Below are 115,581 nucleotides of genomic sequence, written 5' to 3'. Positions count from 1 at the left end.
TGCAAGGCCGGCTGCGGGGCGCGCGGCGCTCCTGGTATCCCCAGGAAGCTCCCCGGGTGCATTTCCTAGGTGCATTTAATGCATCCCCCCCCCCCCGCGCCAGTTGCATCCCCCCCCCTTGCCGGTTGCATCCCCCCCCCTTGCCGGTTGCATTCCTCCCCCCCCCCGTTGCATCCCCCCCCCTTGCCGGTTGCAGCGGGCCCTGAGGTCACAAGGCCCCGGCTGCGGCGGCGGCGCGGTGCCGGGGGGGCGGCGTTGTGGTGCCGGGGGGGGGGGCGGCATGGCGGCCTGCTGGCAGAGGTGGACGGGCCGCTACGTGCTGAGCGTGGCCACGGGGGCCGGCGCCGTCTACCTGCTCTACAAGACCATCCGAGCGGGGCTCGACAGCCCGCCCGGCGGCGCCGAGCCCCTCAGCATCGCCCGTGAGTCCCGCGCGCGTCCCCCCGCCCCGTGCGTGTGTTCCCCCCCCCCGCCCCGGTCCCCCGTGCCTCAGTTTCCCCCCGCCGCCGGCGCGCAGGGCTCGCCGTGGAGCACCAGGGCTCGGCCGGCGGGGAGTCGCGGGAGCTGCGGAAGCTGCTGGCGGCGCTGGGCCAGCGGCAGGACGACTACTGCAAGAGCCTGGTGCTCAACAGCATCACCCGCTGCGTCTACCTGCTGGAGACGGAGGTGAGGACCCCCCTCCCCGCTGTCCTGTCCCCCCTCCGCGTCCTCCCCCCCCCCCCGGCTTGGCCGTCAGCCCCACGGCCACCCCCCCTGCCTGCAGGCAGCTGCCTGCACCTACGAGGACATCCGCCTGGTGGCCTCCTGCCTGGACGAGAAGGACCAGGAGGTCAAGCTGCAGGCGCTCAACGCCCTCAAGGCTTTCTCCGGCATCCGCAAGTTCAGGATTAAAATCCAGGCAGGTTTGGAGGGGTTGGATGGCGGGGAGCCATGCTGCGTGCCGGGGGGGGGGCCAGGCTGGCTGAGCGGGTTTGCCGCGCAGGAGTACATCCCCAAGGTCCTGGAGCTGGTCACCTCTACGTGGGACTCGGAGACGCACGCGGCGGGGCTGCGGCTGCTCAACGGGCTGCCCCTGCCCGACCACCTGCACCCGCTGCTGCGCCGCGCCGTCCCGGCCCTCCTCGACTTCCTGCAGACCGACGGCACCTTGGCCCAGGTAGCGTCCCGGTCCCAGTCCCGGTCCCGTTCGGCCCTGGATGCCCCGGTGGAATTTCGCGTCCCAACCCACCACCCCTGGTGCCTCCCGCAGGTGCAGGTGCTCAAGCTGCTGGTGAAGATGGCCCAGAAGGAAGATCTCCTCTACGACATCCTCAACTGCCAGGTACCGGCCAGATGACTCTCCCCGCGCGTCGCATCCGAGCGGCTCCGAGGGGCAGAGTTAAGGGGAATCGCTCACCCCCCCCCCCCCGCCCCCAGGTGCAGCCCGACTTCCTGAGCCTGCTGCAGCCCTCGCAGCCCGGCGAGCTGCTCCGCGAGATGCTGCTCTTGGTGGAGGCGCTCAACGCGGGCTGCCGGAGCGCCGCGTACCGCGCCGCCCGCCGCCAGCACGGCGAGCGCTCGCTGCACGCCGCCCTCTTCGGCGACGGCTCCCGCCTGGCCGACCGCCTCCTCGCCGCCTTCGCGCACCCCGAGGAGGAGGTGCAGCTGCGGGCTTGCAAGGTCATCCTGGGCCTGCGGCTGCGCAAGGAGGACGCCGACGCCGACGCCGACGCCACCGCCGACGCCGGTGACACCGCCCTGAGCAGCCACAGCTTCGACACCACCTTCGGCGCCTCCTTCGAGAGCCCCTTCTTCAGCGGCGGCGAGGACGTTTGCTAGGGGCCACCGCCGCCGCCCGAGGCCAATAAAGCGAGGGGGGGCGCGGGTGGGTGCCCCCGCGGCGCCCAGCGAAAACGCCACGCGGCAGCTCGACGCGGATGCTTTTTACTGGCCCCGGCGGCGCCGGGGTGGGGGGGAGGGTGGCGGGGAAGGGGCTGGTTTTCGGGGGCCGGGATGGGCGGCGGGGGGGGGGGGGGGGGGTCAGCGTCGCTGCTCCGGGTCCCGGGCGTCCTTGCAGAGGCCGAAGTTGGTGTTGGTGATGGTGCCCACGAGGGTCTTGTCGACTTCGCAGGTGAGGCCGCTCTCGCAGGGGCACTTGTAGTAAACGCCGTAGATGGTCTGGGGGTGGGAGGACGAAGGAGGGGGACGCCCGGGTCGGTGCGGGGCCCCCCCCCCATCCCGGGGCCGTGCTGCCGGCCGGGCGCCGCGGGGGGGGACACCTACCTTGGGGGAGCACTCCTGCGCCTCGGCCGCCTTGGGCATGCAGCGGGCCAGGCTCAGGCCGCCGCTGCGGTGGCAGCAGCCGCTCTTGCACTGGGCGCTCTGCAGGCAGAGCTCCCCCGTGTCCTGCAAGGCGGAGGGGCAGCGGCGTGAGCGGCGCCCCCCCAGAAATCCCCCCCTCCCCCGACCGCTGCGGGGAGCCGAGGTTATCCCGCGGGAAAGCACGCGGAGCGGTGCATGCCCAGGGGGTCTAACCCCGCGAGAAAATCCCGGCTCCCCTCCCTGTTTAACCCCTGCAGCCACCGGGGACCACGTCAGCCAGCGCCTCGGCCCTTCGGGGGACCTTGGGGTGGGTTTTGGAGTCTCGCACCCCCTCTGGCTTTCGGCTTGAGCTCAAATAAATGCGCCGGCTCAGGGCTCTGGCAGCAGCGCCGGCGCCTCCGAGCAGCCTCCGGCCCCACCGCTGCGGCGCTGGCGTTTTCCCGCTTGCAACGGGCCCCAGCAACGTCCCGTCCTTGCCTGGCTCGTGCGGACACGGCCGCGGGAAAGCGTCCCCCTCCGCGCGCCCGCAGCCTCGGTTTCCCCGCCCGCAATGCCCGGAGCGTCGCCGGCGCCTTCCCAAATTATCCTGGGGCCGCTCAGGCAAGGAAGCAGCTGCTCCTACCAGGTTGAAGATGAGGCCTCGCTGGTGCGGCGAGGCCACGGCCCAGGCCACGAGCAGCAGGGAGAGGAGCAGCGCTCTCGCCATGGTGGACGCGCCGCCGCCGCTGCCGCCTCCCCGCCGCCTTTATACCGGCTCCTTCCACCAGCTGACCCGGCCGCTCCTATCACACCCGACCCCGTGGCACCGGCGCCGCGACGCCCTGCGACCCTGCGCGCCAAAAAAGCGTGGGAAAAAACGCCAGGAACGCCCAAACTCAGCACAGGGCGGACAGGGAGTCGTTCTCAGCCTTTCGCTCCCCTCCTGCAGCCCTGAGTTTTCACAAGGCTGGTGCCAAACCGGTTTGCTCCGCGGCAAAAATTACCCCGGGTCCTCTACGGATGCGACGCCGGGCGCGCGAGCCAGCTTGCTGTGAGCGGCTGCCGAGCCGGGCGACGCAGGGTTCGCGGCTCGGCTGCAGCTCGGAGGCCGGGAGAGCCTAAAGCGGCAGGTCCGCGGGCCCCACGGTGCCGGCCGATGCCGTCCGCCCCGCGCCGCATTTGCTCTCGCCGCCGCAGCGGGTTCGGCGGGGTCGGCCGATAAAGCAGCCCTGGGAACGGCGCAGCTTTTGCACTGCTCTCGGCAATGATTAACGCCTCGGCGTCTCGGCCCGTTTGCGGCTCCCACCGGTGCAGCGAGCAGCTACTGCCCGGGACCGGCTGCACCTCCCGCGTGCCGCAGGGCTGCGCCGGGCCGGCTCCCTTCCCGGCCTGCAGCTGCTCCAGCCCCGGAGGTGGCGGCATCGGCTCCGGGGATCCTATGCCAGAGGGACCCCAGTTAGGCCAGCTGATCTGCAGCACAGCAGAGCTGGGAGGGCAGAGGGAGCGGCCTGGGGTGCACGGCGGTCCCTGGGGCACATCCCGCGGTGCATCCCGCAGTGCATCCCAGCGTGCATCCCATGGTGCATCCCGGGGTGCATCCCACAGTGCATCCCAGAGGACATGACACATCCCGCGGCACACAGTGCATGCCGGGGTGCACAGCACATCCCGGGGCACAGCCCAGGGTGCACACAGAGGGTACATGGCCCCCCCCGGGGTGCACAGCGGGGGGCACATGGCACATCCCATGGCACGTGACGCATCCTGGGGCTCACAGCACATCCCAGGGTGCGCAGTGGGGGCACACGATGCATCCTGGGGTGCGTGGCACATCCTGGGGCGCACAGCAGGGACACACGGCACAGCCTACGGCACACAGTGTATCCTGGGGTGCACAGCCCACCCTGGGGTGCACAGCGCATCCTGGGGCACATCCCGCTGGGCGCGTGCCGCAGCCCAGGGCACATCCCAAGGGGCACAGCCCATCCTGGGGGCACATGGCACATCCCAGTGCACATGCCGGGGTGCACGATGCATCCTGGGGCACATCCTGCACAGCGGGGGTGCACAGCCCTTCCTGGGGTGCACAGCCCATCCAGGGGGGTGCCCGGCACACCCCGGGGTGCCCAGCGGGGGCGCACAGCCCACCCGGGGCGCGTGGCTCCTGGGGTAGGGGGCAACGGCACATCCCAGCACCCATCCCGGGGCGCACAGCACATCCCAGTGCACGTCGTGGGGTGAACGGGGCATCCCGGGGTGCACGGGGGGGGGGGGGTCGCACGGCGTATCCCGGGATCCCTCCCGGGGCGGGAGCTCCCGGTGCATCCCGGGGCGCATCCCGGGGCGGGGGCACTTCCCCGGGCGGGAGCTCCCGGTGCATCCCGGAGCGCATCCCGGGGCGGGGGCACTTCCCCGGGCGGGAGCTCCCGGTGCATCCCGGGGCGCATCCCGGGGCGGGGGCACTTCCCCGGGCGGGAGCTCCCGGTGCATCCCGGGGCACATCCCGGCGCGGGGGCGTTTCCCGGGGCGGGAGCTCCCGGTGCATCCCGGGCCCGGCGCTCGGCGCAGCCGGGGGCGGCGCAGCCCAGCGCTCGGCGCATCCCGCAGCGCTCCGGGCGCGCAGCTCGCCGGGGCCGGGGCCGGGGCCGGCGGGGGCGCGGGGGGAGCCGCGGCGGGGGCCCCGGGGAGGAGGGGGGGGACAAGGTGGGGGAACGACCATGCCCAAGCTGCTGCCGGCGCAGGAGGCCGCGCGGATTTATCACACCAACTACGTGAGGAACGCGCGGGCCATGGGGGTGCTCTGGGCCCTCTTCACCCTCTGCTTCTCCATCCTCATGGTGGTGACCTTCATCCAGCCCTACTGGATCGGCGACAGCATCGACACGCCGCAGGCCGGCTACTTCGGCCTCTTCTCCTACTGCATCGGCAACGCGCTCACCGGCGAGCTCATCTGCAAGGGCAGCCCGCTCGACTTCGGCACCATCCCCTCCAGTGCCTTCAAAACCGCCATGTTCTTCGTGGGCATCTCCACCTTCCTCATCGTCGGCTCCATCCTCTGCTTCAGCCTCTTCTTCTTCTGCAACGCTGCCACCGTCTACAAAGTCTGCGCCTGGATGCAGCTGGCGGCAGGTGAGCCGGGCCGGGGGGGCGAGGGAGCGAGCACCCAGGGGCCAGAAAGGTCCAACACCCACTGGCCTTGGTGGAGTGGAGAGAAAGCCCCTGGGATGGGGGAGGACACTGAAACGCTCCCTCTTTGCCCAGTGCGTTTCCAAGGTTGGGGCAGAGCTGGAACCCGCTCTCCCCTCCATCCCGCACTGCCTTTCCCTGTGCCCCGACTCTGCCATGGTGGAGTTGCCCAAAAAGGGACGGTGGTTGGACCTCCTTGTCCCCTTGCTCTCCCTGCAGTGGGCTGAGACCCCAGGACAGGGCGGCCTTGGGACCAGCGCCTCCATTTCCATACTTTTCTGCCCATCCCCAAGCCTAAACCTAGCGCTGGGGTCCCGCAGGAGGAGCGGAAGCGACTCCCACCCCCAGCCCCGGCACGTGCCCCCCGCCGCGGCGCTCGCTTGCCCCCCAGCGCGGCGGGGACGCGCGGATCATGTTCGTCGGCCGTCTGCCCCGGAGCGGACACCCGAGACGCCCGGGTAACTCGGCTCCCGGCAGCCGCCGAAACCCAATCCAGCCCCCGGCCGCTGCCTGCATCGTCCGTGCCGCGCTGGGGTTCCCGGGCGGCCCGAGGGGTGTTGGACGGCCAAGGAGCCGCATCCTGCGCGGGGAGAGATGAGGAAAACCGTTGCGAGGGTCTCGACCCTGCCAACGTCCCCGGTTAGTTTTCCTTTTTCCCCCGGCGGGAGCCGCCATCCCAGCCCAGTCCGGGTCCCACGCGGGAGCGCTGCTGGCTGCGGGCGGACTCCGGCTAAAAAGAGGATCCGAGCAATCAGCAGACTTGCCCGTAGCCAGGCAAAGCAGGCGCGCGGCTCCTTCGCAGGGTGAATCGCACCGCGGCATCGCCGCCCTTCAACGCGGCGCCTCGCTCTAATGAGCAACGTAAGGAACGGCTCCGGGTCGGGGGCGCGGAGGCAGGCCGGGCGCTCCGGCATCTCCCGTTCCGAGCAGAGGGCTCACGTGCCGCTCTCGCTTTTGCTTTCCCGCGGGGCAGAGGTTGCAGAAAGAAAGGTGTTTAAATAACTAATAACGGCTAATAAAGTGCCGCCGGGCTGCGCAGACGCCGGCAGCGCCCTGGGAGCCGTTTTAAACGGGGGCAGACGGCGAGAGGATCCGTGGTCTGGCGTTTGCTGCGTGCCAGGATGCGGCTTTGGCGGAGGAGCAAATCCTTCCGCGCTTCCCCTGGCTGCCCGTGCCCGGCCTCTCCGTTAGCTACCGGGAAAAATGATTAAATACGCTGGAAACCAGCCGCCTCTAGATGCCGTGTGCCGAGCTCGGAAGCCGCACGCCGGCCCCGCTGCTCTCCTCTCCCCCGGCCTAGGAAAAAAACCCTCCGCAACCGCGGTCAGACCCACGCTAACCGCCCCGAAAGCGCTTTGGCAAGGCGGCGGGGCCGGGCGGGATCCGCGGACGCCGCGGCACCGAGCTCGCGGGGGGCGGCAGGGCCCGTCGCGGGCGCCACCGACGTCCCCGTCCCCCCCCCCCGCGCTCGCAGCCACCGGCCTCATGATCGGCTGCCTCATCTACCCCGACGGCTGGGACTCGGCCGAGGTGAAGCGCATGTGCGGGGACAAGACGGACAAGTACACGCTGGGCGCCTGCACCGTGCGCTGGGCCTACATCCTCTGCATCATCGGCATCCTCGACGCCCTCATCCTCTCCTTCCTGGCGTTCGTGCTGGGCAACCGGCAGGACAACCTCCTCCCGTCCGATTTTAAAGTGGAAAATAAAGGTAAAAGTAAAAGGGGGCGAGCGCAGATCCCTTAGGGAAGCGGCGCGTCGGCTCCGAGATCGCTAACCGGCGGGCGGCCCGCGCGCCCCGGGGGGAGAGCGTATGGCCGCGGCTGGGGACACAGCAATCGCCCGGGCGGACATCACGTTTCCCCGTGTTCAGTATTTGATGCATTAAAATACTTTGTCTTTTATTCCCGAATTTGTTCCCCTACCGCCGGAGCAGAGAGGTCGCTACGCTAAGTAGCGAACATCTCCATGTGCATGCCGGTGCTTTTCCTGCTCCGGTTTCAAAATGCCTTCCCCCCCCCCCCAAGAAGCCTGGAAAACATTCCTGCCCCTTCGCTATCCCGCAGCCCATTAATACAGCGATTATCTCTTGTTTTACAGAAGAAGGCGACGAATGATGGCGCCGAGCACCACGGTAAGCGACGTCCGCAGGGCTGATTTTAACCTTTCTCCCGAGCAGCCGTAACACCAGTGTTGTGTTTCGGGGGTGACCAAGGGATCGACGACGGTCCGGTGATTTGGGTGCCATATTCGCATGGGGTTTATCGGTAGTTAGAGGGGAAATCTTTGCTTTTGCCTCCTGACAGCGGGAAAGCAGGAGTTCCTGCCGAGTGACCAAAAAAAAAAGCTTTAAACCCGAAGTCCTGTCCCGTCGGACACTGGGTCACCTCTTCCTTCGCTCCCCTGGGACACCCCGAGCTCTTCTCCAGTCGGCTCCGAGGAACTTAACCTCTTTCTTTAAAATGACTTTTGCAGGAGCTCCCAACTTATCGACTGCGGTGGATTTTCCGCAGCTGCTCTGTTCCCGGTTTATCTGATGGGAAAAGCCCAACTGAACTGGACGCAGGTTGCGGAGTCCGTCAGCAATGCCGGGGAAAGGGGGAGGGAAGGGGATGCCGTTTGCTTCTTCTCGGGGTTTGTACACCTTCTTTCCAGGAAATTACTTCTGAATTAAAATAAAAAATTAGTGTTTTCCATTTCGTGCTAGTCTTCTTGGGGCTAGAAGGCGAGTCCTATTGCAATTCAATTTACCTCCCGCTCTGGGTAACAGTAAATGAAACGTCCCCCCCTAAGGAGGGCACTTTTCTGGCGAAAATCCGCTGGGCTCCAGCCCACCACGTAGCAGCACTTCCGAACCGCAGCGGACGGTGCCCGTCGGCATCAACCCGCTGCACACGGGAACCTGCTGCCACTCCGGCTCAGCCATCGCCGCATGTCCCATCCGACACCCACCGGCTGCAGGCTTCGGCACAGCCCGTTTCCATGCTGAATGTCTCCCCTGTCCTGGGATTTTGCACTCTTACCCGGTCAGAATCCAAAATTAACCTGTTACGATTTGCATTTCTACCCCTATATAGTTGCAATTCAAGTCAGTTCTAACAACTATCTTCCAGTTTTATGCTTCCCTCTAACGAAGCGCTTGGGAATGTTTTGTTAAGACTTTGTGCTATCAAAGACAGGGGAAAGGAGTTGGGGTGGGGGAAACATTTTAGAATGGTAAATTCCAGCAGAGTTATCCTGACATTTACTGCTTTTCCCGATTAAAAATGGGTCACAGTACCAGTAGCAAAACCCTTACCTAGGCCATCTCACTGTATTTAATCCTAGAGAAACAAAATGAAGTGCTACTGGACACGGAAAATTCAACCAACTGACTGGACACCCGCTCTGGAAGAACAGGTTTGCAGAGGGAACACATGAGGAATAGGGCTCAAGTATTAAATAATCTATTTATTGTACTGCTTTTACAAAGGGGGGGGAAAAAAAGACAAAGCACCCAAGTAGAAAGAATAAAAATGTATTTTCCTTCAGGTTTTAGACTGACACAGCAAGTACAAATCCTTTAGTGTGAGCACTTTACGGCAATTTGGAAATTTAACAAACCCCAAGAGAAGGAGCACAAGGTACAAGACTGAATCCTGACAGCTGATCCTGTGGCTCTTGGGCCCCCAAGCCGGCTCCAGCCTTGGCTCTCGGTAAAAAAACCTCCTCCTCCAGTCAGGGTGGCAGAGGGCAGGGAAGGAGGGGCAGAAGCTCTCAGCATCGAAGTGTGCAGACCCCTGCTAGAAACAACTCTCTAATGGGCCAGTTTGAAGGACACAGGACTGGCTGAGCTTCTAAGACGACAACAGAAGTTGTTTGCCCTGCCAACATATCTTCACAGTATTTAGACAGTAGGTATGCTAGAATCCAGTCCTGGCTGCAGTCCCTCTGTAACAGACACGGAAGCGACACTGAACCAGGAAAACTCCAGATGAAAGGGGGGAAAAAAGGCAAATCAGCAGTTTGAAACTGTTTTGGTATGTTCCCTTCCTTTAATTTTTGATTATATGCATAGAGAACCTGACCTATCCCTAAAGGAGCATGCAGCATGAATTGCAGTAATAAGCCAAATCAGGCACTGGACTGGAGAAATGCTTTTCAAGTGGATTAAATGACATCAAGTTTTATGAACGAGCAATCCTCCTGAACCAGGATTTCAAACACAAATAGAGCAGTGACACGTAACAGTCATTTCGGCTGCTTTGGCAACATATCGCCTCAGAGAGCATCTGCTTGGCCTCCAGTACGTTCCTGCAGTACTTCTATCCTTTGGGAACTACCACGAATCCAAAGGCCCATTTGGTCCAGGGTGAGGAAGCGCCTCTGAAGTCTCAACACTGCCAACTCTTGCTTTAGAGTAGGATGCACTGAATCTGTAACAAGGATGGACAAGTCTAGAAGAAACCATCATAGAACTAGCAAAATGCCAAAATGATTCAACTTTATAATTAAAATTAACCCATTTACTTATTACATCCAACCCCCTCTGAGAAGTTTATACAGTAAGTCAACAGAACGTTTTATTTAGGGTATCTCTAGAAACAGCTTCTAATCCGGTATCTACATGGAAAAGTCAATCAGGTCTCTCCCACCTCTGTTAGCTCTCCTTGTGTTAATGCCCCAGAAAATGAAAGGCAATCCCATTCTGGGAAGTTATTTCTGAAGGCCAGCACCTGAAGCAAGTTAACGCCAAAGAAACCTTTAAGTCGGGCTTTCAAGTGTTGAGTTTCAAAGTCAAGGGCTATAGCATGGCTGTGATGCAGATGCTGCCACCCTTCATCGGGGAAAAAGTGAATGGTCAAAAAGTAAGAGCCAGAGCACACCGCACCAGTGAAAGCCAGTCTCTCACGGACGCAGCAACCGCCTCAAGCAAGGCAAAAAAGTGCCAGTAAGGGATAAAAAACAAAAAAACTTACAGCTCACTAAAACATTGGAAGAGTTGCCTGCAACAAGGCTACCTCTCTGCAGCCAAAGGGGGCACCCATCTGCACGCTGAGGGTTGTGCGTTTAGTCAGTTCCAGCTTTTGCTTATTTTCCTTGTCACCTTTTAGTCACAGGCTCAGGCATTTGAAAACACACAGTAAACGTTGCTGAATTTAGAAACTATTCTGACTATCTGGGCACAGCGAGGGGAAGAAAAAGTAAAGGGGCAGGGACACACTGGGGGAAGAAATAAATGATACTAAAACCTAGATTTAAATAGCTCATTTCAAAAGATTTAGGCAGCTAAAACTAAAGAAAAATTACGTGACTGGAAAGCAAAGAATACAGTAGACACCTAGAAAACGATGGAGGATTTCAAGGTCTTTGCTCTACATGGAATTAACACCACCTTGGTGCCCTCTGTTACTTCTCACCCCATTGCCAGCTACTGGATAAACAGCTGAAAATTGACTCCTGAGTCAGTGAGATAAGGATGAGTTCAGATCTTCATGTCCCCCTCTCGAACAGAGGACAGCTGAAATTTAGTTAAGGGAGCTATCTCAGCACAGATGAGCTCAGATCTACTGCACATGCTGCGTAACAGTGAGGAGACTCAGGAAAAACTTCATATTCCAGTCAATTAGTCTTTGGCAAAGCCCTATCAAGGCAAAACACAGATGATGCCCACTGGCTGAGGAGAGTCCCCATTGAGTCACACAAGCAAACTCAGCAGAACACGTTAGATTTATCTAAAATCTTGGAAGCCTTGAAGGAAGACCTTCACACTGAAAATGAACAAGGGAAAAAAAAAAAAAGGATCTGGGAAGGGGCAGCTGGGTGTGTGTACGCTATGCTGTAAACCAGAGTGTAGTGCTGTGGCATTAGGTTGAAGCCTCTAGGAGCTAAGCCAGGGGTGCCTGAGACACTCCGCTGCTGTAGCTCGTTTCTCCGGGATCAGCTCCAACATAGGTAATAAGAAGTCTGTGAATGCAGCTGCCTCGTCTTGGGACCACTCGTATTTTTCCACCAGAACTTCGAAAAGGCCCCAAGGCTTCAGTTTGGTGATGTGCTTCAGATCACCTGAAAACCAAGACAGATACGTTAAGTGCAAATCATAGCGGCGGAGCGGCTGACCAAAACAGGCCAAGCAGCTAGCGTGACAGGCTGAGTTCAGAAACTGAGCGTTTTAGCACAGGGAAGGTAAAGGCAAAGGTTTGGGGAATACTGAAGGAAGAAGTGATACTAAAACCTAGGTTTAAATAGCTCATTTCAAACATTTGAACAGCTATAACTGAAGAAGGGTTTTGTGACTGGAAAGCAAAGAACATAGCAGACACCTAGAAAATGATGAAGGATTTCAAGGTCTTTACTCTACATGGAACTAATGCTGCCAGCTTGGGACAGCACAGTTTAGAAACAACTCAGATTATCTTTCCTATCTGCTTTTGAAGGCCGTTTTAGAAATGCAGTCCTTGAAGGCTCCCTTTTTCCCTCCTGCTATTTCTGATCCAATACCAACGTATATTGTTTAATTTTATTAATCACCAATTATACAGGCTGACATGACAGGCATACACTGTGCCGTAGACTTTGGAATACATGCAGCATTGTTCGAGGAAGTGATACACTATTATGAAAAAAGGGTATTTTTAGTATTAAACTAGGTGAAAAATTCGTTCTTGAGTCTTAATACATTTCTGGTGTACTTAGGGCTTTAAGATCAGCAACACGATAAAATGCGTTGGATTTCCTGTTTAGGGCAGAAGGTCTCTGTGCTGAAAACTAGACTCTGGGTTTACCAGCCTGAATGGAGAAGACAGCTGTCTGCTGTGTACAGGGCCTCTTCCCTCAGACTAGGTCGAAGGGCCTGCAACAGCGGTTATCTTTATAATCTGCAGCAATGCGGCGCAGGATGCAAGCTACTGTTTAAGTGACTGTCTCACTAGAAAAAGAACAAAGTTGTCTAGAGAAGACTTCAAAGACGAGTAAACACCTCCAGTTGACAGAGCTCAGCTATCTGAAGCCATCTCAACTCTGAGCTACCTACAGAACTATTCTTCAACCTGTCACATTTGATCTACACCGAGATGTCAAGTACGGGGATGTAGTATATTTTTAGCAGACAAGAATGCCTTACATTTAGCTGCAGCTTTGCTGAAAAAGCCTTTCATAAAACAGGGTGAAGATTTAAAGATTTGTCTTTGTTGAGATCTATTTTTAATTGGCATTTTTAGCAAGGCACTCTTGTGTACGGGGGTGGGGGGAAGGTGACATTTGCTTTGTTTCCTTTTACCTTTTTTGGTGAAAAACTCCTTGGAATATTTTCCTGCCAAAATGAGCTTGCGAGGTATTTTCCCAAGAAGTTCTATGATCAATGCAATGTGATCTGTATATTTTCAAAAGAAAAAGACAGTATGACACATCCATACAAGACATCCCCCCTCCGCATCCCAGTTTCCTTTTCTGTGACGTGAGGACAAAGGCACTTAATCTCCTTTGCAAATTACTTTGAGATCCACAAGTAAGACGAGTTATGCACAACATAGTTCAGTGTCCCTTGCACCCCAGTGTGTTATTATACCTAACCATAGTCTCAGAGGTATCACTGTGAGCATTACAAACATGGCTCAGACGCACTGGGAAAACAGAACCTGAAATCAGATTACAGCAGACAAGGAAAAAGACGACACATGGTGGTGGCGGGGGGGAGAGGCAAGGGCCATTTGCAGGAACTCAATAGTCTGAGAAGCAAGATAGAGAGGATAGTGGTAAAAGGAATGGCAAATACCAAAACAAAAACATGGACTTTCATTGCATGGTGTCTCACTGCAGAGCCTTAACCACAGTTGTTCTCTAACATCACTAATTTGGGTGAACATCTTTTTGCAAGGAACCTTTGCACTGCAGACTTGTAAGAGAAGGTTCTCATTCTGAAGAAGCCTCCACTGCATCTCATGTCCCAAATTAAGAAGGAAAGACTTAAACAAACGCACCTTCATCCCTTGAGTAATCTTCTCCAGAATGAGGCTCAAACAGATAGTCTCCTGTTGCTAATTCAAAGGCCTAAATAAACAGAAAGTGTATGTTATACCACTTTAATGGACTTGCACATTGCTAGAAGCACTGCAGGTCGATCCTGCATGCCGGAATCAAAGTGGTGGGAAGAGTAACCTGTAAAAACGCTAATACACCACTACCATCTTAACGTGTTCAATTACTTTGTTGCATTTAAAAGCTTCATAGACTCAGAACTGTGATGAATTCTGGATCATATTATGAACTCTCCATTTTGCTGTATTAAGTTTGCAATTGTACAAAATGAAGGCTTTTCACAAGCTTAGCCCCTCTTCCCCCTCAATACCATTTTGCAAAACTTGTTATCATGTCCCAGCTCTACAGATATTTTTTGACTAAAGTTCTTTCCCTGCAAAGTTTCAGATGTTAAAAAGACATTTTTCAACACAGTTCATCTCAGACCATTCATTCCCAGATGTGAAAACATGTTTTAAATGAGAAAATTTTTGCTTTCATTTCTCAATTTACCACTGCTAAAGGGTAAATACGTCATGGAATTTAAGAACTTATGTATTCACTTTTACTCAAAACAGTACCTATGACCTTCTGTATTCTTAATTTTCTTTGAGAGCTGCTGTAGCCAAACTATGGAATTAGGCACTCAAGAGTCACCACTGCATAATTTTGACCATAAGTTCTGCAGAGACAACATGACCCTACTGCATTCCGTTTTTACCACATTCATCAAAATCACAGCTTATTTTCCAAGACAGCAAAAACGAGTTCATTCAATAGTTTCCAAGCTTAAAATAGAAAAACGAGCTTTAATTTGTAGAAAATACAGAAAGGGGACACCAAAGACACACATGTAGTAACTGACTAGACTGAGGTGTTGTTTTTTTTTTTTTAAATCATCGTTCCCATAATTGCTAGCAAATGTAGAATACAGTTTCAGCTTCATCTCAGCATTACTCAGAGATTATAAAGTGATTCAAACAAGGCAGAGGATGCATGAGACAAATATAAAGTTATACTGAAGACATCTGTGAAACAGTGGTGGATGCAGAGGAAAGACTCTTTACAAAAAACACTTTCTCGTCTTCAGAATTGCCTATTTCTCTTGCTTTGCCATGAAGCACGACCTCAAAGTACAGGTACATTTGAAATACGCCAGTGTTGTACAACAAAGCCCCAACTTTCAAAGGGGAGGCTCTGTGTGGCAAAAGATGAAAGAAACGCTGAATACCCTGTTTCTATACTGAAGTCAGTAAGTCTAGAATTTGGCTGAATGTTAGTGGTTTTGGATTCCCCCCCCCTCCTGCTTTTGGCCAGACTCAGCTAGTAATTCTGTAGTCTGGAACACATCTGAGTTTCCCAGAACGCCCTGTGGCAACACCTAAAAATCCTCCCTGGACAACACCACTCACCATACACGCTGTGCTCCAAATGTCAGCAGGGGTGTTGTACCCCGATCCTATCAATACCTCCAAGGATCGGTATTGTCTCGTCTGGATGTCTTCAGTGAAGTGCTTGTGCTAAACAGAGGAAAAGGTTTATTAAATGGTTAGAGAGCTTTTAAAGGACAAGAATCAATAACCTGGGAAGCCAGAGCAAGTCAAAGCTCATTCCCATTATGATTCATCTGAATTTTACATCTCAAACAATACTTGTAGGAATATAAGGAAATACTTAAAGGCTCTGCACAAGACACTCTTCCTTAAGCAAGACAGTCCAGCAATTCAGAGGAAAGCAAGCAATAACAGCAGAACAGGGAAGACCGTTTTAGAAGCTGTACTCTCTACTATCAGGTCACACTAGGCCAGGTAGATTTGTCTACCTTAAAACAGATGAGCAACATCATTGCAAGAGACAGCGCCTCGCCAACTGCTGCAAGCCTAATATGGAATTCTGAGTTTGCAACAGTCTTTTAAGATCTCAAGCATTTTGCCATTAAGAAAAAAAAGAAAAAAAAAAAAGAAAGGAAAATTCTATTCTGCCTATTTGAAGTGTCAAACATTTAAAAGTAGTGCAGCACAACCATCAGAGGATAAAACTATTTATGAGTCTCTTTCATGTGCTTATGAATCCACCGAAACAGCTTGACAAGCTAATAAGCTACAGAACTAGCACGTCAGAGCAACTGTTTTCAACTTTCTCCTTCTCCAGGGGAGCTACAGACTGTGCAGAAGTTGCATGTATGCAGATTGGGGCATATCATATAGGACACCGGCCAAAGGCCTCTTAGAGATAATCTAGCGACCAAAGAGGCACCCAGAACACAGGCTGCAATGCTACGTTAGAAGACCATTACTTACTTTGTTCTCCTCCTCCTTTTTTTCCCCACATAGTTTCAAATTATCCCTCCTTTTACAAGCAGGTATAAAATAGATTCTATTTTACAGATTCTTTTCAGTCTTGGCCTACTGGGAATGAATTAGCGGGTTTAAGCACGCAATGTGCAAAGATTTTAAACTTACCACCCAGCAGGCATTTCCCAGGTCAGCTATCTTCACTTTGAGCTTATCTGCATTCTTGGGCTCAAGGGGATTAAGAAGGAAATTCCCAGCAGTCGATTTTCCTAAAGGCAATATGCACAACAGCTGATTAAAGCTAAATGGGCAGTGTCACCATCTGTCATCCAAATCCTATAGCTCTCTCCCTGCTCAGGAAGGGTATTGCTTACTGATCAGAACTTTCCCTTCCCTGAAGCTAGCTGTAATAAATAAATAAATAAAAACCCCAACATCCGTCTGTGCACTTTGAGCAAAAGAGCTACCAACATTAGGCTGGTAAACACAGGAAAGAATTAGAATATTCTAGATAATATAGCTAGCACAGAGACTTTGTGTTGCACAGTGGGAGAACAGGCAAATGTATACAAGAGTGGTACATAGCTTTAAAGAAAATGAGTTTGTCTATATTAAAGACAAGTTTTTCAAATAAGGGGAAGGCCAGAAGTAAAACAAGCCTCTCAATCCATAAGAAGTCTTCCTAAATCCTTGAAGGAGGAGAGTCCAAGCACAATAGCATCTTCTCACCATAGCCACCACCCATGGCAGCACCACAGACAACCACAAGTTCTAAAGTATATTTGGGGAAAAACCTCAATGGACATGGTGGAGAGCAAAAATATGAAGTCACTAAATTATACCCAGTTGTAGCTCTCAAGCAAGCTGGGAGACAGTTTTGAGAAGCAAAATACGCGTAGTAACCTAGCAGGGGCATCTGACTGAATAAGGTCCAAGTTTCGATATTGTTAAACTTCACTTGCTCCTCTTTCACACGTGAAACTCCCCGGCAGATCTGCCACCAGGAAAACGCTACAGAAAACTTAAAAAAAGCACAAGTGTTAGTTTCTCTCTTCCTCTCCAAGCAGATCTACTTGACTAGACCTCAACTCAAAAATGCAGCAACGGACAGTTTTAAATGTTATCAATTGATACAAGTTCTTAAGAGTATTTTTATATATATTTTATATATACATATCTTTTAAACTGCAGTACACTATTGTGCGCCATGTTCTCCTAAACCTACAAGCCTTGCAGTGTTTTTTCCTGAAGCCAATTCTATATAAACAGAACTATTAAACAGTCTTCCTTACGCAGTATAAGCTTTGTTTCGGTTGGTTTGTATTTCTGGGAAAACATTTATTCAGAACAGACTTAATTGTACTTATCCCACATTCTAACAACTAGTGACAATTGGCAGATTTAAGTTTCTAAATATAATGCAAATCACATAAGCAATACCTGATCTAAAGAAGGGAATGTACCTATAATGAAAAAGAAATGTATAAGTATTTTTAAAGGGGGAGCGCTTATGCGATCTACAGTTAAAACTAAGGCACAAATCCCTCTCAGTTGGAAACTACAAACAGCAGAATGACTTAGAGTAGGACTGTTGGGTTAATCACCCCTGGCAGGGAGGTAAAGGCTCAAAGAGGTGGTCCTAATCACTTCAGCCTGTAAAATTAAGGTTTCTATTAATACTCCAATCAAGCGCTACAACATGACTCCCCCAGAGCAAGGGGGAGGGCGGCCTTTCTCAACGGGCTCCTCTTGTACCTTTGTTCTCCGAGGGACTATTATTCTCATTCTCATCCTCCGAAGGTATCTCCGTCCGGATGCTTTCTTGCAAATGGCTAATCTCCTGCTCATTGAATGATTGCTCTTCGCTCGACGTGGGCTGACACACCATGGAATCTTCCGAAACTAAGGGCACGAATGAGTCCGACATTGCTTCTTGAGGCCTGGTCTCTGAGTCACCATTACGCTGATTGTAACTGCAACTACGGAAGCTCTCCTCCTTCTGCGTGAGAGGGCGATCACCACAGTTATTGGCATTGTGAAGGTCATCCTCAAGTCGCACAGACCCTTGATTGCCAGAGTCTGAGAAGTCCGTCAGTTGTATCACTCCATTGCAATTTATTTCTGGTACGCATTTTTCCACGCTGCTTTCCATTAGGATAGACTGCTCTTGAACAATGACTTCAGCTGCAAGAGGGGGGAAATGAGAAGATTCTTAAGATAGCAGAATGTCTTAATAAAATAATGGCTGCAGTTGTTCAGGGAGCCTTCAGAAACAGACTGTTCTCAAACTGTAACAGAATGCAATCATTCACTAATTCAATTTGTAATAAAAAAATCTCCTAGCCTCTTTAGATTGGTGCAATGTAATACACATAAGGTTAAACGATAGCAGCAACCTGTACTAAAGAGGCTCACTCTACTCATGCCAGCGCGAGTGAAAGAACAGTGTGCTGCTCTTGCAGTGCTTTAGGTCCATACCTGTCTTTTTGCTGACACCTTCATCCGGTGGACTAACTTTTAAGAGCATTTCCAGAGGGCTCTGAGCTTCTTCCTCCTCTTCAGGCTGCGTCTGCCCAGGGCTTGCCTCCTTCTCCATTTCCTCTATCTCTTGCATACGTTTCTCTAACAACTCGGCTTGCCGTTTCTGCTTCTTTTTCAACTTCTTTTTCTTATTCTTTGACATTTTGTCAGCCTACACAGAAGCAAGCAGAGGAATACCTCAAACATTTGACTTTGTTTCATATTTCAATAAATCTGGAGCAGTTCAGGTTTTCATTTATTTTAGAGCTGAGGAAGCAGCCTGGGATGAGAACTCTGAAAACAGAGTTCTTCTCCAAAAGGCTTTGTATCAGCTGTGTATTTGGGAGTTGTTGTCTGTTGCCATACCAGGGCACCTCTGTCCTAACCTGAGGAATCTATAGTGCTCTCCAAACGAGGGATCTCAGACTCCACAGACAACACAACATACTCTGAGACCACCAAAAGCACTGCCAGTACTGGTATATATATTTGAGACAGAACTACTTACATCCAAGACAGCATTGAACCTGATAAGCACGTCCAAGGACAAACACGAACAAATCACACTTTTCCTTCTGATATGATTACAATGCTGCTTTCTCTTAATGCAGACTGTGTTATGAAACAACGGGGGAGATGATATAAATAGATGTATACTTACAGATGAAAGCTATTACACTTACTGGTTTTGGCTGTGGTGCAGTGCTCACTGAAAGGGAAAGGAAAAGGAAGATAGCAAGTTAGTACATTTATATAAAAAACTGCAACTATGCTCCAAAGTAAAGGTAAGCTTCTTCCAAAGTGGTCTGGTAACAACATTTTAAAGATATCAACAAATGTTTATTTTGAAGGCTTCATTTCCCTACAAAGGTATAGCAAGAATAAGAAAAACTGAGAAAAACATTAGATGAGTAAATGTGCAATTAAAATCCCAGGTTGTTTTTGCTTGACTGATACCAAAGACTTAAACTTCCTGTCATGCAGCTTCATTTACTGCATGCATTATGCATCTTACTGAGAAAATGCAAACTGCAACATTAAAATACCAAAGTTAAGGGAGCTCCCTGATCTAACCCAACTAAGCTATGTTACGATGGGCTCAGCTAAACATTGGTGCTGTAAGATTATGACAGACAGGGCCTTCCAGCATGCACTGTAATAGTTCCTGAAACCTGCAGACTGGTACAAATGGAAATTCTGAGGAGGAACATGAAGAACAAGAACTAGGAGCAAAAGAGAATTTGCTCTCTGCTCCTTAGGGATGTTAGCATGTCAAGGAAACACTTACAGCTCTTTAAACTTTCCAGATGTATGCAAATTGACAACTCTAACAGGTAAATCATCTTGTTGAGACTTCCCCAAAATGCATTTCCAGCATCACGCAGTGAAAGGAGATAAACTTTTGTAGAAAATGTGAGAAGCGCCTCACCACATGTTTACTTAAGTACTACTTTGAGTGCAACCACATTTATGCGGTGTGTTCCATAAAAGGCTAACACGCTTTTTAAAAGACTGTCCCACCACTTTATCTGTGTCAGATCAACTGCATTAAAAGCAGGTGTCAGCATGACTTTATCCTTCCTCCATTTTTCTTATACTGTACAAATAACTAGCTTCCTGAGCGTCATCAAGTTAGAACTTACGAGTAGCTTCACAATTTACAGCTGGCTTTTCCAAAGTTACGTGCAGTACTGTTTCACTGTACTTAATGCAAAGCAAGTGGGACATTTTCCCTTATGAGATCAGTTATGACTTTTTTGGAGAAGAGGACCAGTTTTCAGGAAGAAAAAACAAAAAAACCCACACACCTGCAGAGCCAGATGGTGGGGGAGCCCCAGATCTCTGCCACTCTGTTGCTTCCGCAGCCAACCTGCGAATATACTGGTCGTTAACGCACAGAAGAATGTTCTCAGGTTTAATATCTGTATGAATGATCCGACACTTTGTGTGCAAGTAATCAAGACCCTGAAGAACCTGCAAATGGAAAGAACGAAACCAACCATTAAAAAAACCAAAGAATAAGCAAACTGAAAATGAAGGGAAAGGAAAAATCCAAAAACTGAATTCAGTAGCTGCCCAGGATGACTAATGAACTGGAAGGATTTTTATGTCCAAGAATATTCCAGATTAATTCTTATGATATCAGTGGTTATTACTGAATTCCAGAAAATCTAGATTTGTATACAGATTTCAACTATGAAGTTAAAACACTGTCTCTAAACCTTCATGACTGAGTTTACCACAGTGAAAAACTAATCTTAATGCCCTACAATAAAATCATGCTTTCCTTCTCTTTCCACTCTCCGATGTAGAAAGATCTTTCTCCTTAAGCAATACAGTAGGGAGAACAGGTTTCTCTTGCTTTTCCCATCATTAAGCACCATGCTTACTGCGACAGAAGTTATAAAAAGAACTACTTGCACTTGTGAGGACTAAACAGGGTAAGAAGAGGTTAAAAGCAAAACCGGCCTCCCACTGCACCATCATGGTTTAAGTGACAGAAAAGAAATATCTGCAGCAGAAAGTTTTTGCAGTAGAGAAAGGAAACATTAACCTGAAAAGGATTTTTGTTGCATGAGAGGCTACACCACTGATTTTTAACTCATTTTCTTGGATTTCTCCCCAGTGAAAGAGATCTCACCAGGCTGAGGCAAACAGTGCAGTCAGAACTGGAACATACCTGTTTGATGATCTTTTTGACACAAGGGAGCGGAAGCCCCTGATAATTTGACTTGATGATCCATTTCAGGAGATGATGCCCTAGAACTTCAAACACCATACAGATATCTGGAACTCGGTCAAGGAAAAAGAGCAACATCCTCATCCAACGAGCCCAGAATTCACAGGGTTGGGGAATCTATACCAATGACGTGTTTCTACATTAACGAACCCTCTCCCTTCTGACTAAGCTTAGAGCAGTTGCCTCTCTGAACAGTACCATCTTTTTACACATACATCGGTATTGTTATGTAAAACCTTTAAATATGGAGGGATAGGGACAGTTCGGAAGGATGGTGCTAAAGCAGCAGTAGCAGTATCACACCCTGGGTGGAAGCCAGCTGCACAAGCAACCATGCATTAGTATTTCCTGCTAGCATTGAAACAGCTTCAAGCTGAGAACATAAGTTTGGAATAGTTTAGGCTCCTGCCCCAGGCAAAATTTAAACCCAGATCTCTCTGTATCAGTGTTACCTCAAAAAATAACTAAATTTCCAGTCGATAAGTCACCCTCAGAACAATTAAGTTTTCTCCCTTCCTTCTTTACCAGCAAAACAAAGTCTTTACAAGCCTGGACTTCAACAGTGTTTACATTAACTTCTTTTTGTCTGCAAAGTCTGAACAGCTACTCCAGGGACACATTTAGTATTCTGCTTTTGCTTTAAAAGTCAAACTCGTAGAATTTTATTAGGTTATTTTTCTTCTACATTGGCAGAAAGCATGAGTGCACATTTCACAAGAGTGCAAGAAATACAATATCAAGTAACAATTTACTCTATGCTAGGTTCTAGGGAAAAGAGCTAACATAAGAGGAAATACATTACGCGACTGCAGTTTTCTAAAAGCTTTAGAAAGTTTATAACCTACAGCCTGATTCTCTCAAGCAGTCTCGTAATTCTCACCAAAATGAAGCTCAAGATTCTGCAAAGCAGAAATGCACACAACTTTCAAATTTTAAGGGCACATTAAAACTTCCCATAAATGACCCCCATTAGAAGTTTGCTCTCTGAACTACACAGGATTTTCAAAGCAATACACTTCAAACCCATTAACAACGTTGGTCAAGGCCAAAGTAAAATGCTTCCCTAACTAGAAAATTTCCTTATTAATCAAGTTACAGACTGCACGTCTTTGCTATTTTTAATTATTGATCTTAACATTTTGTAATGCTTTACTTAAATAAGGAGTTTTATTACCAGGCTGCTTGCAAAACTGAAGTGTGGGGATAGATGGACACTCCTTCCACGCAGGCACCTCAGACATTAAGCCATTCAGGGCTGATTCACAAATCGGATGCAGCCGCCCCTCTCATCTCTCACGTTAAAAGCACGACTAAGCAGCACTGTCTCCACAACTTACGCATAGGATATCAGACTTGCAGACTGAACGATCACTTCAGATCTGAGCTTTGCAGGCAGCTTCAATGCCCACAGAGGGCAACGATTTTGCAACAGATTTCCTCGGGCAGTGTAAGGGTTTGCTTAGGTATCGCTCGCCAGCCCCTGGCACGACAGCCACCCAGGGGACTCCCACCTTCACGCAATTCTTTGCCTTTCTTCCACAAAAGGATACGAGAACCATTAACTCCTGAAATCTTGAAGTCATCTAATAACTGAACAACCCTCTCTTTATTGGGATCATTTGGATCGCTGTTGCGGACCTGCAGAGAGAAAGAGGATTAACTTTGTGCTCCTTAGAGCAATTACTAGGTGAGAATATATTTTTGGAGTGCAGATCTGCTGCACTAGTAAGTGCTAAGGTCCCTACCCAAATTCTTTGCAACTAGATGATCAAAAAGACCAAGCACATTAACTGACTAGTGTGAACTCCAAAAACGAATTAAAATGAAGCCCACTCTCTGGCACTCACCGATTTTAGCAACTTGATTTCATCCAGTGCCGTTTCTGTGTAGTGCTCCGCACTCTTCACCACTTTCATTGCCACAAATCTCTTCCCTCTAAGCACACACGGTAAACAAATTGGAGACTGTTAACGCTCATACAAAGAAGTTATTCTCCAGGATTAACCTAATTCTCTTGCATATAAAAGCTACTTATTTAAGACCCAAGCATCACGGAAAAATAAGATTTAAACACTCTTTTGAAAATTGTCTTTGGGTCTCCTCCATACATCATTGTTATTAATTTTTCATAAAACAAAATAATAGGTCGGGAACTGCTGAACACAAGGAAACTACCCTTACCACATAAATGGTTTGTCCTGTTAAGACTAACTCCCTTCCATATACTTGCAGGCATGATATCAAAAGAAAATTCTGTATTAGGAGAGTTATCCTATCCTAACCTATGGATTAGGTATATTTTGTGCTTTTATCTAAACGTAAGCAGATTCTTTCTGATCACGTTTGTGCAACTCTCATGCATTCCCATCAGGAACACAAACTAAATACAGAGACTTACTGGATGTCCCAAGCTAGCCATACAGTGGAGAAGTGGCCCCATCCAAGCTTTCGAATCACATGGTAGCGCCCATTAAAGAGATCTCCTATTTTCACAAGGTGATAGCCACCTAGGGAAAAAAAAAAAACAGCGGGAAGTTGATATATCAAGAGATCACACAAGTGCTAAGAACAGGTATGTGGGACAAGCACCACAACTTGAGGCACACGCATTTGATGTGTTTAAATACTTAATCATAGGGAGAAATGCAAATGTTTCTCTAATTGGATCTTGCTAGAACAAACATACAATATATGTTAGGAGAACAGCAATGAAGAGCCCTGGAGTTGACTGAAAAATATTCTTTTAATATAACCGAACTGGAATGACTGACTTTTCCCTCCTTTCAGTGCAGGAGATTATCACTGCAGTATCTAAAGCTCGCCAGGCTAATGACCTTTGAAAACTGCAGTCTGATGTTCAACAACAGATTTTAAGACTCTTACAGCTAAATCTCAACACTGCTTTTGCATGCTCTATCCCCATGAAGAATACTCGATCCTAGACTCAGCAGAGTTTCCCTTGCTACTGCTTTCTTGACCGAAAAACACTTTGATCACAGTTGAAAATTGGAGAGTCCCCTCCCTGTATCTCTAGTATCTCTTAGTTGGTAACCAGGCAGTCCCAGAAAAATGCCATGATTGAAATATGAAGATATGAAAAGCCAGAGAAGAATGCAAGGGAAAGAAGGGAACTAGAAGACAACAGAATAGAGCAAAAAGGTCTGTAATTGTTAAGGCACAATTTTTTGACAGATTCGGGAATTATAGCCTAGATTCCGGATGTTTAATATTCAACTGTGGCCAGCAAATACCATGAAACACATGCTTTGCCAGGGAGATTTATTTCTCTCAGTTGACTGGTTCACAAACAAAACATACACGTAATTGTTATCAATTATTTCATTAGCTCAAGTAGCAGAAGTCCCTTCTCTTCACTTAAAGGTTTCAGCAGCAATAGTGACAGCTGCACAGATCACTAATCCACACAACGGTGTTTCTTCTTCCCATTTGCTTCACAACAAACAAAAATCCCACAAATAGTTGGGTAGCATGCTAAAATTTAAACCCTTTGAAGGCAAGCACTGAAGTGTAAGAAACATTACAATTGAAGCACTCCATGCTATTTTTACTTTGCATTTTTATACGCATGAATAACCTGTTTGTTACACGGTTCTCCTTCTACCTTACCCAATACATACATAAATAGTAAGCACAGAAGTAGACTTATAAAGTGATTGGAAGATTGGAATTGGGGGCACGCATTCAAGCTTCAGCTATTTTTTCAGTTAAAACTGTATGATCAGCGTTCTTTTTTTAAATGCAGCAAATACTTTGAAAAAAGCCTGACCCTTTTGGTATTGAATTAGATACTCTGATACTTCCATCTGTTCTGTATCTCAGTTTCTATCCGGGAAACAGAGGTAAAATGATATTTACAGACACACATAAATAAATAATTTAAAGCATGGATACTAAGATGACGATCTTAAAGAAAAAAAAAGAAGAATTAGAAAGTGGTTTGAATACCTACTTGCTTTTATTGTTTTCAAAACACCTATAAATCCTCTAGCACAGAGGAAAACATTAAACATATGTGATAAAAACAGAGCTCTCCAACTCAGGTCTTGACTGATAACATTTTTCAAACTAATCAGAAATAGAAAGAAACAGAGGCAATCATGGAACATAGTTTTATCATCTGCAATTTCAAAAAACATTTAAAATAAGCAAAGAAATTGCATGTTTTCACTCCCTATAGCAGACAGGGAATCAAGATTACATTGAGCAAGCTGCACCTTAAACAGGCAAGTCCTCACCTTTACAGTAATCGTTTGGATCCTCCTGTTCATCATCATCTGATCCCAGAATTTCTTCCTCTTGTTCTGGAAGATCATTCTCAGAATGAGCAGCAGGGCCCCGATGCTGAGTGTCAGGCCTGAAAGACAACACATTGCAAGTCTCACTGGCGTCAGACTTCAACAGCTTCTGTTTTATATGAGAGATTGCTGGTACTGGAGGAGATGCAATATTCAGCCTTCAGAAAAAAGGACTTCCATATTTACATGCCTTTATTCCTAAGCTAGTGTAGATAAAAACAATTTTTCAGCTACTAGTGAGAAATACAACTTAATGCCCTAGATGCATTTTTACAGCAGAACAAAGAAAAGCCCAGACGGGACAGTGAATGAAAAGCCTACCGATCCCATCAAAATATCAGTCCCTTTGAAACCCTTCCCAGCCCTTTACTCATCACTGAGGATTTTCTAAAGAGAATTTTAAGATGACACCTCATATAAAACCTGAAGATTTAAATGCTGATGCACGTCATTTTAAAGACTAATATCAATTAATGCTTACACCTTCAAAAACATTAAATTGATATTTTAGAACTTGTGCCCTTTGTCCCTTTCACATTGCGGAGATGAAAGGCAGAGTTAACAATCCTCCGGCTTCCAACACCTTAGAAGTCTCTCCACCACCTGATATTGCCCTTGATCTCTCCTGCTCTTAAGCAGTAATCTACCTTTCTAGTTTGTCTTTTCACTGAAGGTCTAAAGTTTGCTAGAGCGCTATGTGCGTTGCATGAACTATGGCGAGTGGGAGTGCACAGAGCAGATGTGCTGGAAAGCCTTCGCGAGCTTGTGATTGCCAGGGATAGAAATCGGGCACCCAGGTGGTGTATTTCGCACTCCTACATTCATAAACAAAAACCTTGATTTTGTGCGTTTGAACTTTTCACGCAATGTGCTACTCTAAGCTCCTGCATGTGAAGATCATGTTGGCAAAGGTCAGCCTACTGCTCTCATGCATTAAAATTATGCTCCATTAACCCCCCCCCCCCAAAATACTGATACCCCCCCAATCCTTCATGGCAGCACACTGCCTGCAGCCAGTGGCAACAGTTCATGGCATGATAATATGAAACAGATAAAGTAAATAAGAGTTAATTCCCTACGGAGTTATGAAGCCTTAGAGAGAAAGGTTTTCACAATGGTTTTGTAGAAAATGAGCATTTAAAATGAACACAGTGCCCGTAGTTCAGTTACATTAGCAAGATTTAATAGCAAAGTGCTGCTGGATATCAACAATAAGCTTTCTTTTCTTAGAAGTATGACATATAAAAAAAGACGGGAGTTGTCCAGAGAGGTAGGCAACTAACAATTTATTTCTTTATACCATGACGAACAAGCATGAGATAACATTCTTTACAGTGAGCTTCCCTGACAGTGTGAATTAGTGGAAGTTTCTTGTATGGAAACTATTGTTCCCATAAAGCAGTAGATATAACTGATGCCTTCCAACACTACTACAAATTCAACTTTCCTTTTCCGCCAAGAAAGAGTAACTGCTGAGACAACCACTGGTTGTGGTAGTGGATAAGCTAATACATACGGGCTTTTGGATGCAGCTTCTACAGCTCACAACCCAGATGGAGTCATGTGCATCACATCATGGCCATGCCAGCTAATCTGGAACCGGATGACAAAAGTTTAATATTTCAATTTTTAGTAGCTATAAGTAGAAGGCATGTTCTGCTTCTACCTATACATGCACTTTGCCGAGATTTTAACCTTTTAATACATTAAAGCTATGTAATCTTAAATATCCGCGGAGCACGAAAGAACAATCACTTATTCCCATCTGTAAATGGCTCCAAATTAAGTCATGATCAATCTGGAACTGAAGGTCATTAAAGTGAAGAGCAGCTACAAAGGTCATGCCAAGCACAACCATACCATCCGACACTTACTTTTGGTCTGTTGTCAGGTCTAGTAAGGCCTATTGATTTTAGGATTCAGAACCAGATAAGCAACATAGATCAGTGGTCTCAAACTACAGGCCAAAAAACTGCCAGACAGTCCATCACATTGCTGTCGGGCTAATGGGACATTTATCAACAATCCTCTTGAGGGTTGAGGTGGGCAGTGAAGATACTGGGAAAAAAAAAAGTCTTGGAGGTTGGGTCAAAAAGCTACTTCAAAACTGCTGCACTTCTTTGGGAATGACTGAGCTATGGACAAACTCGCAAACCGTCCCCAAATGAGAGCAGGCAGCAAATGCAGGAGAAGGACATGGACAGGCCAGCTGAAGGAGAGACTGGATGCTAAGAGATATCAAATTGTGCAGACAGGGTAAGCAGGACCAGAACAAAGAATTACACAGAGGGCAGAATTCAAGTCCAGCAGCCACACCCATAGCACAAGAACCGGAGTGTAATTCTCTCCAAAGCCGTTTCAAGGTTTTCACTTTTGTAACCGTGCAAAGTGCAGGGGATAAGAACCGATTCAGGAGGACATCCATCCCAAGAATCACTGATGTAGACAGAAATGTCAGGCTATTCTGCGGTCACAGTGCTTTTCAGTAATAGTAATTGCGTGCGTCGAGAAAGAAGTTACTGGAAGCACTAAAAAATCTTTCGGAAGCTGCGCATACCCTCCTAAGAGGGAACCCACAAATCATGCTGTTGACAAGGCTGTCTACGACACATCCTCTAGCCTGCATCCGAGCCTGTCCTGGGGATCTGAAAAGCGTTCTTACAAAGCCTTTCGCTTGTATATTATATTCTGTTATACCAACTAATCTAATACATAGCCATGTTCAGCTGCATACATTTTGGTGATACTATTTCCTTTTCAAACCACCTCCAAAACACATCTCATTCCTTTGCCTTTTCATGAAAATTCATTAGATGCCATTTGATCCCACCACCTTCTTCCCCCAAACTGACCATGTCAACTGCAGATAGGGATTAAAGAAGGGTATTAATCAGCGCAGAATACGTATTAACACAGAAGAAAAACCTGACACACAAAACCACAACCCTCATGCCTGCATCCTCCACTCAGACAGTAGTCTGCTAACAGGCACAAAGGACAGCTAAAGAGAGCAAAAAGATCCAAATCCTGTATTTAAAGACAGCTGAAACAGCTGTCAATAATATTGCAAAGTGTAGATAAATGATATAAAAAGCTTATGAAAATGGTTTTAATAATCTACACTTCAAAAAAAATCAAGTTTTAGGGCTTTATATATATATCTACCTCTATTCTACTTAAAAATGCCTTGGTCACCTTTTACTTATGCTGCCTCAATGCCCTAATTAATTGATAGAATGAACTGGATTTGCAGCGTCTCTCTACAGCTACACAGTAATATTTTACTCAAGGAAGAAAAGACAACATGGAACAGCAATGCTTTAAGGCAAAACACAAGCTCTTTTATGGATTTCATGCGAATCCATATTTAGAGACCCCCAAAAAGTCCTCATTCTCTCAGGAATGCCTGAACTGCAATACACACAAGACAAAAAAACACAGAGAGGCTAACCTACCTGCACGAAGCACGGCCTCCCATTGATAAAGGTATTCCTGAAGACAGTCCAATAGTTTTCGAAAGAGCCATTAAAAATGAGATGGCAGACTGTTCGGGAAGCCGAGGCACATCAACGGCAGGCTGAGGGCTGGTTCTTTTCGAACGCAGCAAAGCTTTGTGCAAGAGCGAGGGAGAAGAGGGATTTGCCTCCACCACCTAGCTGCGGATGCACAGCACTGCATTGCAGGTACAGGGCCTTGCAGCAAGGCCGGCGGTTGCTCCCAGCTGATCTTCCTGCAAATTCAGTCGTGTTAGGGGTTGAACGTAAATACATTCAGCTCATGCTCTTGATGTTTACCTGTTTCAATCTTCCCTCTAATGAAATTAGAAATTCAGTCGGATACTTTGTATCAGCTTCCTCAACAAGCCGGTTTTATTTGCCTATTCAACAGTCCACTAGATCCAAAGCACCGACGAATGCAAGGTTCACAGCAATTGCCGACAGTCCAACCCTTTTGATACAGGAACACCAGCGCAATCACACAGGAGAGATAGGGGGTTCAAAGTGAAAATGAGCTTTCTGAAGTAATTCCAAACCTCTCCACCCAGAGTTACGAGAAAAACTTATCCTTTATGCCCAAAAGTGACAAAACAGTGGGAGAAGGGGTCAAATCTTCACCAGATCCTAAAAAAACTCAACTGAATATTCTTTGCAGCAGCAGGCAATTAATATCTTCCTCCAATGATGTACAAGAATTACTAGCCATTTCCTGTGCATGTTTACCCTGCCAGTTTGTGCAAGTGATAAGGAAACAGGTCAGCAACAATGTGACGTTACCAAGTAATAATTTAAGAGATTTTCTCTGCTACTGGGAAAGGTTTGTCAGCGAAAGACACTCCCAAGCTGGCTCTGCAGTTCTAAATGAACAGGCTTAAAGAAGAATTGGATTCTCAATATACTCAGCTCACTGTTTATCTGAAATATTTTCACCTGAAAAGCTCACAGAATTAAGTTTGAACATCCTTCTAATATAGTTTACTAAGAGTTGCCAAACCTCTTCATATTAGAAGAGGTGTTAACAACATGCAAAATTTTCCACAACAGCCAATATTTTGCTTCGCATTGACTAAATACATCACACAACACCTCTGTTCACCTCCTCTTTGCAGCAGGGACAGCAATAATTATTTGCAGCAACTAAGATTTCAGTCAATCACTGCTTCTTTACAAGGCATCCGACTGTTTTTCGTTGCACTGTCCACACTAAAGTTCTTTATGCTGCTTGCGCTGCAGTGACACCAGTGCTAGGCCCTTTGCTGTTCTCTGTAAATTAGTAGTCAAGACGTTAAAACAGCCAAGTCTCAGCATGAAGCTTCACTGTCAAAACTCAGAACTTGTTTTCTCCACCCCAATAACTTACATAAAATGCTTGACAATAGGTTTTTGGTTCTCCTATTTAAGGGCATTACATTTAAGGGGCTTCTGGTAATTCCTGTACAAAACAGTTTTGAAGCGATGTTTTTCCTTATCCCCCAAACATTAGAAATACTACAGATGCTACACATCTGCTTGCTTAGGAGAGAGATAAACGTGGACCCCTTCTGCCCTCAAGCAGGGAGGGCAGCATATGTTTAATGCAAATTGCTTTTGTCATACCTATCATCCTTATAGATGCGCCAACTTTTCTGCATATACAGTCTCTCCTTATTCCTCTTCTTTACCTCAGTTTTCCATTCCCTTGATATTTGCGGATATAAATCCCACCTGCAGATAACTGGGGACAATTGCTTTCCTAGATGATTTTTAAGAAGCCTGCAGTCTTTATAAACACTGTCACTCCTTACTTGGAAGATCAAGTTACCTGCATAAGACTTACAACCCCAAACAGATTTCAGTTCAGTGAATTTAAGACTAATCCAGGTCATACTGTGGGTGACACAGATAGGAGTACTAACACATACTCTGCGAGTCTTGCTAAAGGTCGTGTTGCTTTCCACCTTAACCACCCAGCCAGTGATCTTCATGATTGTATACCCACTGCAGCAAGATCTTGTTTCAAATGTTGTTAGGGTTTTCTTGCTTTTATTTGGAGGGGGAAAAAAAAAAAAAAAAGATTGAAGCTCCATCTGGTATGGTGAAAAGCCAGCATTTAGAATTTCTCTCCTATTTTTGCATCTGTGCATCGAGACCATGTCTCTTTAAGGGAAGTATGCTTGCCAGACTGCATCTCATTATTATTCCTTAGTGTGCCTGCAATTTCGAGATCATGTTAAGGCACATCTAGTTTGAAGAATGACTGCTTGTGTTGCCAGCCCCTAATGTGCCCACATGCAGGGGATCCGCAGGCAAACCTAGTATTCAGTAAATAACTGTTTAGATTCAAACTTGTAGTATGAATTCCGGTCTGAAACCGAAGTACTTTCTTGCTTGTATGCACTTTACCCTTCCTGCTCAAGGCATATTTAAGTATTTGGGGGAGATCTGGGGGAACTGTAAAGCGTATTTTGTGGGGGAGTTATGAATTTGTAATCCACATTATTTTGTAATTACATGCAAACCATTCACTCTCCCATCCATATTTTTCTGAATAAAGAACTGGCATTTTCTGCCAGTCAGGCAGATCTGCAATACTTGCTGTTGAAGGCCAATTATTCGAGTGCTATAAACTTACAGCAATACCATTGTTGAGAACCTAGAGGACTGGAGATAGTCTAACATTTCATTTTGAAAGAACTGATCTCAGAGGCACCAATACATACTTTTGTTTAGCAGATCAGTGGGAGTTCAAATTGAAGATAAGTCATAATGAATTTCACATGAGAATGGTACTAATGTACAAATAATAGAGGCAATTAAGTTTCTTGTTCCCAATATCTACTCCCCCACACAAGTATGTAACAAGTTGTTTGTAGAAGCGTCTGCTATTTCAGCTCTACAAACTAAGGGACCTCCATGGAAACCAGCAGAGCTTTAAGTTATGCCCTGTCATTCTGAAGTCTGATAATCACGCCTGTATTTGAATGAAAAATCCTGTGGGCGAGGATCAAGTTCTGACTCTACTTTAAACGTACGTTTAAAATACTCATGAAATTTGTAGCCCTGCTATTAACTATGGAAGACAAACGAGGAAAACATAATCCAAGATCTCGATCCAGGGCAAAGTTTTCAAGAAGGAAGCTGAGGAGGAACCCGAGAGTGCCGCTGTAAGTCCAAGACTTTCCAAAGAAAGCAGAAAAGTCACGTAAGCAAGATATACAATAACAAACTGAAAAAGTATCAAAACTACTAGGAATTTTCTGCTTCCCAGAGTGCATAAATGGAAAAACTACCAACTTCTTTGTCTCTCTTCATCAAGCAATTCTTTTGTTTTCCATTGGGGAGAAGAAAGAAAGAAGTGAGGCTTCACCGCATGTTGAGAGGCTGGTCAGAGAATTACAGATAACTGTAATACAGTTGCTTCTTGAAAATACTGAATATTGCAAGCATTTGGGGAAAGGGAGGGGAACCGAGACAGTGGCATTGTACCAACTCAGCTCTGCTCTTGCTCTCCCTCCAGCGGTAGAGAGAACTTGAGGAACTATTCAAGTCCAATGAAAAAGTATCCCCCATTCACCAGAGCCCATAAAGGGCCACATAAATTAACCAGTGCACCCAGAATACTACAGCCAACCTACATTTTTCAGAACAAGTCACATACCGTAACTGTATGGCTACCGTTACCTTTGCAGTTATTCATGCTTACTGTAATAATTCATGCTTCGAGGCATGAACAATTCAATAGCCCTTATTCCCTAAGGGCACAGACCTGTTGGTTTTGTGCACAAGCGGGCCACTTCTTACTGAAACATAAGATAAAAGTCACCGCTGAAGCAAGACACTGGACTAGATGAAATAGCATTTTTATCGGGGCTTGTCAACGAAATACCCATTATCTGGACATCATACAGGCTTGTAGGCTGGTTCCAGTAATATGTTTATGTTCTTCATGCCAGAGAAAATGAACTAGAATACAGAAGCAGACAAGAAACTGAACACGCAGTTCAGTTGCTATAACTGCTTTGAATTCAGATAGTTTTTTTATCCCAGTTTTTAAGTCCTGTATCTTAAGCTCAGCAGTATACTAAGGAGTTACTCTTCCTAGCACAGAGAGAACAGTATGATATTGAGAGCTTGCAATATACAATGCAGATAAGAAAAAAAAAATTCACAGATCATAACTGTCAGCAAAATACTAACAGTCACAAGTACCTAATTCCATTATAAATTACTGGAGCCACAGCTAAAGCACAGCTACATTTGTATTTTAGTTCAGACAGGAACACACTTCTGAAGCAAATCCCTGACCTTCCTCACTTATTGGGCTTTGGTTCACATGGTGCAGCAGTCTTGCAGCATAGGAAATGGATCTCTTTTGGACAAAACTGCGTAGATTATGTGCCCCAGAATCACTTCAGCCACTAATGAATGCTCTGGCCAGACTAGAGCTAATTCAAAGCAACAATCCCCTCAAAACAATATGTGGGGTCTTCAAAAAAATAAAAAATAAAAAAAAAAATAAAAAAAACACATACAACCTCTTCCCCAACCTTTTAAACTCCTGTTAGTCTGCATTGCTTCTTAATACAGACACTACTTTAATGCACCAAGGGATTATGACAAACACATATGCAATCTGCTCTGTGCTACAGGACCTGTAAAGCAAGCAGCAGCCACCTTGTGGTCAGACGAAAGCCTAACTTGCTGAGGTACCCTCCCACCTTTCTCTTCATGGATTCATGGAGTTTCCCATCCAACACAGTGCATAAAATCCCAGAATACAGAGATTTTGTTTTCAGTTCCCTTGAAGTTTTAAGATGAAGTCCAGGACAAGAACTGTTCCCAGAAAAACACTGTGCGGCTCCCCGATCTTCCCAAGGACCAGTACAAATACTACAAATAATGCTTGCTTACCAATACTGAGCTCCAGTGAGATTAGTAACTGCTTTAAACAAAGAACTGCAAAATCTGTTGTATTTCTGACCGTCAGGCACAACTACGAATCTGAATACATCTCACAAGATCCATCCACCTGAAAAGTTTATGGTCAAACTAAAATTGTTTTAGTAAGAAAAAAGTTTGTAAGCATATAAGCTCCTTTTTTTAAAAAAAAGATGGGCTTTTTGGTGCCTTTGGGAATCAACTGACTCACAGTGCCCAAGATCTTCACACCTCTCACCCGTGAAGTGATAAAATTAATATATCACACACTTTACAGATAACTTTCAGCCACAGCTATCTTTTGGCAACAACACACATTGCAGTAGCCTACATACCAAACTCTCAACCCCCTACTAACACCTTAAGCTTTCACATGCACACTTCCTTACATATTCTTACCATTAAGATGACCACCAAGGGGAAACTCACCTCTCTCATCTTCTAAAAATAATTTAGATTGAAGCAGTTCCAACTCCATTTCCCTGCCTTTTTGATAGAAAAGACTGAGATAAGAAGAAACTGAAACAAGTGCTTCAGTCAAGGCCACAAAGCAGCCCAGTGACGGTCAACGTTAGCACTCAGGAGCTCCCTATATTTAGCCTTGCTTTTTGTCCCTCCAAGCCATTCAGCTGTCACTCTCCCTGTCCTTCCTCCTCCTCAATTCTCACCGAAACGGGAGCTGGGACAAAAGGTGCACAGCCACATTACTCTTCCAACTCCACAAGAGTAGGCAGATGACAGAAGAGCAGGCTAGACAAGCAGAACTTTGCTCAACAAAGACTTGAGACAGCCAATCTGATGATTCTTGCAGGTTCCCAGAAGATTTGGGGTAGTTTCACTGGAGAAGGAAGACACACTTTCTCACCTTGATATTACCAAAAATCTTTGCCTGCTCTCTTTCAGCAAAAGAGTACACTTGGATCAATGCTTTTACTCCTCCACCGATGTCAAATAAACTTTAAGAGGGGTAGAAGGAAAGAAAGAGGAACAATTTGAAATTGCAGAAAATAAAGAACTTTGTTGACCATCCCACAAAAAAGAAAAAAGTCTCACTCATGGAACTGTAATTAGCACTGAAGAGGGTTTTATTTAAATAACCTGTTTAGGCTGGTCTTATCTGAACCTAAACAGCAGCAATTTTAACTACTGGAAGATGAAAAACTGAGATAACTTTCTAGTTTTGCACTTTGCAGACTCAATTTTCATTTGTTCTAACCTTTTCTTTACAAGTGGTTTTTCTCCCTGTTTTTTAACCAGACTGGATTGATAGTAAACTTGAAGCAGGTGTAGTTCATTTCTAAAGTGAAAGATAATTTGAACATTCAGAACATTCTTTGCATTGTTATACTTACCTATACTGAGATAACTTTAAATAATTACCAATCTCTACTTTTAAAAATTCAGTTTTTTATCCTTTTTTACTGTCTTTCATATAGAAAAAATTACAAGCATATAATCCAACCAACTACCATTGAACATTAGATGCTAAAAGGACATTGCATGTGTTTCAGGATGCAAGTTTAAGACTTATGAAAAAGTCTTACAAGAATCCAGTTAAGCTTATTTTAGAAGATTTACCTAGAACAGCTTTGCATTTAAATAGCATAAACCTTGTGGTACTGCGCCTCTAAATGAGAGGCTAACATTGGGTTCTTTTCACTATCTGACACAAAAGCGTGACACACAAGCAAGTCTCTCTAATTTCTGAGGTAGGATCTAGTAAACCCATGATACTAGAAAAGAGAGTTGAGAAAGTGTGTAATTCAAGAAGATAAGCACAGCATTTTACAAATAGTATGGTTGCCCACTCAAAACAAGGTTAGCAGCAAAATCAACAGCTAACCAGCAGTGCTGGAAAGTACCAGTTCTAGCTATTTGGTTAAAAAGGAATTTTAAAATACATGCCAGAACTGAAAGCTATCATTCAGCAGTTTCAGGATTCATACAAATAACAGTCTTACCGACTGCAACTGTGAACTCTATTGGTAGAGTCAGTATTGTTTGTCTGCAGCTAGACAAAGAAAGAAAGCAGGCAGGTATATAATTAAACAAATGATTATTCATTCAGAAATTAAGACACACAATACTATAGAAGGAGAAGAGGCTCTTTAAAATTGTCCTAACGCTATCTTCAAGATATCTGGTGGTATCTACCAAGTAACACAGAAATTATATATATATACACATCTCCCAAAGAGTTTCATTTAGTTTTCCTCACCTCTCAGAACCCCTGTCTCAAACCAACTGAATCCTTGCTGGAGGCAATAATCAAACAGAAAATTGAAAAAAAACCCTGTGATCTGTCAGAGGAAATGACTAAGAAAGTGTTACTCTCTAAGTCTAAAAAAAACCATCCAGCTCCCAACCCCCCAAGCCTTAGCAAATACCTTTGATTCCCAGGCACCAGCAAGTATAAAACCTCGTAAGGTACCAGAGTTCTTGCACAAAAAACCCCAGTATTTTACTGAGCATACAGGACCAGCTCTAGGATTCACACCCCCTTTCACTAGAAAGGAATGTGTAAGCAGCAGTGAATGCAGCATTTAAAGCATTCTGTTAGAAGCCATTGTTTAGTATTTACGCCAGGTCTTTTAATTTTTTCTATCTGCATCCAGACGCTCACCACATATAAAGATCTGAGAAATTCCTGCGGTGGGAAAGAAGCCGCAGAAGGGCATCAAAGTTACAGAAAGAAGCAAGCGGGACGTTGTAACGTTTTCAGGACAAGATTAAGGGGGGAGGGAGGGAAGAATAATAATAAAGCAGGGGAAGAGAGTCAAGAGAAGCCGGTTCCTGCTCTCAGCAGTTCCGGGCGGGTCTGGGGACTCGTCCCGCGGGGCACAGCGGGAGCAGGCGGCGGCCGGCGCCGTTACGGCCCCGGGGAGCCCCGGCGGCGGCGGCGGCGAAACCCGCAGTCCGACCCCCCCCGGGGCCGCGAAACGGGCCTGCGGCGACACCCACGTTCCCCCCCGAGCTCACGGCCCCCGCCGCGGCCTGACCGAGCCGCCGCGGCCTAGCGCGCCCCCGCGGCCGGGCCGGGGCCGCCTCAGCGCCGCCGAGCCCCTTCCCCGCCGCGCCTAACAAAGCGGCGGGGGAGCCGCGGGCCCCGAGCGCCGCGGGCGGGAGGCCGGGGCCGCACTTACTTCCTCTGGGCCTTGTCCTTCTTGGCTTTGGTCCGCTTCTTTCGGGCCTGCAGCGCCAGCACTGCGGGGAGAGAGAAAGGGGGGGGGTGAGGGGCGGCGGTGGGGGGGGGGCCGCGTGGTGGGGGGGGGGGCGGGGGCGCGGCGCTCACCTTTCCGCTCCATGGCCGCTAGCGCCGGTAGCCCCGGGTGCCCCGCGCGCCTGCGCGCTGGGCCCGTCCCCTGCGCCGCGCCAGGCCGCGCCGGGCGGAGCATGCGCGGTTTGGGCACCTTCGCGCGCCGCGGCGCGCGCCACCACGCGGCCTCGCCCTCGCCGTTGTTATGGCGGCGGCCGCCGCCCCCGCTGCTACTGCTGCTGCTGGCGGTGCCGCTCGTGCTGCTGCTGGGGGAGTGGCTGGACCCGGGGCTGCCCGGCGGGGCCCCTCCCCCCCGCTCCTGGCCCCGCCCCCGCCCCCCCGCCGCGGGCAGCCGCGCCGCGGGCCCTGGCGCCGCCTCTAGGAGCGACATGGTGCGGAGCGCGCACGCGCGGCAGCCGAGAGCGCGGCCGGGCCGGGCGAGGCCGCGCGCCCACTTGTGACGTCGGCGCCGCGTGTGTGGCGTCAGCGCTGCGCGCGTGACGTCGGCCGGGGCGGGCCGCGCCGCGCAGACGCCCGCTCTGCGGCTTCCCGGGGGCGCCGGTGTCCGCGCGGGGCCTCGAGCGGGGCTTCCCTGGGCTGCCGCTACCGTTGCGGCCCCTCACCGTGCCTGAAGGTAGGGCGCCTGCGAGCCCCAACTGCCGCCGCGCACGATGACATCACGGCGAACGCTCCCGTGGCGCTTCGGGAGGTCTAGAGTACCCGTTACAACGGCCAGAGACCTCGGTCATCTGCTGCCCGGTGAGGTTCCTGCAGACACGGGCGTCTCCGCATGCAGGCGGCCTGCTGGCTTCCCCAAACGTCGTAATCCTTTCCTCGGTTTTGCAAATAAAGTTTGGCGTTTGCAAAGATCTGTCAATATTGTGCCTCTAATGGATTGAAATACCCGTCAGGGTCCGGGCTTAGACACCGACGTTTATTTAATATATATATCACGCAAAACATCCAGGCTGCTAGGTTGTTTAAGCGTTTTGCTATAAGTACTAAAGAAACCCCCGTGTTTATGAAGGTGGTTCTGTATCGCCTGAGCTTGTACCGCTGGCCGCCCCCCTCGGCAGCTTTGCTGAACACCGTGTGAGCCCCGGACGGTTCCCGCGGTTTGCTGCGAGCGCGCGGGACTTGCGCCCCGTTTACGCGGCGGGGCGTCCGCACGCCGCGCTCCCGCGCCCTCCCGTTCCGGCCCCGCAGCCAGCAGAGGGAGGCACCCGCGTCGAGCTGGAAAAAGCTACGGAAGCAACGTGCGTCCTGGTTTTGGGCGCCAGGAGCTGGCATTTTGAAGCGTGCCCAAGAGCAGTGGCCTTTTGGCATCAGGTTATAAATATTTTCATGGAAAGGCAAATAGAGTCTCAGATATGCAAGTGTGCAATTTTGGAAGACACAAAAATGCTCTTCATAGTTTCTAGTTGTTGCCTTATTACTCACGACAAGCTCTGAGAATAAAATATTTAGTACATCTACCTGTTCCCCTGCAAAGAGTTTTAAGTGAGAAACTACAACACTAGATTTCATGATATTAGTGCAACACAAGGGGAGAGGGGCAGGCCCACTCCCAAACGTGGACCTTCTTTACACAATTACTGTATTCAAGTGCAGGTTGAGCTGAAAGGCTTTAAGCACGATGGAGTCTCTCCTTTGCTAGTACCTACCAAACAGCAACCCTGTAAGAAAATTTCTACCTCAGAGAAGTCACAATATAAACAGTCCACAGGGAGAGAAACTATTACAGTCTCAATTTACAGGTGGCACGTTCCTGTGCCTTAAGTGGGATCTGTTGTCCCGTGTTTGTAATAAATGGCTCGCAGAGTTGGCTCCGACAAGGTAGGTTCACGCCTACCATGACTACTGCTCTGTTTCATACTTCCCATGGCCTAGGCCAGGCTTCAGCAACCTGTGGTGAGGACATCAAAGGTGGCACGTGGCCAGATTTGGAAAGCAACGCAGCGAAGCAAGCACAGAGCCAGGTATCACAGTCCCTCGGGCACCTGCCTGCACTGCGGTCTGAACGGGGAGCCTCGTGCAGAGGTCTCGCACAGAAGCTCGATATTACTGATCAGTGGTAGGAGCATCTCCACTGCTGCTGAGTTTCTTCCAGGGCTCTTCCAATCTGGGATAGAAAAATAGAATCGGAAGCGGCACCCTCGAAGGGTTGCTGACCCCAGGCCAAGACAGCCTTGTCTTTCTACAACAGCCTGGCACTAATTGTTAAAGCAGAATAAATGTCCTCTAACTATGCCCACACACAACCGGTTTATCTTGTCCTTCTTCATAACTCCCCGTGCAGTGTGAAACACCACAGTGCATTGCCCCAAGAACTGCTCCTGCCACTCTGTGCATGAGGTTCCTCTACTGCTTTATGTCTTTTGGAGCCATTATAAACCAATGTAAAGTGTTAATAAAATGACAGTTGGGTTTCAGGGGGTTACATATACTTTGCACTCTGCAATGGTAATAGGCATGGTGATGTTTCAGGAGCTGGATCCTCCAATTCCGTGCTATGGGAGAGCTGCCTGGGCTTCTGCAGCATGCCCTGCTACAAAAACACGGCATCACGCTAGCTGGGAAGGGCATTAAAAGAGCTGCTATGTGCACCAAACAACTGTAGTTGTTGCAACTAGGTCAGGTGAGAACGTCAAGCTGCCTACAAACACATGATTACAGACAGGCCTTTGAACTCCGACTTCTGTGGCTTTTTAGAGGTATAGGTGGAGTCCTTGGCCATAAAGTACTTGCTTTGTCCCTTCACAGCCCGCGTCCAGGGACTTGTGCTTGGCTAAACACAGAAGCCTTGTGTATGTATGCAGGAGCAGAGTTAAGTCACTGCACAGCTATAAGGGAAAAAGATCAGAATTGTCTGGACTTCCTCTCAGCAAGATATTTGTTTTGCAACATGAATACCCATAATTTGAAAGCTAACATACTGACGTCTGAGTTGTCCCCTGGTGCTCAGCTGTGCACAGTCATGGGGGTGGGAAGGAAAGATTCAGATCTTTGCTGAGCCAGCCAACAAAAAAATCTCTGAAGTTTGCAATGGAGACTTGCCATGGTGCCAAGAGTTAGGAAAGCCATTTCATCTTAAATCAAGGCTGCCATAGGAGAGCCAACAGAATCTGGAAATTAGGGTTATGCTTTTCATGGTTTTCATATTACTCTGTTTTGAACAGAGCTCAGAGGAGCTTGGCTTGCAGCCACTGTCCAAAACAATGCAGGGAAGCATATGTGGTTTGAGAATTACTCAATACTATTTAGGCTTTCAGTTTTTCCTGTCTTTCAATCCAAAAGGTATGAGGGCTCCAGGACTCAGTTTCCTCCACGGTAAGCAACCCTACCCAGAATGTTCACTAAAATCATTGACCAGTGCAGTTTACATATGCAGTACTATGTCTTTCCTCCAGAAACTGCTTGGAAACAGTAAGGACTTAAAGCAAAAAAGAAAAAAGATGAGAAGGACTCACTGGAATACATTACAGATAGTTTAATACTAATATTCCTATTAGCCATTGTATCATTGCTAAAACTTAGCAGCCAGAAGCAACAGGAGCCAGAGGAGCCACCTTGCTATTCCACATCGAGAAACCACACAGTGCCCAGCAGCAAAAGTTAGAGCTGTTCACAGGTTAAGGAATTTAGCCCAGAGCATAGGATCTGTTCATAAAGCATCATCACTTAAATCCAATCTTTGCCCTAAAATAGGGTCTGAACGGTATACAGACACCGTGCTGGCTACCCATCTAAAATTAGTTTCACCTACAGCTCTTCACACTAGGCAATTTGAGCCACGGGATAATCCTCCAGAGGAGGGCATGGCAAAGTCTTGTGAGGCATATTGCTCGTATAGTTAAAAGCTTCCACTTTCAGTGCAATCCTAGTTCACACATCTGTACTGATATTACTGCTTCAAACTCTATGGCTGATCTAAAGAAAAAATAATTAAGAAGCTGATTTTTTTTCCCCCAAGTGCTAAGCGTATCTTATTCTAATTTTCCTGGCTCTTCAGAATGAAGTGAATACATTACTCCATTCTTCACTATTTCAGTAAGGACTACCAAAACCTGAAAAAAATATATTGTTTACTAGGATTTAGTTATAGTTGATCAGAGAGAGACCAAGGAAAAAATAATCAGAGGACTGATGTCATGTTATGACAGTGCAGACAATATCAACTTCAAAGTGTGGAATATTAATATTAAAATGCTTTTCTGTAAAGCTTCACATAATTCTACATACATCTGAAGATAATGAAACTGCCTGCATGTAACCTGTTGAAATGCGGCAGATTAGACATATTTACTAGCAAGCAATAAATATATAAAAAGTGCTAAGTTAGAGCATTTAAACTAAGATCTACAGACTTTTGGAAAACAAGCACAAGTCATTTGATAATTCCAAGCTTTATATCTAATTCTATCTTGTACATTGACATTTTTCTGCTTTCTCCATTGCTGGGTGGCATATTTATTTGGAAGCACTTCAAAGTAATAATATAAAAGTTGCTTTTTGTTCAGAACAACAGAATTAATGGAGGCATTAGTCAAGCTGTCTATTTTAAGAACTCTGAAAAAGACAAAATTAAAAAAAAAAGAAAAAAAGGATCAAATGCTGGTAAGAACCACCTGAACTGTTGCTTAACTGTACCTTTCTCCTCTCTACTGAAATCCCAGTTCCTGAGCGCTTCTAATTCAGGGATTGCTGGTATACTTCCATCTCTCCTCCCAGCCTGCATGCTGTAAATCCAGTTGAAGGCCTGGAGTATCATACTGCTGGGGAGAACTTGGCTCTACTTCATTTTGAGTTGAGCCTGAGATAACGGATACTGGCTCGTCATGCAGAAATCCGTTTTCAGAGCTCTTCGCAGAGGAAAAATCTTTGTTCTTCTCCAAGAACACACTTCTTTCCTGAAATGAACACAAACATTACTGTAGGCCAAGGGTGGCCAATCTGTTGAGCCGATCAAGCGCAGTTCCCATGCCAAGGCAACGTCATGTGAGCAGCAAGAGGGCTATGCTGGCGTGGGAGCGCAGGGTAGTTCAAATCCCCAGCTGCCGAGGCAATGAGCTCACAGAGGCTGCCGAAGCTCACGTGGCTGGAGCTGCTGTGGGTCCCATCTGCACACCCAGCCCAGCCTCATCTCCAAGTGAACTCCTGGGAAACCATCGGCACCTCCTGCCTGGAAACTGCTCCCAACACTCCCCACACCTCCGTTAAAAGGAGACTGGTGAATATATACCACCACCTTCATCCTTATGAGGATTTTTCTATGGGGGAGACCGTCAGGAAGGTCAATAAGCTTGTTTTAGACCGTTCTGCACAATGGCAAGATAAGAGAGTTAAACAAGCTGATCCATGAGCAGCAGAACTCAGGAAGCCCACCTTCCTGCAGATCTGGATTTTTTTTCCTTCATTCTCCCTTCCATCAGCTATAGGAGCTCAGCTGGGCTGTTTGCATAAGAGGATTAGCCAAGGCTGGTTCTTTCCCTAGGGGGGGCAATTACTGGAATCTGGTGCTCACAAGAAGGGCTTTTCCTGGAACTTGCAACAGTCTACCCTCTTCGAACTTGGCTGAGAGCGCCAGTGAGCTTAAAAATTATTGCAGAGAACTGACACACAGAAAGAGCATGTGCATAAGCTTCGTTTCTTTAGGAAACCTGGCTAACACTGTCCTTCATTTCTTCCGTCAGCCCCATGGGAGCTGGTGCAGTAACCTCTCGAAATGAAAACTTGGAGCTTTCACTCTGTCCTGGTAGGGTCCTTGTTCTGTCAGACAAATGCAACAAAGTCAACCCCACCACAAAACTCAGACTGATCACTCCTCTCCAGCCTGCACGCAAAGGTGCCTCCCCCAAACAGGAGCACAGGACTCAAAAAAACAAATTGGATTATCAATTTTTTTTTTTATCTCTATCCTTTGCAAACAGCCAAGTATGTGTGAAAACCAGGAGAACTCAAAAGAGCATCCACTCTGCCCTACCTCCTCTGCCACATCCCAACGTTGTTCAGTTACTGATAGGGTAGCTTAATAACAAGGCAGCTTAAATGTAAGCTAAAATTCTACCTTCTGCTGCTCAGCAGATGCTTCTTCAGCAAACTCTCTCTCAGTAGGTCGATTGGCAAATTCTAGCTCATCTTGCCTTTGATGCTTCTCCAAAGCGGCCAGCACAGCATCGTGCAGAGTTAGAAAGAACCTTTCTTTGGTGATACAGCTGTCAAAGAAATCATTCTTCTCAAAGATTGCTATCACAGAGACTGTAAGAAAGGGGGGGGGAAATAAGCAAACCAACAAAAGTCACACCAAGCAGCATGGCTAAAACATTTCACTGAAGTTTAAAACCTACCCCTGATGATAAGTCAGTATTAGTAAACAAATACTATACTCACAGTGACAGTTGGCTATCAGGACTGTAATACCAATATTGTGAAACATATAGAAGATCTGTGGAAAGAATTCCAGACTGGCATTAGCAACTCTGCTTTATACAGGCGCACTAGAAGGTAAGACATAAACAGGGAAAGAAAAACTCCCTTGTAATTTTACATCTTTGGAGAATACCCTTATTCCAACGTCTCAAATCCTGTTTCTTAGTTCAGCACGAAACAGCCAAGGTGTCCAAGATCTTGATGAATGCTGACTCCAAAAACCAGGGCAGGTCACAGCCAGATCCCATTCTGGCCCTCCTACAGTACGCTGTGCAGCACACAGTGTTAGTTCTTTGCTTAAACAAGAAGTTCTCATAGGAACAAGCTAACGTGAAGCGATTCTACATACACAGATGCCATGCCCATGTGCAAACAAGGGGGTTGGGAACCTACTATTTTCAAACATGACCTGTAATTCTGGTTGCCTCAATTTTCACATCCAACATTTTTAGATAGATCACCTTAGTGTTAAAGGAATCAGATTTTAGAGTGGATAGATTCTCACCATTTTCTCAATACCCAACCCTTTGTAACTAGAAGATCTCAAGGTAGTTAGTATTAAAAAAAAAGGCAATGAAAGTCATTATTTGCTATTGAAAGTTTAGGCCAAAATGTACAGAGAATCACAGAATTTCGGAAAATGCATCTGGGAGGAGTCTGGAAAGATTTTTGACTTCATCCCCATTTCCCAAGGGGAAAGTTATTCAATGGTTGGCAAATAATTCTTCGAGGATTTTAGGGAGATCAGCTCAGTGCACAATCACTCCCAAGAAGTGTTAGTCTAACCCGTTATCAAACAGAAACCTTTTGAAGTTGAGCTACAGAGTTTGAGGGAGCTGAGTAAGAATCCATCTGGAACTGATCTTTCTGAGAAGCAGAGCTACGTGAAATTTATTTTTGCTAAATATATCTCCATTGGCTAGGATCCCCACTTGAAGACTAAGAAATTCAAGGCATACTTCAAAGACAAGGCGAATTAGGCAATCAGCAATAATAACAAAATCACTCCCAGAGAAGACAGCTGGTAGTTTTATATCTGATATTTCTAAGGCAGAGGGATTTTTTTTAAGTGTCCAGCTAGAAGAAAAAATAAACTGCCAAAATGGGAAAAACAAATTAGACATTTTTATAAATGTGCTTTTAGTTTATGTGATTCTAGAACCAGTGACAATGGACAACAGGTTTTTGCATGTCCTTTGTATTGACAATGGGGCTTCTGCTTAAAAACAACAACAAAAAGTGTGTGTTTCTTCGGGAAGTTATTAATTTCTGAAATGCAATAGCTAAATCTTGCATCCTTTAATGTCAGTGGAAGATGTGCAGACTTACATAGCAGGGCACTTTAGGCTTACAAGCAACATGACATTGGGTGAACTTCAGGTTTTGCATTTACGTGCATTTAGGTTGCTCACCTGTCGCAGTAAGTCTGAGGCTTGCAAATCCACAAATTGCACCATGCTGAAGTCTAAAATAATGGTGTGGACTGGACACAGCAAACGCGTTTTCTGTTCTCCTTCCTGATGCAACAGTACTGAGGAATTATCTATTGCAGAGGCTGATGAAAGGCAAGTTCCTCTCCCTTCGTCCTGGCTCTTTTCAGTCTCAAGTCCTGTTTTAAGCCCTGGGGATGCAGACTGTGCTTGGGCTGCTCCCATCAAGAGTGTCCAGGAGCTGGGTCTGTCTCCATACTTTGACCAATGTACCAAATTAACTGAAGATGATGAGGAATCACTGCCCGTGTGATGTCGCTTCACCAGTTTCTCTGTATATGGTATCTAAGATGGAAAATGGAGAGTACACCAGTGGTTGGAAGAACGGGGCCTAGGGGGTGGAAATTTTTTTTGCTGTAAATAAGACTGTAAATCATGAGATATTTCTTCTCTCATGGTAAAAACACCTCTGAAATAACACTAAGTATAGCACAAGAGGTGCAAAGTAGTAGGTGACTCAGGCAAGCCTCAGATGTGGTTAGCAGAGTGCCTTCAGTGCCTACCTCACTCTTCCACACCTTGAAATGGCCTGTGACACTGGAATATTACTCATTACTTTTAACTTTCATGAAGGAAAAGAAGAAAAAAGAGAATGCCTATGGCTTCACGCAACATCTCTTCCTACTATAAGAAGACTTTTTATTTTCCTTCTTCAAATTTTGAAGATATGTTGCCTTTCTGAGCAACAGTAAGCTGACCCTTACTGGCTGAGTTCTGCAGAGCTTTGTTCAGCTACTTTTTTTCTATGGCAGCTGGTCACAGAATGGACAAATTTAATTGATTTTTTTTTTCTTAATAGTTCCAAATGTGTTTTTTAATTTTTGTGATACAAGAAAGGAAAAGTCACTCTCTGCGTTTTTGCACTTTGGAAGATGATGTTAAATCAGCACTATCACTTTCAACTCCTAAGCACCTCAGCGCCGCATCTTTCCCAAACTACTTTCTTTCAAGTCATTTCTTATACAAGGACTTTTACAAATCACGTGTGACTCTGAAAAATATCTTCTGAGGACAGTTCATTCCCTAAGTTCCTTCCATATATTTGTCTAAGAACTGGAAAATTCAGAAAAAGAGGGATATGACTGACTCTCTAGAAGACATACATCAGCCAATTGTAGTAAAGACATGAGAAATCCTCTGATTGGGATGACTGTAGCTGCCTTTGAGGTATTTAGTACTTCTGCTTGGCAATATTGAGAGTAGAACAAATCCCTCAGATAACCAAGGGAGTTCTCTTGTTTCTGTGGGGAAAAAGAAGAAGAATCCTACTGGAGCACCTGACAAAATTCGTTCTTTCAGCTGAGGAGAGGAGAGGATATGCTGAATATTTCAATTGCTAGTCCATGCACCCAGGAAGCTGAGCTTCTGTTATTCAATCACAGAAAGTGTAAGTGTGAAGAAATACAGTGGTAATGTTTGCTTATTTTCAAACAGCAAATATATATATTTATGCTTTATACAAACATTTGCAGCCTTTTACGTTCTGGCAAGTTAAGAACATTGTTCTTAGCAACATAAAACCAGGCACCTCAAACAGACAGACTAGATAAATATTTTTCTAAAGCTGACCCTAGGTGCTGGTCCAGGTGGATCGCAGACACAAGCGCATCTAAAATCTTTTCCTTGCACTGTAGTGTCAGACAGACTAACTGAAATTAAAGCCCTCATTTCATTTTCATCAAGAGGCACCGCTTTCATGTCCATCTGAAAAAGAAGAACAGTTTTGTTGGAAAGAGTTTTATCTGCCTAATGCAGGATCTCAGAAACTAGTGTCGACTGAAAAAGTGTCATTTACCTTGCTTAACAAGTAGTTTTTGAAGTGCTTCATATTTGCAAAAGAGATGGAAGAACAGCACTGGAAGATTTTAACACCTTCAATCTCCATTGCCTGTAAAACAGAAGTTGGCTCTGTGAGGGTCATACCTACCATCAGCTACTATCCCCCTCTGGCTAACACTGCCCAGGCCGTGGGCTGCAAGGTCCCACCCTAAGGACAGAATTTGTCCGTTCACACTGCATACTGGTAGTGGCATTGGTAGCATGGACCTAATTAGCATAAACTAATCTACGCCTCTTGCAGTTAAAAACATACCTCCAGCAGGTTTCCTACCACTGATGGCAGTCGGCTGCTATAACATAAACCAAGCCAAATTGTTATATCATAAGCTTATATTATTCCACCTTTTCAGCTCCATCGACATAGCATTGGGAATGTACCCATGTGGCAAAGGCAAAGTCCTTTACTACAGCACTGCCTAACTCCATCTGGTGCAGGTCTTGCCAATAATGTGTTAAAAAGGCCTGTGCCCTATTATCCCATCGCCAGGAGAATCTGTGAGTCAGTCTAGCACGTGCACAGTTGTTATTGTGAAAACATATGTAGTGTGGACAAAACCAGACTGAGAAAAGCAGGTGAGCAAAAAATTCCCAGCAGCTCTGGAAATGACAGCAGTGCGGCTTCCACCACGGCGACCGCACACATTGACACTAGGAGCTCAACCTGGCCCAAGCAGGCTGAGCTAGGTATCGGGGTCACTTCTCACTACAGATGCTTAAACGTTCTTAGAACTTAAAAGTTTGAATCAAATGGGCTGAGTCTAAATGGTCACCCCTAGGCATTTAAAGAAAGAAGCTGAATTATAGAGAGATAGAACATTTGTTTTTTTGTTTCCTCTTACAGCTCTGTAGATGGATAAACTTCTATAAATATTCATGTTTGGAATCTGTCCCAGCACCACCACCTTCATCCTGAAACAAGATCTTTATTAGCTTTTCATAGAGAACAGAGAAAAACCATCTGTTCCTAAAAGCCTGATCTTCATTTCTCTCTTCTTCACTGGATACACCAAATGCAACTTCAGGGGGTGTGAATACAGAAAGTTATTCACTCATAATTAGGGTTCTTTCAGTAGGGGAGCAGTACACAAGCACACCCTTCAGGTACACCGGTGCCCTCAGAAATATATAATGTCCCATTTCTAGCTCTGGAACACTCAGGATATTGTTATTACACCAGGAAATGTGTTCCCTCTCTGTCTCCCCACAGCCCTCCTCAAAGATGCATAGACAGGTGGAGGCAGTTATAACTTGGGCTTAGAGCTGGCTACACATAGGCTAGGTCTGATCCAGAGGTCATGTAGCAGTATTAGCACAGTATTTTGCTTCAATTCATATAGTCTGCCTCTAGGGAGAATGTCTTACTTTGGGGACTTGCTAATGGTGCTGCTGCACGTTTTTTGGGCGGGTTCTGGTCAATTCATGGCATGGGTGGAATAAACATGTGACTGGCTGTCCAGTCACTGGAAAATGCAAGCGGGCCCTGAGTATGGAAAACATTAAGTTGTCAAGAAAGTCTATTCAAAGACATCTGTTTGCAGGTAACTTTCCATGCTTTTCTGTGTGTTGTCAGCATAAAGCCCTCAACTCCTTGGAAACTGATAAGCAGTTATAGACCCTGCAGGTAATATGATCAGTGAAGATGCTTAATGGAACAATGGCTGCAGAGCTGCCCTTTCACATGTACAGCTACACCTAAATGTCAACTCTAAGGAAAATCAGTATTTTGCTGTAAAAATTACGAGTACCTGTGTGACCTAACGGTGATTACGAAGAAGGTAAATCCCATGGAGATTGCTAAACCAACATCAAGACCAAGACAAAGGACTGCTGCAAAAGTTACAAGCCAAATAACCTTTGAACAAGAGACAGAGAGAACATTAGTAGTAAAAAGATGTGAAATGACCTCCAAACTCAGCCCTAGCCAACAATCCCAGAGGTATAAATTCAGTCAAATCCACTTCATTCTGTACGGAATAGATATGTCCAAGGTGGCATCTGTTAAGCAGGGCTGCTGTAAGACTTAGAAGGCCTGGCTGACTTCTCAGTTGTGCTATTCTGGGTGGTATTTTCAAAATGCAGCAAAAAAAGAGGCTAGAAATGGTAATGGGTGAAAAACTTTGTTGTCACCTCTGGGACAAGCCAATCTTCGAAGCAGTCACAAACCATGATCACAACAAAAAGGTGCAGGACCTCAAACCACATAACTCAACTACAGTTATCGATAACACAAACTCCCCCCTTACTTTGCCCTGCACCTGGGGACGTACAGCGTGGAGCCAGAGCTGCAAAGTTGGCTATGTAGATGCCTCCACAGCACTGGCCTGCCTTGGAAGAACGAGGCAAATAACCAGGTGTGGCTGAAACAAGGTGCTGAGAACTTGCCTCCTGGCAAGCACTTTGTTTCTGAGGAAATGAAATTGCATGGAGGGCCAGATAAAGATTGCTCTTTATCGAAAGAACTTCTGATGCTGCAACCCAGAGCACAGATGGAGAAGAACGATTCCTGCTATGGTCAGCTGTATTAAATCACTTTCAGGAAATGATAGAAGCAGACCTGGCAGATTTTTTATCCTTCCTGCCATCAAGTAGAGTATTGGCTAAGCCTTCACAATCCTCAGACCCCAGGAACTATAAATCTGACACACAGCTCAAATCTGCAGCCTTTTTAAGAGGGTTTCAATAGTCAAGAGAAACCATATTATACTGGGGGCCTTTCTCTTTATGAGAAATCCTGCACGAGTGCTCACAAGAGAATGTGGCCCCAATTGATAGCTAGACAATGTCCTTCTCAGAGGATCTGGGAACCAGCAGCAATGATCAGTTCTGCCTGTACAGAAGAAATTGCAAGTAAATTTGTAGGGGTTTCAGTACAATTCTTCTGGTGGATATTTCAAACGATCCCATTTCTAAGAGAATGACCACTGTTTGCCTTGCCCTCCCAAAATGTGCATTTCTCCCTTTAAAGCACCTTTCAGTTCCTAGGTGGGTTTTTTTTGTCACTTACTAAATGATACTTATCCTGTCTCCAAAGGGTTGGGATGTCCAGAAATTTTTCAAGAAATGGGAGCATGTTAACTACCACAATAGCAGCCAGTACACCCTGTGAAAATCAGAAAAGTAGCATCTATTATCTTCTTAATTTTTCTTTGCACCTACAAACATGCTAGACAAGATACCCAAGCAGTGGCTAAACTGCTCAAGATTAAAATCTTATAATAGCTTTAGCTCCATAATTATTGTGAACGTATATAACAGTTTTCCTCTGATCTGCAAACCAAAATGAAACTAGTGTATAACCTCATTTGATTTCACAATAATTTCTGCAAATACAACTGGACTTCCTCTTGAAATGCTATGTGCAGTTTCCATTACAGTGTTCCTCAGTGAATCCCTATGCCTCCTGCAACACTAGGAAAAAGGCCAACACTATCTACAGAAGTAAGAGTTGCTGTTTCAAAGAATGGTTTCAATTAGCATGGGCAGCTCATAGCCAGATTTAGGAAGCTGCTTGACACGATTTGTTGAAACAGCCCTTCTTGGCAGGGAAAAGCAGACTGAAGGGAAGTAGATGGTTAAATTCTGTTTTGTCAGCTAGTTTGGGGAAAGGGATTTATTCTCCCATCTTACAAGGAGGCCAGGAAAAATCAGGAAGTAATACTCTGTGACAGTGGTTTCTCAAAAAAAAAAAAAAAAAAGACAGAAAAAAAGAAAATCCAGATAACATTTTAAGAGATGAGTAGAAAACTGAGTATCCTGAATAATCTACAGTAACAAAATGTTTGTAGCCACTCGTGATTGTGTTATACAGGTGTGTAAAAGCTTGCAAGATGAGAGACCAAAAGTGAAATACAACACTCAGATTGTAGATCCTGGCAATGAAGTTTTCATCCTGTTTTAGCCAAGGAATTTTAGCTTGTTCTGGTCAGTCAGAGATGGGACAGAGATGCAATATTTATTATCTAATACTATAGCCTGCTGAAATTTAGGGGAGTTTAAAGCCGTTGCTTTGGTTTTGCCAGTTCCCCAAAACAATCAGCTTTAGAGCAGAATCCCTAACTGTCCCAGAAAATCTTTATATTATGCTTAGAAAATAAGTAGGCTGCTACCATAACTATCTCCCATTCACTTACATTAGGCATAGCCTGGAAGAAGTATCTTAGTTTCAGCACAAACACCAGCATTATGGATGCTCCAATCGCTGCTGCTAACTGAACAGAAATACTTCATCAGAGAGGCCTTCCAGAACCATTTTCTCATTTGTCCTCTCTAAACCATTTTTTTCACTAAAACATAGTTTTAAATTGTATGAACATATCCTATTCTCCCCACAGGATCCTAGCTTCACTCATGGCACATGATGTGCTGTAAATGTCATATAATTATAGTGCATATGTACTATAGTATATGTACAGGAAGAGAGAATCTGAATTAATGTTGCATGGGAATATAACTTTATACCTCACAAATTGTTTGGATGAAAAGTCAGCTTATACTAAGTGTGCAGTGACTTTAGATGAGAGCTTGGAAGCTTGACAAACCCAGCCCAGCTCACCTGTGTTTTTCCACCTGTCTTCTCTTGAATGACAGTTCCAGAAAGAGCACAGCAGACAGCAAAGCTTTTGAAAAATGAGCTTGAAATATTGCATAGCCCCACAGCTATTAGCTCCTGTAAAACAGAAACAGAATGAAGTAGAGAAAACCCCAAATGAATGACTTATCTTAACAGAAGTAACTTATAAAGAATCACATTGCTTTATGCTCATACTTGCTGGTTGCTCATAATCTGTGTTGCTAAGTTCAGGAGACCTTCTGAAAAGCAAGGTCTGCTATGGTTACATGAGCTATCTTTAAAAGCACAAAGTTTTCACAGCTGAGGCCCCAAAAATCAAGTTCCTTCTTTCAAAGAAATCCACTGAGAACTCCAAAATTATAAAGGATTGACTTCCAAGCTGACACGTAGCAAATCTCAGTACACAGCATAGTGCACCTGGACAAACTCTGAGTGGAAAAGACATTCCCTTGATATTTATTCCAAAAGGCTACAAGAAGTCAGGCTGGCTTCCTTACTGGCTTAATTCCATCCTAATAAATATTCCAAGCCATCACAACAAGCTAAACAGGGAGTAGGGCAAAACAGCTAATGCTTACTAACTCTAGCACACCGAGAACTAACACAGTTTTAGCTTCAAACTCTCTCAAAGCAATCACTCTGAGTAGAGGATCCTTATACTGGGATGGTAGCTAGCCAGATACAGAAAAGAACTACAGCTGTGCAGGTCATTTAGAATTTCAGCTATTCATGTTGTGTGTTTTTATAGTACTGTGGATTCAAAACACCAATGGTCCTCAGGGTTCAGCTGCAGCGGTGGCAGGCTCATCCCAATCAGTGGGAATATACAAAGGCCTCTTGATCAAAAAAGGACATACCTTGGCTTTCACATCATTGGCTTATAACACCTATTCTTCCATGCGGGAGGGTATGCAAGTTGCCGCAAAACCTGTGTTTCTACCACTCTCAGGTAGTTAGTGGCTTTACTAGCAGAGTTCAGTTTGCTTCTTGGCCTAGGAAGTATGTGCATTTTTGTTCTCACCTGATTGCTGGCAATATTGTAGTTGTGAAGTGAAGCATACCTCTTTCCCACAAAAACAAGAAGGAAGTAGCTTACAATAGCAAGGGAGAAGGCATGGAACACAATCTTGTTCAGGTTTGATAAATCTGGCGGTGTAGGAGGCAGAAACCTGCAGGATCAGAGAACAGATAAGTTTAGACTTGCTCTGAACTCTGTGCAAAATAACCTTATACCCCGGCCCAACATCAGAGGCATTCAGCACCCCACAGGAGATGCTCTAAATCTGTAAGGCCGTTTGCCTCCACCTCACAAAAAAGGCAAATTCCTTTCTTTGTGTGCAAACAAAACCTCAATCTCCTAAAGGAAACTGGGGTTTACCTTCTGTTATGTATGCTCTGAAACAATGATGCAATTACATCTCTTGAAGACTTATCCCTAGAACTGGGCTTCCCAGTGCAAAATCAGCCCGTGTCAGATCTTAGCAACAGGCTGAAGCATCTCTTTTGCATGTCAAAAGCATAACCTGATTAACAGCATAGGTAACTAACCTGTGAGGAATCATACTGACCACAACCCTACTAGATTCAGCGTGAAGATGAATACGATTAGAAATAATTGTGACTGTGATAATCTGAAAAAGAAAACAAGAAGCAATACCAGAGGTTATACAGCATTTGCTCCTGAAACTGTACACAATACATCTAAGCACAGTTAATCTTGTAGGAGCATTTAAAGGAATTAACCACAGTAACCACAGATTTTTTCAGTGTGTAAATATAACAGAATCCTGAAGTAATAAGTGGAACATTTTTGAAATAAAGTATATTATACTAATACCTCCTACCCCTTTGCAGGTGCCTAAAATGTAGTAGTGTCTAATATAGCCTATCTAAGACATGGACTATTTTTCTTATTCCAAACCACTCTGTTACTTCCATGAAGCTTTCTGAACATTCAAGAACACAATTCTTTGGCTGCTAGACCAATAATACAAAAGAAGGGTTCACTGTCTGTAATGCTGTGCTCTGCCATAGCCGCTGTCCCACAGGTCCCTACTGCGCAAGTGTCAAATTGCTTCAGCTCCAACCTCAGTAAGGTAGGACTCTTGGTATCTTGTTCCTTAGAAAAAGCCTCTATGATCTTTTAGACTCCCTGACTGCGCACAGAAGTCAGAATTGTCATTTCAACAGAAATGATTTTGATAAGAAATCAACTCATCCATTTTCCAGAAAGGAGAAAAAAACAGGGGGAAAAGAGCAACAACAAACAACAAATATAATTGAATTCACAGCAAGAATTTCTTTCGAACATAACAAAATCAAATATCCCCTTCCCACAATTCCAGACTCCCCCCCAAAAAAGATCAAGATCCTGAACCCTCAGGTCCACAGTTCTAGTTTCATTCATACTAAAGATAAGAAATTAAAATTAAAATTTGGAGTCTAGAGATGGGTTTCCAGGGACGGCTTGTCTATACAGTAATTTTCATTCATATAGCAATTCAAAGTAATTAGTCCTCATGGCCTCTTGTAATGTTTTATTTTCACAGTACCAGGAGAAAAACTAAGACAGGAAGTCACTGCTGAAAGCCACCCCAGGCATCAGTGACAAAGCTGTTAGTGGGACTCAGACCCTCAGTGTCATCTCAGCCAGAACACTCGAGCTCTGCGTTAGCTCAGCGATCACAAGGGAAATATGGAGAATGCTTACCAAGAGAAGTTCCACAGGAAATGCAATAGGACTATGCTTATATGTTATCTTGATATATTTACTGACTCGTAGCATGACCACACAAACCAAAAATAGCAATATGCTGGTGGCATTCGCCTTTGGGAGAACCAGGAAGTAATGAAATAGATTCTGAAAATGAAACATCATAGAGAGCATCAGAATCAGATACTACCATTACTTTTACATTCTGGGAGGTTGACATAGGTTGCCCTGACACTTGAACTCATCCTTTCTGCTACAGTGGTATCTTCAATGGGAAGAAGAGATGCTAAGAACAAAGCAGTATTTAAAAATCCATCTTGTCTATCGGTGCCTGCAGAGAAAACACGGCCACAAATAACTCAGATCTGTCTCTGCACCATCATTCCTCTCTCTTCTACACTACCTTTTCTTTCAGGTTGTCTGATCAATATTATTAAAGTAAATTAAGAAAAATTGGCTTTAAATTGTATTTAGATTAGAGTCTGCTGATTCTTTGTCTTTGGTATATAATAAAGATACTGTGTGCTCAAAAGTTTGCCTGTGATGATATACTGTGGAAAAAATACCTTTTCCTATAGCCTTTCCTCTATAATGATTACAGACATGCTGAAAATTCTAGAGCTACATTAGTGATTAAAAATGTGCACAGACCTTTTTTCTTGCATGTCCCACAAGTTAATAATCTCCATATGCTGCTCAGGACAACAGGAAGGTGAAGAAAACCACAGCTGGGAACTGCACAGATGTCCCCTACCAACTGACATGGTCAAAAATTGCCTTCAATTTCTGAAGCTGTTCTTTTCTTTCCTGTCCAACAAACATGCATTTCTTTGACCAATAATGAATTTACTCACATAGAAAATGTCCAGGGGGCCCTTGTGGAAGTCGATCATGATGCCAAAGATAAAGGTAAACTGCGATACAATGACATGCAGTGCTGCTGCAGTGAGGTAAGCATCAACGAGGGTCTTTGGCAAATACGTTGTGACAAACCCCAGGCAAAAGCAGCCTAACAGCAACTGTATTGAACAAATGAGAAGCGAGATGTGACAGAATTCTCAGTGTCTAACCCACCCTTCTTGTTTCCATATTTTAAGAGCATAACTCTTCACGGCCATACGTGATGGATAGTTATTTGGAACACGCCATATTCATTAATCACGCTTAAGAGTAAGACACTGTCACACCAAAATAAGAGCCCTTTACATCAAGTGTGTGCAGTTATGCAGGATCACCTAAGGGTCCACACACTGGAGAACGGGCCAACATAAAAGATAATCATTTCCTTCACACACGCATGTATTAATCACGGACATGTGCCTCTTGAACATATCACACATCTTTTTCAGACATCGCGAGAGGAAGAAGCAGACTTTCATGTTTCATATTGCACAACATATGTATTCAAATGTGCTGAGCTTAGTATTTGTGGTTAGACTATGCAAGCAGTTCTAATTCTCTCACTTGTAACAGAATGCATATAAGGGTATATCCTTAAGGAGCTAAAATAGATTCATCTTCTACCTGAATGATGCCAGTCAAAAATGTTGTTGATGCAGTAAGTGTCAAGGCCTCCATGTAATTTTTCATAAATGTAGGATCTGAGAAATTGGCTAATGAGCCATTAGAGGACAATATTTGGTTGAAATTAAGAGTCTTCAGAATGTTTGCCACCATTGCATTTAGGATGCTGAATGAGCCTGGAGCCAACAGAACAGAGAGCAGAAAATGGAACTGCATGAGGTGTTGCAAGAAAGGTCTATCTTAAAACCACACATACATCTCTTCCTCCCACCATCAGTCTCTGCAGTACGAGACAGTCTGTTTTCATTCATGTATATAATCCATTTTCATAACTTACTGTTTCTGAACAAGCACCTAAAGTTCCTGAAGTCCTGTCTGAAAAGTTCAGACTCCTTCTACAACTTTACAAGTGAAGTCTCTTAAGTTGGTCAGGTGCATGACAAAAATATTTTAATATAAAACACAAAAATAGATGCATTGTCACGAGCTGCCAGAAAGGTTGAGAAATACAGTCAGTCAGAGACAGAAGTGCCAAGTTACCTAAGAAACCAGGAGCTCCACGTATCCCCTTATTATGATAATGTGAAGGGCCTTCTCGGCTGTAAACATCTTTTCACTAATCTAGTTTCTGAATAAATTAAGAATGTTCAGTCATGGCAAGAAACTGCATGGTCTCAGGGGTAGACCAGGAGTTAAATCATGATTCATAGTCACATCCTGGGGGTAAATGGGAAGCAGCTTGCGCTGGCCCTTTACTTTATGTAGGAGACACTTCCATGACATTCCAGCTGTCTCCTTTTGCACTGGTGTTTGTGATACAGGAGCTGCGGTGGCTCTTGTTGTGCAGGGGTTTAAAGCACCTTGCAGCTGAGACTTGACTGACTTCCCAAAATTCTCACCATAAATCAGCTGCAGAAGTGGAACAACAGTTAATTGAGAATTTGGGGGTCTGGAGTCTCACCTAAATAACATTGGCATATTAGATTAAACAGATGAATAAATTAGGACATCTTGCCAGCTTTTGAAACAGCATTGCACGTAATCTCTAGCTCCTGTAGAAACATTTTGCAGTACAAAATAAACCTCACCAATTGAGATATGATGTGAACTCCCAAATACGACATATGTCATTGAGCAGCAGAACGCAGAATAGAAGCCATTGATAATCGGCAAAGGTAACCTGGTCAGCAAAACTCCTAACAGTCCTGGAAAGCAAAAATCTGTTTCTAAAATCAAGCAAACTGGGAAAACTCTCCATCTTTGGTTAATATTTTTAAGTAAAATTTTGCTGATGAAAACCTGACAATCCTAATGAAGATCCCATTGTATTTTTTAAGGGAACCATGACAACCTAGGCAGCATGAGTGCTGGTCTCCTTTACACTACCTCCCACATGCCAGTCCGGGTCTAAACATGCCAACTGGCCAATATGCCAAGTGGGCAAGAAGGCCATTCAACTCCCACCACATATTTTTTAGGGAGTCCAGGACCTGATAAAGCCACCGAGGCCAGTTAGTAACAAAAACCAAGAGTTGTTTTACAACATGGGCACTCGCTAACTAGAAACTAGACAAAGAACCAAAACAACTCTCCTTTTAGGCCACCTGCTAGTGGGGAGGCTACGCACGTGAGTATCTAATACACTTGATTTTGCAGGGTGGATTTTAAAGACCATCTTATTTTGTTCGCAATATAGGAAAATGCTGCTGTTGTCTATATTTTTGAGTTAGTTTAAGGGGAACTTTGTGTATGAAAAAAGTAATGTCCTGCCCTTGAAATTACACCATGTACTGTCTGATTATAGAACAGATTTATTTTTTTCCTGAGAATATGCAAATAAATTGGTTAATGAATTACGGAACTTGTATGGTTAAAATTCCCACATACTCCCATCACATTTAGAAAGAACAGGAACATATGCAGGAGGTAAAAATTAAAATATGAAAATGATGATATACAAAAGGAAGCAAGAGTATTTTTTTCTCTCTGCCTACCTTGAGGAATCTGAAACATCCCAACACTTAAGCCTGCGTGTATGTCTCTCAAAAGCCACTCTCTGAACCGATATGAAAAAAGCCAATTCAGGACAGGAAACAGCCTGAGTATGATCTTTCTGAACCTTCCCCAGGAGAAGCTGCAAAGAATCAGATAAGCCACATGTAATGTCTTTTACTGTCTCCACCTCTGTAGCACTTTTGCACGGCCTCATCCTCCCCAAGCCCAGAAGCCACGCTGCCGCGGCTAGCTCTTTGCAGGCACCATATACTGCGGCCCGCATAGGCTGGAGCGTTTTGCAGATCCAGCTGGCACATAACATGAATCCTCCATAGGCACCCCCATGCCTTCGCATTCCATTCGGATGAATCGCAAATACTCGGTGTGCCTTTCGCATGATATCCTCTCAGCTCAGGAGCCCAGAGCTCCAAATGCATCAATTACTTGACCCCATTAACACAGAAGGAAAATAGGAGATGGTGTTTGGATTCCTCCTCTTCTGGTCTAGAAGGAAAACATAAAAACACTACATCCGTGGAAAAAAAAAATAGACGAGCCGCTCCCACCTCTCGAGAAACAGGCGAGAGCTTCCTGTATTACACTATTTAATACAGGGATGCAAGGAGGACCTGACCTACATAAGTTATTCTCTCTAGATGTTTTTGAATCAGAATTTCCAGTAGGTAAACTCTGACTAACCCCGCAGCCCTGTGCTCCTTCTTCACCTTTCTAATCCACTGGCAGTGTTGGTGATTTTCCAATTACAAACCAAATATGAGCGATGCAGTGCCTGCCCAGGGCTTCAGGCAGCCTCGAACAGTGGCTGCGGAGACTAAACTCCAGTAAATGTCACAGAATTGAGTTCCTTTCCATCATTTTATTATCCAAGGTGACAATATACCGGGCTGACAAGTGGATACAAAATGGAGAACAGAGAAAAAATGAGATAGGGAAGTGGGAAACAACAGGGAAAAGAGTATGAGGAAGCAAGATAGACATGGGGCTTAAACAAGGAGTTGGGGGAGGGAATAAAGAGATTTTCTTGCTAAGCAGTAAATGCAATGATAAAGTTTCAAACAATATTAGCTATAACTTAAAAGCAAAATTCTCCCTTTGATCTCTGGACAAGACTTATTTTGTTGCACCAGGCGTTTCTGGGTGGGCAGATTGTTAGATGATCACATCATAATTATACACAATTCAACCCTCTCCACCAAGTAATTTTGTTTCTCTGGCTCGAGAACATTATCCAATCTCCTTTTTTTTTTTTTTTTTTTTTTAATATATGAAAGGACAGTGCTGGAACAGAAGGCTATTCCACAATCTAACAGATCTCATTATCGCAGAGATTAATCTTGATGACAAGTCTTCAAGATGAATGAACAACGAGAAAACACAGTAGCAACTCAAATTATGGTTCCATTTGCCTTCACTTATCACCAGGAAATTACTTCACAGCAGCATAAGTAAAACACAGTCCACAGCTTTAGGCTGTAGTTCCACACATAGCTGAGCTGATATCAGAGCTAGCTATACAGAAGGAGGGAGGTCTGACTCGCCGACTCTCTTTCCCTGTGTGGTCCTGTCCCTTCTGGCTGCAGCGAGCTGTTAGATTGCAGCAAGCTCACCACATCTTGTGGAAGCTCACCCATGGCTAGTCTTGGGTCTCAAGTCCTGCCACGGACCCAGAACAACACTTTAAATTTCAGTATACATTTTAGTTCTTGCGAACTGCTGAAACAAAGCTCGGATAAATGATGAATCAGAGATTTTGTATTTGTTTTCTTATGAGGACTGTGCAGAGTAGACACAGCCATAACCATTGCCAGGCCACTCGGGATCCGAAGAAAGAAAACTGAGAGTATTCATAATCAAACAAAACTGAAAGGGAAGCTGATGAAAGAGCTTCCTATTTTTGATTATATTTGCTTTGCTGGAAGAACATCAGGAATTCTCATATACTGCCAAAAGAGGCTGCCTTCTGGTATGCCTGCAGCCTGCAGGGCTCCTCTGGAAGAAGAGATGCTTCTAACCCCAGTACAATGCCCAAAAGAGAATCTTGTCAGATAACGTCCCAGAACGGGAAAACCAGGCTGCTGGTTTTCCAGTGCTATATCAGTACACTTGACTCACCCGTTATTCTCAAAGAATACAGGAACACAGCTCCAAAATAAAGAAAAAGCACTTCAGCCAATCTCAGTCATACCATTATGCAACTTTCCATGTCCCCAGCTAAGAAGGAACAGAAAATGGGTCTTGAAATTTAAGAAACAAAAGTAGCAAAATCCACAAACCAGAGAAAGCAGATGCAAGCTTGTGTATGCCAACTAGGCTAAGGGAAGCACTGGAGGGGACCGAAACTATTGGTAGTTTCTCTCTGCAGTGCATATATCCCTTATGCTATCATCCTAAAGTGAACAGAGACTTTTGCAGATTGCAAACGGCAGCTTTCGTAGTGCAGTGCTAAGCTGATCTCTCATGCTTCAGGTGGGAGTTGCCATAACTGGGTGTTCTGCTTCAGTTATCAGTCAGTGCAGTTTAGCATTTTAATTACCAGCAGTGGAAAGTTAGCACCTTTTTTTACACTTGGCCTTGAAGAGTCTCCTTAGTTTCTTCACATCTGCCAAATTCCTTGCATAAAATTCACCTGCACTGGAGCCGTCGGTGGACTCGAGGGATTTGTATTTCTCCACACAAGGTAGAGGAGAGGTTTCTTTCAAAGTATGTCTGGAAGTGCTCTTCAGTTTGTATTTCTCTTTGGACCCTGTATACTGTTGGTTGTCTGTACGCCCTAATGATATCATTGTCTAGCTCCATAAAGTCCTTCTGGTCATGGACAGTCAAAACCAGAGAACAGCAAATGCTGGAGGCCAAAATCAAAGAGCTTGTTCTTGGCAGTAAGGCTGAAGGAAAAAAACAGGGTCGTTACTGAAGTCTCTCTTAAAAACAGAAACAATAAGAAGTACAATACGTGATCAGCTCATCCCAGCATAACTCCTGTGGAACCAATAGTCAAAGCAGGAATAAACAAGGCTTTGGAGACTGAAATCCGTGAAGGACCTGCTGCTCTTAGGATCAGATAAATCAATTGCCAAATCACTTTCAGGAACATTAGGTCCTTCCGGAACCTGGCTTGTTCCAACTCTGTGGGAAGGATCAGCCTGGATCTCCTCCATTTTGTGATCCCAAAACCAGGCCCGTGTTTAGGAAACTGGATCCAATCCCCATCCACAACCCTACTGCAGTGGGGAACCAGTTCTAAATCTCCTTGTTTCCAGCCCTGGAGGAAAAAGGCCTAGCTTTGAATCATATAGAAAGCAGCTAAATCTGAGGCCATATAAATGCTGCAACTTGCTGTGCAAAATCTGTATCTGATACAGTTTGGGTTTTATAATCCTCAGAATATCTGACTCCCATTACTTAGTATTTTAATATCAGGAAGGAGATCTGAGTTCAGTCACTGTCACTCAGAGTAGGTAAGACGTGAGTTCCCTAAGGGAACACTGAGTAAGCAAAGGTCCAGCGCAAGACAAGATCTGAGGCAAAGGTCTTAGACAGACAGCCAAGGCAGAAAAAGATTCAAATCCAGAGTTCTCAAGTGAAAGTACAGAGACTACATATAAAGCAGTGTGATAACATGCAGTAACATGCAGGAAAAGAGGAAATATAAAAAGGCTGTGAGTTAGCAGTAGGAGTCTCTTCAGAATGTAGTCTAAGTGTAGCAGAACTTGCAAAAAAAATTCATTGGGATTAAAGTTTCCTCCTCTTATTTCATTTCCTGAACTGCCAGGATCAGGGTAGATGTCTAGCGGTTTGCATCACTGAACCATGCTACTTCTGATACAGCAACAGGGACTCTTGACACTGACTTTACTGTCTTGTGAGACACAGCCACAGACATGTACACACACCTCAGTCACTCTAAAGCCCTGCAAGAGCTGGTGGTAGGCGAGACTCGAACACACTCCATCATTAGGGCACAGTTCCTCCCTCTTCTTACAGAGAAGATAAATCTAGATCTTCCACAGATAGATTTAAGAGCCATTTTTGTTCATTTGATCTTCAGACCCAGTACAAGTTTTTAAAGCCTTACCTATTTGTGACATCTTTGAGCACAATCACCTTTCCAAGGTAAAATAATACAAGCAAAACTAACAAGAGGCTAGAGTCTGCTGATGAAAGGCATTAAAAAGCCCAGCATGCCACAAAGTAAGTTACCTTTTAGACACAAGCAGTGGTAAAGCTCAGCTCTTGTTCACTCCTGTTATTTGGACTTCAGCGATGACTCATGGAGGCAGAGGACAGGGTCCCATTCTGTTAGCCTGTGTAGAGAACAAGAAGGTTTTTGACATGGGAAGCCATCGTTTTAAAAGCAAGTTTGCATAGTCCATTCAGAACATGTCTGTCTCGCACAGTATTGCTAACAAAACTCATCTTCCTCAAGCTTGACATCAAATGGCAAATGGCCTTATACTCAAATCCCTAACACTATTTATCTGCTGTGCGATTCTGCACTTACTGCCTGGTGAAAACACTACGGGCTCCACTACAAAACATGCTTAGCCTGCAGAACCTAGTGATTTCAATTAGTCTTAGGCACATACTTGAAAGTAAGCACGTAAGTATGATAGCGTAAGGCAATACTGCAGTATTGAGAAATAGTTTATTCTCTAAACACAGAACTGGGAAACAAACACTGGGAAATCTAGACAGAAGGGGCTTACTCCTCCCCAATACTGCTGGCACGAAGCCCCTAAAAGGGGCCGAAGTGCCCTTAGGAGGATTGCAAGGGCAATTAAGGCTGGCTTGCAGGACTCCGGGAGCACCAGACCTACAGGCAGCTCCAGATGTGTCTTGATGGGCAGTTACTCACCAGTGACCCTGACAGGTTAATCGGGGCCTGCAGAAATGCTGCGTTAAGCAAGTTTATTCATTGATTTTCCTTTTCTTTTTTATTTCAAGTGCACCCTAAGGGCAACTGTGCAGCAGAGAGTTAAGCGGGGTTCATGAAAACGCGAAGAAAGGGTGGAAATTTAGCTTATTGGCAGCGGCGAAGGTTCATCCCGGGCCTTGGGCCCGGCCAGCCCCGCGCTGCGGGCGGCGGAGGGGACCCGACGGGGGGGAGACCCGAGGGGGGGAGACCCGGGCCCCCAACTCGCTGCCCCACGCCCCACCCCCTCCGCGACGTCATGGGCGCCCCACGCCCCGCCCCCTCCTGCAGGCCCCGCCCCTCTCCCGCCCCCTCTCCCGCTCTCGCGAGAGGACCCGCGCGCTGGTTCCATATTGGGTCATCTCTGCCCTCGGCGCCTCAGCTCTCGCGAGAGCGGCCGTGCCGAGCGATTGGGCCCCAGCGTCCCGGGGAAGGGAAGGGAGGAGAGGGGGGGCGGCGGCGGCGGCTGTCGCCTCAGCGCAGCCGGGGCTGAGCCGTGCGGGGCGGAGCGTAGCGCGGCGCAGCGTAGCACGGGGCAGCGGGCGGCAGGCAGGGGGTGGGGGCAGTCGCTGTGGTGTCGCCGTCACCGTCCTACCTGCGACGGGAGTGTTTCCCCCCCCGCGCCACCACTGCCCCCGTCTGTCAGCCCTCCGCCCCGCTCGCTGCCGGCAGGGCGACCCCCGCCGCGCCTCGCCTCGCCTCACCTCGCGGGGCTGTGCCGCCCCTCGCGGTCCGGGGCAGGCGGGCAGCGAGCCGGGAGAGAGAGAAGGGGGGAGGCGGTGACAGGGCGAGGGCACCAGGTGGGCGCGCGGCCGCTCCCAACGCCCGGGCGCGAGGAGCCCCCCCACCTTCCCCCCCTCCCCCGTCACCTCGGGGCGCGCGCGCCCGTGAGGCGAGGGGGGCGCGAGAGCGGCGCCGACACCCGCTGCTTCAACCACCCGCGCGAGACCTCCCCCCCCCCCCCCACACACACCCCCACCAGGGCGGGAGGGGGCAGCGGCGGCGCGAGGCGAGGGGGCGCGCGCGAGCGGGCGGGGCGGCGGCCAACGGTCGGCGGCGTGAGGGGACGGCGGCGGCGGCGGAGGGGAGGGCACTGCTGCTGCACGGCTGCCTCCGCCTGCCGGAGAAGCGAGGCGGGGAGGGGGAAGGAGGAAGGAAGAAGCCGCCGCCGCTGCTGCTGCTGGAGGTGGCGGCGGTGGTAGTGGTGCTGCTGCAACCGCGGGCAGAGCCTCCCCCTCCCGCCGAGCCGGGCGGGGCGGGCTCCGGAGCCGAGATGTCTCAGGAGCGGCCCAAGTTTTACCGACAGGAGCTGAACAAGACGGTATGGGAGGTGCCCGAGCGCTACCAGAACCTCTCCCCGGTCGGCTCCGGGGCCTACGGCTCCGTCTGGTGAGTCCGGGGAGGGGACGGAGCGTGTGTGCAGAAGGGGACGCGTCGGGCTGGTGCCTCGGCCGCTGCTCCGTCGCCCTGCACCGCTGCGTGAGGGTGAAGAGGGTGCCGGGCACCCGCGGGGCTCCGCCGCGCCGGCTGCCCGCCTGCAGACCTGCCCCGGCTCGCGGGCACCCGCGGCGTGGTGCGTGCGTGCAGGGCGCTCGTCGTGGAGAGCAAGCTGAGCGGAGGGGGGTTGCTTGTCTCCTTGGGGGTTCTTCCCCCCCCCCCCCGACTCGGATCAGCCTCCTCCACGAAACACTCTTCTGCTTGGTTTCGCAGCGATACTGCTGGGGAGCCACTGTCTTGTCTTTGGAATGCGTCGGATTGCACCACATGGCAGGTGGCACTAAAACATTTTTGCAGGGGAAGATAATCGTGTCCCAGCACCCCCCCCCCCTTCCCCAGCATGATCTCATATAGACATATTTCACCGTGCCTTCTTCCAGTTACTAGGTGGGGGGTGGAGAGGGATGGAGGCTGGCAAGTCCCTGGTAGCTGGCTTTGCAGAGCTGAGGGCCTGGCAGCTCTTGTTCCATTTTTTTTGCTGGACTCGAAGGATAGGTTATGTTTGAGGTAATTGCATTTTTAACTGGGATCTGTCGATAGGCAGAGATGACGGCGGGAGGGCTATGATGACGTTTTTTGCATCCCTGACTTGTAACAGTAGGTTTATGAGTATCAATATTATCTTCTTGGTAGATCAACACACGAAAACTTGTTCTCTTGCTGTAGAATGACAGAATTACTGCAATATGCACTGCCTTGGAAGAGCACAGTCCTGGTATCAGGCCTGCAGAAATGTGGAGATCTTGGAAGTGAAAAGAGTTCAGTTTTTAATGCTTGCCTAATACGAACAAAATGTGTGACAGGTTACTCATGCTAAATACAACAATGCTCCCTTCGTTTGTAGCTTCTCTGCTAAAAGATGTTGGCTCATTAAACATAAATTAACTGGACTGCATACATCACTTGAATAAATTTGAATCAGTTTGACACCTAGACTTTAGCAGCCATATAATGGAGTCGTATAAAAGTATCCATAGATTACTGTGTCCTTTTACTAAGAAATGTCTTTAATATTCTAGTTTTTATTCTCTGTTCTTTGGCTCTGTCAAACTATGATCAGAATTTCTTTAATACGAGTGCATAATGGTTACACATCTGCTTTGCTGCTGTATTTGAGCAGACATGCATGTTTTTTCATTAACATAATGTGCAACTTTATATCATGAATATATATGTCATATTATGGATATCATAAAGAGGAATGCATACTGAAACTGTACTAATAAAGAGTTGTTTTGCACATGCTGCAATTTTAAAGAAATAGAGTTCTCTGCTGTTTTTAACATAGTAAGTTTAAGATAACAATGGCTTATAAAATTGTCAGTAAGTTCTGCTTAAATAATACGTATTCTTAAAATTACAGTTCCCCAAGTATATAAACGCTTACATTTCATAAAAGACAAAGGTTAAACCATTCTATTAGCAAGATTAACTGAATGTATTCACTGAGGTTTTTATAGTGGAAAGATTTAGTTCTGGTGAAGAAGGGCCTGATTGCCCTAGTTGATAAATACCCCTTAACCGCTTAGTTTCATAACTTGCCAAGTATAATAGGAAGTTAATTTGGTGAATGCCTTGTCCATTGTATTTTTAAGGTTTACCCTACACAATCTAACCCCTTCCTCTTCTCTTTTCCCCCTCCCCACAATCTCCATTGTGCTTGTAATACTTCCAATGTTTGTTTTCACAACCAATAACTGAAGAGTTTGCATCATGAATTTCCTGTTTTGCTGTGTCAAAACTTTCAAAGATTGTGCAACTGCATTCAGACCAGATGAAACAATTTTTCATTGGAAGCAATTTCAGACATGTGGCACATGAGTCTTAGTACTGTCCATGTTGATGTTTTTCTACTAAAAATATATGTTTCAGAAAAGATGCAGTTCAGAAGGACTAGTAGTATGGAAAGCATGTCAGGATTAAAATAAAAATTGCGTGTATAATTTTCTTTGATCTTTAATATTGTTAAGCTGCAAATGGTGAGGCATGGTATTTATGATATTCCTAAGATGACTTGTTCCATTCTCTGTCCCTTTAGAGATTTTTCTTTTTCTTCCTCTTCTCCCTTCTTTTCCAGGAAGAAGTTACCTAGTGTCATTCGAGACTTTTTGTTGAGAGTACATCTATGTTGGGATAGTAAATTGCAGGGTTTTCACCACCCTTAAACTGGATGGTTAAACATACTTCCCGGTATATCTACCACATTATTGTATTACAATATAATAGGATGTTCTGTTGTTTATTTACCTACCAAGGTGAAAGAGTTAAAAATGAGGAATTTTTAGAGAGTGGGGAAAAAATAATAAAAAATAATTGAGCCAGCAAATGAATCATTTAGACTATGGAGCTGTCTGCTGTAAGCTACTTTAAACGTGTAGTTTGAGTATGGCTTAGAACACCTGTAGATAAGAACCTAACTTTATTTTGAAGTCAGTGGATGGAGACAGAGAGGCATTTTCTTCAGGCAGCTTAAGGCACCCAAGTCACATGCTTAAAGTTAGGGCAAATATTCCGATGTTTTCTGAAGTATTATGTGCAGTATTGGAAGAAGGATGTTTAAAGAGATAACTGAGATACTTTCAGTTTTTAAAAACAGATCCTGAGAAGTATGTGGAGATGCAAGTAGGGACTTAGTTCCAAAACTTTGAGAAACGTTGATATGTACACTCAGATTGTTTACTGCTAAGTCATGTAATAATTATTGTGACATCTGTTGTATGAAATATTATTACATTTGTTCTTGCAACAACTTTGCATATTCATATAACACAGTCTTTTGCACCAAAAAGATTTTGTCAAAATCTGTAACAAGGTCTGCAGTAAAAACAAATGTGGGTTCCTGAAGCACCGGTCTTGTAGTACTTCATGCAAGAAAGATAGGGGTTTAGATAATGCAGCATATTGCAGTGGGAAGTTGCTGAATGGAGTTGGGATTGATGGGTGACTCACAGTTTAGCCAGAGGATCTCTTCATTTCTTTTATGTGCTGGGGGAAGTCAGTGCAAAAGGCATTAATTCAGCCAGTTCTAAGCTAAATGAACAATTGGGTGTTTTGATGCTCTGTGCAATCAGTTTCTAAAATGTTATGAAGGCAAACTCGATATACTCTAAAGTATTTATTTGATTGATATATTTCTGCAACAGTTCTTTGTGTGTTGTATTGATACCTATGTACTGTAACTGTTTTGTAAGTTGCCTTGCAGGGTCTCTGTCTGGCTTTATTTAAATTGGAAAGGAATTAAACAGCCAAGACCTACTTCTCCCCAGAGTTTTGCATAAGACTCTTTTAGCCTTTCTTGTTGGTGGACTGTTATGTTATATAGCCCTTAAAAAAGTTTGATTTTAAAAAGTCTATTATAATACAATAATGTGATTTCCCCCCCCGCCCCCCCCCCCCCCCCAGTTGTCAGTCAAACACCAGAGTACCAACACTGACTCTGACTTTCCTGGGTATTTTGAAGATACTGAGATAATTTCTCTCTTTTTAAGCTAAAGGAAAAATACTGCGAATATAAGAATTTTAAATCATTAGACTCTGGAGGAATGAAGGACAACCCTAAATATCGCCTTTGAGATAACAGCTCCTCTGCAGATCTTTTGGACCAGTATGCATCTTTAGACTTATGAATCCCTTATCGAAGTGAGTGCTGCTGAAGCGTATATGCATTTGGAGGGACAGATATTTGCCTCTCCAGCAAGGTGTAGTAGATACAGGAAGAGTGGTATGAAAAGAAACTATAAAGCTATGAGTGGGATGAAGTAGACATACAGGTAGTATAAGCAGAACACATGTGAGTAGGGAGATGGACTAGGAGAGGGTTTTACATGGAAAAGGAGTAAGCACAGCTCTGCAAGTGAAGGCAAGTAGCTTTAACTTGATGGGAATGTTGTATATTAAAGCACCTATCACATATCTTTCTTACTGGAAGACTTTTTTTTTTTCCAGCTTATTTAGAAGTAGAAGCCAACATAACAGTGGAGAGTAAGATTTACAACTTTTTTATAGTGTGCTGGGTGGGTAATTGGTTGAAATGCATGTATAGACTGAACTTGAAAGTGACTGGTTGTAATGATAAACTGTTTTTTCTGCCTTTAACTAGGGATGCATAAATTATCTTCAAGGGTGCCACTAAAGAGAGTTGCAGTTAGCTTGTGTATTTGCATAGGCACTAGCAATGAGTGGAATACTGTTTGAGCTAAATAGCCTTTGCATAAAAATTAACATTCTGATTATCCATCTTAAATAAATTGTACTTTTAAGTAATTTTGTGTGTACTTTGGTTTCTCAGAAAACTTAAAATATTGCTTCTGAGAAGGTTCAAGTAGAATCAGTTGATAGGTTCTCTAGAATAATTGTTTTATTCTTGTTCTTATGTTCAAGGTTCTATTCAAGTTAGCTCAGAATTGTAGTTGTAGCTCACTTTGAGTGAGGTGGAGGCAGTTTGTGTGCCGTAGTGCAATAATATATAATAAGTCATAAAACATGGAAGCTCTGATAAATTCTGAACTTGTGTTGGTCTTGTTTCAAATGGGATTTATAACTGTGGGTCATACAATTTTTCCCCAGTTGGGCTTTTTCAGCTTAAATATGATCAGTGTAACACAGCTGTTTTAAGTCTGTGATGAAAGCCATCTCAGTGTTTTTTAAAATATTTTCCCACATGACAGCTGTTGTGTAGCTCTTGTATTCTGTACTTGTAAAAACCATTAGACTGTTATCTGTATTGGCAAAAAATTACTCAGCATGCCTTCATCTGTAGGGAAATAGTTGTTAGGCAAATATGACCCAGTTTAAAATTCTTCTGACTTCAAGAGTGGCTCTAGTTTGCAAACATGCAATAATATGAGATTTTCTTTCCTGTGCTTGTATACAGTGTCATTACGCTGGTTAAACAGGACTATCTTTCTGCAGTCCCTACCCTTCTGTTTTTGTGAGTAGGTAGCACAGTCTACAAAAGTAAGGTGTCACCAGTCTTGTGTAAAGATACAGCTGGTTCATATATTTGGAATGAACTGATTGCTGCCTTCATTCTTTATGCTACAAAGCTTCTATCTTCCAGCTCTTGGCAAGTTGTATTCAGTGAGCACAGTTGTGTTTCTCTTACGTGGGGGAATTCTTAGCAGACCATCTTTCCCTGGATTTCTGCTGACAACCTCGATTTATGCTCTGGTGCCATAAATAATTCTTGTGTGAAGAAAAGGAAGAAAACTGCTTTGTGATTTACATCTGTGAAGTAAAGCAACCATACTTGTTTCAACATATGAGAAAAAATGTGAATTTTACAAAAGTAAGTAAAAGTAAGGATAAAATACCTTCTAGCTCTTGCAGATATTTAAAATTTTCTGGAATAAGAAAAAAATAAATTGAATTATTAGAATATTATTTGGGTTATGATACTGCCTAAAATCTATAGCTCACTGTGGGGCCCTTACTTGCTAGACACTATACAAACCTTCAACGATAAGTATTGTCCTGTCTATGGTGAATCAAAATATATTCTTTTTTTGAGCTATCTGGCTTACTGCTCTTCTCCTTGAAGTTAAACATTGAATCAGCAATGTGGAAATAAGTTTTGAGGATCGTGTTTTCCACTTGGAGATATGCATCAAAAGAGAAGTTGTAGAAATACAGAGCAAGGATCTCCAGTAGTGATGGTGATAAAGGCTTGACCCAGATTAAGGTATGCACAAAATAGGAAACTTGTTAACCATGTGGAGAATTTATAAGTTCTAAATAATGGGTATTTGTAGTAGATCTTCATTGTAGACTTTTCTGGATGTGCTCTATGTATTTGGTTTATCCAAGTTCAAACTTTGTGAAGACAAATATATGCCTATGGTACTCCAAAGGAAAAATGCTTCTAAGAGACAAATGGGGTGACCTAATATTAGTTTTTGAAATTATTATCTTCATGCCTAATAAAGTTTCGATGAGTGTTACTCCTGGGCATTTGCTTGTTTTTGTTTTGTTTTGCTTTAGTGGTGAAAAGGGAGAATTCTGTGTTCGTTGTTATTAGCCAGTGAAGCATGAAGAATTGAGAAAGTTGTGGATCATTTAAGAAGGCTACTTGTCAGTTAAAGGTGACAAATTTCCTTGAAATATGCTTTTTAGCTATGAGGTAGATTTTACTGATTTCTAGGGATTAGTTTCTCAGTTCTTCTGGTTGTAATTCTTCTACTACAGATTGATGACTTGATGTGACCTAAAAGTGTCAATAAAATGAGGTGAAATTGATTTCCAGTGGGTTCCCAAATAGCTTGCATTATGTCCTGTATTTTTGAAATCTCTAAAGAGAATCTTGTGGAAATGGAGAGGGAAATCTGACTATAGAGATGGCAGCTGTGAAGGTGGTTAATATGCAGGGGATCCCCTTCTTTTCAAGATGAAAGAGATACTAGTATATGCTGCCTTTTGCAGCTGAAATGGTTGAAAGCTGATAAAGAATCATGACTAATTCACAACAGTCTGGGTTGAATCATGATGACTAATCTTATTTTTGCACCAAGTTCTAGAAAACACCTTGAGTATTGTTAAAATATTGTCATTCAATTAGACCCTGAATTAAGTGTGTTTGTATATTGCAAAACAGTGTTCATGAAGTTTAAGAAAATCGGTATTCTGTGTTTCCTGCAGTGTTTGTAGCTTCAATGGAGATATGTTGTAGTAGTGTGTGAAAACTTGATGAGATAATTTGAAATCGAGACTAAAATATGAATGCTTACTGGCTTATTTTGTTTGTCCAGGATGAGTGAGGTCTAGAAGGTAACTCACATAAGGAAGAAAATAGTAGATTTCACACATTCTTTGAGGCAGTATGATGTGGTTTCACTTATTCAACTATGGCAGTTTGGTGCTCCTGTGATCTTGTTTCTAGCTGTATTTTCATCTCTCTTCCAGAGAGCTCTTTCAGCCATGTGTACACTGATGTCCCTTATACAGAAAGAGATGCTCCTCTTCCATCATAGCTGCACAGCGGGTTTTTCCATTCTCTTGCAGAACCTAGGAGAAGGATTACTGCTTGTAGGAATAAGTTTGTATTTTGCTGTCTAGTTCTCTATTTCTCATAAACCTCATAAAGCAAGTTCCTTGGAAATTATACAACTTTTGGGTAAGGTGCCTGTTGCAAGTGAAGTCCAATTAGTTGCTTTAAAAATAAACGGCAACTGTAAAATTATTTGTATACACAAATTTGGGTTTGTTCTGTGACTACCTTTTTTTCCCCCTCTGTGTTTGGTGTTGGACTTCCTATTACTGGAGCTGCCTCGCACTTTATGTTCATAAATGTAAGGCTTTCCCTTTCACTTAATGTTTATCAAGAATTAGTGCGTACTCACTTTTAAATGGAATCAGGAGTCTGACCTGAATCAAAATGCAGCAGGAAAACGAACAAATGTTGTCTCTGACTTTCTCCTTTCATACTTTCCCCTTGTTTGTTATCATGCATCGAGTGTAACCTTGATTTCACATTCTCTGCTTCTCCTCCTTCCTTTTTGACAAACCAGAGCTAGTTTTAGATAAGAACATCAAAGGAGACAAGAAAGAGAAGTAATTTACTTCACAGCTAAATACCTACTTTAGTTCCTCAAATATAAGTCCTAAGCTCTGGAAGACTATATGTACGGTGTATAAGAAGTTTAACATAGCAATGTTCTTCGTGTGTCAGACTTGCTGTTGTTTCAAGAGTGTCAGGATTCTGCTCCTGATTATTATAAATAAATAAATTGCATAAAGACCTATTTGTTTCAAAAGATGATTTTACAGTGTGAGAATGAAATACATATAATATTTAAAAAAGTTCTTGAATAGAATTGAGCTAGTCTTCATGGGTTCTAAGAAGAATCATTTTGATGTACAGAGTTTCTTCTAAAGTAACAAATGTTGGTATCGTGCAACTATACATTGTTCACGTGCATTTTTTTTGTATAACAGGAGATTTAGCATTAAATGTGATTTAAATGAGAGGTTTGATTTCTGCTTCAGTTGAGATTAATAACCATCATAGTTGATTATATTAGGAGCAGGTTTTGGATTTTTGTATGGACTTAAACCATAAAAGATAGTATCTTGAGCATAGCAAATTGTTTTGTGATGACATGTGGTGTATGAAAATATATTTAGGAATACAGATAATATTTACAAGTACTTTTTCCTCTCTCCGTAGTTTTTTTGCTGTATTTGTGTTTAAGAGCATAACTATCTTTTAGACAGAAAAAACACATCTGTAAAATTTCTTTTTAGACCTACTTATTCTCCTTTACTGCATGAACAAGACTTCTCATCTTCTAAACGTTTTCTGTATAAACCAATAGTTGTGTAAATGTGTGGGTATTTGGGGGGAGCAAGGTTGGGGGTTGTGGGGGGTGCTTATAAAAGGTTTTCATTGGAGAAATGGGAAATAGTTGATTGTGGCTCACTCTCCAGATACTTGCTAAAACTGTGAGTTTGGAGGTGTTTGTAAATAGCTCATTTTGGTAATTTGATTAATTTTTAATTGTAGTTCTGCCTTTGACACAAAAACTGGGTTGCGTGTGGCTGTGAAGAAGCTGTCCCGACCATTTCAGTCTATCATCCATGCCAAAAGGACCTACCGAGAACTACGGCTACTTAAGCATATGAAACATGAAAATGTAAGTTGAAGGAGATGCTGTGAAAAGTTGGACCATCCAGTGAGCATCAGCCTGAATATCCAGCATGATTGCATTTAAGAATCTTGTACAGGTTTTTCTAATACTAAATACGAAGCTTGTAATAGTATAAGGGATTATGGTTGAAGTAAAACATGGAGATAAAAAGTAGAACATAACCAATTTTGTGTTAAAAAGTCAAATATTGCCTAGAATCACCTGGGAATTGCTGTCTAGCAAATTCTTGCTGTTTTAAGGATTTAGGACACAGGTGACGTGCTTCCATTCTCCTGTTCTCTTGCTGTAGCAAGCTGTAGTTTTTGTGATGTTAAGAATTTATTAAAAAAAAAAAAAAGAAAAAACAACTCAAAGTTGACTTTAGTAGTGTATTCTGGAGGGGTTTTCGTTTTTGTTTTTTTTGGCTTGCCTTATGTTGGAAGGGCGTGTGGTATTCTCTAGATTCCTGTGGATAAAACGGGTAAAAAAATGGAAAAAAGTTCAGATGTCCTTTCTTACAAGCCATCCATTTAAATCATCAAAAGGAAATAAAATAGGACAATCTGACAAATGTTATGTTGAGGTATACTATGTTGTCTCTAATCATTTTTCAGTATAACCTGCATTTGGTCTAGAAAAGAGTTGAAAACTTCTTCATGTTTGTGGCATTAAGATATCAGCATATTTATAGAGCATGCAGTTTCAGCAGAGCAAAAAGTCGCATAACTTGCCCTCTGTAGAGCTGACAGTGTCAAGAGGAAGGGTCTTGACTTTTCTCCAAGTGAACTACAACTTAGCAGAAAGGAAATACTGTTTTGGAAATGGGCTGAGCAAGCCTAGTATCTTTATCTAGTGCAAAAACCAAGCCTAACTTCATTATAAGGTTCTTGGATGGTCTGTTCAGAATTCCTGCGTTTGCGGAAGAGGCAGTTGTGTGCTGTGGCTTCTAACCACCTCAGTCAGCAATTGGTATCCCTTAAATCATCTTGGCATTTTTAGTGTGGCTAATATAATTGGGACTTTTGATGCATATTTGTACCGGGTAAAACGCTTCTCAACACTTTCTCAGGGCCTGGATGCGGAAAGACTGTATTTGATGCCATTGTCTTAACAGTAGAGGTAGTGTTTGATCCTGTGCAATATCCATTCCCTTGATTTTTTGTTTTTTTTTTTCTGGGCCTCTCTGATAGCTGGGGTGTTCTTTAAACAGTTGTAGAGGAAAGCTTTCAATGTGTGTTTAACACTCTCCTTTTTTTTTTTTTTTTTTTAGTCTTTTTCATCTAAGCTGTTAGGGTTAAGCAGTGGAAATTAGAATGTAACTGGTGCTACAACAGTTTGTCTGGCATTCATTAATATTTTTGCTTTAGTATTGCAATGAGCCTACATAGCTTTGAGAATAAGGAATAAAAGGATGTTGTTTAGGTTGCTTGTGTATAGAAGTATTTATTATCAGTTCATCATATTGTCACCTGTCTGCAGGAAGTTTATCTAGGTTGCAGTTTAAAAATGCTGCAGACACAGAGATGTTTAGAGCCAGTTCAGGCAGCATTTTTAATGCTAGCGTATTGACCAGTCAGATCTGGGTTTAGAAGCAAAAGACTTGGTTTTACGTGGCACAGGATGCTTTAGCAAATCTGGTAGGTATGGCATTTTAAGGAGCTCCAGTATAGGATAGTTTTCTATATCCTGTATCTAGGCCAGTCATGTTCATCTGGAGCAAATAAATGGACCTACAGAGCACTCGAGTGTGTCTGCATTGTATTTTCAAGTTCCAGGAGGGCTTGTTGTACTTGTAAGCGCAACACTGAGCAGATGTGAAAGGAAACTTGGATTTGGTGCCATGTGAAGTTAATAAGCTTTGTGACAACCTAGAATGCTGAGAGGAGAAAGCAAAAGGGTAGCAGTTAGGTTCTGAATCTAGTGATGACCACAGTTCCTTAGAATTGAGTCAGTGGTGCACTGCAGAATAACCATATTTAAGTGTCTGTGAAACTTCTTTGATGAAAGTTATAATAGCATAGCAAGATAAAAGTGATAAATGAAAAAGCTGATGTCTGGATAGCAAAGTCAACTTTTTTTCTTTTCAGGATAAACTGAGTAGATAACGTTGAATTTTTCTGTAAATAAATTCTGATATGAAAGAGTCCACTGGAGGGAGAAACCATAAGCACAAGAATTTACTGTACTGGATGGATGCAAATCTGAAGAAATGTCTGTCTAAAAATGGAGTTACTGTGATATGTATGCAGAGAGGCAGGAAAGTGGTTTCTCTCTTCAGTTTCCTCTATAAACATTTAATCTGTAATATACAATGTAGATCAGATTAGATAGAGGCTTTTATTTCCTACTCCACTTGCTCTTTTTTCCAGAAACATAGTCTAGGCTCCTCAAAATTTTTGTCCTCAGTTATCTACCTAAAGTTAACAATTTTGACGTCCTTGACAAGTATAAAGGATGGGGGGGGGAAGGATGGTGCCAATGGAAAACACAGGAATCCAACTGTTAGTTTCTTATTCACACTTGAACCATTACTGAAGCTGCAGAAATGTGCTTGGTAGCAAAGCGATGTGTATCCGAGTGAAGTGAGATGCTGACTTAAAATGGGAAGAGGGGTTCTTTGAAGGTGGATGAAGAGAACCTTTCCCTTTATCTCATATATTCCTAATTTAAAATATTATTTGCTATTAAGGGAAGGAAAATAGGAATTAAAAGCCACATCCCAGTGAATTAAAATGATCTTAATCCACCAAATGTATTTTTTTAATGCTGTAAATGACTTAGAAGATACTTATGGGAAAATAACATATAGTTATTCTTTTCCAAAGTGACACATTCATACCTTTTTACTCCTTTTGGTTAAAACAGTTTCACTGTAAAATGAAAGGTGGAGTAGATGCTCTTAGGGCAGAAAATACAAGTGACAGTGTGAAGCTGTCAGCCGTTCCTGCAAATTGGGTCCTCAGTGCATTGCACTGTTTTTCTGACTTGCTTTTTAGTGTAGTCATTATTGTTCATTGCTTGTATCCTTGAATTTTTCTGGGCATTATTCAGTACAAACGAAAAAAATGACGTCGTCTCCCTATTCTGAGTTTACCATCTAATCAACGGTGTAACTGAGAGCTAAGCAGGAAGCAAACTGCATTCAGTGTATGGTTAGTCTGGACAAACTTTATTTTCTGGACAAATTTTAGTTAGCTTTTGAAATAAGACATTGTAAACCAGTGTTTACACCTGCCTTTTGTTGCGTCGATTTGTGATGCCTCCTTTTTGATGCTTTAAATGTGTGAGAAGACAGCTGTATATTGTAACCATAATATTTTTTACACAAAAGCTGAACCTTTGTTCCTGATGTTGTTTGAATACTAAATTTTCTTCGCCCAAATGATTCACGTAGCTGAAAATGAGACATCTATTGGAATGAATAGTTTCTATTCCATTAAGGATCCTATTAACTGTACCATACTATACTATGAATGTATGAACTTTCTCACTTTACCTTTTCCTTTCTAGGTGATTGGTTTGTTGGATGTGTTCACACCTGCCAAGTCACTAGAAGAATTCAATGATGTGTAGGTAACTTTTCTGAAGACTGGAACAAAGCATCTTTTGTATCTTCCTTATATCTCCCAAACTATTATAGGAATATTTGCCGCCTTCATTTTATCTGCTGTTAGTCTCAAACAATTCTGAAATCTAACACAAAAGATAGCAGGAGATCCTAAACTATTGGACTCTTCAAACTTGTTCATTTGCGTTTTGTTCACCATTGCTGTAGGAATCAGAGTACTAATCTGCCATGTTATTTAATGTGTCACGAACTGTATTTCATTCAATTCTGTGCTTTGGGACAGCCAGCCCTGCCATTGGAGGGTCATAAGGAGTATTCATCCTAATCCTGTTGAAGAGATTGCTTCATAGCCTATGTGTTTTCTTTTGTTCACAGGTACTTGGTGACGCACCTTATGGGAGCAGATCTGAACAACATTGTGAAATGCCAGAAACTCACAGACGACCATGTGCAGTTCCTCATATATCAGATTCTTCGGGGACTGAAGGTACTTGCGTCTGTCCTACCTGAATGTTGATAGCTCAATGGCAGGTTGAAATTCTTGATGAATATCATATCCTCAGAGTTTCATATGAGTACATAATGGAGCTTCTATTAATTTTCCTAATGTATCATAGGATAATCTTTTCTTATTGCTCTTTCTCTTCATACCTCATTGGAGCTCTGTATTAATGAAGCTATATAAAAGTTAAGAAGATAGTCCTATATGTTCCTGGGGGCAGAGTCTGGAAAATTATGAATTATGCTGTCCTTTAATCTATTCTGATTGTGTATCTTCCATTTCTTCAGTCTCTTCTACTTCTGTCATTCCACTTTTGGTGGCAGGGTGTTCGTAAGGAGAGACTGAAACACCTACATACTTGAAACCCACAGACGTCTGCTATACTTGATTCCCTCTGCAAACAAACTATATTATTTGAATTGTGTGGGATGGGGTAGGGCAGTATTGTCTAGTGAGGAAATGAGAAGAAGGCTACTTGTGCTGTTCTGTAAAATCTGTCATCTTGCCTTACAGTACATCCATTCAGCTGACATAATACACAGAGTGAGTATTTATCCTAAGGTTACTTCCTGTACTGAACCAGTGTGTTTAAAGAATGTAGCACTGAACCTTACAATGTAGCAACTATAGAACTGAGAAGAAATTTTCTGAAAATTATCGCAGCTAAACAGTCAAATGGTTAGAGATAGGAAGTGACTGTCAGGATCCTTAGTTTCTGTTCCTGCCTCTGTTTGGCTTGTATCTTTCTAAATAGGTTCTCTATTTGTATAATATGTACCTACAGTAGGAATGTTATGATAAGCCATTAATGTGTTTTTACTTATATCTGACACCTCTGAGGACTGCAGAAGAGATAGCTGGCTCTGGGACAAAATTATTTCCCCAAGTATGGATAGTTGATATTGACAGCCAATTAGAATCTATTTTCTATCTGAATTTACATTCTTATCTACTTAGGCTCGTGCAGTGACATATATTCTGCTGTTAATGCTGATGTTGTTTAATTTTTAGGATTTAAAACCTAGTAACCTAGCTGTAAATGAAGACTGTGAGCTGAAGGTAATTTAAATGACAACATGTGACTGGTTTGACTATGGTTTGAGTGAATGCCTTGTGGATGTCTCTTGGAATTGAAGGAACAAAATAATTTCTCGTGGAAATACTTTGCCCCAAATTAATCATGTCTTTCCCAGCTGTAAAGGGCTGTAAGGATGTTTATGCAGAATTCATTTTTTTTCTATATTTGTTTATGTGTATTTAATGAATCATCATGAAAGTAAAGACTTAACCAGCTTTAGTTTGGGTTTAGTTCTTTTAGAGTTAAGGTATTCAGATGCAACTCTGATGGTTGAGTCCTGTGCTTTTCTAGGCTAGTGTCATTTAACAGGTTGTGAAATGTAGTTTCATAATCTGCTTTTGCAGTTGCACCACCTCTCCTCCACCCAGTCCAAAAATTGCCTAGTTATTTGCTCTAACTAGTTTGCATCGTTCCACTGCAGTAGTTGGCAGATGTCTTTCTATTCTATAGATCCTGGATTTTGGCCTGGCCCGACACACAGATGATGAGATGACTGGGTATGTGGCTACCAGGTGGTACAGGGCTCCTGAGATCATGCTGAACTGGATGCATTATAACCAGACAGGTAATACCTTTAACTAGCACAAAGCTTTTCAGTTCCTGAATTTAGTTAAAGTCAAAAGAGGTTGTCCTGTGAACATGTTCCTTTGCATTTGATTGCATCAATTGGCAGTTACAGTAATTACACTTCAGTAAGGGCGGTTAAAAGAAGGAAGGCATAGAGTTAAGTATTTTGTCCACAGTCTAATAGACATAAGTTATGAATCATTGTGACAGCATTCACAAGATTTCTTTAAACTTGATCCTTTGAAATAGCAATCAGCAAAGTGTCATCAGTACTTATTCCTTACTTTTCCTAGCGCAGTGGTTTTTAAAGTAGGTGAATAGAGTGTGCCTGGATGAGAAAAAGGTGTGTTTCAAGGAAGCTGCTGGGAATACACTGCAAAACATCTGGGATTATGGGATGAAGAAATGCTGAGAATGCATATCAAGTTCCTTCCCTTCATCTCTTCTTAGCCGCCTCTTCCCAGCTATATCTTCCCCCCAGTTTCCAGTAGCTTCTCAGCAACCCGCTTCCCTCACCTAAAATACTTTCAGATCAGGTAGAGAGAAGAAGAAAAATTCTGGGAATAGTTATTCTAGTATAAGAGTATTTTCAAATGAATCAATGAAAATAATGTGCTATGCTAATTTCATATCTTACTACTTTTTCTCCTTTTCTCTTTTCCTCTTGCGTGTGTATGGACTTTTCTGTCATCTGCAATATAGCAGTTAGTGGTCATTTGGGTAGAACTTACATAAGACCATATGCAAGTTCATTCTTCAGAGCTGTCTTGAACATGTTGTTTCTTCTTCCATTTTGCAGATTCCTCCCTACCTCTTTGGTGTCCAATGTATGTTAGGCTCAGGAAGGAAAATTTACCTGATCTAGTATTATTATGTTATTCGGACAAGTCTTAGATGAAGTGGTTACTGAACAGTATCAGTTAGCTTGCAACGTGTCTCAGATTGTTTCAACGTCATAAGACTATTGAAGTATAAAGTTGTTTGTACTTGTTGAGTAGGGTGATTCTATTGAGACTTTATTTTTCTGCATTACATTTTTTTTATTATTTTATTTTGTTCAGTTGATATTTGGTCAGTGGGCTGCATTATGGCTGAACTGTTGACTGGAAGAACGTTGTTCCCTGGTACAGACCGTATCCTTTAAAAGTAATATATTTTCTTGAAATGTAAGTTAGAGATCTTAACTTTGACATACTTCTCAAGGAAACAGGTTCCTTTTTTATTTATTTATTTTATTTATTTTTATTAATGGCTGCTTTTTCTCACAGTGTGATGAGGTGAGTTCTTGATTTGCTGCACATGAAATTGTTACAGTGTGCAAGGAGGCAGAGCTCTTTCTTTTTGTTGTCTATTAGCATCACTAGAATTACTCATGTTGTTTGTTTCTTGGAATTACTTTCATTTAAGTTTATTTAAATTCATTGCTCTTTGAGTTTGTAGAAAATAACTGCACGAAGTTGTCTGTCTGCTGTGAATTCTTTCATGCTTCAGGCTTCTAGCAAATGTGAAGCATCCCTTCTGGGAAGGGATGGCCTCTCTTCTGTATCCTGGTGGTATGTTGTGAAAGCAGTAGATTTGCAGATTCTTTAGTGCAGAGGGTCTCATTTCAAATTGTTCAGAAATGTTTAGGTTCCATTTCCATGCTTGAGTGTAAACAGATTGTGTGCCGCCTTTCGCTGTATGCTTGTATTGATGTGAAAACTCAAGCTTGTATAAAATCTTTTCAGAATTATTTTTGTGGCACCAAAGTGGACTGGCTAGGACATTCTGGCAAATCAATGAGGGAGAATAATTGTTTGTAGGAGTTGGGCATATTTTCCCCAGGAAATTAGAATGAAGACTTGATGCAAATTTTTATACTGAAAGTTTTAGTTTGTTCAGCCACATAATATATAGTGGTAATTCACTTCTGCCAAGACTTTTCATTGCCTAAAAATTGGGCTTTATTTGCCAGAGAAGATGATATTGGCTCATCTTTTACCAAAATTTTGTTCTAAAGCATTCTTTCAACCACTATTTATTTATTAATAACTTTGTTAACGTATTTGTATTTACTAATAAGATAAGTGAAATACGTTAGCATTTGTTTAAAAGAAAAACAAGTGTTGGAAGCGTGTTAGTCTTCTGTGTACTATGTTACTTTTGGAAAGCATCTAGGTTCCAAAACTCTTTAGGGGTCAGGGGAGGGAGGGAGGCTTTCACTCCAGTTTTGACACTTTGTTTCATTTCTCCTTTCAATGTGCTTTAACTTTATCCTTTTTTTCCTCTTTTTCTGCCTGTCTCCATCTTATAATCGCTCATATGTCATCTCTTCGAATTTGTTGAACTAGCTGTACTCTACTGTTTAGTCATCTTTGCCGTATTTTTCTCTTGTCAGGGAGAGAAGCAGAACTAACATGAAAGTGGATTAGAAGCTGTAAAAAGTTGCCTTATTTCTATCAGCTGATTTAGCATGGATAATTTGGCTTGGATGCATTTTTTCTTTGTTTCAAGAAAAAGTGAGAAATCAACAATGTTCTGGCAAAAGTTTTTAAGCTGTAGACACTATTGGACCCTGGTTAACAGTGACATTTTAGATTTTAAAACTTGATGCTTGTAAATAAAATAGTTTCTAATGGGGTTTGCAGCATGTAAGAAATGCTTCACAATGTGTTCTTTATGAATTGAACAAAATGATTATCTTCCTTCCAAGCCTGAAAACTTTCTTCTCCAACTTTTTTTTTTAAACTGTGAATTATAGCCAAAAAATAGCCACTGTGCAAAATAAATTTTGCTTTAGGGATCTAAATTGTTTGCTTTGTCATAGTAAAATGCTTTATTAAATTTATATCTCCCTGAAGATGCTTGCAAGTCTTTACTTCAAATATTCTTTTTTTTTTTCCCCTCCACAAATCGTGGTAACACTTTTGAATCCCATTAGATGCTTTTTGTTTTCTGAATCAGTACTAGATTATGTTTTAAGAATGAGGCCCAGCGCCTCCCCTTGGTGAGGAAGCCTTTTGGTACCATAGTTCTTACAGTTTGCTTGTGTGGTTCCCCACTTTAAGTAGTACATATGCTGTTTGATCATGAGGTTAGAATTCTGAGTGAAGCGGTGTTTGTGGTTATGTATCTTGTTTGTGCATGTAGCACATATCCAAGGATCCAGAAAGGCAACAAACTATCAGCTTTCACTCTGTGTTTGCTGACATCTAAAGACAGCAAGTAGAAGTAAGATAATGATGGGTTCAGGCTTCTCTCTGTCTTGGAAAGCTCTTTGAAATCTTTATATATGCCTTCTTTTGAGAGAGTTAGGAATTTTCTGGATCTGGATCCTGTTGGGTACTTCTGGGCTCTTAGTAGTTTCTTTGTGCCTGCAGATTTGCTGAAGCCTAATCAACAAGCTGTGTTCCTCCTGCAGTGTCACCAGGCATTTGCTGGCTTTGGAATCAGCATTAGCATGCTTAAACCTCGAATATATGTATCATGCTTCTAGTACCTGAGGACCTAATATGTCCAAATCCAGTGCAGTTCTAGGGGATTAACATCGCAATTTGAGGCAATGTGGCCATGTGCTCTGGATGTTCAGGAAGCTACAAACTGCTCTCCTCCATCAACTGAAAAAGTGATGTTCTTGTTACTTTTTGATCTTGAGACATCAGTCTTCTCAACTCTATAGCTTAACTTTTCCAAAATGAATGAATAGATAATGCCTTTTCAGCATGCTCAGGACAGTCATGCTCTTCTCTAGATGGCTCTCTGATTAAATACTGGTCTCTCACCAAGGATTTAGCAGTTGCGTGGTATTTATAGTCCATCAGATATTTCTCTACATGGCCCAGAGGTGCATATATTACTTGTAGTGGGGTTCAGTACAGGCAAGCTGTACAATTAATTCACTCTGGTAAATAATAAAGCTGTAATTGGAGATGATGATCTTTGGTGTTTGTGATCATTATGCCGTGATAAACTAATGCCAAATTTAGTTTTAAGGTCTGAAGGATCTAATTTGTAGAGATTCTGACCATGGCTATTGGTGACTTAAAGCAAGAACTGCAGATGCTCTTAGAAAAAAACCTGTGATCCATATGGGGTTAGCTATGCAGGATTATTACAATATTTCTAGCTTATTCTGTAAATGAATGTGAACTAACTTGAATTGTTCCTATTGTAATGGGTGTGTGGGGAGCAATATTTGGATGAAAGTTGGAGTTCTAACATTGTTAAATTCTCTGCTAGGAGGTAAAGAAGGGGAGGAGGGTTGTGGGAAAGACACTAATATTAATTTTTTTTGTCAGAGACAAGAAGTTGAGATAATAAAAATCAAAGTCTTTCAGATTTTTAATGTTAGACATAGCTAGAGACTTTCCTTTTGGTATTGATTATCATACCTGTCTTATGCCAAGATCAGTTTATTTGTGTTAAAAATGTGTATTCCTTATTTTCTTACAGCTCTCGTAATATGAATGATTCACACAAACAAGTAGGAAAGTTGACTTTAAGTGTGACAATTTAAGTTGTATTAAAATGATATAATGTACAAATAAAACCTTCAATGTTTTGATGAGTTTAGTCAATTTTATTTTTCTGTATGTTTTAAGTTGACTGTATTCTGTTTAAACTATGAAGAATATTTTTTATTATTTTTACTCAGTAGGATGGGGATTTCAACATAACTAACTGGTTTGAAATTACACATTCTTCTGATGCATCTTATTCTTGCTTGTGGAGTCAGCTACATCACCTTTCAAACTTTGCTTTGCCTGGATAAGCTCTTATAATCTTGCAATGCCTGCTACTGATGGTGTTGAAATACTGCTTTCTGAATTTTAGAAACACTGAGACTGGTCAGTCTTTGGGGTACCGGTGGTGATGGCTTTTGAGGTTTGCATGCTCTGCTTTCCTTCTCCATGCACTTTTTTTTTCTGTTGCTTTGTATTCACTAAACATGTTTCCTGTCTCTAACTGCTTATGGCTCATTTCCCAGGGACACCGGTAGGCCATGTAGTTAAATGAATGCTGTAATTCAGCAGGTTGTAGATGGCAGGCCTAAAACTAGATGCAGTGGTTGGGTATGGGCGTGCATATGGCAGTGTCCATTATGCATTCTGTCTTGTCTTTTGTTTATCCGAGAAGGCACTGAAGCGTATTACGCAAATGTATTCCGGTAGCATACTGTCCCTTGAGAAGAGAGCTGACAGCAAACTGAGCAACGACATTGTTGGCACACCTGATGCACATGGATTTAAATGCCTTTAAAAGAATTTAAATATTTAAACTGAAGTATGGCACGTGACTTCTGAGGCATGCCGGCAGTCCTAAACTTGCACAACTGCTTCATGCACAAGAATAAGTGAAAGGTACAAGGGCTGTTTTATATAGCACTGAAGAAAAGCCAATTTAAATGAGCTAATTATGGTTTGTATAGCACCCTCTGGTAATTCTTCTGCACCAATAGATACACTGATTTCATTTTAAGTGTCCATAATTATGAGTTAGCCATTTAAGCTAAATCCAGCTAGATACATAGGATTTAGCCTTGTTTCCAGTGTTTAAGTAGATGGGAATTGGCTGAGCAACTTCAGATGTGAACAATGAGAACTTAGTTTAGGTGTTCTTACAAGGTGCTATTTCCATTTTTTTCATTCTTTTTAGATGTAAAACTGTAGACCAAGTTTTACGTTAAAAGATAAAGGTTTTAGCAAAGTATTGATTTTTACTACATAGAGTTTGTCAGTATTAGTGGAACGCTGAGGCTTTTTAAAAAACGCAGGTTCTTAAAAAACGGTCTCTTGATAGGTGCAAAATTGCTTTTTACATGAATAGAATTCTTTCGCTATGAGACAATTTTTGAAGCAAGCATAGAATTCTTGTAGTATTTGAGTTAAAAGATGTTATAACAAGGAATTGTAACTGTATCTTAACACATCAGGAAGGCATTGATTTCAGAAAAACATTTTCTAGTAAGTGGACTATTTTTATTGAAAGGAAAATATGTAACTAGTTTGATTTTAAGGGCAAATATGAACATTACAGACAGTCTGAAATCACTAGTGTGTGTTGAAGGGCAGCGTAGGGGATAATTCAGAGAAGGAGATTATTCTTGTAATGGTTTTAAAAAGATACCTTGTGTCCCCTTAATCTCTTGAGCATTAGGTGTATAACTTTTCTTTAATGGATTTTCTCCCAAGTTTATATTTTGTTAGGTATCCCAAATATTTAGTTTTTCTGCCTTTTTAAAGAGGACAACTCAGATGAATAAGTGGCCTGGTGGAAGCTGAGTTCTGGATAAAACATTCTTTGCATCTGCAGTTTTGTGACCCAGGAGCTTTCTACATAGGGATTTTAAATCTGAGGTCATATTCTGGTGGTCCTCTGTTTCCCTCCCCAAACCTCCAGTTGCGTGTCTGTAGTGTAAGGAGGAAGATCCAGGTTCTCCTTCCTTCCTGGCCCTGCTCATCCCTGGTAAGAGCGAGCACCCTCTGCTGGCTGCATCACCCCTTTTGGCTCTAGCAGCTAGTCTGGGTGCGAGAAAGGCGCATCTGATCAGGGTTAGAGATGCTATAGCAAAGCTGTAGATGGTGAGCAGGGTCCAGTCATTTTCTTACTCGCTAAGTTTTTAATAAGTGGTTGAATTATCTTAGAGTGTGTTCACAAAAGGCCTTAATTCTTTTTAATATTAGTGCCTAAACTTTTTAGCCTTCTGCTTTACTTCATCTGTCACTAATACAACTTAATACTGCTAACAGCTACTGCTTTCATTGTGGGGTCTAAAAGGGTGAAGTGAGCATGCAAACTGATCCTTTACTAGTGGGGCAGAAGTTTTGTCTTCTGCTCCATGATAGTCAAGGATGCAGTGACCAACTCAATGCATGTGGCATATTTGTAGTCAAGTCATTCAATCTGTGTGGTATAGGCAGAGCTGTGTTATAAGGGGATACTCAATTTTATATAAGAGGAATGAATACAGTTTGCTTAAAATCGTGTTTTAGTTGAGGCCTTGGCAGACATTAACTGTCAACATTAATAGGCTGATACTTTGCACTTTTCATTTTGATTTGTCCCAGCATTTTCCTTTATGGTCCATCATTAGATATTGATCAGTTGAAGCTCATTTTGAGACTCGTTGGAACCCCAGGGCCTGAGCTTTTGAAGAAAATCTCCTCAGAGTCTGTGAGTTTACACTTTGATTGTAATATCTGCCCTTTTGGAAGTCCCAGATTTGTGTGTTGCCCTCCTGTAGTCTGTCTGTAGTAAGTGTTGGAATTTCTTTTGTTTTTCTTCCTTTGTCATTCTTCACTCCTGGATGTCTTTGAGTTCATACACTGAGTGTTATCTGATCTTTATTCCTCTTAACTTTGCCTATGGTATGATTTCTTCCTTCCATATTCTCATTTTATTGCTTTGTGATTTTTCTTTCAGTTTGTGGGTTTTTACTTCATGATATATTGGATGATCAGATGCTACTGGGGAAGCATTTTTCACAGCTAAGAGCTTGAGACTTGTCTCAATTATTATTTCTCCAGATTGCCTATCCAAAGATCTTTCTGGTGAGGGAAACTTTGAACAGTAGCAAGTGTGTCATCCTCTGAACATACACCATCCCTTTTTGGGCGTTCATGTATAATTACTTTCTGAAACGCTACTGCCACCATCTTTGGTTTTGTGCTGTAAAATCCCGAATGGCTTTTAGGTGCTCTTTTGCAGAAGCCATTTCCAAGGCACACAAGATAGTCTGCCGAGTATATAAGCAAACATGCCATGCATTTAAAGGGTGCTATTGTGTAGGGCCTTTTAATCAAGATAACCACAAAAAGCTGTTTGGAGATTCCTTTTTAAAGGGTGACCCTTATTTTCAGCCCTACCATCTTTTCTATATTAGTTGATTTAATCTTAGATTGTGAACTTCTATGAAGGTAGTGTTAAACAGCATTTAATTTTACCTGTTTCTGAAGATGAAGTGCATAGAAATTAGACCAAGGGATGCTGTAACAGTACAGACTACAAGTCAGTGCAGAGCGAGCAATGAACTTGCTTAGAGGTAACTAGCAAAATACCTTAGCAAGCTATCATTGCTGTTCAGTAACAGACGATCAATGCGGTGGAAAGTGGTGAGAAGATTATTTTGTACTGCAGCTTGTAACAGTGATGGTAAGTGCAAAACATTAGGGTAGCCATAAATTGCCAGATGAATTGGGAAACTTGCTGAATACCATGCCAATTTAGAAAGCACTGGGTTATCTCTTGGAAAGGTAGAACTGAATAAAGCAGGTGCCTTCAGGCATCTGTGAAGTGACCTTATGGGAACCCTGATGAAAGGTAGTCTGGTGTTTGAAGTACAGGGGATTAGCGAGAGACACAAGCTTTAAAGGTTAACTAGGTTAAACACCAGATTGGTTTGTGTATGTAAGACTGAAGTATGTTTGTTTGTTTTTTCTTTTAACCTTGTGCAATAAAAAGAAGAATTAGTCTTAGTCAAGTCCAAGTTAAGAGTCTGTTTAAAAAAATGCAGTGAGGTACTGTTTCTGCTAAATTTTTATGTTATATGAAGATAGCAAAACTGTTAAGTATTTGAGGGGCTTTAGTGTGTCACTGTAGTGAGTTCTGTATTTGCTTTTCTTCTGCATCACTTTTGTTGCTCTTATTTTCTCTGTCCTGTTCACTGACATCAGCTAACTCTGTCTTATGCAATGCTAATGTTTTGCTAATTTTGCATTTATTGCCTTCTGTCACCTCGCCCACATATCAGAGTGCATTCATGGCTGTTTAGAAGGAGGTGTCAATTGTGAGCTGATTTCACTTTGCACCACAAGGAGCTTGAGAACTTTCTATGCAGTATGAAAAAAGAATCTTGTAACCAGTGCAGGGCATAAGACTTTTTTTTTTTTTTCTTTCTTTTTCCTGGGTTGCATGTAGCTGCAGCAGCCTAGGAAAACTTTTGAGGAGTAGCTTCAGCCAAAGGAGATCTCTACTCTGATGGCTTAAACTATTGGGAAATGTGATGGTGATCATGTTGGAGTTCAGTGCTACTAGTGGCAGACAGAAATGCTTCCTTTCTGTACTGACACTGTTAGCAAGTGATCAGTAATTCTCCATCGTTTTAAGTGTTCACTAGTCCAATTGCTAAACTTCTCACAAGTATTTGACAAAATTAGTGGACCCTGCCTGTTTGGTCTGTGCCTTGTAGTTTGCAGGAGAGATGCTTTGTATGCAGCTGTTTTCTGTTTGAAACGGTTTTTTGCACTGTTTTTAACAAAGCCCTTGACTAGGCACTTAAGATATTAACCAGCTTCAGCAGATCATGCGTCTGACGGGAACACCCCCTGCATATCTCATTAACAGGATGCCCAGCCATGAGGTGAGACCTGAGCAGAAGTGGGGGGTTTGCAGTGCAGGTTATCCCTTCTATAAACAAAATGCTCGCATGTGGCATGGGGTGGGTATTGAATTAACTACGTGCTCTTCAGCAAGATTTTTGTACTAAATGAAAACTTGACATTTGGACAGTGCATACTCAACCGCTGACTTTGAGATGTGGGGGAATCTGAATGCGAGTTGGTTTTGCATTGCGTGGATGCCAGTCGTATGGCTTACCGACAGACGCCGTAAGGATGGAATACTGCACAAGCCTTATGGGGACTCCGAGGCAGTCAGCTCTTGCAGCCACTCTTAGATCCGCGTATATGCATTTTCGGTCTTGCATGAACTTCAAGTAATGTGAGCTCTTCTTTCACTATCTTGAATGGCCTCTGTTTGAGAAAGGATAACGTTGGTGGGCTTAGTACTTAGTAAGTAAAGAGGAAGCAAAGTAAGATGACAGGCCATATGCAACCAGTGCTTCAGGATGATTGAAGTGTACTCTGTCTGGGTGGCTGGGTTGTATTATGGTTCAACAAAATATTTGTTTCCACAGGCAAGAAACTACATTCAGTCATTGTCTTATATGCCGAAAATGAACTTTGAAAATGTGTTTATTGGTGCCAATCCACTAGGTAAGGCTTGCATTTTAAATTTTGTGCTTTTCCTGGCATTAAAAGTTTTACGCGTTGTTAATGAAGTTGAACTTAGCATGTCCTGGGATACCAAGACTTTTTTCAAGTTTTGTTTTGCCTGCAAAAGTAGTTTGGAAAAGAGATATGTGCCCTTTTGAAAGTGTAGAAAGTATGTATAGGCTATAGGATATGAGAGGAAGAAATTATGGATGATGAGGCAGGTCCTGAAAAATATAGATTCCTCATATATTTTGGGCTTTTATGAACTTAATTGCAAAGTAAAATGTCACACAGCACGCTGTAAAATCCTTTCTTTTCCTGTTTTGGGACTTTTGCAGCTGTGGACTTGCTAGAGAAGATGTTGGTGCTGGATACAGACAAACGAATTACGGCAGCTGAAGCATTGGCTCATGCCTACTTTGCTCAGTATCACGATCCAGATGATGAACCAGTGGCAGACCCCTATGACCAGTCTTTTGAAAGCAGAGAACTTGAGATTGAGGAATGGAAAAGTGAGTCTTGGGGACAGGGGAGAGTGTCAGCCTGATTCTCTTGTGGCACATGCTATAAGTTACAGTTCAACTAATCCTTGGGAGTTAGAGGTACAAAAGAAGCTGATGAAAATGTTGTAGGCATCCTGTTCGTTCTAAGGTCCTTATACTGAGTGAATCTTTCACACGGTTTGTATGTAATTATCATAATCCATGGTAACTAATTATTATTATTAGCATCCAAACATGTAGGTAACACAGTTGCTCATATCTTTATAGTTGTTTCAAACTTATTCACATGTCTTCATGGCTCTGGAAGTATCTTTTATTACGTATGTTAGTCTCTGAGGTGGTATATCCATTTTTTTCCTTCTAAATTAAAGCATGTTTTTCTTTTTGAAATATTGCTAGGAAGAACCTTTAAGGTTATTGCAGGTTTTCTCACATGAGGTATATCTTTAATACAGTCTTAAGTTTTTGTCAATCCTTTCCCACCAGGCTTGACTTATGATGAAGTAATCAGCTTTGTGCCACCACCGCTTGACCAAGAGGAGATGGAGTCCTGAGAAACCGCTCTCTCCTGTTTGTCCCACTTCACTGTGAGGGGAAGGCCTTTTCATAGGGACTCTCCAAGTATTCAAGTGCCTCGTCACAACAATATTCTCCTTGGTGGAGGGGTTTTGTGTGTGTTGAACTGGGGAGGGTGGGGGGAGGGAAGAAAGTTGAATCTATGTAAACATGCTGCATGCTCTCTTGTATTCTGTGTACAGCCTGGGACAAGCCTCTGAAGACCTATTCTGACTGCTCTTTACTCCTTCCAGAGTGACAGTGGTCAATCAGTTTGCACCACTGCTGGGGCAAGGCAGGGAAGGTGACATTTAAGTTTGGTCACGATCGTTGCCATTTTATCAGTTCTACAGTTAAGTAACCTCACAGTAATGAAAATTGGTTTTTGGTCTTAGTAGTCCTCCATTTTCTTCAGGACTGAAGGTGGGCTTGAGGTATGCCCTTGTTCCATGCCAGGTGGCTGATTTACATCCAGATTTTCCTGGTACAGTGTACAGCAGAATGTACAGGCCTTCTAAATGACTGTCTTGGAACACGAGCAGGTTTTGATAGAAATTGTAAATATGTTTGTGCCTTAAACTAATGGGGAAAGAGGGGAAAGGAAGTCTGGAGTGGAAATCTGACCCTGCTGTTTTCAGGGTGAAGGCTCACAGATAGCCAGGCATGAACACTATGTAATCAGAAAATGACCTTCCAAGTGTCTCTCCCTGGATTGGGTATTCCTGTATTTCTCCCTCTTTCCCTCCTTTCATTCTGAGGCTTCCCAGCATTAGTTCCCAGGAAAGAGAGGCTGGAGAAGTTCTTGCTAGCCACATGTTTGTGTATTTTGTTCCTTAAGAGGTGGGGTGTTTTTGCATGTCATAGCTGTATGTGCATGTAGAGCTACTTGGTTCTTGTTTTTACTTTTTGGGGATGGCACTGGGGCAGTTAAATCATCAGTGAGCTATTTTACTGAGTACCTCAGCCAGTGCCACGAAATCATAGCATCCTCCCTCTTGTGCTGCAGCGCAGTGTGAAATACCTGCCATTCTGAAGGCTCTGATGGGAAAAGGATAAAATATACAACATATAAACATGCACCTTTTTCTTTGTTCTGGTCTTACGGTTTCAGAGAAAGAGAGATTGGGGTGGAAGTCTTTTGTGAGATCAAGTGTAAAAAATGTTCTTCAAAGAAACAATTGGCATCTTGTGCTGGAATTTAAGTTATTTCCTGAAAATAATTTTTTTAGAAATGTTGGAATCCAAAGCAAAGAAATCAGCAGGCATAAAACCACAATCTCTCTTTCACTGTCTAAATCGCTGAATACATATATATACATATATATATATGTATATATATAAAAGTAAAAATAGCATTTTACTAGAGATTCTTTTACCCTCTTGGACAAGAGCTGCTTGACTGCTTTTTAGCAGGTTGATCTCTGCCTGAGGAAATGGGAAAAGGGAGTATGTTTGAATACAATAATGGTTCAAATATTTTGTATTTTACAGGACTCTGAATGAATGAAATGCCCAGAGTTAGAGACTGGCAGGAGGGAGGTTTTTTCAGCATTTTTGTGTTAGAACTGTACCTGAGGAGCTCAGGAGCCCAATTTTAGGACTTGGGGAGGAGGCATTTTTTAGACATTCATCTGTTGCAGGCATCCTGTGTGGACAATGTACCTGTGTATGTGAGGAGAAAGGTTTTTGCAGTATTTTGTATCCTCGTTACTTATGGGACGGAGAGAAACTGTTTTTAGTGTTTTTACCCTGTGTTTGAAGAGGCAGCACAAAGGGATGGGACATGAATGATAAAGCCATTGATTCTTCCTAGGCTACTTTCCAGTGATCTCTTCAGGTCAAACGCTCTACAGAAGTTTGGGGTGAGATGGAGAGAGCAGTTATTTCATGCTCTGGATAGAACTCTCCCCAGACCAACAAAATCAAGACAGAAAACCTCCCCTTTCTGCTGGACCAGCAGTCCAGGTATTCAAATGAAAATGTAGATATTCTCTGTAAACCTACAGCAAGATTATTTTTATCAGCCATTTTATGTGTAGATGCTACAGTGTGATTTCATGCGGAAATATTGCTAAAGATTTTTAAAAATATAGACATTGTGCGTGTGTGTGTGTATGTGTGTGTATGTGCGTGTGTGTGAGTGGGAATGTTTCCTTCAAAGTCTGTACTCTAATGGGAGCCCATGTGGCATGCACTCCCTACCTTCAGTGCAATGCTGTTCAGCTGCCTGGAAACTGAACAGGAGGATGCACTTCAAAGAAGAGATCTGCTATATTGTTTCTATCCATGAATTTTGCTGTAATTGGTTATGCCAGATAAGATGTCACAATACCACTGGTTTAAAAATAAAACCTATTTTTCAGATTTACTGGGCTGATGGTACTTACAAACCTCTCGTGCTAAACCTTTTGTTTTAGCAAGGTATGAACCTCTCACTTGTGTCATACAGGAACTTGTGTATGATAGTGAGGGGGCAAGGTTGGTTAGCTCTTCACCTTTTTTATTGCTCTGTCTGCATACACTAGACTTCTATGCCCATGTTTCTCCAAGGTGAATTCTTTGACTGATACAAAACTAGCTTGTAGTCCAACCACGAGTATTGGAACCAGTAAAAGTATTTTTGTTCTCCATTTAGTCTAGGAAGGACTTTATTCAACACAGTAGACCAGAGTTCTGCTACTTGCCCAGACCTGGGTCTCTTCCCCAGTAGTGTAGGGTTTTTTTGGGTTTTTTTTGTTTGTTTTTTGTTTTTGTTTTTTGTTTTTTGCTCTTTAGAGATGAATTTTTCTCTTGCTCTTCAGCTGTCATCTAGTTGTTGGTGGAAAAGATACTTATGGGAGCAAGAGGTTCCTGTAAGAGCAATCTATCATGGCTGTCCATAATGGAGATTTTAAACTTCTGTTGTGTATCTGTGCCATTTGTTCAGAAAAACAATCAGAAGAATGACTGAATAAAGCTGCGTTCTTCAAACTCTCCAATAAAAGCCTCAATGTTTGAAGTTCCCAGGTATTGATAAAACAAGGAGACACATACTGATCCAAATTAGATAGCTGAAATCTACAATTTGTACGCTCACCTGTCACAAAGCTGTACAGCAGTTGATTTGAATACTTAGGAAGATCTTTTTTTCTTTTTCTTGACTACTTTCTGCTTGTTTTTACCTTTGCTCACTATGGTACAAATCAAGAGGGGAGAAAAAATATTAAGCAAGACATGTCATTCATTGTTTTCTGGGGGGAAAAAACCCAAACCAAAAAACCCAAGGTACAATTCCTGAATGTGCTCAGTTGTAATATCCTGCTCAGCAAAAAACATTAAATTGGTGAGAATCAAATTGGAAAATAATAAACTACAACTACAAAATGAAATGATTACGTCAAAATACCTCAAGGTTTCCTATTTGATTTTAAATCAGTCACTTGATTTAATTCATCTTATTACAGCCAAGAATGTCCTAGATGTTTATAACTTCTTAATTGTGCACTGGTTAACTGTGTGTGTGTGTGCACAGATAGTTGAGCAAGAGATGTGTGTTAAGCAAACATACAACTCATTTGTAATTTTATGTACCAGTAGTTTTTGCTGTAATACCTCTTGCTCACAGGTATATTTATAGAACCAAACCAATCTTTTGTTTAATTCCTTACTGCAGTGTTGCTGTAGCCAGGGTAGGGTTTGTGTACATCTGTATGCACATGCAAATTTAAAATTCTAACAGCACCTTATCCCTAATTTGTATTTTACATAAAACAGCAGACCTTACCATTGCTGTTTCAAGAACAGTATATGTTGCAGCGGTCACCTACACCCAGGTAAAACGAATCTTCTATGGAAAATGGTGCTATCAGTTTTCAAGAATTTCTACTTATCAGCTTTCTGGGCTCTAATATTGCTATATAGACATGCTAAAGGCAGGGACACCTTTAAGGATTACAGTTAGTAAGCTAGTAGGGGATATAAGCAGAAATGAGGGCTGGGGGTGTAGAGCAAAGCTGGTCTAGCTTGTTAGGACACAACTTAGTCACTTCCTTTGGAAAATATGTAGGATGCACCTTCAGAGCACCACCTCATTCTTGTAAAGCCAGAACAAATATTGAAGCATTCTCTGCTTACCGGGAATAGGCCTTCTCATACAGGCCGTCTGGGTTTACTGGTCTGGTGTGGTATCGGTAGACAGAGCAGTAAATTTGTCTTTTGTGCTGTCCAAGAACACCTGAGAAGGGGTTAGACCTGCTGCAGGAAATGGAACTGGAACAATTTTAACAAGACCCAGCAAAGCCTTGGGCACGCGCAGTCCTCAGGATGGTCCCATCTCACAGCAGCTCTGGAACCTGCAGTCACCTGACGACAGCGGAGAGCCTCAGCCTGCTTTCGCTGCATCTACTCTGCTGGGAAACCAGGCCAGGAGCTTAGGAGAAAATCACCATCATTTCCTTCCTCTTCTGTGGATTATCACAGCGATCAGACCAACACCCAAAACTCCTGGTGTCCTTCATCGTGAGCCTGGAACAGTCCTCCATCTGCTGGAGAGAAGAATGTCCCTTCTTGTCTGATGAGGTGCTGTGGTTTGTCATCTGCTTCAAACGTGACCCCAGATTCCCCAGCTCAACAGGTCCTTACTCATCCACTTGTTCAGAGCAGTGATTTCATGAGACCCCCTCCTAGCCCCACGAAGGCATTTCTTGGTGTGCGCTGGCAGCCTGGTTGCTCTCCCTGCCACTCCTGGAAGAAGCAGAAGTGGCGAGATCAGCGGCCGGGGTTTGTAAGTCGCTGAGGGGTTCCTGGCCAGGGGCTGCCTCTCTGCTGTTCCTGCGGAGAGCTTGCCGTGGTGCACGTGAGCTGGAGCTGTGCCTGCACTGGGGCTTGCTGCTCCCAGCTCCTATAGGAGAGTCCAGAAGTACCTGTGCAAGGTTGAGGCGTGTCTCACTGGAAACCTGATGCCTCATCTCAGCCAATGTGGAGGCGGAGGGAGGAGGGCCAAGAGACATGTCCCTTCACGCTCACAACAGCTGAAAACGGAGAAGGAAACTAGTTAGAGCATTTTTTACCTGCACAGAAGGCCTTGGTGTCCTTGTCTCCCCCAGAAGTCCAGCTGTATTTCAGTACTCTGGGGGGGAGTCACTCCTGCACCCGCCAGGCGATGAGCATCGCAAGGAGAAGAGGCTTTTGTAGACAGGAAGTGAACAAAACCGTCTGGGAGCTGCCCAGGAGATACACGTCCATCCACCCCGTGGGGTCCGGGGCCTACGGCTCGGTGTGGTGAGTGAGGGTCCTGCCCGCCTCGGGGCAGGTGGGAACAAGGGGCAGGCTGGGGGTGTTTAAAGTATCGCTCTGGGGGGGAAACAAGGAGGTGCTTCTTAGCACCCCTCCATTATGAAAGATATTTGCATGTGTGATGAAGGTGGTTTGTCTCCTGCCTACTTCAGTTGCCCTGGTGTGAGTAGTGACATGCTGTGGTTTAGAGACTCGGTTGCTTGAAGAAATCGGCGTTTCCTCCTATGGTTACTCTGGGTGGGCAGAGAGGGAAGAGTCTCGTCTCGTACCCGAGCTCACCTGTGCAGGCTTCCTGTTCCTCTTAGCTGGCACCCGGACAGGCAGATCTTGCGGAACGGTTTGATGGGACAGGAGATGGGCAGCGTTGCCAGGTGCAACAAAACTAGCTTGTGATATTACCTTGACTTTGGGAGCCACGGTGCCTTCAAGCCCGCCTTAGTCTCTAGCCTATGTAAAGGAAGGAATTTTGTCAGTCTGGCAGCAAGGGAAATAAACCTCAAATATTTGAAAACCGTTTGTAAATACTGGCAGAGTTGGGTACTGGAACAAAGCACCAAACCTCTAGAGACAGCGATGGTTAAGGCATGTTCTTCACAGCATGCTTTCAGTAACAGGTTAGACAAACGTTAGTTGCTGCTAGTCCAAGGCAGCTGATGTCAGACTATCTAGAGAAAGAAGCTGGTTAATATGACTTCTTGTTACTGCTTCCAGCTTGAATTCATAAAATAGATACAATTTATTTTAAACCAGGATCAAGTAAAAGATTGGAACTTCCTGCCAGGCTGATGATGATCCTCCACCTCCAAGAGAGCAGTGTGAAGCTGCTGTTAGTTGAATAGCTGAGCAAGGGTGCCTGTAATGCAAGCAAACACAAAAAGTCAGATCTTGCTTAGTTACACTGCTGTAAATCTGGGAGGACTCTGCTGACTTTTAGAAAGGTTAAATGTGAAGCAGCCCATTGATAGCATCTGAACTTAGTGCTTGCTTCATAATGTGACAGGCAGAGCAAAAGAGGGGGGTCCCCTTTTCTAGGAGTTCTGCAAAGTATCTGTTTGTCACTGCAGGAATACCGAGACCCTACGGCCTAAGTTCTGGGTTTGTCCCCTGGCTGCCTTTGTCACACAAAGAGGCAGTGAATGTTTTCTTTTTCTACTTTGGTTTTAATGTGCAAGGTGCATTTCTGAGACACTTAAGTGAGTCCAGCAAAACCAGGAAAGACTAAACTTGATACTTTTGATATTTGTACTGTTTTCTGTTTTTTATTAAAAAAAAAAGTAAAATCAAATAGAAAGGCTTAAAAAAAAAAGAAAAAGGGAATGAATGAGAGAACAAAAACATGAAGAAAAATCCTTTCAAATTTTCCTTCCCCACCAGGAAAAAAAAACAACAGCAAAACAAATCTTTTACTGGTCCCTTTGAATGTCTCAGCTGCTCTGGAGAATCTCGGGGCAGGATGGGTGTGCGCTAAACTAGACCCAGAGTACTGAATGGCATTAATTTGGCACGGACAACGCGTGCTGGACCGAGCAGGTTTGGTGCCAATTCCTGTGCAAAGAACAAGTGGAAGTGTGTGGAGTTAGGATTTGCTGTCCTCTGCTGGGAATTGGTGGGAAGCTTCTTTCTATGGCAGCATTATAGTCAAGCTGTCTGCTTTTACAGGTTCTTGAGTGGTCTAGAATAGCTGAGCAACTGATTCAGGAAAAATAGGAAAGACATGTTTCTTCCCTCATTAATTCTTCTGAAATCTGTAGCAATTTGGCTTTCAGCTGAATGTAACTCTGCAAAGAGTCTTCTAACTTAGCAAGTGTTGGTCTTGCCAACCTCTATCAGCAGAGCCAGGAACAGTGACTCTGTCCCTTGGCTTCCAGCATAGCTGTCAGTACAGCATGCTTGAGCTCCTGGGGTCCCATGCTCTGCAGTAAGAGCTTCAGTTGCACTCCAGGCCACCTCTGCAGGCCTGCGAAGTGCTTGCGTGACCTTGTCTTGAGGTTGGCCTTGGTGTCATCCTGAACTTCCAGCTATTCATTAAACCTATGCTGGGAAGAACATTGTGGGATCTCCCCAGCTGTGTCAGCTGAATTAGCTCTTAGCTATGCCTTCTGGCAAGGGTGAAAGTAATGCTGTTTATGCTGGGCAGACTGAAGCTACATCCCCCAAAGCCTCCTGTGTTGACAAGCTGTTGAATGGTGGGGTTAGATATTTGCCCTGTAGGTCAGAAACTAGAAAGGGAGGAAAAAACACATGCTCTCAGAATAGGAAAGCTGGCTTGGGTACTGCAGCAGTCCGCAGAAGCTGTTTGACTGTGGTCCAAGTCATTTCCCCTTGTTTCCCTTGCTCCTCAGGGAGCTTCTACACTGTGCTGCCCCTTCTGTTGACACCTGCTGGAGTCCTACTGAAACTGAGATAAATTTTCACTTTCCTCATAAGATATACTCTTATGTCATCTCTTCAGCACTGGCGCTGTCTTGTGTAGCTATTTCAGCACTTCCTTTGCTTTTTCCAGCTGAATGCTTTGGCTACATCACTTGTACTGAAGCTGTCAAAGGATACATCTGCTCTCATCACACTCAACTTAGAGCAGCTAGAAGGGACCTTAGTGGCCAAAACCAGAGAGATTATCTGACAGTATCGGAGATGATGTGTCTGCTCACTAGATGAGAGCTGTTGATAGGCCAGGCTGCTGGAAAACACACCACAGCTGATTACTTGTGGCTAACAATTAAAGCAAGCTGTTTAACAGACTTCCAAGATTTGCAGCAAGGAACTGATAACCTCTTTTCATTATTAACCCAAATGGAAAGCCACGCTGAGCAAGATATCCCAGCCTACCCTACTTCGAGTCTGCCCTAAACCCGGTGAAATGCACCATTTAACTCCAGGCATGCTGTGTTATTATAGACTGGTATTTTCCTGTTTATTCCATTTATGAAGACTTTGCCCTTGCATCTGAGTGACGGCTTTGGAGATCACTGTAACATTGCCTCTGCCTTGCAGCCTTATGTTACCTGCCCCTCCCAGGCTCAGAGAGTCCTGAGGAAGGAGCTGTGGCAGTGTGGGACAGCAGTGGGGGCTAATCCTGCATCTCTTCAGAGAAGGAAGCAAAAGGAATGTGTCTGTGTGAGGCTGAAGCTGCCTGTGGAGGAAGCGTGCAAAGTGCTAACGCTAACATTCACATGGGCTTGGTTGCACTGTACAGCTAAAAGCCATGGAAATAAATGTGCCAGTTTGTTGCCCTTTAGTTTCCCTGTGAGATGAGAGAAGAATTTATAAAGCAGTGGGAACTGCTCTGGAAACCCAGAGTGAGGTTTGGCTTGGAAAGCCCTTCCTTCATCCGTTTGCTTCTTGAAGGGGTCAGGGAAGGGCTGAGGCAGCAATACGTTAGAGGGTGCATGGAGACTCCCCTTCATAGCCCTGAAAACCAAAAAGATGTAAGATGGAGACAATGCTGCCTTACAAGTGATTCTTGAGAGAGCATTAGTAATATTAATAAATACTTTGACCTTAAAAAATGCCTCAAGGTATCAGATATTACTCTCCCTCTCTCTGACAGGACAGTACCAAAAGCCACACAGTGCTTCCCACATTCTGACCACTTTGCAAATACTAACTCACAGATTTTAAATCTGCATGCAATTATTATGACCTTTAGAGTAACCTTGTTTTAACACAGTCAGTTTAGCATCGTTGTCTCAAAATTACAAGACTGTGAGACTCATAAAATACTAGTATTTTACTTTAAGTCAGAGGAGGGCTAGGAACAGAAAGCTGAAGGTTCCTGGTTCCAGTTCTGAAATTTAAACAGAGAACCCATCTCTCTCAGCCTTGTCTCCAGCTAAGGCTGTTGTGCTCTGTTTTCATTAGCTTTATGAAAGAATCTCACTGTCAGGCTGGGAACTGTTTTTATACAGAAGAACTTAGAGCATCAAAGATTCTGGGTTCTGAAGGAATTAAATCCAGTAGTTTATGTTTTCAGAGTGTGACATCTAATGTCTTTGCTCCAGAAGACTGTGAAGAAGGCTGACCCACCTTAAAAGACAGCAGCCTCCAGGCAGATGGCAAAGCAGAAATTGCTGTATTCCCTTATCTTTGTGAGTTAAGGCAGGAGAAGGCATATGGAGCAGAATTATAGCTAATCTTGACCTTTAACCATTTGTGTTTCCCTCTTCTCACTGCTCTGTTAGCTCCAGCTTATTTCTGCAGATTAAAGCAAGTGTTAAAGGGAATGAAGACTAGCCACTAATAATTTATTTGGCATCCTGTCTAGTCCTCCAAAGAGCATGGGCTGTGACCTGCTGACCCAAGTCACACAGCAGACCTGTGTGTCCAGAATGCCGCTATATTTCTCTGCCAGCACAGAAGGATCAAGGGGCCTTTCTTTGCTGCTCCTCTGTGAAGTCCAGAATTGACTCTTCTCTAGGAGGGAACTTGTTTTAGTATTGTGGTAAAGTATTGTTAAAACATATGGCCAAAGTCACAACTGGTTTGTATTTGTCTGCTTGCAGTTCAGCCATAGACAAGAAGACAGGTGAAAAAGTGGCCATCAAGAAGCTGTGCCGCCCATTCCAGTCAGAGACCTTTGCCAAGAGAGCGTACAGAGAGCTCATGCTGTTGAAGCATATGCAACATGAGAATGTAAGTACTTATTTCTCTCCATTCCACTGAAGCAGGGGGAACTTTCTTGCTGCCTGGGAGCAAGTCCTTCCTGGCAGCAGCACCTTTATTTTAACTGAGAGGTCCCTGCGTTGAGCACATGCATGTAGTCTTGGGGTTTGTAACTGCTGCCTGCCTAGTGCACCCAGTTGGCACCGGCCTTGAACAGATGTGTGTAATGGGTGCTGCCATGTATTAGTAAGAGGAAAAGTAGCTGCACGTCATCGTGAGGAATTCTCAGATTCCTCAGATAGCCTTCTAAATGGTCACACGTGCATGTGCTGATGGAGAGCTGTTACATGAGTCCTCCTTACACAGCAAATGCTTTCCAGGTTTAAGTTTGGACTTCTTTTATCCATCAGGTCATTGGGCTGCTTGATGTCTTCACGTCTGCCCCTTCTTACCATGGATTCCAGGACTTGTAAGTTTGGGGGTTGCTGTGTGTTCACTCTATCTAGATTTCATCATTAACCAAGACATTTTCAGATTTGGTATCTGAATAATATATTATTTTGAGGTGTGGTTCTACAGGCTGATTTGGAAAGGGGCCATGCTAAAGCCAGACATCCCCAAATAACAAGGGGAATCAAAAGCAAAGGTCAGTTCCAGCGGCTAAAACACCCAGAATACATAAACGGATCACACATGCCATGTCCACAGCTGGCAGAACACATCGTGTATGTACCAACATATATAACTAGGAGGCACTACATTTCATGGGTATGTCACATGTAGCATGATACATACTACATGTATGGCAATGTGACTGCTGAACTAAGAGGCTGTAGTCAGAATGGGAGCAGTATCATTTATCAGGCCATAGAACAATTAAACTGAGAGGATTTTAAAGATCTGATTTATTTTTTACCTTAATTCTGGCTGTTCTTTTTTTGGCATTTCTCTCAGTTTTGATGGTCAAGTTGGACCAGTTGGTTTTACTTCACAATCCTTGGGTACTAATAGCATATGCCTGGGTTTGGCTTTCAGCTGATGGCTGCATATTTAGCAATCCACACGTAAAGTGTTTGATGATTCTCAGAGCGGTTCCCACTGGAGGACTGGCAACTAATTAGCAGTCTCAGCAGGCAGGCCAATGACTGAATAGAGCTAGACATTGTCTTCTGAGGCAGGGTTGAAGAGTATTACAGGGATAAATTTGGGACCCAATGCAGCAGTTTTGCAAGACTCTTTAAAGCTGCGCAAGATGTTTTAGCTACCAGATGGTGTAAGACAGTCTGGAATTGAACATCAGTTGAGGTCTAAAGTAAACTAATTCAGGACCATCAAAGTTTGGGAAATCCTTGTTCATGTTTGATGTCAGGTACCTAATTTGAGGGGAGGAGAAAGCAATTTTGAGAGCACATAGAAATCCCAGCATCACTGCAGGCCACCTTAGTTAGCCAGGAACATAGTTACAGCAGCCAGTCTTAGTTGCAGTAAGTTATGCAGTTGCAGGAGCAAAACAAGTGAGAACAAGGCTAGCCTGGTTCCTTATGTTTTTCTTCTAGACTCAGTGCCTTGTCTTACTGCCTTTTAGCTACCTGGTGATGCCATACATGCGGACAGATTTACAAAAGATCATGGGACATGAATTCAGTGATGAAAAGATCCGGTACCTGGTCTACCAAATGCTGAAAGGGCTGAAGGTAGGTGGGTCTGGAGACACTACAAGGCTTGGGTACCAAGAGATGTAGTGACTCACCCTATCTCCTCCGGGAGTAGATCTTGTTCTGTATCGCCTCTGGGCTGACCACAACAAATAACCTTTTGAACATCACACAGGAGGATTTGTATTTTTAATGGCATCCCCTGATAACAGATATTTGTTATTGAACTACTCTTGATCTAGCACGTATCAACAAAGTGAGTGCTCTTTCACATTAGTCGATCAGCTGCTGAAATAATCCAGCAGTCATAGACCTTGTGACGTTTTTCTGTGACAGCAGTTGGGTCGCTGTTTGACTTGCCAAAACTCCTAGCAAAACTGTATGTAGAAAGTAAGAGGCTTTTAGCAAATGGAGCTTCTGTTAAATTCTTCATTCAGTCTCTTAGCAGAGAAGACAGAGGGAATAATTTTCTATCCAGTACAATGAGCAAGGAATATGCTGCTTTTTTAACTGGCATTGGGGGAACAGAAAACAATCACTCCAAACCCTGAAATGTAGAGATAATGTCTTAATACTCCCCTCTCTAATACCCTTCAGCTAAAGTCAAAACAGTGGTTTAAAGGCATTAATGAGTTCACCTTAATAACACCTTTCTCCAGATCACCATTATCTTGACTTCAAATAAAGGGGGGAAAGAATATACAAAAGGTTTAACTGGTGCAATAAAAGCCATGTAGTTAGTCTTTGAAACTCTAACCTTACCCCCAATTTTGTGTTTTAACAAAGAGACAGAATTTTTCATATGGTTTAATACACAGAACAACAAAATGTTCGTATCATTTACTGACCATGTTCCTATCTGTAATTCTGATTTCTTTATTTGATAAATTTTAAGCTATCAAAATGTTCACTCCTCTAAGGAACTAGTGTTCCATACCTGCTCTTCTGTTCCATGCCTCTTTAGGCTGGCAGTATAATTGCAAATACTGTCAGAAATTCAGTGCAGAGATTTCAGATTGCTGGCTAGGTTGTTTTCTGTTAGCAGACATTGTTTCTCCTTTGTGACTGTAACCTCTACTGTGGAGTTATGCACTGAGGGCCAGGGCCTTGCAGAAGATTCCAGAGATTGTGTTTTCAGCAAATTCTTGTTGGTAGCTCTCTTTTCTCTGATTTTTTGGAGAAAAGAAAGACCTGTCTGCTGGTGATCATATTGTGACTCCTCTTTTTATTTCAGTACATTCATTCTGCTGGAATCGTTCACAGGGTAAGTTCATGTGCACTATTACTCTAATTCTGTCTATTGGAGAGAAACACAGCTCAGTCTTAAAAATAACAAACTCCTAAACATCATTTCACTAATAGTCTTATCTTTTCCTAGTTCTCGCTAGAGTTCTCCCTCTTTTTCCCTCCTACACCTTATACTTGTTTGGATCTGCTCCGTTACCTGAGCAGTATTTTAAGGAAATGATGTATTTTCTGACAAACTGATATTTTTAAAATGAAAACTGTTTCAGAACAAATAAAATCGTTTCCATAATCTAGAGCTGTATAGTATGCCAGGCATGTTGTCTTTGCGGTATTGATAGTGGATTCAGGATGCTGCGGTACACCGTCAAAGGCAAGCTGAGATTTGACTAAGTCTCATGTTGATGAGCTCCCGGTCATAATGTCCTTATTATTCTGATCTTGTCTGTTTTAGGACCTGAAGCCAGGCAATCTGGCTGTGAATGAAGACTGTCAACTAAAGGTAGGTGAAAAAGCACCACTTTGCAGCTTGTAGCATGTAGCGTATCAGATTGCTGCTGAACTGCTTTGTGAGCAGGAATCCTGGCATTCAGGCATCGTCATGTTTCCTCTTGTGTTCTGAGACTTGATTCAAGGTATTTCATTACACGCTGGTTGAAGTCAGTGGGAAATACCCACCTGCTTATGTAACCTGCTGAATCAGGGCCCAAGGCTTGGAATGAACATCCTGTCACTGTAATTCCTGCTCTACTGAAGTTCATAATGACTTCCTAAATAAATTCAATACTGCTGAGCAATACTTGCATTAGACGAATGATCCCTGAAGGATAACTGAATTCAACCACAGTTACCCTTTGGCTTTCTTTGACTAGGACTAGAAACAGGATAGTTGTGATTCTAAACAAAGTTGTTTTCAGCATTGCTCTAAAGAGATTGCTTACAGCTGTGTGTCATGATGGTCTAGCATACATTCTGTAACATATGTTACAGGGAGCGACTCTATTGCCTGTAAAGGTTGGGTCATACTATGTTCATCTCCAGTATTGAGGGAAAGGTCATTCCCTGTCAGCTGCAGGGTGTTTTTATAGGATATGGTGAGTTGTGTTGGCCTGGAAGCATGCCTTGGCCTCCAGGTTACAGAAGAACTCAATTAAAAAAAACCCCTTAGAGTTGAAACTTAAGTTTCAAGAAAGGAAGTGCCACTCCAGGAAGCACACAACACAGAGCCCTTTCCTCAGGGTCTTCACACAACAACTGGTTTTGCAGCCTGCTTGCAATTTACAGTGGAATTAAGCCAAACCTGTTAGTTCTTTGAACCGTCCTGTGGGTGGCTCTGGTATAGGAAGAACTTCGTTATTATCTGATTGGATCCGTTTCATTTCCTCATAGAATTAGATTCTCACTTGCCTGTAGGATTTCTCTTTCCTGCCCTTCCTTCTCCCTTTTCCTTTGGTGAATTGCAGATTTTAGACTTCGGCTTGGCAAGACACGCAGATGCTGAAATGACAGGCTATGTGGTTACACGCTGGTACAGAGCACCAGAAGTCATTCTCAACTGGATGCATTACAACCAGACAGGTGAGTCGCATTGCTTCAGCTGTGTGACTGACTGTCTGGTGACAAGCCAAAAGATCCCCCTGTCATGCCTGGGTCAAATCTCATGTAATCCTCCAGATGTTTTTGTTCTTTATCATCAATGTCTCTCCTAGAGCAGAGCTGGGCTGACACAGTCCCAGCTGGACAACTCCCAAAGGTAGCGCTTGTGGGAAGAGATGAAGGCAATGATTGTAGTGGCATAGAAAGAACAGCGGAGGGTGGAAAATGAGAGTGAAATTGAAATCAGTGCCTTCTGCAGACTGAAAAAGCAGGAGACAGCCCCAGCAATCATTTCTTCCTTCAAACTTGTGTCATTCTTTTTTTCTCTTTCTCCCTGAACAGTGGATATCTGGTCTATTGGCTGTATCATGGCAGAAATGCTGACTGGGAAAACGCTCTTTAAAGGAAAAGACTGTATCCTTTCAAACTGGACCTGTTGCCTGGGGGGCAGTTAATTCTTGTCACATGTGAAAATGCTTTTGTGAATATGAAGCTACCAAGAGAAAGAGGTATAGGTCTGGTTTACTAAGAGGTAGTCACAGGGGACTAGTGGGGTCTTTTTGGTGAGGGAAACAGTGGAAGGGCCAAGCCACCCCTGGAAATACACCTCTGTGCTGGCTACATGCACCTTACATCAAGGATCTAACCTTGCATAGCCACAGCTTCATCCCCAAACCCTTGCATAGGGAGATCCCAAAACCTACGGGCATATACCCCGGCAGATTTGTGCCAGCAAAATTCTCTGTTGATGGAGTTGTGCCAGCAAAAGAATCCTTTTGTGGAAAGATTGAGTCTTGGGAAGAGAAGCTGTCCTGGAGTTTTTTGCCAGTATAGTGAGTCTCTGCTTGTGTGTCTCTGTGGGGTTTGTATCATAACCTACTCGTAGCTCTCAGAGGTCCTCAGGCCTTCCTGCACATAGTATTGAGCTGTTGGGTGGGATCTGGGGCTTGCTCCTAGATCGATAATCTTTAACACAGCATGCCAGACCTAGATCAACTGACTCAGATCCTGAAAGTAATGGGGTATCCAGGAGAAGATTTCGTGGAGAAGCTGGAAGACAAAGCGGTAAGGAAGCTCACTGTGACTATTATTCAGAGCCTTGCTGTCAGAGGCATGGTGGAGAGAAGTTGACTTTACAGTGTCTTTGAGATGAGAGGGATGTTGCTTTTAAATCAGTCATTTGAACAGGAGAGAGAATCTTTCCCTCCTGCCAAGGAAAACATTTCTCTTTATTAGTGGCACATCTGATGTATTTGACTTTAATGTTTAATGTATTGCTTTGAGAACAGGTGTGGATTGTAGGGACTGGAAGTTAGGACTCCTGGGTAAGGTGCCTCATGGCTCAGCAAAGCATCTCCCTCCTCTGTTCTTCAATCTGGCCATTTTCTAGATGGGAGTATTTCTGTATCTCAAAGAACTGATAAAAATAGTTCCTCACAAGCTGGTTGCTGAAGTGTGACATCTAGGATAATGTGCTGTTCTTTTCATTCTCCATTGCTCATCTAGCCCTAAACCAAAAGCTCTATTTTACAGCCCCCTTGCACTTGTCGACTTGCAGTAAATGTGTGTGCTGTGCTTTCCTATTTCTTTTAGGCTAAAAGTTATATCAAGTCCCTTCCAAAAATTCCCAAGAAGGATTTGTCTGTGCTTTTCCCCAAAGCCAATCCTCAGGGTAAGTCATCTTCAGTATTTCTCACACATTTTTACTGCTGGAAACAAGGTAGGCTGAACACCACAGCTGCAATTTTGTTTCTTTTTTCTCATCACTTCATGCTACTTCCTCCCTTGCAGATTATACCCCTGCAGCAGGCTAGCCCTCCCCAGGGCAAATGTGTGTAAGCTAAAAGCAAAATAATTCTTTATCTTGTAGGAGATAAAATAGCACTACAATAGCAATGTTCTGCCGTTCTTGGCCATTTCTCTTTTTATTATTATTATTTTAAAATGACATGGCCAGTGACATACAGTATTTTAGGAAAAGGTAAACTTTTGACTCTTGCATCAACCAGCCAGAAGAGAGCACGTGATGTATAGCAGGATGTCTAGGTTGCAGGGTGCAAATTATGGGACTAGGAAAGTCGCATGTAATCTTTTAACACTTTCAGCTCCGTTTGGTGTGAGTTAGGATGAATTTTGGCTAATACTGGTTTCCAGGCTTGTTGCTTGTAGCCAAGCAGGTGATATTGCCATTAATAGCATTCAAATGAACAAACCAGCCCTTCTTTTTCATTATTATTTCCCAGCCCTGAATCCGAGGCATCATAAGTTTTAGTAAAGAGCCAAAAAATTTCCACAGTCCATTCAAGTATTCTTTTTTTCTTGTGGGAAGAGTACAGTTTAGATCATAACTGTGTGTTAAACACCTGTACCTTTTGATATTTAACAGGCAATTGAAATGTGCAATTTTCAGGGTAAGAACTGATCTCCTACAAGTAGCTCTTTCCTTAGGTAGCTTACAGATGTGGGTGAGAAAAACACTTCTAAAAGCTGAGAGAAAGAAAGCTTTAAGCTGTTAAAAACAAGGGGGAAAAGGGCTGACAGACTGGTTGGTGTCTGAGTTTCCTGCCTTCCTGTTTACCAGGGGGGTATAGATTTCTTTATAGATTACTCATGTTAAGACCACTTTGAGTTACAAGGGTCAGAGTGAAAGCAAATGATTAAAACTGAAAATATCTATCTTGAAGTTACTGGCTTGCTGTTTGTGTTCTTGCAGCTCCATCCATGCAGCAAGGCCTATTCAAGATTAATGCGTTATTTCTGCCTGTTTTACACCTTAGTCAGAACTAGACTTCTGTTAGCTAAGAGCTACTTGAGGATGCTGTTTGGTGGATTTTGCATCCTGACTAATGGGAATTCCACGCTTTGGCCAGGTTGAGGCATCTGTTTCATTTTCATGTCCGGAATCACTAGTGCTATCACTTTGGGGATTCATGCACAGGATAGCTGTTCTCCATTTTACCTGCTTAGCAATATTCCTGTCTCCTCCTACAGCAGTGGACCTGCTTGACAAGATGTTGCAGCTAGACGTGGAAAAGCGCCTTACAGCCACGGAGGCTTTGGCCCACCCCTATTTTGATCAGTTTCGAGACGTTGAGGAGGAGACAGAAGCACAACAGGCCTATGATGATTCCCTGGAACATGAAAAGCTTTCAATAGATGAGTGGAGAAGTAAGAAGTTTATCTTCTTTGAAGTTCCCATCATCCTGTCCCTGGCTAGCATGGGACTTTCCTGCCTCTTTTTTCTGTTTCTTGTGCACACACTGAGTAAGGCTGGCTTTACTACTATTGCCTATTAGTGCCTCAGTGATAAACAGTGTACATCTCCCTTTCCTTGCTCTTGTCTTTATGCATTCACCTAAGATCTCTATGCTTTGTCTTTCTCTTCCTCCCAACTCATACCTGTTGTATCCTTTCAGCTGAATACTTCCTCTTAGCATATGTAATGATCAAAGTTTCATTTGTGTCCTCTGAAATCAAACGACAGTAATATGGTAGTGATATTCATGATTATTTTGTTCTGTTTTTCAAGAGCATATTTACAAGGAGATCTTGTCCTTCAGTCCAATTGCACGGAAGGACTCAAAGAGGCGAAGTGGAATGTCATTATAGCAACTGAAGCAGCTGTGACTGGAATTCATTTCTCATGCTGGATGACAGATGGGATTTGCACCACACTGCCTTGCTCTTAATCATCATTTGGCCTGTAGGACTTCCTTGTGTGTGAACATGAGGATGACACCATGCTGTGGGCATTGGACTTTGTTCTAACAGAGGGGCATGCAACCCAAACAGTTTTCAACACTAAAGATAAATATACTCTTGTTGAATTTCCAAATTGGAGAATTTTACTTGGTGTTTCTTTGTTTATATATTCATCCACTTGAGAGATCAGAGGTGTCATTGTTTCTTTCTTGTTACTCTTTCCAAGAACAAGTTTTTGTACATTAATTATGGACAAGGTGGGGAAAAAAGGCAAAACTGGGAAGTGTGTACCAAGCAAAATAATCCAAAATAGTGAAATTAAGCATAACAAGACTATCCAACCTAACTTAGATGCCATCCCCTTTCTCTTAGCAGACAAACTATATCCAGCACAGTGAGGTTGTTGTGATGACTTAGGCTCCCAGAACATCATCAGAATTTAATCCTTCTTGGAATCAGTCTACATTCGGAGAGGCTCTAAACTTCTGACCTGGCCACTTGCTATACACAAAACTCCCTACTGGGGTGCCTCCACTTATGGACAGCCATTAGCTCCTCTTTTTCGCTCTGCTTCTCCCATCCCTGGATTTTGATCAGTGTCGCCTTCTCCTTATTGCTGGCTGGGCAGTAACCTGGGAGTTCACATCCACTTTCATACATTTGTAGACTTCAAATCCCAAGGAGCTGGGTTATAATGCAGACAGTCCTGCTTGCCCTTACCAGGGCCTCTTCCTTTATCCTCAGCCTGGTTTCTCCAACGGTTCTTTCTCAGCTGTGCTTATCTCTCACCGAGTATCCTCTCCCTGGTTTTATCCCTGCCTGCCTGCTACAGGCTGCCTTTATCGCTCAGCAGGTCTGGTATTTTCTCACACAGTCCAGTGATGTGACCCCTTATATTCTCATTCCCTCCGCTTTGAGGGATCAGCTGAACTAGGGATCCTCTGCTTCTATCGCCTTAAAGGGCTGTTCATTCCTCAATATGAAGGGACATTTAAACTGAGCGTTTGGAAATATCTTAATAGTCAAATGCCAGCCTAGGGCTTTGCTCCCAAAGTAAGTAACAAAAAAATCATATATTGGAGAAAAAAGCATAAAAATATGTTGCACGAACAATCTAGCATAAGCAGGAAAAGGAACACGATAATTCAGCTTGGTCAGTGAGCACAGAAAATATCTTCAGGTATCTTAGTTTCTTGGTTTCTTGATAACTTCTAGTTATCAGATTAGCTCCTTCACTCAGTATCTTTATAAATAGCATCCATAAGATAATCTTAGTAAACAGAATATCTCACAAAAACTATGACAGTGTAGAAAACATCTTTTTGTGGCTAAGTTAAAATGTCACAGATTCCCTCTACTGCACTTTCTTTGTTAAGGTTTTGCATTTCTCATTTGTAAATGCAAATTTCAATTCATTCTTTTACTTTACCAAATAATTCTCAGTAGCCACATGAAATTGCCTTCTCTGAGTTACTCAGAGTCTCTCAGTGTGTGATTGAAGCAGGACTGTGCAGTGCTCCTGGCACTCAGCTGGAGAAGGCATGCTGGAAGGCAAGGTTTCAAATGCTGTTACGAATCACAAGCTTCTGGAGTCTCACCATGTAATTTTCTGTTCTCAGTACATTTTTCAGGTTGAGAAGAATGCAGTCGTGGGCCAAGGGCTCCAGCAGGGACCTTCTGACCTGCTGCGGATTTCCTAAGGGAAAGCCATCCCAGTGGGCGTGAACTAGTGAGGGACACGCATTCTGGTTACTGTGCAGTACCCATGTCCCTATCCAGCTGCATCCAGTCCTGCTCTAATACACCGTTTCTGTAGTAGATGTAGAGTTTCGTGTGGAAAAAAACAGCATAATAATCTTTATCCACTCCTGAATGTGAACAAGAATAATTTAGGACCATGTGAGAAAATGTTTATTCCAGAAAACTTGTCTGGATTTAGTTGGTTTGGAGAGGTGTTCAGACAGCATCATGATAAGAAGAGTATGATACATAAACAGTGGGAGGTTGTTTTATGAACTTAGCTACTGGTTACCGATTAACTAGTCAATCATCTGGATCCTCCCTCTTGGGAAAGTTTGTTCCATCTTTAGATTCTGTAATATGCTAAATGGTTTATTCAAATTTAAATGCGTGTTTTGGTCTTTAAAGTAATTTGATCTACTGAAGATATGTTAATGTATTCTGAAGCCTGCTTATGCTTGTGTGTATCACCTTCCAATGGATAGGTTTTATCTGAGCTTTTAGTTTGGATTAGGACATCCTAAGCCACCACTCAAGTACATAGATGTTTGTTATAAAAGTTTTTACCATTAGAACAGGAGAGAGATGGAAAAAAAATACGTAAATGGGATCTGAGAGTGACTGTGACATTATTACAGCTATGTATGTAGGTTCTTACCTTGGTGATTTAGATCTCATATAAGCATCTAAACACTTGTGCTTTAGCAACCAAGTGTAACCTATCCCCAAACGAGATACTTCAAGAAAGCAAATATAGGAGAGCAAGTTTTTGAAACTAGCTTGGAGTCACCTTACCTGTCAAAGTCTGGTATTTTTGTTATTTAAATCCCTTGCTTGCTGTGACAGCCCTCTTTCTGATATGACTGGATGATCTTGTAGACACTCTCATTAGTACTTTCGAAATACATCTCATATGTGTTTGCATGGCTTATTCTAAAGCAACGTAACTGCTCTGTCTTGACCACTGGTATCTGAGGTGATGTCATGATCCTGTGTCATTTGTGAGACTAGGAGATTTGACAGTGGTTTTTGAGAATTTTTCCCTTCCCTCCTCTGTGCTTGGAAGTCCTTATTGTTAATATGCTAAGCAGTTAATTGCCAGAGCTTCCGAAGTACAATAGGGTCTTTCGGGCTATTTATGCCCTCTCTGCAGTGCTACAGAACAGATTTTTCTCTTACAGTCCTTTATTTATTCCTGCTTGAAATATGAATGAGTAAGCTTCACCCCTCACAAAAAAAATCTTTAAATATGTATTAGGACTCCCCCCATCATGTCACATATTCCTTTAAACACCACTTTGGTTAATACTCACAGTCCTGGAAATGCTAATTATTAAACCAAAGTTTACAGAGGTACTTTACAACAACAACAACAAAAAGCCATCATTATCTGCTGGCTATATTCTGAGCAGGTTGCAAGTGCATAGCCATTTGTAAGGAGCGATTGTCTAAGGCATCTACCTGCAGCTTTCTTAATGGATGGAAATTGTTAGTTTTCTTGAATGGACTGTAATGAACCTCTGGATAGGTTACACGTTCCTACATATTGTTATTGCAGAGGAAAGCCCAAATTGTAATAGAGCAGTGATTCCTTTAGTTTTAATGTCTTTTATGGTCTGAAAGTGTCTGCATAGGAGCACAGAATTATGCAATCAGACCCTTTTACAGAGGTGGTCTTGAAGACATCAAGCATAAGGCTCACTGACACTGACATACGGAAGGCTGTCAGATTACAGTCTGTACATGAATATTAGATCTGTTTTAGACCAACAGTCTTTCCCTGCAATTGCAGATGCTATCGTTAGAGCTGCTTGGCTACCAACGTGCTGTACGCGGTGGCTCTGGTGCTGCCCAGCACTTAAGATCTCTTGCCAGTATATTCTGCGGTTGACAGCAAAAGCTACACATAACTACTCTGAATTACTACCGTTGGTTTCTAAGACCTGTCCTTTACATTGGTGACTAAGCACAGACCTACCGTGCAATCTAGAAGCGTGATAGCAGCTCATGCAAGAATATTTGAACTAGCTTTAAGTTAGCCAGCTTGGCAGTAATAGCACAATCTGTAAAGTAGCACGGAGCTCAAAACTGGCTAGCCTGAATATTTATGCAAGATCCTCGGAAAGTTTTGCAACCTGTGCTGAATCTGGTATTTCTGCAGATCCGCTGCTTATTAATATAGTCACTGGATAGTTCAAAGCTAAGCAAGTATGTTTATGTGAGCTGTGATAACACCTTTGGATTGCAGCATAAATATCTTCTTAGCTGGCATCTGCCCTATTACGGTCAGGCAGATCCAGTCAGTGATTCCAAAGTTCACCCCAAGGTGCGTGTGCCAAGAGACAAGTGTTGTCTCCATGCAGGATGTCAGGGCACGCAGTCCCCATGGCTATATGAAAGTATTTATTGAGAAGGTGTACGAGCTCAGTTATACACGCAGTATTTCTCAGCTCTTTGCCCCTTTGGTAGCAGCCTCAGAAGCTGCTGAGTCATTTTGGTTTGGTTTAGGCAGGACGTGTGTTTCCAGTACTCGTCTCTGTAGTTTTTTTTCCTTTGCCTGTAATTTCCGGTTCTACTGTACAGACCTCAAATAAGGGAAAATTGCACCATTAACAGAATTTTCTGAGCTCTGGTCTGCACTGTGAACTGGACAAGGTGATGTTGTATTTCCTGGCTGTCTCTTGGTTGCAATTTATGCTTTGCGCTACTCAGGATAGTCACTAGCCCTACAGTGACTGCAGCTTTTTGATATGCCGGGGCTGATGTTATCCTGCTGTAGCTGCACAGATGCCCCACGCTGATGAAATGCAGTTTCTCTTGACTCATATCTCTCTGGGCCATGTATGCACCCTGTGCCTCACTGCGCTCTTAGGTAAGGACATCAAGCACAGGGCAGTTGTGACATCCCCTCAGTTCCCTTGAAATTCAACATCTTTGCTACTCCAAAAAGTACTCCAGAAAGCTGGGATGGCAGGCACACTGTGGGGTCCTGCTGATACGTCTTGGAGAACCGTGGTTTCATGAGCCTAAGGGACCACTCTTTCTTCTTCCTCCTGTAAGCATGGGGCAAACTGTATTTTCCCTGAAGAGTGGAAGTGAGAAGTTGCAGCCACATCAGTCAGAGAGCAGTTGAAATACTGTCTTTTTGACCCTGGCATATGACTTGGCTGCCATGTCCACTGTATAATCTTTCACAGAGGTCAGTGAAGAGTTCTGCGCAGCGGCCTCACACATCTTGGAGAGCTGCACTGGTATAAAGCTGCCCATGCCCAAAGCTGCTTATGCCCTGGTAAAATGTGGCTTGGTGTTTAGGCGCTGGAGGCTCGCTTCTCTCTGCATTTTCCTGTGTCTTGACAAGTGCGCTGAGTTCCTGCTCTGCAAGCCCAAGATCTGTGGATGCATGCACATATTTGTTTTTTATGCCATGTCCTGAACAGGAACTCAAATGACAGATAGTAGGAAATGGAGTGGATTGATAGTAGAAAGACTGTGTTCCATTGTTAAGACTAAGTATATCAGTGTCTATATAGTACTTAAAAACACTTTTTACTCAAGAGGAATGAACTACTTACTTAAAGAAAAAAAAAAGTTCATATTCACATTTTATGAAAGGTACTTGAAAAATACCTACTTGACAGAATCAGTGACTCAGGCCAAGGTTTAAAATACTTAAGAATCAGCACAAGAAACCCAGGGTGTGTGTGTGACCTGACAGATGCTATTAGTCAAAGGAAGAAATGCTCTTAAACTGAGGTGCAGGTGCGCCTATTAGATGACCCATGCTGACACATAACTGATGCACATTCCTTTCGTTAGTTGTTTCCCCTTGCGCAGTTTACATACTTTTAAATACAAAATTGGGTGATAAAAATCACTCAGCCATTCAGTGAACATCCAAAATTCCATAAATTAAGCCACAAGCAAGAAGTATGTTTGCTATGTTTATATTAAGGATGTATGATGAAAATTTATACAGGTACAATTTCTTTGTGCCTACCTCACATAACATACAGATGCTCATCGTGAAATTTTTGTGTGTTACTCCTGCACTTATTTCTAAGTTTAGGAAGCACTATTTTTATATATTTGGAAAGTGAAGCCTTCATTGCAAACGATCTTTCTGCATAAGGTTTTTGACAGCTCATTAGCTCTGTGAGTTGCAAATTTATGGGACTTATTTATTAGGTACTTAGATGTAAGTGGGAAAGAAAAAACAGATGAAGAAATGATTTTTTTTCTTTTTTTCTAGAGATACTGCAAAGTTACTAGAATTTTTTGACAGAGGGACAATACCCACCAGGTTTTGGACACCACCTAGAAACCTTTCAGTGCAGATCTTTTGGAAAATATCTACAGCTTCTTAGAAAACAGCAAGTTTATTTTGTCCCAGAGAGAAAAAAACAAAAAAAGAATATAGTTATATTTAACCTTTTCACATTCTAAGTAACAGGCTAGACATTTCACGACTAGATCATTTTCAGGTTTTTAAAATATGTGATAATGGGATATAAGGAAAACACAAGAAATCATAAATATGTCTGAGAAGCTCTAATGCAGTATTGTAAGAATGATGACAATATGTTTTCATATTTCCATGTCTCAGTCTTGCCTAAGCTATCAGGGAAAGTGTTCCTAATCCTCTGCAGGTTCCCATTATTATGGGTCAGTGGAGTGTTGGCTGCTAACATGATTATGGCTCTCTTTTTCCTACTAAGAGAAACAAGAGATGAAAGAGAAAGATTGAATGAAGACCAAAATAGCCAGTATTAATTCATTCTCTCCTCCAAATGGATGAATACTCGCTGCATTAATTGCAGTTATGTTCAAGACTGTCAGCATCACTACACTCTGAAAATGTCAGCGTTTCCAAATGAATGTGGTATATGTGATGTTTTGCCTAAATTCTCTCCACAAGGCCATTTTCTGAGCACAAGCATTTATGTAGCTTAATAATGCAATGTTCAGCCAATGCTGCTTCACAATTGATTCAGTCAACACTTTGGATGATTGATAACTCCTTTTTCTTTTTGCTGGATTGTGCTCTATTAAATAATACCGAAAGGTTAGTATATATCTTTAAGCCCCATTCATTTATCATTGAATAAAGGTGATTTAACTCCTTTTAGCTACATGTCATTGGGAAAATTAAAGTCCTTCCGCTAGCAACCATTATTTCAGATCTTTCTTCAGAACACTTTAACTAAAAAAGCTTTTTAAAACAATGATATGCATGCTAAGATTTAAAAAGAATGCTCTAAGCACATATATCACTTGGGTCATACTGCTGCGAGCATGTGTCATCCTCTCTGAAGTCAGGGGGACTGAACAGGGCTATAGATATTCCACACAAAACTAAGGTTTTAGAAAGGGCAACTGAGCACTTGCAAATCCAACTGAAATAAACTGCGGCTCAGGCTAATCACTTTTAGATATCAGGCTTTTAACCTTTAATGTGCACAGGTCCATTTTAGCAATTGTGTTTTTTAACAATTCTGGAGAAAACAGCCACAGAACAAACAGCTAAATATATTCATATTGCAAAATAAATACCTGCGTATTCATTTTGAGGTTTACTTAATTAACACACAAGAAAAGGTCAGTTTTGAATTCCAAATGATAATTTTCTCCCCTTTTAAGTAGAAATATATATTTGAATAAAGATGAAGAAAATTATAATACGATTGAAGGTGCATGACTCTGAACTGTCTTGGCTGCTGTTTTCATTTGAAGTGACATTACTGGTTTTGAGCTTGCACCCTTTAAAAACTGGGAGAGCGAATAAATTGAATTAAGTTGTGCCTCTGGGATTTGAGATAAGTTCAGAATGTTTTTTCAAATAACACATTAGTTCCACAGCTCTATTATAAAATTAAATGATGAATAACTTGTTTTGATGTTGTAACGTGTGGCCCCCAATCTTTAGAGATGTCTGTACATACTTCACTTTGTAAACAAGTCATCCAGCTGAGCTTAATCGGGCTATTCACATGCTTGACATTAAGCATGTATGCAAATCTTTGCAAGACTGGGACCTAATGTGATTATAATAAGCCAATTTCAGTGCAAATCTAAGGGTACAAAGAGTTTCAAAACTGAGGTCAAAATGAAAGTTTGCACAAGTTATAGTAATATTTTTAAAAAGCAAATACCAAAAATACTGAAGGGGAAAAAAAAAACAAAGAAAACCCCTTTGTTGAAATCAGGTTCTCACATAAAGAGGGAAAATGAGAGAGTGAAATTACTCATCACGGTTATTGAAATGATTTTACTGTTTAACTGTCTTCCCAACGCTTAACTCAGCTGTTGAAACACTATTTTACAGATTGTTTTAATCCTTCTTTGATAGGACTGTTTTTTTGGAGTCAGTTGGGATCCTAGAGAAATCAGAGTACTGGGACTTTTATTTCTCTCTGA

At 43.4% G+C, this 115,581-nt stretch overlaps 7 protein-coding genes and 2 long non-coding RNA genes across 15 annotated transcripts; 5 read left to right on the top strand and 4 right to left on the bottom strand.

The window, feature by feature from the left end:
* Nucleotides 1–280: 280 nt before the first annotated feature.
* ARMC12 (armadillo repeat containing 12) lies at nucleotides 281–1,818 on the top strand. The gene is made up of 6 exons (XM_067310436.1): nucleotides 281–422; nucleotides 518–666; nucleotides 764–898; nucleotides 983–1,156; nucleotides 1,250–1,321; nucleotides 1,417–1,818. The coding sequence occupies exons 1-6, from the start codon at nucleotides 281–283 to the stop codon at nucleotides 1,816–1,818; spliced, it is 1,074 nt and encodes a 357-aa protein (XP_067166537.1).
* Nucleotides 1,819–2,019: 201 nt separating this feature from the next.
* On the bottom strand, nucleotides 2,020–3,007 carry CLPS (colipase). Its single transcript, XM_067310435.1, has 3 exons — nucleotides 2,924–3,007; nucleotides 2,263–2,385; nucleotides 2,020–2,157 (listed from the first exon to the last, which is right to left on the bottom strand). Exons 1-3 carry the CDS (start codon nucleotides 3,005–3,007, stop codon nucleotides 2,020–2,022), a joined length of 345 nt encoding a protein of 114 aa, XP_067166536.1.
* A 1,988-nt stretch (nucleotides 3,008–4,995) lies between these two features.
* LHFPL5 (LHFPL tetraspan subfamily member 5) lies at nucleotides 4,996–8,117 on the top strand. Its single transcript, XM_067310548.1, has 4 exons — nucleotides 4,996–5,409; nucleotides 6,941–7,177; nucleotides 7,567–7,600; nucleotides 7,942–8,117. Exons 1-3 carry the CDS (start codon nucleotides 4,998–5,000, stop codon nucleotides 7,581–7,583), a joined length of 666 nt encoding a protein of 221 aa, XP_067166649.1. The 5' UTR covers nucleotides 4,996–4,997; the 3' UTR covers nucleotides 7,584–7,600; nucleotides 7,942–8,117.
* Nucleotides 8,118–8,967: 850 nt separating this feature from the next.
* Nucleotides 8,968–37,392, bottom strand: SRPK1 (SRSF protein kinase 1). Of its 4 annotated transcripts, none has more exons than XR_010886341.1 (17): nucleotides 37,038–37,392; nucleotides 36,889–36,949; nucleotides 25,272–25,390; nucleotides 23,414–23,522; nucleotides 22,863–22,950; nucleotides 22,566–22,653; nucleotides 20,956–21,062; nucleotides 20,084–20,249; nucleotides 18,959–18,984; nucleotides 18,234–18,447; nucleotides 17,511–17,939; nucleotides 15,924–16,024; nucleotides 14,874–14,981; nucleotides 13,425–13,494; nucleotides 12,725–12,817; nucleotides 10,425–11,511; nucleotides 8,968–9,881 (listed from the first exon to the last, which is right to left on the bottom strand). XR_010886341.1 is itself a non-coding variant. In XM_067310732.1 (16 exons), exons 1-16 carry the CDS (start codon nucleotides 37,390–37,392, stop codon nucleotides 11,327–11,329), a joined length of 2,319 nt encoding a protein of 772 aa, XP_067166833.1. In that variant the 3' UTR covers nucleotides 8,968–11,326. The 4 variants fall into 4 exon arrangements, 2 of the variants coding, with proteins under 2 accessions (XP_067166833.1, XP_067166835.1); XR_010886342.1 differs by having other exon boundaries at nucleotides 10,866–11,511; XM_067310732.1 differs by having other exon boundaries at nucleotides 8,968–11,511.
* A 4,303-nt stretch (nucleotides 37,393–41,695) lies between these two features.
* Nucleotides 41,696–55,030, bottom strand: SLC26A8 (solute carrier family 26 member 8). The gene is made up of 14 exons (XM_067310434.1): nucleotides 54,897–55,030; nucleotides 54,040–54,189; nucleotides 52,878–52,960; nucleotides 52,351–52,498; nucleotides 51,312–51,425; nucleotides 49,764–49,859; nucleotides 48,505–48,611; nucleotides 47,599–47,668; nucleotides 46,716–46,808; nucleotides 46,490–46,624; nucleotides 44,843–45,205; nucleotides 43,392–43,446; nucleotides 43,069–43,259; nucleotides 41,696–41,911 (listed from the first exon to the last, which is right to left on the bottom strand). The coding sequence occupies exons 1-14, from the start codon at nucleotides 54,933–54,935 to the stop codon at nucleotides 41,696–41,698; spliced, it is 1,860 nt and encodes a 619-aa protein (XP_067166535.1). The 5' UTR covers nucleotides 54,936–55,030.
* A 5,345-nt stretch (nucleotides 55,031–60,375) lies between these two features.
* Nucleotides 60,376–62,652, bottom strand: LOC136994213 (uncharacterized). The gene is made up of 3 exons (XR_010886343.1): nucleotides 62,435–62,652; nucleotides 61,780–61,883; nucleotides 60,376–60,464 (listed from the first exon to the last, which is right to left on the bottom strand). It is a non-coding gene; the product is annotated as an uncharacterized lncRNA (long non-coding RNA).
* Nucleotides 62,653–63,562: 910 nt separating this feature from the next.
* On the top strand, nucleotides 63,563–91,721 carry MAPK14 (mitogen-activated protein kinase 14). Of its 3 annotated transcripts, none has more exons than XM_013946694.2 (12): nucleotides 63,563–63,880; nucleotides 72,486–72,615; nucleotides 76,120–76,178; nucleotides 76,553–76,664; nucleotides 77,193–77,222; nucleotides 77,691–77,738; nucleotides 78,208–78,322; nucleotides 79,386–79,457; nucleotides 87,582–87,661; nucleotides 88,217–88,295; nucleotides 88,634–88,807; nucleotides 89,285–91,721. In XM_013946694.2, exons 1-12 carry the CDS (start codon nucleotides 63,765–63,767, stop codon nucleotides 89,350–89,352), a joined length of 1,083 nt encoding a protein of 360 aa, XP_013802148.1. In that variant the 5' UTR covers nucleotides 63,563–63,764; the 3' UTR covers nucleotides 89,353–91,721. The 3 variants fall into 3 exon arrangements, with proteins under 3 accessions (XP_013802148.1, XP_013802160.1, XP_013802141.1); XM_013946687.2 differs by lacking the exon at nucleotides 87,582–87,661 and adding an exon at nucleotides 85,397–85,476 and having other exon boundaries at nucleotides 63,564–63,880; XM_013946706.2 differs by lacking the exons at nucleotides 79,386–79,457; nucleotides 87,582–87,661 and adding an exon at nucleotides 85,397–85,476.
* On the top strand, nucleotides 64,208–65,249 carry LOC136994214 (uncharacterized). Its single transcript, XR_010886344.1, has 2 exons — nucleotides 64,208–64,262; nucleotides 64,655–65,249. It is a non-coding gene; the product is annotated as an uncharacterized lncRNA (long non-coding RNA).
* Nucleotides 91,233–107,559, top strand: MAPK13 (mitogen-activated protein kinase 13). 2 transcript variants are annotated; one of them, XM_067310735.1, is made up of 13 exons: nucleotides 91,233–91,318; nucleotides 93,562–94,612; nucleotides 99,130–99,259; nucleotides 99,640–99,698; nucleotides 100,815–100,923; nucleotides 102,119–102,148; nucleotides 102,584–102,631; nucleotides 103,593–103,707; nucleotides 104,068–104,139; nucleotides 104,711–104,790; nucleotides 105,319–105,397; nucleotides 106,717–106,893; nucleotides 107,255–107,559. In XM_067310735.1, exons 2-13 carry the CDS (start codon nucleotides 94,494–94,496, stop codon nucleotides 107,332–107,334), a joined length of 1,098 nt encoding a protein of 365 aa, XP_067166836.1. In that variant the 5' UTR covers nucleotides 91,233–91,318; nucleotides 93,562–94,493; the 3' UTR covers nucleotides 107,335–107,559. The 2 variants fall into 2 exon arrangements, with proteins under 2 accessions (XP_067166836.1, XP_067166837.1); XM_067310736.1 differs by lacking the exon at nucleotides 91,233–91,318 and adding an exon at nucleotides 92,616–93,165.
* The last annotated feature ends 8,022 nt before the right edge of the window (nucleotides 107,560–115,581 follow it).

This window comes from Apteryx mantelli, chromosome 25 (genome assembly GCF_036417845.1).
Source record: "Apteryx mantelli isolate bAptMan1 chromosome 25, bAptMan1.hap1, whole genome shotgun sequence".
Classification (NCBI taxonomy): domain Eukaryota; kingdom Metazoa; phylum Chordata; class Aves; order Apterygiformes; family Apterygidae; genus Apteryx; species Apteryx mantelli.
The sequence above is the reverse complement of the archived record's forward strand: the minus strand, read 5'-3'. Positions and strand labels throughout refer to the sequence as shown.

Excerpts from the sequence above, each read along its gene's own strand:
- ARMC12 (XM_067310436.1), top strand. The coding sequence starts at position 281 with ATGGCGGCCTGCTGGCAGAGGTGGACGGGCCGCTACGTGCTGAGCGTG. Across the intron at positions 899-982 it reads AGTTCAGGATTAAAATCCAG|GAGTACATCCCCAAGGTCCT; the intron begins GCAGGTTTGGAG and ends TTTGCCGCGCAG. Across the intron at positions 1,322-1,416 it reads ACGACATCCTCAACTGCCAG|GTGCAGCCCGACTTCCTGAG; the intron begins GTACCGGCCAGA and ends CCCCGCCCCCAG.
- CLPS (XM_067310435.1), bottom strand. The coding sequence starts at position 3,007 with ATGGCGAGAGCGCTGCTCCTCTCCCTGCTGCTCGTGGCCTGGGCCGTG. Across the intron at positions 2,386-2,923 it reads GAGGCCTCATCTTCAACCTG|GACACGGGGGAGCTCTGCCT; the intron begins GTAGGAGCAGCT and ends TCCGCCTTGCAG. Across the intron at positions 2,158-2,262 it reads CGCAGGAGTGCTCCCCCAAG|ACCATCTACGGCGTTTACTA; the intron begins GTAGGTGTCCCC and ends TCCCACCCCCAG.
- LHFPL5 (XM_067310548.1), top strand. The coding sequence starts at position 4,998 with ATGCCCAAGCTGCTGCCGGCGCAGGAGGCCGCGCGGATTTATCACACC. Across the intron at positions 5,410-6,940 it reads CTGGATGCAGCTGGCGGCAG|CCACCGGCCTCATGATCGGC; the intron begins GTGAGCCGGGCC and ends CCGCGCTCGCAG.
- SRPK1 (XM_067310732.1), bottom strand. The coding sequence starts at position 37,392 with ATGTCGCTCCTAGAGGCGGCGCCAGGGCCCGCGGCGCGGCTGCCCGCG. Across the intron at positions 25,391-36,888 it reads AAGGACAAGGCCCAGAGGAA|GCCTGACACTCAGCATCGGG; the intron begins GTAAGTGCGGCC and ends GTTGTCTTTCAG. Across the intron at positions 12,818-13,424 it reads AGATTACTCAAGGGATGAAG|ATCACATTGCATTGATCATA; the intron begins GTGCGTTTGTTT and ends GAAAATATACAG.
- SLC26A8 (XM_067310434.1), bottom strand. The coding sequence starts at position 54,935 with ATGATCGACTTCCACAAGGGCCCCCTGGACATTTTCTAT. Across the intron at positions 52,961-54,039 it reads TTCCTGTGGAACTTCTCTTG|ATTATCACAGTCACAATTAT; the intron begins GTAAGCATTCTC and ends TTTCTTTTTCAG. Across the intron at positions 49,860-51,311 it reads AGACAGGTGGAAAAACACAG|GGTGTACTGGCTGCTATTGT; the intron begins GTGAGCTGGGCT and ends TGATTTTCACAG.
- MAPK14 (XM_013946694.2), top strand. The coding sequence starts at position 63,765 with ATGTCTCAGGAGCGGCCCAAGTTTTACCGACAGGAGCTGAACAAGACG. Across the intron at positions 79,458-87,581 it reads GTTGTTCCCTGGTACAGACC|ATATTAACCAGCTTCAGCAG; the intron begins GTATCCTTTAAA and ends TAGGCACTTAAG. Across the intron at positions 88,808-89,284 it reads TGAGATTGAGGAATGGAAAA|GCTTGACTTATGATGAAGTA; the intron begins GTGAGTCTTGGG and ends CTTTCCCACCAG.
- MAPK13 (XM_067310735.1), top strand. The coding sequence starts at position 94,494 with ATGAGCATCGCAAGGAGAAGAGGCTTTTGTAGACAGGAAGTGAACAAA. Across the intron at positions 94,613-99,129 it reads GGGGCCTACGGCTCGGTGTG|TTCAGCCATAGACAAGAAGA; the intron begins GTGAGTGAGGGT and ends GTCTGCTTGCAG. Across the intron at positions 103,708-104,067 it reads GATGCATTACAACCAGACAG|TGGATATCTGGTCTATTGGC; the intron begins GTGAGTCGCATT and ends CTCCCTGAACAG.